Raw genomic sequence first — 129,410 nt, 5'->3', positions numbered from 1 at the left:
GGGGGTCAGAGTAAAAATTCTTCTTGTGCTTTCCATTCAGAAAATGCCGAAGCCGACTGCCAGTCACATCCCCCACCACAGCACTTTGGTCTCTGGAGTGCTGTGCATTCAGGAGAGAAATATTCAGGGGTAACCAGGTCTCCTGGCATTCAGAGTGTTCCAAACCCAGTAATCCATATGCCAATTAAAGTAGAAACAGCCCCTTACTAGGCATTACCACAGATAATGACAGTTACATGGCAGATCTGTCCACGCCATAAACCTTCATTTGGAAAACCAGTCATTCAATGACCCCGCTGCCTTAAATGTCTTGAATGTTCCGGTCAAGTGTCTGTCAGGTGTGGATATCCACCCAGAACTAGGCCCTAAGGAGCCTTAGACCTCCACCATGCCCCCTTCCATGTTGGCATCACAGGGCCTTATTTAGAAGAGGGGCAGAGAGGATTGAAGTTCCAGAATATTTCAGGGGAGAGCTCCCCTTCTGGCAAGCTTGAGCCAAACTCTTCACCTCCCAGCTCCTGGACCCCAGAGCGTGGTTCATGCCAGCGCACTAACCCAGGGCAGAGCTGTTGGGAAGGGAGCCCGGTCCCTGCCACCACAGACACAGAATGTCACGGGAGGGCCACCAAAGCCTCTGAGGGTTCTGGAATCTGTGCACCTTATTTAACCACACTCCAAAATTCCATTTTTATTTTAACCCTTGATTCTGCTCTGTGTACATAATCAAAATATCTATATCTATCTATATATATATATATATTTTTAATCATCTACATGTAAATGAAGCAATAGAATTCTAACAAGGCCAAGAAATGAGGCAAATGGGGTTTATGGTTTTTAAAGGTAAATACGGGTATTGTTTTTAATTATTACCTTTTATTAAATTGTGGGCTTTAAAACCTAATGAAACCTATTATCTACTTCTCTGTGCCATATATTTCCCACGTTACCAAAATGCTCAGACTTTTTAGCTAAAAGAGAAGTCTGACCTCCAGTTCCCATGGTCCTCTCGGTACCAGATTACAATGTAGCCTTCTGGGCAAGTATTTTTTACATTAAGATCTGGGACAGGATTCCTTGGGTTTGTGGACTCCCGCCCACTAGATGTTACGACATCTCTGGCCAGGCCTAGAGTTGGGGGTGCCCCGGCACTCCTGATAATGTTAATGCTCCGTCTTCCATTTGCTCTGGAATCCTATGTGTTGGTCTGTGGTTTCACGCACTAGCTCGTTTTTAAACAATGCATTTGTATACTAATAATAAACACCACCTGTCATGGTTGATGGTTGGTGGGGAAGCTCCTTTGACATGGTGCAATTTTGATGAGATGACTTTGGGGACATGATGCCCTAATGACACTGACTTGTCACGGTTGCAGCATTTGAACTTTGGGTGTAAAGGAGAAGTCTGTAAGTCTGAAGGTTGGCAACAATTTACAACCATGTATTTTAAAGATGGCTTTCTAATAAAATCCAGAAACACACAGCCCTGTGGTCAAACACTCGTGACGTTTGTGCCTCTGCTTTTAAAGGTGCTGTGCTCGACAGTCGGCATGCCAGGGTTTGAGAAGAATGGATGCCTTGATGCATATGCAGTTACCTGTGCAAAATCCACCGGCTGCCACTGTTCCCATTTTACTGTAAATCCGATGGTGTCTGTTCCAGGTCCATTCTCCCAGGAGCTGCTCTGCAGACTGACACCCCCCCCCCTTCCCAGCAGTGGAGATGTTGGTGTCTGGGTAGTCATGGGTTTCTGGTGGACATTTGAATGTGATGAACTATCCAGCATTACTTGGGAAATTCTGTGTGGACTGTGCACGTTCCCAGAGGCGAGTGTTGTCAATCGAGAGGTTTGCAATGATTTCCTTCCTGCCAAAAATAAACACATGCAACTACACTCTCTTGTGGATGGACTGCTTCTCCAGTGGCAGCGCCTCTCCTCCCCCCACTCTGCCCCCTGCACAGCCTCACGCCAGCACCGTGAGTCTCCTAACGTCACCACTGCTAGAGAGCAGGGTGGATGGGAGCCAGGCTGCAAGACCCCAGGAGGGGCCACAGGCCTTGACCCCAGGAGAAGCTAGAAAAACGTTCTGCCCAAATTGCTTGTCATCCAAAAAGTGACAACTGATTGGCTCCCTGACTTCCTCTCCCCAGATGGAAGCAGTCTGACTCACCATCCTCCCACAAGGACTCCAGCCCTACCAAGAGGCTTCCAGATGCAGCACAAGAGAATTGTAGTCCCCCACCCTGTGCCATAAGAGCCACAGGCATTGTGTTTATGCACAAGCCCACACTCCTTGAGGACACTAGCTGAGGCACTATGCTTACTAGAAGAAGCACAGCAAGGAGTCAGAAAAAGAGGGATGTAGCAGACAGTTTGCTCACAGCCAGACATCCTGCAGGTATTGCCGTCAGCCCCGCCCTTCTCTATGTGAAGGTGAGACAAACAGCAAGGGCCCCTCTTCTTGGGACTCCTGGCATGGCCTTGCCACGCTCAGGACCCTGTTTCTTCCTAATGATATTTAATTCAGAAAACACCACCAGTGTCAAAATCTCACCAGGTAGGTCTTATCCCCATTTTATGAATGAATACCAGTCACCAAAACAAAGCTCTGCAGTCTCTGCTCTGTCACAGGATTCGGGGTTCTGCCAGTCATGTCCAGTCAGCCTGCACACCCATGGGTTTTGTATCCTAAAACCAATCCCCTGCAGATACTGAGGGCTGTCTCTCTTCATCTCTGACAACCCAGACACAGTGTGTGTGTTGGTCAGCTTTCGATCACTGGGAAAAGTACCGGAGAAAAAGGAGAAAAGATGTATTTTGGCTCACAGTTTCAGTGGTTTCAGTCCATGGTCACAGGCTTCATTGCTTTGGGCCAAATTGAGGCAGAACATGATGGCAAGAGGACTTGGTGAAGGAAAGGCTGCTTACCTCATGCCAGGAAGCAGAGGGGAAGGAGCTGGGGACAAGATAGAGTCCCCCAAGGGCACACTCCCTCCCTTCCACCATCTATAGTTTCCACAATGTGAATTGTCCATTCACATTGTGAGTCCCTTGATGGATTAATCCATGGAGGAAATCAGGGCCCTCGTGATCCAACACTTCCCCAAATCCCCGCCTCTGCACACTGCTTCCTTGGGGACCAAGCCCTCAACACATGAGCTTTTGAGGACATCCAGAGCTAGACCATACCAGTATGTGCACAGGTCCAGGAGACAATCCAGTATTTTGCTATCCCAAATGCCCAAAGCTAGTCTGTGCTGTGCCCCACTTACGTCTTTCACAGTAGGGCAGCCAGAGAGAAGTCACTTCTGGATACAGCTCCTCGGCCATGTCCCTTGTCTGTCCTTCAGGCCGCTCCCTAGCCTTTCCTTCCCTCCTCTTGCCTTCTCTGCCATCAGCTGCATCCCCAGGCAGCTTCATACCCTAGCATGCAAGCAGGTACGTGACTGAGAATGGCAGCAGCCCCGAGGCCGAGTGTCCTAGTGAGCATCCAGGGGAGGGTCATCAAAAGGGCACTTATTTGACACTCGGGCACACTGAGATTTCCCCTCCTGAAGTTCTCCAGACTAAACACAGATCATCTGTCCGTATTACAGGATCAAGGAATGAGAGGAAGCTGGGGAGGATGGAAAGGAGCCCCTGGGAAAGGCAAGTTGGGTGGGATGGCCAGTTAGTTGAGGAACCGTCTGTTGAGCCTGTGGACGATAAGCAATGCCCTGGGGCTAGGGGCAGAGTTCCCAGGTAATCAGAGATGTTTATGTGATAAACCCTGTGCCAGAGATAGCTGTGGGTCATCGGCTACTCTAGGTCCAGAGCCACCCACCGATACAGCCAACCAGCCTGATCTCTGAGAACAGACTGGACCCCAAGCTGTCAGATGGAGGATAAATGGGCCCAGAGCTTTCCACCCAAACCTCCTGTAAAGCTCTAGCTCTGGCTGCATGTTAGAATCATTGATAGTGGGTTGCATTCCTGGAAGTTCCCCAAAATGTCCAGGCCTGAGGCCCAGCCATGGCAAAGGCTCTATGGGCATGAGTGGGAGAACGACCTGGGTTGCTTTCCCTGAAAGGTCATACGTGTTTAGTGCTAAAAATTAGGGAAATTCAGAAAAAGCCTCACTTGGGCACTGGGAGCTTCTCCCAAACTGGAGAACAAGGCAGGGGCCTGATGAGAGCCCGGGCTGGCTGACAGCCCCTACCGTCACACTGAGGTGAGCAGCAGGTTAAATCTCCCCACTGCACATCAGAGCCCAGGTCACACTGCTCAGGAACAGAACCCAGCTGTGGACACTGCTGTACAATAAGGGGGGAAACCCAGGCTTGTTCTGACCCAAGCCTGCCCTGTTGGGTGGGTGTGCTGCCAGGCAGTACCACACACCCCTTGTCACATGGGCGAGTGAGTGACACCCCCTTGCAGGGGCCAAGGGCCAGCCTTTGGTCTGTTCCGGACACCCTGGGATTCCCGCAGCCCCCTTGGAGGTGGTTCCGCCTGGGGATTCAGTCCCTGCTCCTCCCACAACCTGCAGCTAGACTTGAAGGCCCCCCTTCCGTGGGCCCCCTCAGCCGCTCCACCGCAGAGCCAGGGCCCAGGCCTTCGGCAGGCAGGGGGCTCCAGAACCCCAGTTAGCAGTTCCCGCTCGCGGGGCCCCCTGTCCCTCGGGAGGGACTCCTGGGGAGGAAGTGCTCGGCAGCTGCAGGTGAGGCCAGGACACCACCAGGGAGTGGGAGCCAGGGCACCTGGGGGGAGCCGGGAGGGGCAGGGTGGGAGGGGCCGGTTTTCTCGGGGCCACTCCCCCACCTGGGTCAATATTGACACAGAGCAGGTTGGACCCGCAGGAACAAAGTAGCTCTGGGAACCTGCCAGGTGAGGTTGGTGGTGTTAGCACAAAAAGACCAGGAGGACGCAAACCTCACGCGTCACCTCAGCTCTTTATTCCGGGGGATGAAATGGTGCCGTGGACCCACTCTCCTGGTGGAAAGTGAGCCACCAAGAAAGAAAGGGACTGGTTTCTATAGGTTATTTTGAGGGGTGGTCTAATGAACATATGTCGGTTTGCTTGGACGCTCAGGAATGTGAGCTTTTTTGGTCAAGGTCTGTGGGAAGGTCTGAAGAGGATTGACTTTGGAGGAGATGAAGGCCTCCCAGAGACTGTTTCCTCTAAGGGTCTGCCGCTGGCTGGCACCTGGAGAACTTGTCCTGGGAGATGAAGGCTGTCAGTTCTTGGCCTTCATTTTTACTTCTTTTTCTCAGGCCTCATTATTTTGGGAATTTCCTATTCTCCATATCCATTAGGTGGTGGGCCCCATGGACAGGAAGAGGTCAGTGGGACTAGGTACTCAGTGCCAGGGCATTGGGGGAGGTTGGGATAGGGGACGATGTCCGTGGGATGGTGAGTGAGCTGGGAGAAGGCTGGTGAGACCCTTTTCTTTCCCTGGAGAAGGGGAGAGGGAGAGGCTGGGGCCCACCCCGTCATCCTTGTGCTGCCTGTGAGCTACGCTAGGTCTGTTTCCCCCTGCGCCATAGGTGTGATAGAGGCAGAGAGTAGTCAGGGCAGATGCAAAGGCCAGGCCCTCTCCCCTCCCGCCACCGCTCTTGGGGCTGGGATCACAGGTGGTCTACTAACGTGATTCTGTCACTGGGTAGGTCTGCCCAGGCAGTGTCCTCTGGGTCCCAGGGTCCAGATAACTCTGAGGGGAGGGACCTTGGAGAGGTTCTAGTGCCAACTCCCCTTAAGCTAGTGGGGCTATGCAAGGTGGGATATCCTGCCCAGAATGGGGTTGTCGTGGTGTCATCCCTGTGGCCTTTCAGAGGAGGAAATAGCTCAAAGAGTCTGAGAAATGTCTCCAAAGCCACTCGGCCAGTGGGTGCCAGGGCAGGGACTGGAGCCCCTCGAAGTGTACACGCGTGCGCGCACACACACATACACACACACACACACACACACACACCACTGGGCCAGGCCCAAGCCATAGGAACATGTCAACAGATATTTACTAAGTATGCAGTTCGTTCTCCATGTCCGTGAGTTTCACATCCATGGATTCAACCAACCCCACATAGAAAATAATTGAGGGAAAAAAATTGTACTGCACTTGTACAAGCTGTTTTCTTGTCATTGTTCTGTAAATGATACAGGATAACAAGCGTTTACCTGGCGTTTACATTACATTAGGTGTAAGTAGTCTAGAGACACGGAAAGCACGTGGGAAGATTGTGCAGGTTATTATGCAAAGACGACTCCATTTTACCTAAGGGTCTTGAGCATCCACAGATTTTGGTATCCCCAATGGATCCAGAAGCAATCTTCCTGTGGATACCAAGGAATGACTAATTTTACCGTAATTTTTATAATTTGGGGGGAAAAAATTCCCCTGGCTACTGTGACAGAATGGACATCATGCCAGGGAGGCCAGAGACTGAGAGGGCAGTTCATACTACCTATTGGTGGAGGCTGGCTCCTGGAACAGGGTCAGAGTCAGGAGAGGGCTGGCCAGGATCCGTGCAGAACCAGCCACTGACTGTCCAGTGGCTATGGGCGTGAGGGAAAAGAACCCTGGGACAGCTTGAGGTTTGGGGCTGAGCAACCCTCTGGGTGTCCATTGAACACATTCCTCAGGCACCAGGAAGTTAGATCCGAGAGACCTAAGGTGAATGTCAAGTGTGAGGCTGGAAGTGCCAGGAGAATTGCGACTGGACAGTTGGATGGAGACGGAGGCTGGGATCAGGCGGGGAGGGGAGTGGGCGTCGGCATCAGGAGAGACAGCAGTGTTGCCGTGGTATTGACCACCTCGGGACTGCAACTAGAAAGAGACAGGAGCTACAGCTTGAGCTCTGTGTCCCCTGACATTTAGAAGCCCAAAGGAGAGAGATGGAATGAGAGGGAGGCGACAAAGCTAACAGAACCAGCCACCACTGGTGATCTACGAAAGCCACTTCCAGGGAATGTGGGGTCAGAGACCAAAAGAGTAGGAAGGAGGAACCAGGAGATGAGGAAGTGGGGAAGAGCCAGGACACAGAATTTTGCTCGGTCCAGGGACAGGCCATCAGGTATGGAGAGACGGAGCTAAAAACTCAAACTGTCATGTCCAGGGACAGACAGGCACGTTGTCACATGGGGATTAAACAGATGCACTGAGACACAGGACCACCCTGTGGCACAGGTGTCCTTCACACACAGGGACCCACAACTGCATCTGTTAAACACAGGCAGGCACTGGATGTGGTCCTACTAGGCACAGACTGGTCCAGAGTTCCTGGATCCCCTCACCTCTGTGACAGGGACCTCAGTGGGATGAAGACTGGACACAGGAAACAGGTCTTGGGGCCAGTGGGCAGGCATGTCCTTGAAGGGGCTGCCAACCCTGGCTGGGCCTTGGCTGGGACCGAGGCCTGTGGCCTAAGATAAAGGTAGGTTGTGCCCTAGGAATTTCTGGAAGGCACTATTTCCAGCACCTCCTGCACCCCACAGTCTCAGTGGGAAAGTAGGATGGGTGTAGCCAGAGGTATGGGAGAGGTGACTTCCCTGCAAGAGCTGGACTGGCCTCTCCCACGATGGGTATCAGGTTCCCTGGGGAGGGCTATGCCGGGCAGCCAGCCCAAATTCAGAGATGGGGTGGGGAGAACAGGGAGAGGCCTAGAGGGAGCTGTGGCCACCTTCCCCATCTCCTGCAGTGACCTGGGTCTCACAGGGCCTTACCCACAACTCCTACCCTTAGTTCCATTTCCTCCTAAAGTTCGCTTCAGTGGCCTGGCCCGGGAGGAGTCCATCTGGGCTCCAGAGAAGGAAAACCCAGTATATTCCCCGTCTCGGCCCGGCCCTGGTCTCCATCCCCTACTTCTCTGACCACTGGTACCCAGGAGGTGAGTCTGCCTGGCCGTGGGGAGGGGGCCGGCTCCCAGACAACTCCGTCAATATTTGTTGACTGACTGACCAAGTATGAAGGCCCAGCCCTCTGAGCACTAAGTGGTGGGGTGTGTCCTGCAGGGCGGGAGCTGGGATTGAGTTACTGTGGGGGAGGTGGGGCAGCGGACAGAGCCTGGCCCCTTGCCAGGCCAGCCCTGCCCACGGGCAGGGAGAAGGTGGGAGCATTTCCAGCAGGTAGGCCCGGGCAGAGGGGCACCAACGGGGTGGAGAGGGGTTGCTCCTAGCCCAGGCGAGTCCCAGAGCAGAGACCAGCAGAACTGGGGGAGCAGCCACCAGCCCAGCAGGTGAGATCACCAAGGGGGAGGGCAACTGTGACCGGGCAGCCCCAGGGAAGGAAAGTGGCAGATTTTGTGGGTGAGTGGGGTCTCTGACACCCACAGTCGGTTTGCCTAAGACCCCACCCCTGCCCCCGGCCAGGTTCCCCTGTCCTCCTACACCAGCAGGCAGGGCCCCTCCCCCGTCCTGGGACTTGAACAGTCGTCCCAAAGTCGGAAGGAAGGACGCACCTGGGGGAGAGAAAGGGGTGCTGAAGGAGGGAGGGGCACCCGAGGAGAGAAAGGGGGACTCAGGGAAAAGAGGGGGCACTGTGAGGGAGAAGGGAGTGTCTGGGGGAGGAAAGGAGTGGGGGTGACCCAGGGTAGAGACCAGGAGGCCAGCAGGGAGGGGCTGGGGGAAGAGGGCCCCCTGGGAAAGGAGGAAAGGCGAGAAAGGAATCCCAGATAAGAATGCAAATGCAGAAGAAAGAGAAAGAGGACCCTGAGTAGAGGGGGACCCCAGGAAGAGAAGGGGGCTTCCCAAAGGAGAAGAGCACACAGGGCGGGAGGGGCTCCCAACCGCAGGAGGCAGTAGAAAGGAGTTGTACAGGGGGAAGGCAATATACACGGGTGGGGGTCTTGTGGAACTAGAGACCCTGCTCTGGGGAGGGAGGGGGTCCCCTGAGGAGAAAGGGACAGCCTGGATGACGAAGAGGGTGTTAGGGGAGAGAGAGAACCACCCACTCTTTGAGCATCCCTTCCTCCCAGAGCCCAGTTGGAAGATGGTGAGCACAGGTGACCAGCCTGAATCTGGCTCCTTGGGCGGAACTGGGTATTGGGACATCCTCCCGCCACCCTGGGGGTCATGCTGCCCCCTACCCCAGTGAAACCAGCCTACTCCCAATTTTCTGACTGCCTGTTTGTCTTTCCTGTCTCACGTGTGGTCTTCCTGTCCCTCTGAGGCTGCCATCCTGTTAGGTGAACTACACCCCATAGGTCCTGTCTGTCTGTACCTCTGCCTGCCTAGGTCCCTGGTCACTGTCACTGATCACCATTTCTGCCTGTCACTCAGGGTCCTGCTGCAGGGTCACCATTGTATGTAACTATATGTCACATTATCAGTTGCTCAAGATCACCATTTCGTGGTCACTGTGCCTGCCTGTCCACACATGTCATTGTCACCCCAACAGGCCGTCACTACAACAGTTCTAGATGCAGTTGGATGCACGGGTGACTCTCTTCTGTATCCATGTTCACTCAGTCACTAGCAACACACTTCATTCATTTACCACCTGTCTGCTGAGCACCTGCTGGGTGCCAGGCAGCTGGGATTCTGTGGTACCTAAGAGGACAAGCCACTGCCTCCAGGAATCTTCTGCTCCTGTGTGGGAGCCCAAAGCCAACAGCATGCATGGCTTCCATGGGGTGCCAGGAGGGGCTGCATTTGTGACAAACAGAGTTCTAACCCCCTGGCTGACTCGTGATTGACTCAGCTCTGGGCAGTGCCCGTCCCCCACATATACCCTCGGCTACCTTGCACTGTGCACTGTGAGCGCGCCAGGGCCTAAGCAGCCACAGCAGCCCCGGACAATGCAGTAGAGTGAGAGCCACTTTGCCACCTGTAGCTCTGTGCCTCTGATTCTGCAACTCTGTGTTTCTCCTCTGCCCTGGCTCCCCCTGGTCATATGAGGACAGCAGAGCCAGGGAGAGGTGCAGGGGCCAGAGGAGCTGAGTCACACCTCACCAGGGCCCAAGGGAGAGACTCAGAAAGAAGTGACTTGGGTGTCTACTCAGCAAGGCAACAGCAAGGAGAAAAAGCTGCAGCTGGCAGGGTTTAGGTTAAATGTAGAAAGATTTCCATGCAGGAAAGAGTGACCGACCCTCATACACACAATTGAGGGGAGCCCTAGGGGGTCAGCGACCTGCTGCTGAGAGTTAAGAAAATCAACAGAATGCAGAGCCCTCCTTCCTCTGATACCTCTCACTCCATGTTTCTCTCCCTCCTCTGCACACTCAGAACCAGAGTCCAGACCCAAGTGAGCCAAGTCACTGTTTGCAGAGCCTCTGTGTTAGAGGTCAGCCCAGTTTCAAGAATCTGTCAAGAGTGCTTATGCCTCATTTGCCCAGTGCTCGGGCCAGCTAAGCCTGTGGCTTACTACACTCTGTCACGGTCTTCAGAGACCGTTCTTATGTGCACTCTGCCCTGGATTTACAGAACTTTGTCTTGTCTGGTTTTGTCCCAAGTCTCTGTCTGTTTTCAGACTCTAGGACTCTTTCAACAGTGGGTCCCTGTTTCCTTGGACATCAGATTTGCTTTCTCTGCAGAAGCTGCATGCATGCTCAGCTCATCCCTGTCTGCAGAGCTTGTCTGGTACCTTTGTCTGGGATGCCTTTTTCTGCCTAAAGACACCTCCTCTGTTTGTAAAGCTTTGTTTACAGCACTTGTCCCCCCTCAGCAGAACCTGTTTCCTCTGCAGTAAGTGACTCTACCTCCAGACTGTGTCCCTGATGACAGAGCCTCTTTCTCTTTCAGGGCTGGGTTCTGTCTGTGACCTATGGATAGCACCTTTGGCATTTGTCAGGACTTTTGCCTGTTTGCACAGCCTATCTGAATTTCCCTGGGTAGACTCTTCTTGTAGGATTTGTTCTGATGAAGTTTACCCTGTTGTGGGGTGGGAGGGCTGTGTCTGTCTGGGAACATTGGTGTCTTTCTGGAAAGCACACCTGTTTTCAGATCCTTTGTTCACAAAACTCTATTCCTATTGCCATGTATACCTGTTAGAGACCCTGTCCCTATTTACAGAATGTTTACCTGTCTCCAAACTCCCCTTCTTCTGTAAAGCCCATTCTGTTTGCAGGGCTTAGGGCTTAGGGCCCTCACAGAACCCAGCCCTGCTTCAGTCTTGCCTACATGTGGAATAAATGTGCGTGCACACAAAGTTGACTCCTGCTACTCCCTCAGCATCACTGGTCCTTCTCTGAAAGCCACCACTGTTTACAGAGCCTGTCTGTCTGAAGATCCTGTGTTGGCGTATAAAATCTCTTATCTGCAAATCACATCTATGGATTTTCTGTTTACAGGGCCTGAGTCTTTTTTCAGCACCTGATCTCTTTGTAGAGCTCATGATTGTTTTCTTGGCCTATTCCCATCTCCCTGTAAGTAGGAACTGAGTCCGTTTGCAGAGGCTACCCTGCATACAGAGCCTGCTCATGCCTACAGAGAGCCTGTCTCCATCTGGAAGGCCTTTCTCTGGTCAAAAATGGGACACTTATTTGCAGAGCCTTGCCCATTTATGTACCATATCTGTGGAAGCTGTGCCTTAGACAGAGTCCCTGTCTTAAGGCTTGTCCCTATCTACATTTGCAGAGCTCTTCCCAGTCTGCAAAACTCCCATATGCCTGCAACAGCTGTAGCTGTTGATGAAGTCCTAGTGTTCCCAGTCATTGCTGGTTTGTGCGACCTGAGTTGCCCTGGGCAGTGCCTGTGTCTGCTGCACTCACGCACAGTCATTTCCATTAGGAGAACCCGAGCCTTTGCAACCCTTTCTTCGGTCTAAGGAAATGTCCCTGCTTGCAAAGCCTTAGCCTGTTTGCAGAACCTTTTTCTATCCACAGAGCCTGTCACGGTCTGTAGGCCCTGACAATCTGTATAGCCTGATCCTAACTTTGCCTGGAAAACCTGTGTCTCTTTGTAGCTTGATTGTGTGCAGAGCCTGTCTTTGTCTGGGATTGAGTTCTATTTCAAGAGCCTGTCCCCGCTGGCAGTCTGTCCCTGCCTGTTGAATCTGTTCCTATTGGCAGAGCTTTTGCCTGATTGTAGAACCTACCACTGTCTGCAGCAAGTGCCCCTGATAGCAGATCCTGCATCTGTCTGCAGAGCCTGTTTCTAACTCCCAGTTTGCAGAGGTTGCTGGCTTGAGAGCTTGCCCTTGTCCCGAGAGCTCAGCCCTGCTCTAAGAGCACACCCAGGTCTCTGTTTGCAATGTCTCTGTATACTGGTCTATGGTGCCTGTCCTGGTTTTCTGATATCTGTGTGTTCACAGAGCCTCCTAACAAAAGTCACATTTCATGATGAAGGTGCTTTGGAGAACTGTAGGTGGGAAGAATTCTTGTTTGGAGCTCAGAGAACAGGTGGCCAGGAGGTGACCCCCCCACCTGAGAGCTCTCGCTCTTGTTCCCTGTGTCCTCTCTCATTCCTGCCTGGCCTAGGATGGACAACAGCAAAGGCCTCCCAGCCATCGACAGCCACAGAGACCTCCACATATGGATCATTCAGGTAAGGGGTATGACACACAGCACAGATGGTGACGTGGAAGTGCGGGGTCTTGGAAACCAGGCTCCTCCTGCCCCCAACCCAGAACTCCCTCCCTCACACACACCAGGGGCAGGGGTCATGGGTGGAGGGGGCTCTGAGTTGTCACATGGCACCCTTTTCTCCTAGAACCTGAAGATGGTTCCAGTACCTGAGAAGGCTTATGGGAACTTCTTTGAGAAACACTGTTATATCATCCTCCACGTGAGTCATGTGGGGATTGTTTGGGGTAGAGGGTGACATGGCCCAGGGCTGGAGAACCCAAGGTGCAGACACAATTTCTGCCCTGGAAAGAAGCAAGTTAAGAGCCCCAGAATCACTTTCCCCAAGGGGGCTGCTGCCTTGAGGCCTCTCTTATCCCTTGCTGCCCCTTCGTGATCTCCTATCCACAGAGCATCTGCCCCCCATCTCCTCCACGGTACACCCTTTACCTCGATTTCCATCCCGGCCTTGACTCCTGGCCCTCTCCCTGCTCCTGGCTCTTCTCTCCCCCACTCTATATACACAAACGCATGGACCCTAGGTCCCCCAGAGCCCAAAGGCCACACAGGAGGCATCCAGTGACCTGCACTACTGGATCGGGAAGGAGGCAGGTGCTGAGGCTCAGGCAGCTGCAGGCACCTTTGTGCAGCGCCTGCAAGAAGAGCTAGGGGACTGGACAGTGCAACACCGGGAAGTGCAGGGCCATGAGTCCGACTGTTTCCACAGCTACTTCCACCCCGGAGTCATGTGAGTGCGGGACAGAGTGGGAGGACAGAGTGGTGGATCCAGTGCTTAGGCTGGGGCTGCCTTGGGATGACTATCTCCATTTGCCAAATGGAGAGAGAGAGAGAGAGAGAGAGAGAGAGAGAGAGAGAGAGAGAGAGAGAGAGAGAGAGAGAGAGAGTGTGTGTGTGTGTGTATGAGAGAGAGAGAGAGAGAGAGAGAGAGAGAGAGAGAGAGAGAATTTGTTGAGATACAATCCACATACTCTACAATGCACCCATTTCAATATGTAATTCAGTGATTTTTTTACAGGCTTGCCCAACCAGCACCACGACCAGTTTGGGAACATTTTATCAACCTAAAAAGAAGCCCCATACCTTTTAGCAGTCACTCTCCATTTCCCTCCAACACCCCTTTTTCCCCTGCCCTAGGAACCACTAGTCTCTGTCTGTACATTACCTATTCTGGACTCGTCCAGTAAGTGGCAACTTACAAGTGGTCCTTCATAACTGGCTTTTTAAAATTAGCATACTGTTTTCAAGGTTCATCCATGTTGTATCATGCATTATAACTCATTTATTTTTGTTGCCAAATAATAATCCATTGTATGAATATGCCATATTTTATTTATTCACTTAATGGACATTTGGGCCATATCTATCATGAACATTTGTATACAAGTTTTTGTGTGGGCAAATGTTTTAATTTTCCTGGGGCATATACCTTGGAGTGAACACCAATATTGTTTTGGGGTTTTTAAAATATTTTTAGTTGTAGATGGACACAATACCTTTATTTTGTCTATTTAGTTTTTTTATGTGGTGCTGGGGATAGAACCCAGTGCCTCATTCATGCTAGGCTCTACCACTGAGCAACAACCACAGCCCCCAATATTGTTTTGAGTTTTCTTTTATGTTGCTGTGCTGGTAGAAATGTCTGTCTGGGGAGCTGGGGGTTGTGGCTCAGTGGTAGAGCACTGGCCAAGTTTGTGTGAGGCACTGGGTTTGAACCTCAGCACCACATAAAAATAAATAAAATAAAGGCATTGTGTCCATCTGCAACTAATATATATATATATATATATATATATATATATATATATATATATACACATATATCTATGAAATGTTTTTTTGCTAAAAATTACTTTGAATATTTTTTAAATTAATAATTGCAATATATTTAGGTTGAACATTGGAAATTATCAATATCTGACCAGGTCTGCTTCATAGAGTTGGGCCTTCTATTTACATATAGTATATACATGAACACATGCATACAAGTGTACATGCATATGCAGAAACACACACCACCCACTGTGCATGGATGGGCACACCCCTACACACGTGAGTATTCATTTCCTCCAGCACACATATATGTTGTTGCCCATTTCCATGTATCCACTTCCGGACTTACATGGGTAAATAGATATACCCTGAACCCCAAATGAATACACATGTACATATATGCACACGTGTCCACATCTCTACACATGGATAAAATACACATTCATGCCTCATGTGTGTCCCCATGTACTCACACACACGTGTTCACGCTTACTCTAACACATGTACCAAACAGGCACATGCAATCCCCTGTGCACATGTACATGTGCTCACATTTGTATTTGTTCCTGCACATGGAAGTGTGTGTCCCTAAGTGGGACCTGTTCTCTTCTCAGCTACAGGAAGGGAGGCCTAGCCTCTGACCTCAAGCATGTGGAGACCAACATGTACAACATCCAGCGACTGCTGCACATCAAAGCGAGGAAGCATGTGTCTGCCACTGAGGTGAGGCAGCCGGGAATACCACTGGACCTCTGGACTCAGCTCGGACTGAGTGTACCAAAGGATAAGGAAGTGTGGAAGTTGGCAGGGAACGTGGGGGGAATGAGCTGTCAGCATTCCCAGAAGGCAGAGCCAGTCTTCTAACCCCACCTCTGCCACTGCTCCCGGACCCTTGGTTTCCTCATCTGTCTCATCGGCACGTTAGGAATTTGGGCAGGTGAGGCAGATACGGTTGTGCATCTGTTCCTTGTAAGCGGCACAATGGCAGGCAGCATATTTGGGAAGGAGTGCAGAGCCTCGTGCTCTCTCACATCCGCTGTCACTCTCACCCACAGGCACCCACACTGTCTCTCCTCACACCCTCAGTGCTACTCTAGTCCATGTGACACCCTACTTCTGTGCAAAGCAGCACAGAAAAACCCTTACTTCCATCTGTCGGGAAATTTTAGGAAGATACTGATCTTGTTAGGTCAAGTCATTATACTGCCATCAGGCCAGAATGTGATGTCACGACCACTCAGGAGTACACTGTCAACAGTGAACCATGGCCCTTCTGTTGTACATGTTACAGTCTGCACAGTATGAGGCACAGCCCTCCACAGCCTCTGCACTGTCACCCGCAGATCCAGTGACCATGCATCCCTGGTCATGCTGGGACAACATACAACACTAGTTTTCACCAATTATCTTGGCATAATTATTTACAGTGCCCCCTTTTGTCCTCAGAAGTGTTTCCATTTGGATAACTATCCTCATCCATAGGTATACACTGTCCCCACTCTGGCCCACATGCACTGTCACCATGAGCACACACTTGCTCTTATGCTCCCACACACGTACATTACACACAAATAAACGCACACACCTGTGTACACATGTGCAGCGTTAGACATGCATCGCGTGAAAAGTGTCATTCTTAGTCATGTATACCCTGTGGATATAGCACTGCCTACAGGCACACAGCCACACAGAGCCACCTTCAAGGTCACTTTTGATTACACAGATACATGCCTGCACACCATGATAGGTGTTGTTACAGTCACAGGGCTTCATGTGTCCAAGTGACACACTCCAGCTATGCTCCCCTCTGACTTCTTTTCCTCCCTGTTCCTCCTGACTCTGGCAGGTGGAGCTGTCCTGGAACAGCTTTAATAAGGGTGACATCTTCCTGTTGGACCTGGGCATGGTGATGATTCAGTGGAATGGGTCCAAGATCAGCATTTCTGAGAAGTCTCGGGTCAGTGTCTGCCCTAGGAAACAGGGATGCATAACTTGGTCCTCCAGCCTCCTGTTCTCTGGCTACCCCAAGAAGTGGGCTGGACTCTCCACTTCAATCTGTGAAGCACCCACTAGGCAAAAGTTGAGTTCAGCCACTGCACTGGTGGTGACCCCCTAAGACACCAGGGGGAGGAGACACCAGCTTTCTCTCCCCTCCATCCCTCCCTCTAGGAGCTGAGCAGTGACGGAAAAGATCTGAGCTGGCTGTCAGAGTGAGGGCATGCCTGGCAAGCCTGACTGCCAGTTCCTCTCCACAGGGCCTGCTCCTCACCTGCAGCATCCGGGACAGGGAACGTGGAGGTCGCGCACAGATCAGCGTGGTGGATGAACAAGTTGAAGCCACTGACCTCATGCATATCATGGAGGCTGTGCTGGGTCGTAGAGTGGGCAGTCTGCATGCAGCCGTACCCAGCAAGAGTATTAACCAGCTGCAGAAGGCCAATGTCCGCCTCTACCAGTGAGCAGAATTAAGGGAGGACAGGGTGGGCAGAACAGTCCAGGACGACTTGTTCAGCATTACTGCAATAACAGCATCTCTAGAAAGCCCTCCAGTAAAAGCAGATGAATTTCTGGGACTTGGTATGGGGGACCTTGGGTCTAGCCTATACACTGGCATGATGTGTGATCCTTGCCAAGAAACTCATTGTACAGATGAGGGAATGAGGCCCCATGAAGGTCGAGGAGCTGTGTAAGGTTCCATAGCAAGGTCACGACTCAGGCTTCGGCACCCATGTCTTCTGTCTCTGGGGAAGTAGAAATTCTAAACAGGGATAGGGTAAAGCCAGGCCAAGAAGGGAATGGACTACCCATATCCTGGATGCCTATCCCCCAGTGTCTACGAGAAAGGCAAGGACTTGGTGATACAGGAACTGGCGACCCGCCCCCTGACCCAGGACCTGCTGCAGGAGGAGGTGAGGAAAGCCCCCAGCCCCTTGATTCATCCCTACCACACAACCCCAGCCGTCTGGACCACCTACTGACCAGCCCCATCCTGCCTCCTAGGATTGCTACATCCTGGACCAGGGTGGCTTCAAGATCTACTTATGGCAGGGACGTATGTCCAACCTTGAGGAGAAAAAGGCTGCCTTCAGCAGGGCTGTGGTGAGGCCCTGGGCCCTGTCCAAGAGACACGGCACAGCCCTGGGATCTGATTAGGGAAGTGACTGGTCCTGAAACCTGGAAGGGGGCTCCCTTCTCTGGGATCTAAGGGAGGAAATGGCCCTGTGACATATCCACATCCTGGGGTCCCAAAGGAGAAGGAACCCTATCCTGGATCCAGAAAGTGGATGCATCCTGCCATGATTGAAAGGGCGCACACACACACACACACACACACACACACACACACACAGCACGTGGCTCACTCTGGAAGCCTCCTGCACTGGGTGTCCTCTCCTTTCTGGGGTGGAGGACAGAGGTGGTTTAGCCTGGGGTCTGCATGGGTTGTCATGGCCAGCCCTTCTCTAAGCTGGGACTTGGGGGCCTCTGTCTGCCCACAGGGATCTCAGAGAAGTCGGTAATGACAGTGTCGGCTTGTTAAATGGGTCACGGGCTTGTTAATTAACCGTCTCAGAGCTCGGCTGATCTTGCCACTGTGGTGGGGGGCGGTCCCCCGGGGTGGAACGCGCCGGAGGCCCGCGGGTCTGACAGAGCCCCCGCCCCAGGGCTTCATCCAGGCCAAGGGCTACCCGACCTACACCAGCGTGGAGGTGGTGAACGACGGCGCCGAGTCCGCCGCCTTCAAGCAGATCTTCCGAACGTGGTCTCGCGAGCGGGGCAGGAAAAAACTCCACGGGACCGGTGCGCGGGCGAGGCGTGGCCTGGGGCGGGGCCTGCCGGGAGGGGGCGGGGCCTGGCCCGAGGGGCGTGGGACAGAACTTCCCCGCATGAAGGGTGAAGGGACGTGGCCGGAGGGGTCGGGACCGAGCAGGGCGGTCCTGGAGTCCAGGAGGGACCGGTGAAGAGTGGGCGGGGCGGGGCTGGTGGAAACTGGGACCAGAGCTGAACTCCACTGACACCCTCTGCCTCATCTTCAGGTAAATCGATTCAGGTAAAGCTGGACGTGGGCAAGCTGCACAGCCAGCCAGAGCTAGCGGCCCAGCTCAGGATGGTGGACGACGGCTCTGGGAAGGTGGAGGTGAGGGGCTCTGATTTAACTGGCAGAGGTGATGCACACAAGGTTAGGTCTTGAGACCTTGCGCATGGTGAACCCTACCTACGGGTGCTATCTAAGGTGACCCAGGGACACCGGATGCACATCCACACACAACTGGGGACACCCAGTAACCCGTGACATACACACACACTGCCTGACAGCGGACTCAGACAGTCAAGCCTAATCATACATAGGTGTGGGCATTCACATTCACACACACATATGTAACAATCAGAGACACAGGACGGTATGACACTTGGACACTTAATTGTGCCCTGTTACCATATGTACGATAAACCCACACATACAATACAGACACAGGTACTCTCACCTTGTAATTGCATAATCACAAGTGCAAATATGAAATTGCATAAACTCGGTATCACACATGACCACAGTCACACAAGGGTCAACCCTCAGGGAGACACCAACACAGATGGTTTTGTTTACACATAATCTATCTCAGCCCCCCACACCCAGCCCCCTACAGAGTCATAAACTGTGAACCACTCATCTGGTCTCAGACCAGCGTTCTGGGAGCTGCAGGGGTTGAGGGCCCAGGCTCCATGCAGCACACGATTGCACATTGATTTGCTGACTGACCCTCGAGCAGAGGCCTTGGTTCCCTTTGGGCCTCATTGTTAAATCTACAAAATGAGGGCAGAAACTGATCCCGTCTGGTCCCAAGACTGACGTGGTGATGCTGTGAATTACAGAGATGGGACCACTGGTAAGGGTCCTAGTTCTTGAGAAAGGTTGAGGTCAGAGAAATACCAGGTTTCTCCTACATTTGCCCTAACGTAGATGGGCAGAGAAGGTGAGTGGTGAGAGCCAGAGAAAGGAGGAGGAGAAATAGCAGGTCAGGAAGGAAAGGAAACGTCTGAGAGAAAGGAAGACAGGATGTGAGTGGGTGGGTGGGTAAGGAGACTGGGAAAGGCAGGAAGTGGGCAGAGACAGAGAAAGGAGGAAGAGATAGGGTGGAAGAGCAGGAGAGTTGGGTCTTCAGGGCAAGGAAAAATTAGGTGGGGGAAAAGGGGTACACAGAAAGAGAGAGGGGGCAGCATGGAGCAAGCAAGGCAGGGAATCACATAGCTGGGCAAGGGAGTGAGAGAGGGAGAGTCTGGGTCCCAGGCTCCAAGCACGAGGGCGGGGAGAAGAGGCAGGTGGGCCGCAGGCAGAGAGGCCTGAGGCAGGAGGCCTGGTAACAAGGTAAGTGCCACTCTCGGGTGAGTGGTCCAGATCAGCATCCTCTGCAAAAGGCAGGATTCTGGATGCTCCGGTCTGGAGGGGAAGTTCCCCCAGAGAAGCTTTTGGGCTCTGTTGGGTAAAGGATGCCCAGGCATTGTTTCCTGGCCTGTAGAGGCAAAGCGAAGTAGGTGTTGTGATCCCCAATGTGCCGATGGGAGACCAGAAACTTCAAAGGTCTCACTGCCAACCATGCAGACCTGGGATTTGACCAGGGTCTACCTGGCTCTAAAGGGTGGCTAATCAGGGGAAAAGATCACACTGACAAATGTGAGGAAGTGTTTTCCTCTCAGACTTTGAACTTTGAAAAAAAAATTTTTTTTTTTTTTTAAATGACACTTGAAAGAAAAAAGGGAATTTTCCCTAGTGCTGCAAGGTCTGCAGAAGCTGACCTGGCCTGAGCAGTGAGTGTCTGTGTAAGGTCCTGTGAGCCCCTGACCAAGGCTGGGACTTGGGGTGAGTGTGAGGCCGTGTGGGTCCATGTCACAGCCTTCGGAGTCCTTGCCACTTGTTTACTCAGGTACTACACAAAAACTCAGTCTTGGCTGAGAGCAGATCAGCTCAGGTGTGATGGGTCCCAGGGTTCCATGGGGGTAAAGGGTCATCAGCACAGCACGGGGAGGGTGCAGAGCTGGGGTGAGCTCCTTGCCCACACAGATGAGGAGTGCTTCCGGGGTGGATGGAGGAGAGCTTTCTGGGTAGTTGTGGATGGGCAGGCTGGTTCAGGTAGAGGAGCCACCTTTGCCCACTGGTTCCCTTCTCCTCAGGTGTGGTGCATCCAGGACTCATGCAGGCAGCCCGTGGACTCCAAGCAGCATGGACAGTTGTGCTCAAACAGCTGCTACCTTGTCCTCTACACATACCAGAAACTGGGCCGCAGCCAGTACATCCTGTACCTATGGCAGGTGCACTGGCTGGAGGGGGGCAGTGCACAACTTAGAGTCTCAGAGTTGGAACCAGAGAATGGAATGTGAGAGCTGCACTGGGCCATCACTGTCCCCTCAAACCCCACAGGGCCACCAGGCCACAGCAGAAGAGACCAAGGCCCTGAACTGTAACGCTGAGGAGCTGGACCACATGTACCAGGGAGCTCTGGTACGGGAGTATGTGACAATGGGCAGCGAGCCCCCGCACTTCCTTGCCATCTTCCAGGGTCAGCTGGTGGTCTTCCAGGTAGGGCCCCCTGCTGCTATAGTGGCAGCTTCCCCAGGCCTCCATGTGGCCATAGCACTTGCATGAACTTGCTAAGCACCTTCTCTTCAGGTCTGGGACCCAGCTTTCCAGCACCTGGTTTCCTGGTCCTTGTCCACGACCCAGGAACCCCAAGGGTGATCCCCGTTTGAGTTTCTCAATCCTGGTCCCACAGCTAGACATGGAGCAGGAGCACAGGCAAGGAAACTGAGTCAAAAGGGAGCCAGTACCTTATCTGTGATGTCATGCATGGACAGAACTGTTCCCCATGTTCCACCTTCAAGGCCTGGGCACTGCGCCCTGACCCTACAGAGAAGGGGTGAGGAGTCCACTTAAAAAGGGCTTGCTTTCCTGTCCTAGACTGATGGGATCCCCACACTCCATACTCAGAGGGCTCAAAAGACAGTGTTGGCCTGAGTCTTGAGGTACTTTGTCCCCACTGGGACAGGGAGACAGCCCCCAGAAGCCCCTGCCTTAGCCTGAGGCCTAGCACTCTTCTAGGGGAGCACTGAGCACAACAGGAAGGGGCAGCCAGCCTCTGGCCCCAGGCTCTTCCACGTGCAAGGCTCTGACAGCTGCGACACCAGGACCATGGAGGTGCCGGCTCGAGCCTCATCCCTCAACTCCAGTGATGTCTTCTTGCTGGTCACGGCCGGGGTCTGCTACCTCTGGTTTGGGAAGGTACCTGCAGGACTGACTGATTCATGCCTGGGGACAGACCCAAAATAGGCCAATGAGGGGTGAGGCCGGGGATGAGGGTGAAGAGCCACAGCATTCCTGATAGAACCTGGAAGAAGTCACAGAGCAGCAGGTGGACGTGGGACTCCATAGGTTAGAGCCAGGCCTGGCCCGGGCCCCTTCCCCTCCTTCCAACCTTAAGCAGAGGACGTAGCCCATCCCAAGTCTCTTGGGAAAAGAGGAAGGCCTAGTCCAGTTTGCTGGAGTTTTCTCTGAACTTCAGCATGAACCTGGGGATCCCCATTCATACTCTGGATGCAGAGGAGATCTCGCTGTGACCCTGATCAACGAGAGAAACTGAATCCTAGAGGGGAAAGAATGGAGGTCAATCCCTTGCTCACACATGACCTGCCATCAGCTTGGGTCTCCTGTGGCTCAGGCCCAGCTTCCCACAAGCCCGGTGAGTGGGATGTAGGTCCGGAGGTGAAGGCCTGTCCCCTACAGGGCTTGACCCAGCTCTCTGCTTGCCAGGGCTGTAATGGTGACCAGCGTGAGATGGCTCGGACGGTGGCCACTTTCATTTCCATCAATGACAAGGAAATGGTGCTGGAGGGTCAGGAGCCTCCAAACTTCTGGGAGGCCCTGGGGGGCCGGGCCCCCTATCCTAGCAGCAAGAGGTAACAGGGTTAGGAGGAGAGTGTTCTTACCCTGAAGAGGCCGAATTGAGGACCAGAGAGGGTGGGTGACTAACCCAAGAGTCACATAGAGAGCTGGAGAGATGACCTACAGAGGCTCAGGAGCAAAGCCCACCCTTCATTCCCCAGGCCTGGGTCATTTGGATCAGAAAATGCCAGGCCAGCTGGGAAAGTGGTGCCCTCTGCTGGCCAAATCTCTCCCTGCATTGTCACTATCTGAGCAAAGGCGCTGTTCCTCAACATTCCCCTCCTGGCCCTGCCCAGGGAAAAGGCAAAGTTAGATCTTGAGGGAAGAGGTGGCTAAGTTCCAGGTCTCTGTGGTGTGTCTGTGGGGCCTCATTTTTGCACCACACCCGCCGAGTCTCCTGGGCTCAGTGTGATTATCCCCTCCTCCAGCCCATCCTAGCTTCCTTTCCCTGACCCTGGGCCTGAGGCTACCTCCACCCAGGGGTGAGCCTAGGGGACACTCCCATCCCAGAGAGGTTGCTGCCGTACCCTTCCCCAGTGTCCATTCCAGGGAAATTCATGGGGCGGTTAGTGTGGCAGCTGGCTGGGGATAGACAGATAACCTGATCTGCGTTCTCCACAGACAGAAAAGGAACCCTGTAGCCCAGAGAGGAGCAGAGAGAATTGTGGGGGGTGGGGAGTGAAGCTAAGAGGAAAGCCCAGTCCTACCCCAGAGAAGTGGTTCCCAGCCTGGGGGTGGGGGCTCTGAGTTGAGGGCCTGGGGGGCCCAAGCCACAGAGGCTCAGCACCTCTGTGCCCCACGCTCCCTGCTGGCCAGGCTCCCCGAGGAGGCCGCCAGCTCCCAGCCACGATTGTTTGAGTGCTGCCGCCAGGCGGGCTGCTTGGTCCTCACGGAAGTGGTGTTCTTCAGTCAAGGGGATCTGGACAAGTATGACATCATGTTACTGGACACCTGGCAGGAGGTAAGGTGGCCACTCCCGCCTGGTTGAGTGTGAATGGGGGGTGTGTTTGTATTTGTGTAACTGGGTGTGACTCCACCTAAGGCTGAGAACAGTGACCCTGATGGTGCCATGGCGTGGCTGGGAGTCTGCATCACTGCGCCATCGCTGAGTCTGCTGTGAGATTTGTGCGACCGTGACCACGTGTGCAGTGTGCGTGACCCTGAGCACCTTACGGTGCTGTGCATGGCTCCAGGGGGCTGCACACCCTGGCCAGACGTGTCAGGGTGGAGTGTCAGTGGATGGACTGAGCACAGCTGTGTGGGGTGATTCTCTGTCACTATTGCTCTTGGGTATGCGGCTGGGTGTGAGACTGACGTGTCAAGTGACTGTGGGGTCAAGTAACTGGGTAGAACTGGCTAGACCTTGGGTGCCAAGTCCTGTGTGGAGGAGAAAAGGGTTAACTGCCGGAGGAGGCTGTTGGTGGTTTTTTAAATCTATTTCCCAAAAACTTATCTACTCAGTGAACGAACACATAAGAGCCAATGCTCTTTTTATGAGAGGGGGCATGACGGGTCCGGCCACACCAGCTCTAGCCTCTTACAACAACTGCCCAACTCTCCTGTATTTATAACACACAGGTAAAGGGGGCCGGGACCGGGAGGAGCTTCTTCTGTGATGGACAGGATAGGGTGGAGTTAGGGAAGCCATCCTCTTAGGGGGAAAATTCCAGGAGACAGGGAACCACTCCCACGCAGCGCCACATGCTTCCCAGCACTTCCTAGAAGCCAGGCCTCTGCGTCCCGTGGCTCAACCTAGTCTGATTCTGCTAAATAGGCTTCCCACACGCGGGGACTCTACCAGGAGACTCGTGTGTGTGCTCTCTTGCATACACACATATGCAAAGACATAGAGAAAGCAACCATGGAACCAGACGTGGGCGTGAGCAACTGAGTGACCGTATCTGTGTCTCTGCCGTTGTTTCTGTGTGACTGGTTGAGTGACCATTACACAGTGTGTTTGACAACAGTGGATAGCAATATGTGGCTGTGGTTTGCTGTTGGGCTGGATGACAATGAACGATTGTGTGTCTCTGCATCACTGTGCCTGCATGGGGCCACACCTGTGGCAGTGTGTGGTTGGTGGCAAGGCTGTGGGCACTCATCTCAGAAAAAAATCTGAGCCCTTTCTACAGCTGCACATGACCTGGCCAGCCCCAGCTCTCCATCTGATTTCCTTCCCTTTGCTAGTTCTTCCTGTTGTTGCCTGAGCATGCCAAGCACACCATCACCTCAGGGCCTTTGCACTGCTAGTTTCTTCTTCACACATACATGTGACTTGCTCCCTCGTGAAAGAAAAAAATGCAGGGATTGTTATCTATTTTTAAAATTTTTGACTCCCCAGTGCCTGGCATACAGTGGGTACTCAATAAATACTTGAATGCATGAGTGCATGCCTGTGACCTTCTTGTGTTCATTGTTGCGTGGGTGGCAGCTTGCTGGGTGTGCCTGGTTGGCCAGGGCTGTGCGCGTGGGGTTCTGAAGTCATCTGGTAGACAGGGAGCCAGGAGGAGGTGGTTGGATCAGGCAGCCCCTCCACATGTCCAAGATCAGGCCCCTTTTGTGGCCCAGATATTCCTGTGGCTTGGTGCTGCTGCCAGTGAGCGGAAGGAGGCGGTGGCCTGGGGCCAGGAGTACCTGAAGACCCATCCAGCAGGGAGAAGCCTGGCCACTCCCATTGTGCTGGTCAATCAAGGCCATGAGCCTCCCACTTTCACCGGATGGTTCTCCACCTGGGACCCCTACAAGTGGTCGGTGAGTGAGGCCCCAAACCCCTAGCCCTGTCCTCATTTGGAGGCAGTGGGACCTGCCTGAGCAACTGAAGCAGGAGGTGCTGGTCTGCCTGAGGGCCTCCAGTGTGCCTGAGGGAGCCCTGACCTTGTTCTCACTGGTCTTGCCCCAGGCGTCCTGCCCGGCCCTGATAACTGCCCTGATTCTTGCCCCCAGAACAACCAGCCCTATGAGGAGGTGGTGGAGGGTGGGATCTCCTGCTTGGGAGCAGACTCTGCCATCTCTGGGATAACAGCAGTGAGTACTCTACCCTGGCATCGCCCACAGTGGTGGAGGCTTGGCTAGCACCAGAGTGGGCTGGTAGGTGGCAAGGGTTGCCGCTGGGGGTAAGAGGCCAGTGGGTACCACGTGGCCTCCCCGAGGGGTGCCTATCTCCCATTTCCCCCAGCCCGAGGCCCCTCTTTGGACAGGAAGTCAACAATTTCCAGCTATCCCAGTGGCCAGGTGTCAGCAGGGCAGGTCCATCAGCCCTGCCAGCCGTCAGAGACACCCAGGACATCTCGGAGATGGAGTTGGGGCCCAGGGTAGGCGGCAGGAGTGCCGGCCTCGGCATCGGCGGCAGCAGCAACAGCAGCAGCAGCGTCAGCTTGGCAGACAGTGGGAGCCTGCCCCCAGAACGGCTGAGGTACCAGGCCGCTGAGAACCTACCACAGGGTGTGGACCCCACCCGCAAGGAGGTGGGTGACCACTTACTGCCCCGCACCTACAGTTGTGCTGGAGGAGCCCAGGACATGGTCAGCCCATGGTTGGCCACAGCAGGCTGCCTGGGAGGCATGTCCTAGATGGTTTGTGCTGCCCTGATGACATCTCTGGGTAGGATGGACTCTGGGCTCTGGTGACACCCTCCCCTACATCCATCCCCCAGTTCTATCTCTCAGACGCTGACTTCCGAGACATCTTTGGGACGTCCAAGAAGGAGTTCTACAGCATGGCCAAGTGGAAGCAGCAGCAGGAGAAAAAGAGACTGGGCTTCTTCTGAGTCCTGGGGGGCTCTGCTCATGCCCCCAGGCCTCTCCCCTTTGCCAATAAAAGAGAGCCATGTGCACCGGGTGTGGTACACGTGCCTTCAGATGCGATCCCTCAGAGGGTCCCCTCCTAGGGGGTGGGGCTCTGGGTGTGCTTTCTGCTGCTCTCTCCAGACAACCCCCAGGAGCATGAGGAGGGACATGCCCTTCATGGGGGATTCTCTGGCCCAGGAAAGGAGACCACAAGGCTCAGTCTTATTGTGATTTTTATAAAAACCCTTGACCTGACGCTGGCCAGAGGGCGGAGAGGGCTGCAGTGTTGTTGCTAACGGAATTGAGGACAGTTCCAGGGCCCGGGGCAGCTCCTAGGACCCCAGAGAGGCAGCAGCATGGACAGGGTGTTAGCGTTGAAGGCCATTCAGGGACCTCGAGCTCCACGGTGGAGGTTGGGAGCAGCCACACCAGCCCTGCCTCCAGGCGTGGACAGAGAGCCTGATGGACTCAGGGTGGACCCCACCTGACCCCACGGGCCTAGTCCCGGAGGGAGATCTTCACAAAGAGGGTGGCGGATGGATGCTGGTCTCCGTTCTTAGACAAGAGGTGGACATGGCGGTATCCTGGCAGGCAGGAAGCAGAGCTCCGGTCACTCAGGGAGGACGTGCCAGGGCACAGCCAGGTCCCACCTCTCCCACCCCAGCTGTCCCCTGCCCTTGCCACACACTCACCCTGCTTGAGGCTGTTCCAGGGGATGGTGCTCTGGCCGATGAAGTCGTTCTTGGAAGAGGCGTCATAATCCTCCACCACAAAGCGGACCAGCGCCAGCTCAGGCACGACCACCTCAAACTCAAACTCCGTGTCCCACCACGGGTTGAAACCTGGGGACAGACACCGTATCAGCAGCATGCACACCAGCCACACCAGGAGCTGGGCCGGGTGCAGGCCCAGGACATACCGTTATTGGTGATTACGGCAGTCTGGCGGCTGGCCATGTCCCGGCCTACACCATGGATCTCCACTGTCACCTTGGGGTCTACAATTGAATTCTTACTCTTGTTAACTTTTGGCAGCTGCTGTCCAGAGATGACCTGAGGAAAGGCAGGGGACAACGAAGAGTTTAGGAATGGCTGTGAGGGCAAGGGGAGGTCTGTAGGCAGCTGTCCCTCCTTGGGTCTGGCCATACCCTGATGCTGAGTTGCTTCCGGGACCACCAGGGCCCCTGAGTCAGGGCACGTGAGTTGAAGGTGGTGTTGGGGTCTCTCAGGAATGCAGGCTTCAGCACATACCCGCAGGCCCCATTGTCCTGGAAGCGACCCTGGTACACGTCCATCTCTGGCCCAGGTGTCTGGAAGTTGAGGGCCACTACAACAGGCAGGGCAGAGCAGTCACAGGCTGGGCTGACCTCAGGGCCCTAGAGCCAGCCTCCTAGGGTACACTGAGGCCTAGGGTTGCACAGTAAGAAGCAGGACCCAATACCACCCCAGTACCCACTGCCTTCTCCACCCTAACTGACCCACCACACTGACCACACATTCCATTTCTGGTGTCAAAAGTCAAAGGGCTAGTATGCTAATGATGGGATTTCAGACAGTGACTTGCCAGTGGGGAGATATTTCCAGAGTTTACCAGTTCCAGGCACCCCTGCATCTGGCCCTGGTCCCCAGACTTCTCACTGAGTCATTCAAGGCTCTGGGCCCTGTCCCTCAGGACTGAAACCCTCCTCCAGGCATCCTCCAGCCCCAGTCGGCCCATACCAATCTGGCAGCCCCCGTTCCACATCTCCACGGGGCTGTAGTTGGAGGAGTCTGTTCTCCACCCTGCTGGGTAGATCCTGCTCAAGTGTCCCTCGTTGTGGCGGACAAAGCTGTTTCCTAAGGGGAGGTGTGGCGTGGTCAGTGGTGAAGGCCTCCCTGTGAACCCAGCGCCCTCCCTGCCAGTTCTCTCTGGTAACGGAGCAGGCAGCGCCAACTTGGCCTGGCCCCGGCTGGCCCAGATGGTCAGGCAGATGGCCGCACCCTCTGCCTGTGGAGGGACTCACCTGATTCTTGGAGCATCCGGAGAGCACGGTTCTCCGAGAAGGACGCCATCTCATAGAAAGCCTGCCCGGAGGTGCCAGAACTGGAGAAGCCCCCAAAGTGGACGCTCTTGCAGTAAATGACCATGTCAGAGAGCTCCTGCACCAGCCTGAGCTTGTCCTCCTGGGGGCCACGGGGAGGCCCGGGTTAGAGCCAGAGGTTGGGGTGGGGTGGGCACTGAGAGCCAGAAACCCAGACACAGAGAGACAGAGGAAGACAGAGAGAGGGGGCAGAGGTTCTGAATGGCAGCCAGAGAACTGAGATAAGGCGAATGTCCCAGGGAGCTGGGGAAGGCGGTGGGAAAGGACCCCAGGGCCTCCCTCCCCATAGCTCCCTCTCGAACCCTGGGCTTGTGCTGTACGCGGCTCCTCACTGCCTCGTCCTCCATCTCTGCAGCTTCATCTTCGTCTGACACAACTGTGGCCTCGGGGCTGCCTTCCCCTCCAGGGGGCAGCAAACCCCCAAGCTTCTTCCCCTTCAGCAGGATCTTCCCCTTCAGTTGCTGGGGATGGAGGCAACTCCTCAGGAGCCCCACTCTTGGCCTCCCAGTCAGTCCCTGCCCTCTCTGCTGGGCACCCCCATCCCCACCACGTACCTCGGGGGAGGGCAGGCTCGTGGTGACCCCATCCAGCGGCCGGTCCAGCAGCATGGGTCCCAGGATGGCACGCAGGTGTCTCGCCATCACACGCTGCTGCTCCAAGCTGCAGTGGTTCTCCAGGGACAGGATGACTGGGTAGGGGGATGCCTGGAGGCCCAAGGGCATGTTAGGATAGGTTGGCCACCCCTCGGACACACCTCCTCATCCCCCGGGGGCCCATCGTCCACCTTGAACGCGTAGTCCCGGATGGCCCTGAGCACGTCACATAAGAGGATCTTGGAGGTGAAAGTGTAGCCGTGGTAGATGATGGGCTCCAGGTTGGGCCCGTCCCAGCAGTCAAGCTCCAAGCAGCGGCAGCCTTTGCACAGCGCCCTGTGGGTGGGGGTGGTGGCTAGGAGCCTCTAGGTCCTGTCCCGGGTTGCCCCCACCGACTCCCACCCACAAGGCTTCCCTGGACCGCACCGGATGTAGGCTTCAGTACTGCTGGGCCCCGTGAGCTGGTCCTCCAGCAGGTACGTGTTGTGCGAGGAGGACACCAGGTAGTGGCTGAGTGGCTGGCTCATGTCCTGGTAGACCCTCCGGTGCGCCAGGCTGAAGGCACTGCCATCGGCCGAGAGCAGGTACATGAGGAAGCCGTCCTTGGTCATCTGCCGCTGCGCCTTGGCTGGGAGGGAGGAGGCCGCCACTGCCCTTGAGAGCTGGCTGCCACAGGCCTCCTCCTGGCTGCCCACCACTCTGGAAGGAGGGACCCTTACTCCCTCCCCCTGCCCATCCTCAGCTGGTCCTCCAAAGCTCTGGGAAGCAGGATAAGTCTGAGTCTCGTAGCCAGACTATGGTTACCAGAGAGTGAGGCTCTGTCGCCTTCTCCAACTCTGTCCCGAAGCCCAAGGCCCTCTGTGCACCAGACAGGAAGCCCCTCTGGAGAAGAGCTCCATTTTCTCTGCTGGGTCACATCACAAAGGTGAGCCCAGAATAAACATGAAGAAGGAAGAGCAATTGCTTTGGCTTCTCCAGTCACCTCTCTATTACCTGGGGACGAGGCCCTCAAAGCCCTCTGAAGGAGGAATCAAGAGGAAAACTGAGGCAGTGACCCTAGGTCCTCTTTCCCATCTGCCTGATTTCATGGGACAGGTGAGCACTGACCAAGGGCCCTGAGGTTGGCCGAGAAGCCCTTCCCTTTAGCCCCCTTCTGTCCACAGTCTCCTCTGGGGTCTCCCAGCCCAGTGCAGCCCTGGGACTGCCAGGATCTCACCAGTCTCGTTGGGCTCGTAGCGCTCAATGAGGGACAGGGCCATCGCTGGTCCTGCTGCCTCCTCCCGCTGCTGGTGCTGCAGGAATGTCACTAACTGGCCCACCGAAAGCCTCTCCCCTGAGCCCGCGGCCTCAGCAAAGGCACGGTCGATCTCCTCCCGCTGGGTCAGCATCTTGTAGAAAGCCTCGATCTCCTCATCCTCCAGGGAGTCTGTCTGAGAGTGGTCACACTCCTGCAGAGCCAGGACAGCGGGAAGGCAGGGCTCAGAGCAGGCCAGATGAGGATCCGGGACCCCACTGCTGTGCAGACCCGAACGCACCCTGAAGATCTTCCGGGCATAGCTGTCGTCCACCTGGATGTTGAGCTCCTTCAGGAAGTTCTGCAGCTCCTTGAAGCTCATCTTGTTGTCCTTGTTTTTGTCAGCTTTTCGTAAGCAAGAGTGAATCCAGCTGGGCAGGAAGTAAGGAAAGAACCCAAGAGCCCTGGAACCCATCAAGGTTCCAGCCAGAACCACGTTCAAGTTGAAGCTGCCCAGGTCTACCCACAGGCCTGGCCGGCCCCTGCGCTCCACACTGTAGGGCAAGACCTGGTGGCCTCACTGGAGGAGAAGGCTACTTCCTATCAAGTTCCTATCAAGTTCCTGTTCAAGTTGCTGATTTTGAAAACTTCGAAATGTTTAAAAATTTTCTTAATGCAAAAGGCTCAGAGTAGACAATCTAGAAAATACCAAAAAAGACAAACAAACAAAGCCCGCATAGCTCTGTCCCTAGGTGATAAATACCATCAAGACTGCAAAGTAAGTGCTTCTGGGGTTCAGTACATAACTGTAAGCCAACCTGACTAGTACTCGAGGCTTAGTTTATAGGAAACAGCAAATTTTCAGGCACTGATCAGAAGGTGGGGACAGCACATGCAGAACAAAAACCAGGTCAGGTCATCATGATTGGGGCAGTCCAGTTCCCAACAGCTCCCTCCCCTCATGCTTGACCTTGAGGAATTAGAGAAAGGGAAGCTCCACAGTACATTGCACAGAAATCAGAGTACTACATAGAATGAAGACAAGGAAACCTCACTTTAGTAGAAAAAAATAGAAGAACATGGTAGAACACAGTAGGGAAAAACAGCAGGTTTTCAGGAGGAATTACCAAGAGATGGGGGCTGAGGATGTAGCTCAGTCGCCTGCTTAGCATTCATGAGGACCTGTGTTTAATCCTCAACACCGAAAAATAAATAAATAAAATAAAATCTAAGGACCAGATTAAACAAAACTAAACTCATCCCTTTAGCAGACTAAGGGAAACATCTACAACAAAGGTTTAGAAAAATGAATTAAAAATAAAATAATATAGCCCGGTGTGGTGGTGCACGCCTGTAATCCCAGTGACTCATGAGGCTGAGGCAGGAGGATCACAAGTTCAAATCCAGCCTCAGCAACTTAGCAAGGCACTAAACAACTCAGTGAGAACCTGTCTCTAAATAACACACAAAAAAAGGGCTGGGAATGTGGCTCAGTGGTTAAGCACCTCTGGGTTCAAACTTCAGTACCAAAAATAGAATAAAAAATAAAATAAATTAATATGATGACCCTGATAACAAAATGAAAACTATAAACGAGGTTTTTGCAAACAGAAATGTGAAACACCCAGTGCAGGTAAAAGTCAAATGGATTGGGCATTCATCTGCTACGTGGGCAAGGTAAATTGGTACAACCTTTAGGAGAGTCATCTCGGGACAACTGAAGCTTTAAAATATTGCTGTGTTTTGGATGTGGTTTGTCCCCCAAGGTTCACGTGGTGGGATCTTAGTCTTCATTGTGGCAATAATGGGAGGGGGTGTGGACCTTTAAGAAGTAGGGCCGGGTAGGAATTGAAGATGTGCCCTTGGAAAAGCTTGTGGGACCCCATTCTCATTCTAAGTCCTGTCTGGCGATGTGATCTATTCCTATCTCATGCTCCCACTTTTGTGATGCCATCATTCTTGAAGACCTCAGCAGAGCCAAGCCCTTGAGTCTCCAGAACTGTAAGCTAAATAGATCTCCCTTCTTTATAAAGTTAGCCAGCCTCGGGTATTTCATTACAATAATGAAAAGGAGACTAAAATGACTATTCTATCATTTCATTCCACTTCTAGGAATCCACTGGGAAGAAAATACTAAATACTGAAAAGTTTTATGAACATAGTTCTTTGCAGTGTTATTTATATTAGTGAAAGGCTAAAATAAATTTTCAGCAGGAATAATTTAAACAGGAATAGATTTATAGTTTACAATGCATCTACTCAGTGGAATATTATAGTAATTAAAGCTGTTTATGGAGACTTCACTAAGGGAAATAATTATGATATAATGTTACACTGCAAATGGATTACAAATGTATGAGCTCTGCTATTTTTGGCAAAGGCATCATTAGGCAAATTGAAATGCAGAAAAAAAGATCAGGAGAGTGCAAATGGCAGTTTCTGGAGGAGATGGGTCTGGTGATTCTTTAAAACTTCATTCTAACATATACATAATTTCTAAATTTTACGTATATATAAATTCAAAATTTACATATATAGATCCAAATTGTATACACATGTGTGCATATATATTATATGTATAAAATATTATGTACACATATGTATACTAATCACAGCAGAATGTCATGTGAAACCATCAAGTCCACGAGTTCCCTGTGCTGAAGGCTACTCAGCAGAAGAGATGGCTTTCTGATCTAAGGTCTCGTGCAGCAGGCATCAGATGTCAAAAAGTAAGGCTGTACAACAGGGATGACTGCGGAAGAAGTAGCCCAGAATTGGGCTTTTTAAAAAGCTCAAAATCAGGCAGATGTGGGCTTGTGAAATAATGCTTAAAATTCTTTCAAATGCTGAAAAGCACACAGAAAAGGAAGTTAACAGGACTCAAAATGTGTCCTCCAAAGGAGCTACATCTATAGTAGCAATGAACAATCTAAAAGTGAAATTAAGAAAACAATTCCATAAACAACAGCATCAAAATGAATAAAATAATTTGAAATAAAAAATTGTAAAGTGCAAAACTTATCCTGTGAAAAGCCACAAAAAACATTTTTTAAAGAAATGAAACAAGATATAAATAAATATAAAGATATCTATGTTCATGGATCAGAAGACTTGATATTGCTATGCTGGGAGTATTCTCCAAATTGATATACAATCCTTATCAGAATCTTGCTGGCTTCTTTGCGGAAATTGATAAACTCTTCCTAAAATTCATTTGGAAATTCAAGAGACCTAGAATAACCATAGTAATTTTGAAAAAAAAAAGGAACAAATTTTGAGGACTCATTGCTTTCAATTTCAAAACTTCCTATAAAATTACCTAACGAAGACATTTTGGTGCTGGTGCAAGAACAGATATATAGACAAATGGAACAGACTTGAGAGTTCAGAATAAATCCTCATATTTACAGTCAATTGATTTCTTACAAGGATCCCAAGACAATTCAATGGGGCAAGAATAATCTTTTCAACTCGCTCCTGTCTGACAATGGTGCTGGAACAACTGTATACCTGCATATAAAAAGAGAAAAGAAAAAGAAACTGGATCTCTTACCTCACACCACATACAAAAATTAGCTCAAAATGGATCAAAGTCTTAAATGTAAGAGCTAAAATGACAAAATTCTAGAAGAAAATATAAGTAAATTGTTCATGACTTTGAACAAAGCCTTCTTAGATATGATACCAAAAAGCACAAATAACTGAAAAGAAAAAGTAGATGAGTTACACTTATCAAAACTAAAAACTTTGTGCTTCAAAGAATACTATCAGGAAAGAGGCACCCTTAGGATGGGAGAAATTATTTGCATAAAGAGACTCACAAAAGACTTGCATCTAGAATCTATAAAGAGCTCTTACAACTCAATAATAAAAAGACAAACAACTAGATCAAAAGATGGGACAAGGATCTAAATAGATTTCTCCAAAGAAGATAGACAAAAGCACATGAAAAAATGCTCAAGATCATTACTCATTAAGGAAATGCAAATAAATCAAAACCATAATGAGATAATACTCTGCATTCATTAGGATAATACCACTATAAAAAATAAAAAAGCAGAAAAATAACTAGTATTCGCAAAGATGTGGAGAAATTGGAACCTTTGCACACTGTTTATTGGAATATAAAAAGGTACTGCTGCTGTGTAAAACATTATGGTAGTTCCTTCAAAAAATGCAAATAAAATTACCATGTGATCCAGCAATATTACCTCTAGATATATACACCCAAAATAGAAACAGTTTCTAAAGGAGATTTATTTGTACCCCCATGTTCAGAGTAGTAGTGTTCACAACAACCAAAAGGTAGACACAATTCAAGTGTCTATTAAGTAGATAAATGAATAAATATAATGTGGCACATACATACAATAGAATATCATTTTAATAGGTATTTTATGAAATATTTTTTAGTTGTAGATGGACACAATACCTTTATTTTATTTATTTAGTTTTATGTGGTGCTGAGGATTGAACCCAGTGCCTCACACATGCTAGGCAAACACTCTACCACTGAGCCACAATCCCAGTCCCTAGAATATTATTTTAAAAGGACATTCTAACACATGTTATAATATGAATGAAACTTGAGAACATTATGTTAAATGATATAAATCAGTCATAAAAAGACAAAAACTCTAGGATTCCAACTTATATGAGGAATCTAGGGTAGACAGATTCATAGAAACAGAAAATAGAAGTGATTGCCAGGGACAGGGGAGAGGAGAGGGGAAGAATGAGAAGTTTTCATTTAAAGGATATACAGCTTCAGTTTTGCAAAACAAAAACAACTCTGAAAGCTGCTTATGCAACAATGTGAATATACTTAGCACTACTGAATTGTACACTTAAAATGGTTAAGAGGGTAAATTTTACTTTCTGTGTATTTTATGACAGAGTACTTGCCTAGCATATGTAAGGTTAGGCAATTCTCAGCACCACATATAAAAAAGTGAATAAAATAAAGGTCTACCAACAACTAAAAATATATATTAAAAAATAAATAAATAAAATAATAATAAATAATAAATAAATAAAATAAATAGCCAGGCATGGAGGCATATGCCTGTAATCCCAGAGACTCTGGAGACTGAGGCAGGAGGATTCCAAGTTCAAGGCCAGTCTCAGCAACTTAGTGAGGCCCTCAGCAATTTAGTGAGACCCTGTCTCAAAATTAAAAATTAAAAAAGGGCTGGGGATGTGGCTCAGTGGTAAATACCCTTGGGATAAATCTCCAGTACCCAAATAAATAAAAATAAATATATAAAAATAAAAAATAAATAGTAGATTCATTTAAAAAGAGCTTAACAACAACAAAAATGGGCAAAGGATTTGAATAGGTATTTCTCCAAAGAAGAAATATGATGGGCACTAAACATGGAAAGAAGCTGGGCATCATTTGCCACCCAGGAAATGCAAATAAAATCACAAGAAACCACTTCACATTCATGAGTGTGTCTATAATAAAACACTCAGCTATGAACAGGTAGGATCAAAAAGTACAAATAACAAGTGTGACTAACTGAAACCCTTATATACTACTAGTGGGAATGTAAATGGGCACAGCCTCTTTGGAAAACAGTTTGGCAGTACCTCAGAAGGTGACACATAGAATTCACTTGACCTAGCCATTCCACTCTGAGGATGCACTCAAGAGAAATGAAAACATATGTCCACACAAAACTTACACTAGGATGTGAAGAGCAGATTAGATAAAAGCCCCAAAGTGGAAACAACTCAAATGTCCATCAGCTGATGAATGGATAAATAAAACTTGGCTTATCCATACAATGGAATATTAGCAGAAATGAAGTATAGATACAGGCTACCACACAGATGCAAGATGATAACACGCTAGATGAAAGACTGCGTTATTCCATTGAAATGACATGTCCAGAATAGGCAAATTGAAATAGAAAGTAGATCAGTGGCTGTCTACCACTGGAGCGGAAGGGAAGTGGCAGATAAAGAGTATAGGGTTTCTTTTTGAGGTGATGCAAACGTTCTAAAATTGGTTGTGGGGATCGTTGTGCAACTGGGAATATACTAAAAAACACTGAATCAAGTTCAATGTGTTAAAGGTCAACTGCACGGTATGTGAATTATGTACCAATAAAGCTGTCATTGAAGAAAAGGGAGATGAACTGGTTCTACCTAGATCCATATGTGCCAGAAGCCTGAGCACTTTGGATCATATCTAGTATGTTGTTGTGCAACCAATTGTTGAAGTTTCTTGAGTCCACAGCTGGCTTGAACACCAGGCCCAGGGGAACATGACCACTGCCTAAAACAGGTCACAGGTAGGTACCATGATCTCCCGATTCTCAGAGGGAAGAAGTGTAGTAACTCTAGAAAACATGATTAGAACACCCCATAACTAAGTCTCTCACTGATGTAAGCTGCTCTTCTGAGTCTTCCCAATGTCCCACCTGCCCACTTTACAGAGGGGCCCCAGTGAATGTCAGGGGTTGTAGAGCTTTGTTTTTCTTCCTGCCACACGAGAATGCACCACCAAGGCAGACATCTGCAAGCACAGGAGAGGACCCTCACTAGGCTTTGACCATGCTGGTACCCTGACCTCCAACTTACAGCTTCCAGACTGAGAAAATAAATTTCTGTTGTGTAAGCCACTCAGCTGCCAAAACTGACTAAGCCACCTTCCATACCCAGGCTGCCCAGGGATGACTACAGTCTGTCCACAGGTCAGGCCTAGACTCACTACCACCAAGAGGATACTGCTGCAGCTTCTGTCGCTGGTCCATGGAGCCCGAGTGGTGGATGATCTTACGCAGACCCTGCACCCAGTGCTGGGCGTCGGCTGGAGATGGGGCGATGAGGTCTAGGGTGTTGCGCTGGTCCTTGAAGACAATGGAGAAGCAGCGATCCTCGGGCACATCACGGGCAAACTTCTCCAGGCCCTCTGTGCGGTGCCCCATCCGTACCTCCTGAATGTCCTCGATGGAGACTACAAGAGGGGCACGGTGGTGGCGGAGGCAGAGCATGCCGGGAAGCCAGTCCCTGTCTCTCACGTGGCCAAGACCATAGTAGAGGGGAAAACAGCTTAGATACCACCAGGACTGGAGCTGAGGCCCTGAGTCCAGAGGGGAGAGAGAAGGACAGGAGGGCAGAGGAGGCGGGCACAAAAAAGTGGAAGACAGACTGAGGTAGAGACAGCGTGAGACAGTCACAATGGGCAGAGTAGAAACACACAGGGAGAGACAGAGACAGAGATCTCAGAGGGGGAAGGCAACTGGGACCCCAGGCCCCCCAACTCGGTGATGCAAGGAGTAGGCCCTGGGGAGAGAACTGGGGACGGGCAGGGCAGGGGTCTCTGTGCTGGGGAGAGGGAGGCCACCTTGGAGCTTGATGCCTGTGACAGGGAGGGGTCAAGCATCCTCCTGATAGTACTGGACTTTGGACTTGTCCTTCCCCCCCATGACCATGAGAGCTTCCAGGGCCCTCTCCTAACCATTTAGGGGACTGGGGCCCTCGATCAGCCCTGGCCTGGGGTGTGGGGACAGAGGGTCAAAGACAGGGGCAGACGTGTTTGTATCAAAGCCTTGTCCTATGCTGTATGTATTCTGAGGGCTGCAGGAAGGCCCTGCCCTCCATGGTCCCAAGAGGCAGAAACGAAGGGTGTCCTCAAGGGGCTGAGAGATTACATAATTCAGCCCTTCGGAGCCAGAGGGCGCACTGTCAGAGCCTAGCCTTCTACACTTCAGGGAGAGACAAGACCCTCAGTAACTGCCACTCCACCGGCCTCACAGAGAACCAGTCCCACTAGAGAGGCTCATGCTGAGTCTCCCAGCAGCAGGATCTAGGCAGGATCCTGCCACATACCCATCCTGAGCCACCCTCCTCCAGCTGTGCTGGGTCCTAGACTGCCTCTGACTGCAGGCCTGCCTGTCCTTCCCTGAGTCCACCAACCCTGAGCCTCCTAGCCCTGTAGACCCACATGTGTGGCAAGTACCCCTGGCCACACAGGCTCTGAGGCATGGGACACATGAGCCCCAGCCATCTGGGATGCAGAGCATATCCCTGCTCAAGCCCTCTGCTCCCCACTAGGCCCCACAACAGGTATAGCTGCAGCTGCTCCCAGTTGAGAACAAAAACAGGAAGCCTAGGCCATGGAATCCCCCAGCTGGTGGCCCCAGGTGCCCCAGAGATAAAGTCCAGCTGTCCTCACTGCTGATAACACCCTGTCTGCTGAGACCCAGTGACCACAGGGAGACTAGAGAGCAGAAAGCAGAGCCAAAGAGAAATGGGGGTTGCTCCACTCCTCCATCACCTGGCCTCAGTTCCTCAGGGTAAAGTGCAGGTAAGGACAACAATCTCACTGCTCACCCAGAGAAGGCAGCACCACCAGGCAGGCTCTGCATGAGGCCTGCCTCGCGTGTGTGACCTGCAGGAAAGCCTCTTTGGGCCATGCTCCTTACCCAAGAGCGCCTGTCCTCCTGATCCGAGATCTGTTCTCCAGCGGCCCCTCCTCTCAGGGCACAGCCCCTCAGACTGCCTCAAGCTCACCTGTGCACCTCTGCTCACGCTGGGTCTCCTGCCTGAATGTTATTCCTGCCCTTTTGCTCATGGCCTTCTCAGTGTGAGGTTCTGATCTCGCCAGCCCAAATGGGGGTTCCTGCTGGAAGGGCCTGCGTCTTGTACTCCTCTACCTGATCCCTCCCCCACAGGCTCCCCACCAAGCACTAGGCATACACTGGGAGTCATGTGAATGTACTGGCAGGTGGGTGGGCTGCAAAGAGTTCCCAGGGCTCCCAGTGTAAGATCCCTGTCCCCACCATGCCTCCACCCATAGCATCTAACAGGAAACCCAGTATCAGGGCAGGAGCCCAGGGAAGGAGCCTGTCTGGCGCCACAGAGGCAAGGTCAGGGGGTCACTCCCATACTGGAAAGTAGCAGCCTGGGTTGGGGCAGACACAGGCTCAAGGAGGATTTTGAGAACACACGAGAGCCCCATCCCCTCAGACCCTGCCCTGCGCGGCTCAGAGACCTTCATGGCTCACAGCCCCAAGGACGCAGCAGGGCTCTGCCCATCTGACCTTGCTCCCATCCGGCTTTACCTCAGGCCCCTCCACAGGCCACAGGCTGGCAGGCAATGCTCTCTCAGGCTTTTGTCCAGCATCCTGATGCCCAGCAGACCCTTCTTGGGTTAAGGCACCCTACTAGAGCCCTCTCAGTGGGTTGAGCCTCCCCTTCCTTACACTTTTCCCCTAACTGGGGCTGGTCACCAAGTCTAGTCTTGTTCCCTATAGACTTTCCAATAGCCCCACCCATATATCCCCAGATTGGAATGATCTATCTCCCCTATCCAACTGAGGAGCCACCAGCTACCTGTGGCTATTTGAATACGAATTAGTTAAAATGAAATAAAATTTAACACTCGGCTCCTTAGTCACACTAGCTTCATGGGCTGATAGCCACCTGTGGCTGGTGGCTGCCATACTGGACAGTACAGATAACATTTCCTTCATTGTAGACAGTTCTATTGGATGGTATTGGTCTAAATTTTTTCACTGAGTAAAAGTGTAGACAAGAACATCTCATTTTACAGAATCTGCTGCCCAAGCCTGGCGCTTTTTTAGGACCTGCCAGAAAGTCTTCACACTCACATGCTCCTTGAGGGAGTGCCCCAGCAATGGCCTTTGTCTGTGTATCCTAGCCCTGCTCCACCCCAACCTCCTATGGCTCCAATTCTAGGGAGGATCTGCCTTCTGTGGCCCCACCTCACACCCTGGGCTCTGATACCTGGAAGGGCCTTATCTGCCTCTGGACTTTGGGCCTATCGTTTGGACTACCACACCTGAAATGCTAACTCACCAAACTTCCCTCCCTCCCCTACTTGAAGGATACCTGTGCTCCAAGCAACCCTGTCCAGCTCCCCTCCCTGTTGCTGAGCCTGGCTCTGCCCATCTGTGGTCTTGTGCCCATTCCAAGGAGCATTAGCACTGTGGTCCTCATTACACAGTTGTCCTCCCCAAACCAGACTAGACCTCAGTTTCTCTACAGGTGATTTAACTGGCTCCTGAACCCCGTTCATGCTCTGTCCCCTCCCGTATGGCCCAGGATACTCACACAGTTGGGACTCTGGGGACCTCATGACCTTGCGAGACTCCTGCCAGATGGTCTTACAGTCCTCCTGCAACTTGTAGAAGCGCTCTCTTCTCCATGAGCTGGACTTTACTTTCAGGAGTTGGCTGCCCTTCAGCAAGGCCTGTAGGTCCTTGTCATCCTGCAGGCCTGGGGGTCAACACCAGTAAGACGTCACCTACTCTACCAGGGTCCCACTGCCTTTGGACCCTCTCAGGCCATGTTTCTCCAGCCTCATCCTCAGCTCTCTTTACCCACCTTATCCCATGCTCTGGCTACTTCCAGTGCCTGCCTCCTCTAGGAGTCACCTCCAACTGCAGCTGAGGCAGTCATGCAACCTGCAGATGTTTGCCCACCCAAGACATACCCACACACTGTGACCTGTCCCCTGCAGCTGACTGAGAGAAAGGGCAGCTAATTCAAGAAGGCCTAAGAAATGGTAGGCCCCTCCTGGTCACATGTAAGGGTCAAAGTGAACTGAATGAAGCTGGGATCAAAAGATCAGGCAATGCGTGGCTGGATGCGGTGGCGCATGTCTGTAATTCCAGCAGCTTGGGAGGCTGAGGCAGGAGAATGGCAAGTTCAAAGCCAGCCTCAGCAACTTAGCAAGGCACTAAGCAACTCAGCAAGACCCTGTCTCTAAATAAAATACAAAAAGGGGGTGGGGATGGCTCAGTGGTTGGCACCTCTAGGTTCAATCCCTGGTACTAAAAAAAAAATGATTAGGCAACCCAGTGGGGAGAGAAGGCAGACACAGATGGAAATGGACTCCAGGACACCATGGAGCCAACAAACTCTCAATGGGTCCAGGATCATTCATGCCTGGGTTTGGGCACCCTTCCTGACTAGCTGTGTGACCTGAGCAAGTGACTTCATGTGGCAGGGTCTTTGCTTTCCCATCAATAAAATGGGATACTAATATCACCCATCTCAAACAGGAGCTAAGATCAAGTGAGATGATGCACAAGTCTATGGAGACAAGGACAGACACTGATTGCTGTGGAACCTTGTGCCTATCCCTGCCACCCTTTTCCCTGCTGCTTCCCTAACCCCTGACTAGAGTCTGCTCGAGCAGGTCTCTGACCTTTTCCCCAAAAGAGAATGATTAGGCCACCATTGCTCATATTTGGTCTGCTGGGATGCCCCTTTCTGCTCGCCCCCATTGCTGAGGGCCCTGGGTCTGGGGCCCCTGGAGGTACAGAAACAAGGCACAGTGCAGGCCCTTCAGAAGGGGTGGTGCAGAGGGCACAGGGAGGACCAGAACCCTGGCAGCCTGGCCCACCTCCTGCCCAACTCTTCCACTGATCTCAGAGATGCAGGCTGGGCTGAAGCACAGACTCTCAAAGATGCAATGCCCTCTGTCCTACCGGTCCTGACAGGAGGCACTATGGGACACCAAGCCTGGCTCCTCAGAAGCCCTCAGTCCCAAGCAGATCCTATGCCAACTGTGATAAAATAGACCCACACCTGCACCTTAACAATCCATCAATTTAATATGCAGTTAGATGTTTTCATAAGTGTGTGTGTATGTGTGTGTGTGCATGTGTGCACGCACGTGTGTGTGATTATAGCCACATAGTGTTCAGCAGCCATCTCTGTTCCAATCGAATTGGCTACCTCACTTCTGTTCCCCAAACTTTGTGACCCAGCAGCCATCTTTATACTGCTACTCCAATAGTGTGGTGGCAATAACTTTGATGAGGAAGTCATCAAAAAAGACATAGACTTTTTATTTTCTGAGTCCAGATTCACAATTCCTGATATCCTCTCCCACTTTTTCCATGTCCCATGCCCCTAGGCAGCCTGTCCCACACGTCTGCAGGGCCTAGAGAACCTTTGAACCTCTTCCCCAGGCCTCAGTCACCCACACCTTCTCTATCCCTACCAAGCTCCTGCTTTCAGTGGGGACAGAGCCCTGTGCTAACATTCACTCCCACTCCCCTATGGTTTTAGGCAACTCCTCCTCTCTCTCTTCTTCTATTCCTCCATCAGCCCTGAGGTGAGAACACTAATGGAGGAGGGAGGTATCCCTGGGCTTCTTCAGAGACAACAGTCTAATGTGTCTTCCCATGACTGTATTCCTGGTCTGTCCAGTCACTTCTAGAAAACACTGTGCCTTAGCAAGGGCAATACTCCTCCAACCCAAGGGGAGGCTAGTGGAGGAGAAGGGGACTTCTACAGAATTTTCCAAACTGTTGGCTGTATGTAACAGGCCAAGCACAAGAGGGAGAGTAAGGGAGTTCCCAGGGAACTCTGCCCTCTGCTGGGAGATTCCACTGTTCTTTCTGAGATACAGCTGGGAGGATCACCTCCGTACCATCTGCCAGCACTACATTCCCTAAGCTGGGCATGTATCAGGGCAAGCCACTGTTGACAGATCAGATGAGTATAGGGGAGATTGTTGGGAAGTAGAAGCTGAGCCCCACCTTCCCGTTCTGGAAAACACCATGAAGAGATGACATGCTCATCCTGTCCTGGAGCCAGGCTGTGGCCCTGTCTGCAGTCAGGCAGAGATAAGCCCCCAGTTGCTGCCAGGAGGGAGACCTCAGTCCCAAAGTGGGCCTTGATAATTCCAGAAAGATCAAAGGTCCTCTGGGCCCATGGGAAATCTGGGCAGGCCCTCCATCCCTTAGCCTCAGTGGGGGCCCTCTGGGCTCATGCCCCACTGCCCTTGCTCCCTTAGTTACACAGAAAGCATGTGGCACCCCTCACCAAACCCCACTCACTCAGTTGTAGCACCTTCTCCTCCTGTAGGAGGGCCATGAGAAGCACTGAGTTCAGGGGCCTTGGGTTAACTTTGTGATCTCACTAACCTGCCAACCTGCCCAGGCCAGTTGCCTCAGGCAGGAGGCCTGTAGAAGGCACAGACAGTGCTGAGATACCAGTGGGAAGCCAGGGGGTACCTCCTGCCCATGTACCTACAGTGATACATAATGAAGACACACTGGGCCTGGAATCCCCAGCAATACACTGAGATATAGCCACAAAAATAGCAAATACTCTATCACACAGGATGACGTCACACACAATCATACTGCCAGATACAATCTTAAAGAGACAATGAGTCACACACATAACACACTGCCCCCCCAAACTATACACTGTCACATGGAGTTGCACAGTGTTACCCTTAGTCACATACAGCCACTTAAGATGCAGAGTTAGAATATCATTATCATGGCAGTAATAATAGCAGCCACCATAATAATAGTTAATATTTGAATAAGATCCTGTTCTTGGCACATGTATATAATCCCTCCAACAATCCTATGAGGAAGGCAGCATCATTATCCTCATTTTACAGATAAGGAAACTGAGCTTGAAGGAAGTTGTATGGTGAAGTCAGGACTCAGGAGCAGGCCACTGGGTCAGTGCTACAAAACATTGCTTTATGCAGCCACCACTCAGTTTCACACAGCCAGAGTGTATCAACATCAGAAAATCCACAGAACATACACATACACACCATAACACAGATTAACAGACTCACTCAGTCACCTTGGGTCACCAACTGTCACATCTATCACACACAGCCACACTCTGTTGTACAGTATCACAGTGGATCATACACCATCACAGTTGGTTCCATGCAAACACCCCTGGTACCAGTGTCACACACTTGGTTGCACAGCATTACACACCATCATCACTACACAATGGCCCCACAATACCACATGGGTGATCATCACTCAGTCACCACTGAGTTACCCACTGTCACTTGTCACATACAGGCATACCTGGACTACACACAGTCTTGAAATATCTCATTGGGTTACACAGTCATACCAATTACACACTGGGTCACATCTCCAGTGATGTCTCAGAAATTTATAAACAGGAGGGGCTGGGGGTGGCAAGGGTTGGAGAGCTTTGGAGGGGCTGAGTTAGATCAGGAGAAGGGGTAACTAATCCTAGTACTCACCCCCATGTGCCACCACTGCAAATGGCCCCACAGAAGAATTAAACAAGGCTCGAAGTGCAATCAAAGGCTGGAGGTTCAGGGACAAGTAGTCTGTGTCATGTTCCAGCTGCTTTCCCATTCCCCGCAGCTCTCAAGGTTCCTGGTGTCCCTTACCCAGCCTTCGCCCATTGAGCGCCGCCACCTTGAGGCTCTGCTCCTTCAGATAAAGCTCCCTGGAGCGGCTCCGGCTCCAGCTCCGGCTCCGGCTCCAGCTCCGGTTCCGGACCCCCAAGCACTGCATGACGCTTTACAGTGCGCCTCCACCACTGTGAAATCCGGTTCAAAACATTGCAACGCCTCTAGAAGCCTGCAGACTCCAGGGGGCGGAATCGCTCGGAGTCCCACCTTCAGGGGCGGAGCAAAAACCTAAAGAGGCGGGGCCGGGGCCGGAGGGGCGTGGCCGTAGTCCTAGGGGCAGGGCGAGAGAAATACTGTCCGAAACGAGCAGAGCCGGGGCCTGGTAGGCGGAGCTAATCCAGGAGGGGCGGGGTCTATGCCCTGGAAGGTGGGGCGAGAGCGGAATGCTGGCGCGGGAGGTGGAACCAGAGGTCAGGGTTGGGCAGTCGAGCTAGGGAGGCACGGTGCAACCAACTCATAGCCCATCTTTGACAAAGCCTGCGGAGTGAAGGCAGTCTGGGGAGGGGGAAGAGTCAGGCCCGGAAGGCGGCGTTCAGGCAGGCAGCCACCGCCCGGGAGGCGACGTGGAGGCAGAACCACATCCAGGAAGCAGACGAGGGGCGGAGCGAGACGGGGAAGATCCTCACTGGAAAGGCGGTGTCCAGTCAGGGAGGGGCGGTCCCTCGACTTTTGGAGGTGGGGACTGGCCGGGGCTCGGGAGGAGTGTGGGGCTGAGTCGGATTCGGGAAGTCCAACTCCAGCTCCGAGACTGGCGGAGGATACCCGGTCTGGGCGGGGGAAACGGACCAGCCCAGGGGAGTAGCGATGGGCTACAGAGTTTAGCGGATAATCGAATGGGGCGGGTCCAAGTCCGCCAAATATTGCATCTCATTACTCGATGAATTAATCGTGACTTATCTTGCTGTTGCCTCACTTGTGAACCTTAGGCTGACCCGTTCCTTCAGTTTCCCCATCCGAGTCGGGTAATCCCCAAGGTATAGCCAGATGTAAATGGCATTCTTGAAAAAATGCTGATCTTAAAAGAGCCCATTAACGCAGGCTTGCCTTGAACGCAGGCCTGCCTTGATGAATAGATGAGAACGGCTGCAACTTTGTACAAAACTGTGCTGCCAATGTGCTTGGGAACAGTGGGTCCTTTCATGTACATCACAACTTCCCTTTCATTCACCCAGCAATTATTTATTGAACCCCTACTGTGTGCCAAGGTCAGGACGCCACCCAGAGGCCTGAGTCACTCCTCTTTTTACTTTCTGCCTCTGAAGAGTTCCCTGATTCGCCTCACTGCACCAACAGTGAGTCACTGGCAAAGCTAGTTTTTGGCACAGATAAGCATAGCAATAATAACAGATTGAAGGGCAGAGTGACTTGCCTAAAGTCACACCACAGAATAAATAATGAGCAAGATTCATTAGTGCAGATGAGCTGAAATACGGACACAGAAAAACTGTTCTTCACTTGGAGTGGGGCAGGGAAAGAGTGTAACAGTAGCTGGTGTTATAGAGAAACCATGCAAAGTTTTTTACTGGAAGAAAGACCTCCCGAGGATATGTGGATAGAATCACACCTCTATATAATTTGTTTCCTTTGACTCTTATGTGCTTTGTTTTATGCACTTAAAAACATGATCCTGGGAGGGTGTACTGGCTTTACTTAACTGCTAAAATGGCCTATGGCACCGAAAGGTTAAGAGCAGTGTACATAACTGGGTATTTATAGTGTGAGTATGGAACCCCAGGGAGAGACAGCTTTGAAACATAACTGAGGGGTAGCTGAGGTGAGCTGGTCACCCCAACTTGCTCTAGAATCATCATCTATTGGAGGTAACAAGAAGCTGCTTTTTAGGCAACCTAGAACTCCTAATGTGTGATTTTATTCTTATAACATCCCCTGTGAAATATGCTTTGTTATCCATCCCATGGACAAGGAAATGGGCCCAGAGAGGCAAAGGGTCACATGGAAAATAGAAGCAAAGCTAGAATTGGAGCCCAGATCTCCTGGAACCAAGATGAGGCCCCTCTACCTTCCACTTTTACAAATGCCAGTCCTTGCCGTGAGACAGCAGGGCTCAGGCGTAGGAAAAGCAAGTGAAGATGAATGTGTTCAGTGAAGAGGGACCCAGAGGGTCATGCCCTTTCAGCACATCTGCGGACATGCTGGAGAAGCTAGTCCAGGCCTAGCCAAAATAAAGAGAGCAGAGAAAGTGGGGTGGGGAGAAGAGAATGAGAACTGTAACATCAGTTGGAGGGTTTCAGAGGCAGCAGAAAGAGCACCTTGGTTCTTGCATTCAGTTCTGGCCATACTTTCCCAAGCTAGGGATGACCTTGTGGTGCCCCATCATCTCCCAAAAAATGTAGACAGCAACTCCCTGGATATAGTAACTTGGGGAAAGTCCCTCTGCTGAAACACATCATAGTACTGAGTACCAGGTGCATTTAACTGCCTTATGATATGACTCACTTGATCCTCACCTCATATAGCAGGTAGTATATTATCCCCCACTTTACAGATAAGGCAACTGAAGGATTTGTCTGACATGAAGAAGCCTAGCTAAACTCAGGTATTTCCTTCCAAAATTGATACCTTTGGGCTACAGTGCCTCTGGGACAGAAGAGACATTTCATATCTAGCCTGTAGACCCCAGGCGAATGGAGGGAACTCAGAGGGCATTCCTACTGCAGACCTCTAACTTTCCACATCTAATACTGTGATACACACTGTGAAAGGGATGCAAACTCTCCAGCGAAAGTGTGGACAAACTGCAACAGCATGGAGTACAGTGACCACCCTTCCCACCATCAATTCTCCTTAACAGGTTTTGCATCCCCATCTTGTTTGCAACGTGGACAGAAGGCAATTAATGGAGGTTAATTGAGATGATGAACTAGAAGCGGCAGGGCCTTCAGGGAAGACAGTTCGGGGTCACGGTGTTTATGCCAACCCTGGAGGAAGGGTTGGACTGAGTCATGCATTCAAGAGACTGGTCCCAAACAGGATGAGGCAGGGTGGCCAAACCCATGCCACCAGTCTGGAAGGCTCTGACTGACCCTCCACATGTCTTCCTTGCTGGGAAAGATACCAGGGCTGCCCCAGGAGAAAAGCTGGATGGAGGCCATTCCAAAAGAGGCTGAGGCTGTTGCTGTGTCAGAAACAACCAGAGGCCTGAGAAAATCTTAGTGTGAGATGGGCAGGGAAGAGGTGGCAGTCTGCAGGGTAGACAGCTAATGGGTGGTGAGAGAGAACAAAGAGCTGTTCAGGGCAGGTGGCTCTGGGTCCTTGCCCACCAGTCTGCCAGGAGCACTCAGGACACCTCTGACCTGAGGGGAGGAGAGAGGGAACAGTTAAAGGGGCAGGGATTCCATGACCCAGCTAGACAAGGTGGCTTTGAGAAACTCTGGCGATTGCTCTCTGTGGACACTGGGGACTGGGTCTGGGCCAACAGAGAAACACAAAACGGATTGGGGGCTGGTTGGTAGATGCATCTCTAGGGGCACTGGCGTGGAGGGCTGGAAGACTCTGCCATCTTTGAATGGTTTAAATGGATGGGTGGTGGGACCTAAAGTCTCCAACTCCAAACGTACTGGAAAAAAGAGGAATATATAGTTAAGCAGTGATTGGTGTGAGAGGAGCGGGGTTTGCTGGGCTGGCATATGTTCTAGGAGAACAGGAGTGCAAAGGCCCCCCAAGTGTGGGTTAGTTGCCCACCTGAAGTAAAAAGATGCTTAGTTACTCCCCTGTCCTCCCAGAGGCCTCCAGAACTTGCAGTCGGGAGTCCGGGCTCCCCTGTCTGCTGGAAGGACAGCGATAGGGCAATATCTGGCCCAGATGGCAGGAAACAAAGCTCGCTGGACAAAGGATGGAGCGGCGGGCAGCTGGAGCTGAGACCTGCTCTCCCTTACCAGGAGGGTGCGCCGATGCGGAGATAGGACTGCTCCTCCAAGCCCGAGGATCGCTATGATTTCTGCTCTGGGCAGTTAAGGCTGCAAGGCCCGGCCTCAGCTAAACTTGCACACCTCCTCGCCCCACCCCCTAACACCCTCACCACGCCACACCCTCGCGGCCTGACGCTGTCCAGGCACGCCGGGACTTGGGGGAGCCTCTAGGGATGGCTCGGACGGGGCGGAGAGGAGTCGGTTGGTTCGTGGATGCTGTTTCCTTCCCTCCTCGGTCCCTTCATGCGATCTGAACAGTGAAATACAGACCGGGACAAGGCGCAGACCCCGAGGGAGAAGATGTCTTCTGACCCGCACCGCTCCCCGACCTCCCGGACCAGGTCTGGGGACAATCCTGGAACATCTAGGGTTGTGCCCCGCAGTCCTACTCGGGAACCGCGGGCTGAGATTTCCCCGGGCAGGCAAAGGGACCGAGGAGCCGGCCAGGGGCTGTGCAGAGGCGGCTGAAGGAGCTGGGAGCTCCTACCCAGCGCGGGGAACGGCTTTCCCCGCGTGGGCCCCTGCAGGGTCTCCCCGCTCACGCGGGCCGACACTCACCGTGCAGGGTCAGGAAGTCCCGGCCCGAGTCCATGCCCGTCCGGCGGCGCGGCGGGAGGGGGCGCCGCGGGACTCACGTGAGCAGCGACAGCGCGGGCGGCCCAGGGTCCGAGCGCAGTGCAGTGTAGGGACCCGAATGGACTGAGGTGGGTGGAGGACGGGGCTGGGCCCGGGACACCGCCCCGCCCCCTGGGCCCCCCGCCCCCCGGGCCCGCCAACCCGCGTCTCTCCCCGCCCCCTCCTGGGGATCGGGAAGGAGGCAGAGCTGGGGGCCAGGAAGACGGGCCAACCCCGGCCGGGGCCAGTGGGTGCGCCTCGTCCAGAAATAGTCAGATCCCTCCCGCTTCCTCCGCTGCTGCCACCCACAGGCCGCGGGCCCTGTCATTAGCGCGGACGGCCAGCCCCACGCCCTGCCTGTGGGCGCCTCGCCCGGGTCAGGGTGATGCTGGAAAGAATCCGGCCTCATCCCGCGGAAGGGATCAGTTAAAGTCTGACTACCTGCCGGGTTGCTGCGAAAGAGAGCAAAGGCGTCTAGGCTTGCAGCGACAACTCCCCGGGCATCGGCTTTCCCTTTGGCGATATGAATGCACTGATTCGGAGGTCTCTGGGGAGCAATACCTGCACCCTGTGCACAGAAAGGCCCTTCCCTCTTCCTGGGAGGTTTCTGACCACGGAGTACTGCTTCATTAGGGGTGGGGGAAAGTGGCCAGCAGGTGCAGGAAGTGCACCATTGAACCCCAGTGATCTGTGCAGTGGACTGGGAAGGACCTCCCGGTCTCTTCTTCCTGTGGTCTCCGAAGGGGAGGGGAGGGGCCCCTACATAAACATTGCCCTTCAAAGCTGAGGATCCAGAAAATCTTCCTTATAGAGTGCCCAGATATTCCCAGGGATCCTGTGCCACCATTTCTTGGAAGAGCCCTGAGGGAGAGCCCTAAGGAAGAGCAGGTTGTGGAGAAACTAGAGAAGCCCTCCGCGAATGGGTGCGGGGGTGGTGTGGGGCGGGGAGTGCTAGGTCCCCCAGTGAAGCCACCCAGGCCTCCTGCGTTGATAAAATCAATGTGAGAGTCTGGCTCATCTCAACCCTGTTTCTTCTGGGCTAAACCAGGCCTACGTAAGGGGTGTGAAAGAGCTGGAAGGTAGTCTTCAGGTTCAGAGAGCTGAGTGGGTCAGGACTTTAGGGAACCTCTGAACTGGGCATGTCCTCTCCCCCCAACACCAGGCTGGCCCTGATCTGACATTCAACTCCAGTCCTGCTGCCCTGGGCAGGTTTGCAGAGCCCTCCTTAATTTCCCTTCAACAAGTTCAAGGCCATATTTGATGTTTTTTTGAGGGATGAGCAAGTTCACATTGGCAGGCCTTACTTTGGACCTCCAGCCTGGGGACAGGGAGGATGAAGGATTCCCTTCTCTGCCCTTTCCTCCCCTCTCCAAGGCCCTGCTCTCTATCCCAGAGCTTCTTTGAGCCTTGGAGCCTCCCACCTGGATCTCTGACACCCCTGGGGCCTGCTAGCCTCTCTCTCAGAAAGTCAGATCTCAAGCCCAACCCCTCTTCCCAGGCAGACACAGTGAAATTCAGTAGTTGGTGTGGCTTCATCTCAATCATCATTCCTACTCCTTGTCTCCCAGAACATTATCTGTGACCCTGGTCTTACCCTCTGCCACAGATGCCTGTGGTGGGGTTGCCTCTGCCCTTGCTTACCCCAAACCCACCTCAAACAGGCCCTTTTCTGACCTCCAACCCCCACACAGGAGCTGAAGCCTCCTCCCTGGCCTGGGGTTGTTGGGCAGGATGGACACGGCTGACTCAGAGCTGGCCCAGGCAACCAGGTTTTGCCAGAAAGAAAGGCTGGGCCAAGCCCTGCTCAGAGCAAGCCGGCCTCTGCACTGTGCTGACCTGCAGATCAGCCCTGAACTCACTCCAGCACTCTCCCCCTCCCTCCTCTCTGCACCTCTTTTCTCTCAAAGGCTGGGAGACACTCTGCTTCCGTCTGCTGGATGTAAGTCTGTGTGCTATGACTGTACATCTGTGTATGGAAGGACTGGGGGTGGGGACACACAGCAAGAGTCTTTCTACTGAACCACAAAGTTGCTGGATTCGGCTCCCTCTGCCCTCAACTCCTCTGTGTGGGCTTAGCCCTGGCCAGGTTCCTAAATTACCCTCCTCAAAACCCAGTTCTCAGTTACTTCTGTAAGATGCCCTGAGATCCTGGTGAGTCATAAGCTCTGTGGCAGACTTAGTTTTGGTGACTGAGGGCCCACACTTGCCCAGTGACGGAGTTCCAGGCATCTCGCCACCCCTGTCTCTGGAGGCCCTGGTGGTGGGGGAGGGGGATTACCAACCCAAGAATGCCATCTTTCAGGATGGTCAGGCTCTAAGTGGCTTCAGGGCTGGTCCTGCCTGAACCCTCCCCCATGAAACTCAAACCTGGGCAAGCTTTAGTAGGTGAAGTAGAGGTTTACTCTGTCCCCTCCCTGTATTTAGTGCCCCTATCCCAGGACCCAGGGGCTTGAGAGGGCTGTTTAAATCTGGGCTCTGCAGTGTCCTGCGGTGAGATTTTGAACAAGTCTGAGCTATATAAGCAGGAGCTACTATCATCTCTGGAATAGGTTGAAATAATAGATGTTGACTACCTGAAACAAATAAATACTGGCTGAGGGACCTGAAATATAGTCCCCTCTCCCCACAACCACCCCCCTACTTGGCCTCTACAGATCCTGGTGGCCACAGAGGCCCCTGTTGCTTTCAAAGTATGTGGAACCCCAGTCAAGCTCCCTCCAGAAAGTCCTAGACCCAAGTCCATATGCATCAGGAGGAAAGTGAAGTCTGCCTCTCTCAAGTGAGCAGCTTTGGCAAAGCAAACATCCTGGGACAATGTGGGGAAGGTGTCCTGACCACACAGGGATCCAGAATGCCACAATAGACTACACGGTTGCTGGGCCTCTTTGTAACCCTGGGATAGTATGGGATTATTTGGAGTTACTTTTCCATAATTGTATTCGTGGGATTTTACTGTGTATTCATTTCACCTCCGACTAAGTCCCAAGGGTCATCTTAGCCCATCACACCCCACAGGCAAGTGCAGTGCTTGGTGAGGAGAGTCAGGAGACGCCCTCTGACTCTTATCTGAGGGCAGAGGCACACTGAGGCCTGTGTGAACTAAAGACACCAAAACCTTTATTCTGCTATTTTGCTTATTCAACAAATATTTATTGAGCACCTACTGTATATGAGGCACTATTCAAGTGTCTTGGGAATCATCAGTGTGAAAAACACACCAAAACCTCCTGCCATCAGGGAGCTTAAATTCTAGTGGAAGGAGATGAGATGCAGTAATAAACATAAACACAGGCGGTGAATTGTCTATTGTACTAGAAGGTGAAAGGAAATGAAAATAGGTAGGGTAAGGGCTGAGAATGTAGCTCAGTGGTAGAGTGTTTGGCTAGCAAGCATGAGGTTTTGGGTTTGATCTCTAGTAATGCAAAAAAAGAAAAAAAAAAAAGTAGGTAGGGTAAAGGACTTCCTGGGGTGGGGTTAAATTTTAAATCAGTTGGCCAGGCTGTTGAAGGTGACATCTGAGTAGACTCAAAGGAAGTGAAGATAGTAAGTTGTTTTGGGATATCTGGGGGACGGGATTCCAGGCACAGGGAATGGGCACTACCAAGGCCCTGAGGCAACAGCCTGTCTGATAAATTAGAGGACTTCAAGGGGGCTGTGGTGGGAGCTGAGAGAGCCAGGGGGGCTATACTGGGAGAAGACAGAGAGGTTAACAGTGACTGGTCCTGTTGTGCCTTGTAAGGGCTTCCACTTTTTCTCTAGCAGAAATGGGTTGCACTTGGAAGGTTTCAAGCTGAGGAGGGACATGATCTGACTCATGTTTTAAGGGAATCCTTCTGGCTGCTGGAAGAAGTCACTGAGGAGGGTCAGGGGCTGAAGTGTGGGGATAAGAAAGGGGGAGGACCCAGGGTAGGAACTCTGGCTGTAATTCAGGTAGGAGGGGATGGGGGCTCAGACTTCAGAGGTAGGAGTGAAGGTTGTATAAAATGGTAGGATCCCAGAAGCATTTTGAAGGTAGAGCCAATAGGATTTATTGGTGGGGGCTGTGAGGGAAAGAGGGGACTCAAGGATGACTCCAAGGTTTTGAGGGCAACTAGAAGGATGGAATTGCCATAAATTGAAATGGGGAAGGTTGAGGAAGAGCAAGCCCTTTATTTTGGACATACTGAGATGTCTTCAGTCAGCCAAGGGGAGATGTCAGGTATACGATGAATGTACAAGTTTAGAAGGGAGATGTGGGCTAGGGATAAAGTTTAGGATATGATTCAAAACATATATGATTTAAAATGCCCAGAGGCTCTCGCGTAGTGCTGGTGGAGTCTTCTTTGGTACAATAGTTATAGAGGGCAGTACGGCAATATCCCAAATCCTAAAATGTGTGTACCCTTTGGCCAAGAAATTTTATATTATCCCACAGAAACACTATAAAATACTATGCAAAGTATGCACAAATATGAGCAAAGTTGCTCATTACAGCATTATTTATAGTAGCAAAAAAGTCCTCCATGAGTTACTACAGAAAATAAGTGAAAAAGCAAATAGCAGATGAATATATCTGATAGTATCATTTGTTTTTTAAATATTAAAAATGACTTTATAGATATCAATGTTTGTACAGAAAAAAAGAGCTGAAAAGATATAGAAATAATCTAATGAACTGGAGGAAAGGACTGAGGACACTTATTTTTTGTGTATTGTTGGAGGTTTTCTTTAGTTTTGTTTTTACCATAATAATGTAGAACTTTTGAAACTTAAAAGTGAAAAAAAAAAACAAAGAAAGATCAAAAATGTGTCTGAGGTAAGCAACCCAGAGGTTAGCAAAGAGAAACTGCAGTCAGCCGAACAGGTTGTACAATGACGAGGGCAGCTCACAAAGAACTTCCTTTGCACTGAGGAAGACCCCATGGAATGGGAGATAGAGAGTGGTCCCAAAGGTGACCTGAACCCTTTGCTACTGGTGCAGGGTGAAAGTCACTCATGTATTCAGTTAGCTGAAACTGAATGCTGGGTGAGGCAGAATCAGGGGTGAACTTTAGTTCACAGAGCAGAGAGATGCTCATAGAAGAGCGACAGGAGGATGGAGACAGTGGTGCAGAGAGAGGGGAAAGCAAGGGAGCTGAGCATCTCAGGCAGAAGGAATGGTGGTGGCATCAGGTGAGGACTGATGAAGTGGCTGTCCTGCAGGGTAACCTGGTTAGACATTGTCAGCTGATCAGAGGAGCTGAAGCCAGAGGGTGTGTCTGTGCTGGGGTCCTGCAGTGGCAAGAGTTGCTGGGAGGCACCTCGTCCAGGCTGGATCAGACTCTCTGTGACTTTCCCTCAGGCCATCTGGAGGCATGATGGAGAAATCAAAAGCAATGGTAAGAATCCATGGAACTGTTAGGACAGAGAAGGGAGCCAGGGAGCTTCCACAAGTGGAACTATTCCTAATGGATAGGACCACTTATTTGGGGGGAGGCAAATTAGAGGCAAGGCAGGCTCTCCCACTTCCCTTCCCACACATAGCTCCTTCCTGCACCATCCAGGACCTCATGTGCATGTGGAGAGCTGGACCAATAGCATGTTTGCCCAGGTTCTCTCCCCCATTAAGTTACCCCTTATTTGCACGTACTGGTCAGTCCTTGGAGGAGGGAGTTAAAGAAGAGGCCTGAACATGCTCTGGAAATGGACTCAGAATAATTTTGGGGTCCCAGGTACCTGGAAGACAGTCACAGGTACATTACCTTAGCAGTGTAGTCTCCTTACTCCTCCTCCTCTGTGGGGAAGGGTGCAATTGGAGGAGAGCCAGAGCAGGGGCCCTGGTGTCCCAGCTCTCAGGACAGAAAAGGACAGATGAGGTAGCCAGGCTCAACAAAGAGAGGTAGAAGTGGCCCAGGTCTGACTGCAGCATCTTGGGACTCATCTCAGGAAGTGGGTTTTGGGCTATAAGGCAAGCACTCACTCTCACCCAAGTAAAAAGTGGTTATTATACCACCTGTGAGCAGAGCCAAGCTGTGTCAATGACAATGAGCAGTGTGGTCTCAAGCTGTCGCCCTGAACAAGCACTGTCTTCTTCCTCATGTCAGTGGATGGCAGAATCACCCATCTTACTACACACACAGGACACTTGGGAGTGATTCTTGGTTCCTTTTTCTCACCTTCCATCATCCACCTGCAAGTCTTATCAGTTCTACTTTTTAGATCTATCTCCCATCCCTTCCCCCGCCCTCATCCAAGCTCCTTTATCTCTTTTCTAACTTCTGCAATAGTTTCCTAACTGATCTCCCAGGTGCCTCTTGCCCCTACTATTTATTCTCACAGCAATCAGAGTGACCTTAGTAAAACAAAGAACTGACTATGACATGCTCCGGATGGCTTTCCCACTGCCCTGAGCATAAAGTTCAACTTTCCTAATGTGGTGTACGAACTCACGTAAGGCCTGGCCCTTGCCTATCAATCTCATCCTTCACCCCCAACTCTTCTAAATTTCCACTTCTAAATTTCCTGCATTTCCTCCCACCTGGGCCTTCTCCCCCAGCCCCTGCTCTCTCCCAACTTTTGCACACCTACCTTTCTGGATGGCATACACTTTTTTTCCTTCTCCATTGGCTTTTCCTACTCATTCTTTGTTTTTTCTTAGTTAAAAAAACTGAGGTATAATTTACATACAGTAAAACCCATCCTTTACAGCATACAGTCCTGTGAGGTCTGACGATCGTACAGTTGCAGAAAATGATCAAGTTTCAGGACAGTTCCATCACTCCAAGAAATTCCCCTCTGCAGTCAACTGTACCCCCATTCTGCAGCTCCTGATAACCAATGGTCTGTTTTCTGTTATGTATTTTCTGGAATGTTCTATACATGGAATCATTCCATAGGTAGGAAAAACTTTTGAGACTGGTTTCTTTTGCCTAGCACGACACATTTGAGATTCATTTATGCTGTTGGGGGTATCAATAGTCTGCTTCCTTTTATTGTTGAGTACTATTCCATGGTATAAATGGACCACAGTTTATTTATCCATTCATCAATTCACAGGGCATCGCAGTCTTTTTCCAGTTTTGAGTAATGATGAATAAAACTGTCATAAACATTTGTGTACAAGCTTTCGTGTGCACATAGTTTTCATTTTACTTGGGGAAAATACCTCTAGTGGGACTGCTGCAGGTGTAACTGTGTAGGAAGCTACCAAATTGTTTACCAGAGTTGCTGCACTTGTTTGTATCCCCACTCACAATATAAGATAATGCCGGGTGCTCCACATATTCACTAGCACTTGTTTGGTCCCTTTATTCAAGTTATTTTTCTTAGTCTGCCATTCTACAAAGTGCACAGTGATAGCACATTGTGGTTTTAATTTCCACTCCCCTGATGAATAAAGATGATGAGTCTCTTCCTCCTTTTAAATCTCTTCTTGATCTTCACTTCTTCCAAGAAGCCACCGCTCACTCTACAGACGAAGTCCCGGTCCTCTTGTGGTTCTAGACAGACATCACATGCCTCCAAGGTGGCCTGAACCCTCTAAACTGCAGTTGTGGTACTGTTTTCCCCGCCCCACCACCGCTACCTTCATCGCACACACTCAAGATTGTGCGGTCCCAGGGGCAGAAGCGGCATCTTATTTTCAGCTCCCAGCACAAACCTGAAACATAAGTTTTACACAATCAACCATAAAGGAGTGAATGAACAATTGCTGAACAACTTAAAGGATGGCTGGATGAAGGTAGGTAGTCAGGAACAAGATTTTGCAACCAGACTAGTCTGGCTGTGTCTATGAACTCTTTTCTCACACTAAACTTCAAAAGGGTGGCCGAGGATGCAAGTATTTGCGATGACGACACCGAAGACGCTCTCCAAGAGGGAGGCAAGGCGGAAGAGGCGGGGCCGGAAGCAGAAGTGGGGCCAGGAGTTAGCGTCTCAATTGCCATGGAGACCAAGAAAGAGAAGGAGCGGAGGTCCTCAGAGTCTGAGACCTACGAGTACGAGAGGGTAACATGGGCGCCAAACCCAATCCTGGCCCTGTCCGGAATCCCCGAGTCCATCAAGAATTCCTCCTTGCAGTCCTCCCACGCCTACTCGGAGAGCTTCCGGTACGGCTTCGCGACCCGACCCCGCCGCGGGTGGTCCCTGGCGCTCCCGCCGCACCCCGAGCCGCAGCTGCTGCGTCTGCGCCCCTCCTCGCTCTGCACCCAGGACATCTCGCACTTGCTCACCAGCGTCTTCCGCAACTTGTACTCTGCCGAGGTGATCGGCGAGGAAGTGAGCGCCAGCTTGATCAAGGCCCGCGGCAGTGATGATGCGCGCCACGAGGAGTTCGTGGACCAGCTGCAGCAGGTAACCGGGCCCTGGCGCCCACGCGCTGGCATCGCTGCCGCGGACCGTGCGGGGGACCCGGGACGGGACCGCAGGACTCAGCGCTGGACCTGTCAGCACCTGGCCGCGTGCCAGGCGCTGTGCCAGGCTCGGGGTTTGCAACTAGAAAAAAGCGACCCGAGTCCTTGCTGCTGCGGATCCGACATTCTGGAGGACACTTTGTATACAAATGCACACATACCACACATAAATGGCATACATCTGTAGCGCCTATTTATATTTCTCTGCACACAGCCACACATTATATATTGCATATGTAAATGAAATGACTGGCAGACAACCAAATAGTTAGTTGTTCCCTGAAGGTGATAAAGTCAAGTCAGCCACCCTTGGGGTGCCTTTGTATCACCAACCACTATCCTGACTGAGACATTCATGCCCACGCTTTCAGAGGCATGCTCAGTCTCTGGAACAGCAACTCTTATTTGTTCATCTGTGTAAGGGGGAAACCAGTGGAGTTGGGTACTTTGTGCTGAGGCAGCCTCTAATGACAACTCCCTTTAATTTGAGGGCAAACTGCCCCGACCCTTTATCAGGTGTGCCTCCTGCTTCTTAAATTTTCCTCTACTCCATTCTGTTCTTTACCCCATTTAAATGATATGCACCCCCCACTCCTGGCTTTATTCATCATTCATTTATTTAACACATTTATTGAGTGTCTACTATGTGCCAGGTTCTATTCTAAGCAGTGGGGACTCAGCAATAAGGAAAACATGGGTACATGGACACTACACCCATACCCTGTCCTCTATAGCTTACCATTTAACTGGAGCAGAGACATTAACACCATGAGTATCTGTATAGTATGTGAGATACTAACCTCAACCCTCCATGAGTTACATAGGCTTCCTGAAATCCAGGCAGGACCCTTGGGTGGGAACCCACTGCCCTGTTCTTCTTGGACCATTATACTCATTACTGACTTCAGCCAACCTAGGCTAGACATTAATCTTGACGGTCTGACTCACATCCCTGTCATTTCACATCAGCCAGAAGATGTGGAGCATTGTTAACAGATAAACCCCACCACCAGTCACCCAGTTCATTAGATTGTACTTTTCAATATCCCTTCTATGATTAGCCAGCTTCTGAACTGGCAGAGCAATCCCTCTATTTTATTTTATTTTATTTTATTTTATTTTTTCTGCCTACAAGTTTATTCAAAACAAAATAATCCCCTCCAACTTCAGTGAGGTGGTTGACCACATACATGATCAAATCTGCCTCTAAACTGGAATTCAGTTGCTCTTTAAAGAAAAAAAAAGTAAAAGTAAAAGAAAAAAAGACTTCACATTTTTTGAACACAAAAGTAATACATGTTTTGGAAATTGTGTAATGCAGAAAAATTTAAAGATTGGTCCTATAGAAAATCAACTCATGCAAAGGTAATTTGACTCATAAATTATGGTAGTATTATACAATACGATGAAGTTGTTAAAAACTACAAGTTGCATCTATTCATAGACAGTTACCTACTGTTTATTAACTTAGCACAAAAGTCATAGGAAAAGCTTAGGATTAATTTAGAATCCTACATATAGGCATAGAAAAGAAGATGAAAAGTTTTATGTCAAATGTCAACAGCACTTCTGGGAGAACATTTAAATTTTTCTTTGCAGACTTCTGTATTTTCAGAACTTTTATAATGCACAAAAATTAATTTTGTAGATACAAAAGAAACTTTGTAATTAGTAACTGCCTGGCTGTGCAGCACTTGAATTCATTCTCTCTGAAAGAAGCAGTAGTCACCATCCAATATGGAGTATCTCTCTTGAGATCTCCCTAGACAGTCTCACTGGCTTCTGGTCTTCCCCAGTTCTGCCTACAAGATGAATTGTGTGGTCTAATGACCGAGAGAAAATGCTCTGGAACCTTGCACCCTGGGTTCAGACCTCTACCACATTATACCTGTATAACCTTGGGCAATCCTATAAGTCTGTTTCCTTATTTATCAAATGGGGGTAATAAAACCTCAATAGGATATTATTGACTCATTCTAATTGATAGGATTGAATCAACCTAGTAAAGGATTTACAACATTGTTTACAACATGGTAGATGCTCAGTAAGTGATAGTTGTTGTTATTACTTGGATATTCCTACATAAAAGAATTAGGGTTAGGTATTATCAGCAGACCCAAATAATAAAACACATGACGCAAGCTTGGTTCTGTGTAAGGAACAGCCCTGGCCACTGTCTCCTGAAAAAGTGTTGCCTGACCTCAATAATATTTATCTACCTCCTCTTAACCTTCTTAAATCCTCATGTCTATGCTATTTTTACACTTTTTAAAATCTTTTTTTTAGATGTTGATAGACCTTTTTCATTTTTATTCATTTATTTATTTATACGTGATGCTGAGAATCAAACCCAGTACCTCACACATACTAGGCTGCTGTACCACTGAGCCACAAACCCAACTTTTAAGAGTCTCTTCCACTCATTTATATCTTTCTTTGGCCCCTCCTGCTAAACCTTAAACTCCTTAAGAGTAGAAACCACATCTGATGCATTTCGCTCCTCAAGTGTACATTGTAAATTCACAATGTCTTAATTAAAAATGACTAAACCTGTTTGAGGCCCTATCAGCTCTAGGAATATAATAATGATCAATGTCACCCCACACACAAACTGTCTGTAACATAACCTTCACCAGTGAGCTCTTTGCTTCTTGCCTTGAGAATTCTGAACTTGAAAATACATATCAGAACCTTGCCTAGCCAACCAGTCAATCTGTAACCTTGAGAAGTGTGCTGGGCATCCAGGTTGGATTCTCTGGGTACGGATACTATGACAAAGTTTGGGGTACAAGGTGTTTACTAGCCATCAACACCTACAAAGGGAAGGGAGAGGAAAGCAGGATTAGGCCAGGGAAGAAGTTGAATTTTGATGGGGGCTGGTAACCCTTGGCAAATGCAGAAGGTTCCTCTGGAGAGTGTATTGCCTGCCCCTGTTTCTCACTTTGGGTCAAAATGACAAGGCCTGCCTCTCAGTCGCTGGACCTGGATTTCACAGAAAGGATGTACTCCCAGGCCTGCCCTTTCCAGCAGTTTAGGTAGGCTCTGATGGGGGGCCGGCCAACAGCTGGAGGCTGTCTGCTGACCACATTCCTTAGAACTAGGGAGCAGACCTTCCCTGAACAGGGATCTAGGTGGCCCCACAGAGAGGCTGCTAACTTGTGTTTGGATTTCACAGTATGGGAGGCAGCTCTCTTTACCATGAAGCCAGGAGACAAGCTGACTCTACTGACCTTACCGTAAAAACTTTTTAAGTCATTTCCCTCTGTGGGTCTCAGTTTTTACAGCTGGTCAGTTGGACCAATGATTGCACTAGCTCTCTGGCTTTTCTGTGCTTCAGTGGAAACCCTGATGTGGGGGTGGGGCAGAGTAAACCTGTGACCTCACCATATTTCTGTGCATTTAATCATCCACTTGCCAGATTCGGGAGCTCCATAAGCAGCGACTGGATGAGGTCAAAATGTTGGAGAGACATATCATTCAGGCCCAAGCACGGGCCCTTGCTGAAACAGAGCGGTCCATGAACCAGGCCGGAGTGCATGTCCTCGAGGCCCTCAAGTTGCCTCCAGGTGTGTATTGAGATCTCATATGCCTGCTCTTGTTTCCCCAGATTCCACGTTTGACTGTATTTGTGCCACTACCCATCCAATTTTTCTGAGCATTTGGAGAGCCAGCTGCGGTTATGGTGTTTCTTTACCACAAAACATTCCAGCATTCACAGCATCACCAGAATTGGGTGTCCTTTGTAAACAGGGCACACCCTCCAAATGCTGGCCTAGGTTATCCACTTCCAACAAGCCATGGGGTAGTTTTTCTCTCCATTTTTCAGGTGCAGGAACTAAACTTAGATGATCAAATAACTTCAGTAAGGTCCCACAGCTCAGAAAAGTGGAAACCCAGATTTGAACTTGGGCATGTCTTCTATGACAGCCCATCTCCTTCTTTTATCCGAAGGAGGAGAGATTGTTGACCTGGCCTGGTATCCCCAGGTGCTTTTACGACTTCCCTTAGGATGTGAGCTTGGGATCCGTCCAGGAACTCCCAGGTGCACATTCCATATTTCTCCCTGTTTCTTCTTCCTCCACAGCAGCGGGTAGCTCCCAGGATCCTGCCCTCAATGGTGGAACTTCTAGCCTCAGAAATTGTGGATTTCAGCAGAGATTTTTTGTAGCTGATTGCTAGGAGGCTTAATTGGTTGCCTTATGTCTCCTAAGCCCTGATAGTCAGAAACTATCCTGTATGGGGTAGGATTTTTCTTTTTCTTTTCTTTTCTTTTTTTTCTTGCTAAAGTTCAGGGAGATTAAATAGTTAGCTATTTGTGTTTTGCTGTTGTTGTTTAATGAAAGTGAAATAAAACATTGAGAGCAGAAGACAAATGTCAGTTTCATTTATTCTTTAGTTTTTTAATTAATTACTTATTATTATTTAATTTTGGTACAGGGGAATTGGACCTAGGGGCACTTAACCACAGAGCTGCATCTCCAGCCATTTTTATTTTTTATTTTGAGACAGAGTCTCACTAAGTTGCTTAGGGCCTCACTAAATTGCTGAGTCTGGCTTTGAACTTGGGATCCTCTTGGCTCAGCCTCCTGAGCGGCTAGAATTACAGGCATGGGCCACTATGCCTAGCTCATTCATTTTATTTTTTACCCAAGATAATAAGTTATAATCAGAGATTACCTACCTTGGTTTCTCAGCCTTCTTCTTTCTTTTATTATGAAAGTGGTGGAAGAAGAGACCTTAATTCAGCTTCATGGATGTCACCTGGTCCCTGCTTCTCAGGGTGGGGAAAGGTGACCCAAAGACTTCTTTTATAACTTGAGGACATTCCCCCCCAATTTTTCTTATCTGAGGAACAAGGCAGCTTTTCTCTGTCCACTAATACAAATATCACAAGGTGGAAAACGTATACATTGTTCAGACAGATGGGAAAAAGATCAGAACCCTGAAGAACATCTTGTGCTTTCTCTCCTGTTGCTTTCTGGGAACTTGTCCATGTTATCTTTTGGAGAATGTAACAACCAACCCCTTGCAGAACTATGTTCAGGGGGCGTGGAGTCAGTGTAGGAAGCCCACCCTTCCCAGAAGGAGGAAGACGGTCACAAGACCAGTATGGCATTGTCCACAGGTCCATTTGGGGAGGACTGTGGACAGAACAGTATCAGAAGAGAGAGAACACATCCCTTATCACAGGGCATTTGCACTTATCTTTTGAGATTTCAAATAGGCCATCACCAAAGTCTTCGGGGAACTGGGCTGGAATGTGTCAACTTGATGCTGCTGCCATTCCCTGCCACAGTATCTCTCACCCAGAAGAGGCCAGGGGCTACATTTCGCAGAATGCACCTCTCCTGGGGTTTCAGGATAGAACACTGGTTAGAGAAGCCCTGGGAGGCCATTACTCTCAAGAAGTGGCACCCGGCAGATGATTCACTAGTGTCAGTTTCGAAACAGATTCCAGATAACTCCTGAGAAGTTACCTGCCTCGGCGCCACCAGCTAACATTGTTGTTAATGATGGCTTCCCTGACCTTTTATCTCTCAGTCCGTAATACCCTGCATTAAAAATCTTTCTATTTAATAGGCATAGCCTGGTTTCTGTGTTCCTGATTATTACAGTAGTTAGGCCAAACCTCAGAATCCCCAATTTGCATATCTGATGGTGTGGGGGAAACAGGCAGTCTTCACTTATTTCATCCTCAACTTTGGTGAGAGGAGACCTCCAGAGGGAAAGTCTGCTTAACGGTGTCCCATCTTAGGAAAATGTTGACTAATGGAGCAAGCAACAAAGTTTGAAAACTTCCAAATCTTCCATTCATCCTGTTTTTCCTTATTTTTATCAAAGTAAGAAATGTATACGGTTTTAAAAAACAAAGTTTAGAAGAATACCTAATAATGTATAAAAAGCCTCCACCTATACATGCCATTCTAAATCCATCCAGATATAGAATGTACAATACTAAGAGTGAAACATGGGCTTTGGATGAGAAGGAGGTGTCAGCGTAGATTCATCAATTGTAGCAAATGTGCCATTCTGATCAGGGATGCAGTAATGGAGGAGGTGGTGCTTGTGTGGATGCAGGGTGAGGCATGGGATCTCTTCTGTGTCTTCCTCTCAGTTTTTCTGACATCCTGTAACTACTCTAAGATATAAAGTCATTTTTAATAGAAGACCCCAACTCGCCTTTCCTAGTCTCATTCTACTTGCCAAAGGTAGTTTTAATTCTTTCCGGCTACCTCTAAATAATCTTATTTTTATGTTACATAAATCATGTCTTTACTTCTGTTCTTGGTTCATCATCATAGACATGATCACCTTCCCATTCTATTAACTGAAATTTTCTCTCTTACGTGTCTTTGGGTCAGTGGGAGGTTGGTTGACCTAGCCAGGCCTGGCTGTCTGGACTGGCTTCCGCTGTTGGTCCAGCAAGCTTGGCTCCTTGCTGTAGGCTGGGCTCCGCTCCACTCCACGTGGATTTACACTGGTGTTCGAGATGTAGGGATGAGGAAGCTCTTCTCTGACAATGGCCAAAGCACAAAAGAGAAAGCTCACTGCGCTTGCCCATTTCAAACCCCACTATCATCTCACTGACCAAAGTACATGGCGCGGTCAAAGTCAAGGATGAAGATGTGCAGTCTGTCTTTAGTAGGAGGGACCACAAAGTCGTGTTGCAAAGGGTGTGGGGAAGGGTAAAGAATTGGGGCCATTTATTACCATATGCCATACTTAATTCTGTTTTTTTTTTTTAGAACTCTCTCCGTATGACTGTGTTAAGCTCAAATAATACCACAACACAGCTTTGCCCAGTGGTTGGCCTCTTTTAAGTGACCATTAAATACTGGCTGATTAGTTTCTTAAATCTCAACACTACCCCTGGGTTCTGAGAAAGAGTTTTCTTGGACAGCTTAAGCTGGAAGACAATTTGGGTGCAGCTTCATCCACATGGGTCTGACTTGACCCTCCTTTGTCCTCTCGCCCCTCTGTGTAGTTAAGACTGTCTTCAGGTGGTGTGTAGACAGCGAGTTGCTACGGAAACATCATTTGATCAGCCCAGAAGATTACTACAATGACACCTTGCCATTTTGCTCTGCACCTAAAGGTAATGCTTCTGTTCTCTCCGAGCTTCGGGTATCTTTCCAGGGACATTCCATAGTAGCAGGGCCACATCAGCCACCTTCACTGCCATTTCTTCATTCATAGGGTTTCCTTTAATTTTTATAGTGACAATTGGGACATAGGTTTTCCTTTAATTTTTATAGTGACAATTGGGAAGGTCAAATCTGAGTGTGCCACTTTCTCCCTCTCTCCCTGCCTGCAAGACAGAAGTTTCAGCTCTTTCATACGGGTTATGATGTCCTCATCAGTTGCCCCAATACCCAGATACCCCCAAATTTTTAGATGTAATTTGAATAGATCTGAAAAGGGAGGGACTAAAGGCATTGATAAGCAGGAGAGCAAGTTCCTGATGAGGCGAGAGCAGTTTTTCACCCACCGAAAATGGGAAGGAGGATGAGTTGGGAGGAAGAGAAGGTGTGTGTTTGTGTGATGTTGGGGCCAGTTTCCTGTGATCAGGGAGGCAAGATCTTCTGAGAATGAATAGATTATAGGCTTCCACAAGGAGGTAGATTTTGGAAGAGTCATTCTCTGAATCCTGTGGCCAGGCATTAGCACTGCCTAGCGGTGCCAAGCTCTCCAGCAGCCCCCATTAGTGGGAGTGTGTGATGATGTCTGGGGGTTTTGGAGCTTAGAAGACATTTGGGGTGGGAGTTCCTGATCCAGGAAGGGGTAGTAGAATCAAGTGTCATGGGTACTAGGCCACTCAGTATTTTAGTTAGTTGGATACTCACTATCTTATGCATGTAAATAAGGATGGAGTTGGTGCATATGAAGGATTTGTGCTCAGAAGTGGGATGGGGGAACCAATTTTCATTGTATTCTTGCTGCAACGGATGTTCTCATTTAGCTTTTGGGGGATGATCTTATCGACGTTAAGAAGCTAAAGCAAAACTTGATTCCTCGCGTCAGCTTTTTAAAAGGCACGTTCTGGGGTATGTGTATGTGACAATGGTCCACTCATGTTCTTTGGGTTGGAAAATTGAAAGATATTTTAACCCTCTAGTTCTAAATTGGAAGTACAAGGAATAAGTTCCAAGAGTAATTCATAGGTTGACGAGCAATTATTTCTGGTGCAGGAGTCAGCCAAGCTGACCGTGGCTTTGGTGGTGTGGTCATCTCAGAAGCACCCGCCTCCTCATCTCAGTTAGGGTGGGTAACTCAATTTGTTTCTTTGGTGCCCTAGGCACCTCCATCGCAGAATGTTCGAAACTGAGGTTCAGGTGTGAGAAGAATTTCACCCCCAAAGGAGCGCAGGGCAAGAAGCTTGCAGTACCCTTCAGGGAGAAGCTTGCTGCGTTTGGAGATGAGTTTGACTACACCATGGACAGCCTGGAGGGGGACTCAATTCCTAAGGGCAAACAAAGGACCAAAGACACTGTCAAGGTTCGTTTTCAGACCTGTGCACAGCAGCGCATGTGGGCAGTGGAGGCAGGGAGGTGGTGAGGGGAAGGGAGTTCAGATGACGCCAAAAGTCGTGATGAATCCGCAGCAAATTAGAGTTTGGGTTGGCCTCGGTGGGTCACGCCAAGATGTCAACACGCACAGTCCCTTTGCCTGTCGTTGACTATACTTCTGTGTGTTTCAAAGAAAGCAAGACCACCAAAGAATAAAAACTGGATGAAACACTTACATGTGCCCCAGAGAGAACTGGAGCGACTTCTTCTCGCCAGAATGGAGAGTCGAAACCACTTCCTAAGAAACCCTCGCTTTTTCCCTCCTAACACTCCACATGGGGGCAAGTCTCTTATTTTTCCTCCAGTTAAGCCAGCACTGATGGGAGATCCCCCAAGTCCAGAGCTGGAACAGAGGTACGTCTCTCCCGGACTTACACCCTCAGACAACCTGACTCTCAGTAGTAAAACCCGGAAGGTCCTGGGTCTGGTCTGGCTGTGGTGGCCCCTGGAGTTTTGGGGACAGGGTAGCAGTATCTGTACAGAGCAGGGGCTCTCTCTCCAGAGTCCTGGTCTTATACTTTTCTGACCTGTCAGAGTCATAAATAGGGGCACAGAGAAAATGGAGGTTGGTGTTGGTTCTCTGTTGACAGTGGACCAGTCTGGGTCCCCTAAGAGGCATCGCCATAGCCATGTACTCCTCCCGTGGAATTCATGTGTCTTGGATAATACCAATGCTTACAATTTGATTAGTTAAAGGTAATTAGTGCAAATTGTGATGCTTTCTTCAAGAGAGTACCTTCGCCTATATTTTCAGTCATTGTCCTAATGAAGGGAACAAATTGCTTCATAGGTGTGTGATTTTAATGGACTATTAGCATTTTTTAAATTAGACAACTCATATTTTTGTATAAAAAATACTGGAAAAGACTAACATTTGAAAATAAAAACTGTGTTAAAAACCTAGTTAATGTATTGACATTTAAGCTTCCAGAGTTTGCCCTGTGCATTTTGAAAGCCACATTCATGACTACGTATGTCTTCACAAGGATTGGATCATGTGTTAAAATGATTTTCTAACCTGTTTAAACAACAACAATCAAAAACCCCAAGAAGCGACATACTGTGAATCTTTGCTGGCCGCGCGCGTGTTTGTCTTTGCACCAATGTCACTGCGTAGTATTTTGTCATGTAGAAGAAACTCACAGCCTTTCTCTCCCCTGTTTCCTTCCCACAGTTACATGGATGCTCCAGTGTTTCTAGCTAAACCATCAATTGGGTTTTTCACAGATTATGAAATTGGACCAGTTTATGAGGTAGAAATGTTGATTCTTTATCGATCCCACCTCATTTCTTTCCTTATTAAAAAAATCCTTATGGAATTTAAAAAATACAAACCATACACATAACTATGAAAAATATGGTAATGAACCCTCATGTGCCCATCACCCAGTGTAGATAACTTCAGCGGTTATCTGCATTTTGCAAATTTGGTTTCATCTGTCACCCCTACAGCTTCTTCATGTGTGTGTCCACGTGCACACTCACAAGCTGGCATATTGTGAGAGGAAGCTTACACAGCACATTCTTCTTCAATTAATAATTAAGTATCTCTAACAGACGAGGACTTTTAAAAAGCAACCATAATACCATTATCACACTCAGCCATACTAGCCATGATTCCTTAATATAGACTAATAACGCATCAATGTTTGATCTTCCTCCAGTTGATTAAAAAGTCAGTTGATTTATTTGAACCAGAATCTAAACATTGCTTTTGGCTGAAAATGATTCTTTGTTCTCCCTTAGTTGAGAATAATTTCTCCCTCCCCCCTAACTTTTAAAAAATGCCATTTATTTGTTGAAGGAACTTGATTTTTTGCATTCTGGATTTGGCCAATTGCCTTCTTATTGCTGACATTCAACCTGTTCCTTTATTCTCTACTTTTTACGTAAACTGGTAATTAAATGTAGAGGTTTGATTAGATGATTACATTCAGATTCATTTTTTTTTTTTTTTGGTCAAGAATACTTCTTTGGTGGTACCGTGTATTTCTTTTTTTTTATTTTTATTGTAAACAAATGGGATACATGTTGTTTCTCTGTTTGTACATGGAGTAAAGGCATACCATTTGTGTAATCATAAATTTACATAGGATAATGTTTTTTGATTCATTCTGTTATTTTTTTCCTCCCCCCTCTTTTCCCTCTATACAGTCCTTCCTTCCTCCATTCTTGCCACCTCCTTAACCCTAACCCTAAACCTAACGCTAACCCCACCCACCCCCCATTATATGTCATCATCCGCTTATCAGCGAGATCATTCGTTCTTTGGTTTTTTGAGATTGGCTTATCTCACTTAGCATGATATTCTCCAATTTCATCCACTTGCCTGCAAATGCCATAATTTTATCATTCTTTATGGCAGAGTAATATTCCATTGTGTATATATATGCCACAGTTTCTTTATCCATTCATCAATTGAAGGACATCTAGGTTGGTTCCACAATCTGGCTATGGTGAATTGAGCAGCAATGAACATTGATGTGGCTGTATCTCTGTAGTATGCTGATTTTAAGTCCTTTAAAATCAGACCGAGGAGTGGGATAGCTGGGTCAAATGGTGGGTCCATTCCAAGCTTTCTGAGGAATCTCCATACTGCTTTCCAGAGTGGCTGCACTAATTTGCAACCCCACCAGCAATGTATGAGTGTACCTTTTTCCCCACATCCTCGCCAACACCTGTTGTTGCTTGTGTTCTTGATAATCGCCATTCTAATTGGGGTGAGATGGAATCTTAGGGTAGTTTTGATTTGCATTTCTCTTATTACTAGAGATGTTGAACATTTTTTCATATATCTGTTGATTGCTTGTAGATCTTCTTCTGTGAAGTGTCTGTTCATTTCCTTAGCCCATTTGTTGATTGGATTATTTGTATTCTTCATGTAGAGTTTTTTGAGTTCTTTATATGTTCTGGAAATTAGTGCTCTATCTGAAGTATGAGTGGCAAAGATTTTCTCCCACCCTGTAGGCTCTCTCTTCACATTGCTGATAATTTCCTTTGTTGAGAGAAAGCTTTTTAGTTTGAATTTATCCCAGTTGTTGATTCTTGCTTTTATTTCTTGTGCTATGGGAGTCCTGTTAAGGAAGTCTGATCCTAAGCCAACAAGTTGAAGACTTGGACCTACTTTTTCTTCTATAAGATTCAGGGTCTCTGATCTGATTCTGAGGTCCTTGATCCATTTTGAGTTGAGTTTTGTGCAGGGTGAGAGATAGGGGTTTAATTTCATTCTGTTGCATATGGTTTTCCAGTTTTCCCAGCACCATTTGTTGAAGAGGCTATCTTTTCTCCATTGCATATTTTTGGCCCCTTTGTCTAGTATGAGAAAATTGTATTTATTTGGGTTTGTGTCCGTGTCCTCTGTTCTGTACCATTGATCTACGTGTCTATTTTGGTACCAATACCATGCCATTTTTGTTACTATTGCTTTGTAGTAGAGTTGAAGATCTGGTATTGCGATACCCCCTGCTTCGCTCTTTCTGCTAAGGATTGCTTTAGTTATTCTGGTTTTCTTATTCTTCCAGATGAATTTCATAATTGCTTGCTCTATTTCTGTAAGTTACGTCATTGGGATTTTAATTGGAATTGCATTGAATCTGTATAGCACTTTTGTTAGTATGGCCATTTTGACAATATTAATTCTGCCTATCCAAGAACATGGGAGATCTTTCCATTTTCTATAATTTCTTTCTTTAGTGTTCTGTAGTTCTCATTGTAGAGGTCTTTCACCTCTTTTGTGAGATTGATTCCCAAGTATTTTATTTTTTTCAAGGCTATTGTGAATGGGGTAGTTTTCCTAACTTCTCTTTCTGAAGATTCATCCCTTATGTATAAAAATGCATTGGATTTATGAGCATTGATCTTGTAACCTGCTACTTTACTGAATTCACTTATGAGTTCTAAAAGTTTTCTGGTGGAATTTCCAGGTTCCTCTAAATCCGTGTATTTCTTATTGCTGAGGAGGAAACATTCTCTCTGGGGTCAGGTGTAAGCCTCTCTAAAGTTCTTATCAGCCTTTGACTTCCTGTTTAGCAGCACTGGATGATTGTTGCCTACGTTTCTCTTAATTGGGGGTTTACAAAATGGCCATTTCTAGTTTTGTTTTTCCTTTTGCATTCATTAGCTATGATTTTCTATTAAAAAAACAAAACAACTTTCCCTCTAACTTCTATTCCCACCTCCTCTTCATTGTACTCTCCTTACCTCGGCAGGTAATGATTTCTATTGGTATGGTTTCCTCTATTGTTTCCTTTTGGAGCCATAAGCAAATATGTATGTATCTTTTTTTTTCTACAGAAAACATACAGAGACTTTTTACCTCTGAGCCCCTTTCCTTCTTACTCTCCTCTGCCCCTTAACAGCACAGCCAGTAATTCCTCTAAGAGCCACACATTGAGATTTCCTTATCTCTTTTCCCAACTTCTGCCTTAATGCTGGCCTGCGGTCACTCTGGGGAATCAGGTCAAGACCGCACTTAGCTCCTCCCACTAGGTGCAAATGCAACAGGGCCTCACGACAACAGCCCCTTCACAGGCAGCGGATCGCATGTTAGAGTTTAAAGAGCTTGCGCATGTCCATAATCTTTAGGAACTTCTCCATCATTCATGGCAAAAGCACACACACGAGCAAACACACCTTAGTGACTGGGTGTAGCAAGGTTCTAGAAGAGCATGGGGGACCAGAAGTATCACTGTAGCCATTTGTGGAAAATACAATCCGCCAATCTGAATTTTATCTAGTGAGGCCCCTTGAGAATCATCATGTGTCCATTGGGCCTATGACTGTGCACATCAGTTTTAACCAGCTACACTATGAAGTTTAAGGATGTTTCAGATTTTCAGAGCCTCTAAAAATGTATGTCCCATGCACACTGAAACTCCCAGAGAATACGCCTCAAAGAAGTGAGTGAACCAAGGCAGATGAAGACATGGAACATGGAAAGAGATCCAACACAGGACAGGGGTGAAGGGAATCCCCGGTTTAAAAATTTTGGGGTCACTGTTGCTGCAAAGCAGATTTCTCAAAATTTAGTGACAAATGCTCATGGGTTCTGTGGGTCAGAAATGTGGGCAGGACACAGTGGGAGTGATTTATTCTATAATGTTTTAAGACCATACCTGGCAAGTCAGTACTTAGGGGTGACTTGAAAGTTTGGGGCTGGAATTATTGGAGGATTTCACTCACATGGGTGCTGATGCTGAGGTCGTTGACCTCAACTGACCTGGAACTTGTCTACCCGGCCTGGGCTTCCTCACAGGGTGGTGACCTCAGATAATCAGATTTTACACAACAACATCAAGTGAGCATCCTTGTAAGCCAGATGACTTTTATGACATAACCTTGGCAGCTACACAGCACTTCTTCCTCTGCATGCTTTGGGTTGCAAGCAAGTCACCATATTTGGCCCAGATTCAAGGGGAAGATACCTAGATCTCACCTCTCAATGGGAGGAGTGTCAGAGAACCTGTGAGTGTGTCTCAAAAGCTGCTATGGGGGTCATCCTGTTTGAAAGCTTAGCAGTGGGTGTAACAGGCAACCAGCCCAGATTAGAAGAGGTCAGAAGGCCCTAGGAGAGGTTCATTTATGGAGGAGACATGGATAATCAGAGTCCCTGATACATCTGGATGTATTGGGAAGAGATTTGTAGAGTAGTGGAGAGGGACTGAGTTATTGCTTAAGTAGACAACAAAGAAAATAATTAGTTGATTATTAACTTCAGAAAAAAATTTGCAGGAGGTAGGGAAAGGAAACAGGGCTTGACTCTTGCTCAGCTGGGAATAGCATTTAAAGAGTACCTTTAATGCACTCATTACTGACCTAACCAGTAGTACGATGAGACTATATTGGGAAGATGGGGGAAGGGAAAGTCACACATTGAATTGGGAGAAGAAAGAGAGCTCTCTTTCTTCTCCATCCATTAACATCATCCATCTGCTGTTAATACCTAAAACTTAAGGGGGAAAACCTTCAGAGATGTGGAAATAAATAAGAATAATCAGCTGAAGGTGGAAAAAGCATTTGTCCTTCAAGGGTGGGAAATGGCAGGGTGGAGACCAGGGGAAGAGGAAGGATTTCTATTTTTAAAACTTTGTAGAACTTTCTATCTCTTCAAACTATGAGACTGTTCAACTCTGATGAAAATAACTTTGAAAAGCACTCTCCATATAAAACAAAACAAAAACACCAGGCCTAGATCATTGTACAGATGTATGCTACCAAACATTCAAGTGACTGCCTATGGTGTATAAATTTGAATTATAAATTTTAAAATTAATTTATGTGAATTTTATATAAATTGTTTGAGAGGCTAGAAAAAGAAGGACCCTGCCTTCATTTTCGATAATAAGCCTAAGATTTCCTTGACACTAAATGAGAAAACATAATCTTGCTGAAGAACGTAGATACAGGAATAGTAGGTAAAAAGCAGCAAACCAGATCAAGCAGGAGTTAAAAAACAAGCACACACACAGAAGCAAGTGTGACTCAGGAATGCAAAGAATGTCTTGAGGGAGCTGAGTTGGCCACTGGCTGCACCAGCCTTTCATTTTTCCCTGCAAGCCTTCTAGTGCCCATAAGGAAAGCCAACCCACTTCACACTCCATATCATTATCCCTGCCTCAGACCTTCCAGCCTCCCAGCTACCACTTGTCACTGCCTGACCATCTACCTGTTCCCATCCCAGCTGATCACTGGTAGAAGCATTAATAATTGGGATGTCACCATGCTAGGAGCCTCACACCCTTTTTCCTGCCAGCTAGAGTTCTTTCTGCCACCAGGCTGGTGAGTAAGCCAATTCCAGAATGGCATGCTAAGGGTCTACTATTTTAGGACTCTTTTTGTTCTGACTGTATCGGCTTAGATTTCCTTAAAGCAGAGCCTGAGATGGTGAGATTACTTACTATCATTTACAATTCCAATGAGGAAAGAAGGAAAGGGGATAAAGGAGGGAGAGCTAATTTGAGAATGTATTATAGAGCTGACCACCATTAAGCACGATCGATTATTTTGTCTTGTGGGACATCCCCTGAGAAGCCTATAACCCCCCAGCTCTCACCTTTCCCTAGTGGGAGGTTTGCCTCGTGTGGCTGGAAGCAAGGCATGACTCAGCTGATGTGAACAGCTACTGCCAGGAGCACCTCAGTCTATAATGACAGCAATAGCTGCAACTAGCTCTGTGACTGAGGGATCAGTGCATGCTCTTGCCAGGGCACATCCGTGGAGGTGTGCAGACCTGCCAATGGAAAATAAGTTAATCCCTACCTCACTCCATACCCCAAACCAAGAGTTTCCAGTAAAGCTCTCAAGGTAAAAGAGCAATTTTTTAGTAAAAAATATAGGGTTTATGCAAAGATTTCTTGAAACTAAAGCACAAACCATAAAAGGTTGATAAATTACATATTAAATTTTATGAAACTGAAGCTGAGGGTGTAGCTCAGAGGTTAAGTGGGCGCTTAGCATGCATAAGGCCCTGGGTTCAGTTCCTAGCATGTGCGCACACATACACACACACGCGCGCACAGACCAATAAAATAAAAAATAAAGAATAAATAAAATTTGAGAACATACATCAAAAGATAATGCACGTTTGTAAACTGGTAGATGTTTGTAACATCTACTTTATAAAGAATTAGTTTCCAGCATATATAAAAAACTCTTACAAGTCAACAAGAAAAGAAAAAATCTCTGCAGTGGCAAGAGGTAAGAAGATATGAATAAACAATTCACAAAAGAGTAAACCCAAATAGCAAATAAACATGAAAAGGTGCTCACTATCATTAATAACAGAGGAATGAAAATTAAAAATATAAAATGGTTCTCTCCAAATTATGGCCTGGTTCATAGGTGAATTGATCCAAAATGTTGTACTGGTCAAAAATGAACTTAAGGAGCTAGGGATGTAGCACCCAGCACCTGCCTCGCATATACAAGACCTGGATTCAATCCCAAGCACTGGGAAAAAAAAAACTTAGATGGAATATATACCTGTGACTAAAAATACGAAGACATATTTCAAATCTGTGTAGATGCCATCTGATGGGGAGCTGGCAGAGGGCTTCAACTGAATTTATAATATTTTGTTTCTCAAGTTAGGTAATGGAAACATGGCTTTTGCTATGTTATAATCGATACATTTTTTTCTAGTATTATATTTCACAAAATCGAAGCAAAAGATGTGTACATGTTCCCTCCAGTGCTAGGCAGTGTGCTGGGTGCTGTTGTGGTTTAGTTTCAGGCTTACCCTTAGGGATCTCCCACTGTGAGGCAGGGAGAGAAGGCTGGGTTTAACAGGGGCTGGATAGGTTGAATGGTGGAGAGAGGCCCAGTTACAACCCTGACACACAAGTGCCCATGATATCCCTTGACTGGGCCTATGGGAAGAAGTGACTCAAAGGACAATGTGGGGAGGAGACAATACATGAGGTGAGGTGGTCAAAACGCTGGAGCCAGATGTCCTGGACTTGAATCTCTACATTGTTGCTCATGGGTGAAGGAGCCTCTTTGCACTTCGTGTTCTTCAGCTGTTAAATAGAGACAGTGCCCGCCTTTCCTGGTTGTTGAGAGGTTGAGGAGGCACAGAGTAAATGCTCAATAATGAGTGCGATCAGCCTTCTGCATCTGTAAGTTCCATATCCATGGATTCAACCAAGAATGGATTGAAATATCACTCCCCCTAAATTTTTGAAAGTTCCATAAAACCAAACTTGAATTTGCTGCGTGCTGAGCACAGCGCTGAATCCTTGCATATGCAGGGATAGATAGGTGGACCTTGCCATAGCATCCCATCATTTCACTTTGAGCATTGTTCCCCTTGAGTCTTGTTCACATGCTATTTAATTAGGCCTACAAGGTTGCATCCGTACTGAACACACAGACATTTTTCTTGTCATTGTTCCCTAAACGATATAATGTACTAACTATTTTACATAAGACCTTACGCCGTATGAGGTGCCATAAGTAATCTAGAGATGATGTGCACTTGATCTTAGCCCAAAGGCCGAGAAGCGATAGAGATGACTTAAAGTGTAGGGGAGGATGTGTGTAGGTCATATGTCAGTATATAAAATACTGAGCCATTTTATATAAGGGATCTGATAAAGGATCTGCAGGGTTTAGTTATCCACTGGGGTCCTGGAACCAACCCCCAAGGATACAGAGAGGCAATAGGACATCTTTACCTTTTTTTGTTTGTTTTGTTTTTACTGTGGAAACTTCCTGAAAGAAACAAAAGTAGACAGAGTAACATAATGAATCCCCTATGCTTATCTCCGACACATGGCCAGGGTTATTTCATTTATGCCTCCTCCCTTTCCATATTATTTAAAGTAAGTCCCAGCACCATATCGCCATGTCCTTAAAAGCTGCTGCCTAACAGATGCCTAACAAATGCCCTTGCCTTTGAATAGATGGTCATCTCCCTGCAGAACACCACCTCTGCCAGCCGCTACCTGCGAGTCCTCCCACCTTCTACTCCACACTTTGCTCTGGGATTGGGTGAGTTCAGCATAGTGACTTTCTAGACGGCTTCAAAATTAAGTGCTGGGCTGGCTGCCGTTCCTGAGCCACCTGGTCCTCCTGACTCCCTGTCCTGGGCTCAGGGCTTCTCCCTCAGCCGTCACTGGAGGCCCTCGTGCTAGGCGGACAGCCTCCCAGGGACGCCCCAGCGCCTCTTTCCTGATCACCTCCCTCAAGGCACAGGTTCTGCCCCCTCCCACCCTTCCTGCTGTCACTGCCCTTAGTCAGGCCCTCCTCTTGCTCATGTCCCCACAGCAGCTGCCCAGCTTCGGTGTGAGTGTTGGTCATGGCACTCCCCCTTGGACCTTAGCATTTTTGCCTGAAGTCCCTGCCCTCGAAGCCTGACCCTTCGCACACCCTGGTGGTTCTGCCATCAGCCTGGCCTTGACCCGGAAGGGATTCACTCATGAGCCAGTCCCAGCCGTGGCTGGTCTGAGGCAGCCAGGCTCAGCTAGGGTGGTTGGTCACTGGCGGCTTTTGTTGTGCACAGGGATGTTCCCAGGAAAAGGCGGAATGGTGGCTCCTGGAATGACTTGCCAGTACACGATACAGTTTATCCCCGACTGTCTCGGGGATTTTGATGATTTCATTCTAGTCGAGACCCAGTCCCCCAACACGCTCCTGATTCCCCTGCAGGCCCGGAGGCCACCCCCCGTGCTGACCTGTGAGTGTGTGCTGCCATTCCCAGGGATTCAGTCAGGGCCAGGGGATCCCCGCCCATCCCTTAGCAACACAGAGCTTGGTCCTCCTGGGCTTCTGGGTGGGGAACTGCCAAGCAGCTTCCACACCACCTTCCACAATGTCAGGTTCTGATTTTACTGCTTGCTTTTGGATGCCCCCTGAAGGTTGATTCATACCAGGGTGGGAAGGCCTGCAGCCGCTAACCCCATCAGAGAGGTAGCCAGCTGCTGAACACCCCTGAAGCCATAGTGAGGCAAGGAGCAGGTGCCTGGGCACCCTGAGGAGCCTGCAGTAGATGTTGTCTCTGTGGCCATGGGGTGGGCTCCAGTGGAAGAACTTCTATTGGACACCCTCCCTTATAAGCCTTTTCAGCTGGGTGCAGGTGGAATTTGGGACTCTGACGCCCCTCACTTCTGCTACAAACCCTAGGGTCATGCTGGGTGGCCCTGGTCAAGGCAGGAGTCCACAGTGTGTGCGGCTCCCACAGCTCTGGCTGGGAGTAGACAGAGTCCTATGGTGCTACTGCTACGTGGCCCAGAGCAGCCTGAGCAGAACCCAAGTGGTACAGGGTCAGGTGTGTCCCCTCTATCCTCTCTGCTTGGGGTGATGGCCTGGGGGTCTCCAGGTCCTTCTGCCACTGCTCTGAGCTCTGGCTGAACCTCAGGACAAGGACAAGGCCCACTCTTCATGACCTGTTGCCTCTCTTGTGCATCTTCTCCTGTGGCTGCAGTGTCACCGGTGTTGGACTGTGGTTACTGCCTCATTGGGGGAGTAAAGATAACCAGGTTCATCTGCAAAAATGTAGGCTTCAGCACCGGCAAATTCTGCATTATGCCCAAGAAGAGTTGGCCACCGCCAAGTTTCAGGGTGAGTGATAATAGATTGCTACCTGGAAAAAGAAGAAATCCATCAAAAGAAATAACCCCCTAGAGGGAGTTGCTAAACTGCCCCCATAGTTGGAAACACACAAAAGCAGAATGGTGTAACACCATGGCTGAGTCAGAATGGACGTGTATGGAGACCAGGGAGGTAATTCTGGTCATGGCACTAACACTGTGACCCTGTCAGCCAGGGCTGAGAGGCAGAGTCTGTGCACTCTGTTCCATTGGCCTGGCTTCACCATTGTCCAGGTAGCTCCAGCCCAACACCATTTGATCATCATGAGCACACTGTTATTTGTATTTTAGTGGAGAGAGACCTCTGTACCCTTATGTACAGAAAATGTGGTAGATCCAGAGGACCTCATATCCCAAGAAGCACATTTTACTCCCTCCAGGTACCTGCCAGGGTCTTACAGGCATGGGTTTGTATCCCTGGCATGCTCAGTAGCTTCTTGTGTAGACACCAGGGCTGCAGCTCTGCTAACAAGATGGCGGCTGCCCCCCATGAGACAGGAGCATAGAGCCAGGGGTGTGATGGGAGTGGAGGCCAACACACGGGCACCACCAATAGGAGGTTGTGGCAGGGAAAGGACGATGTACCTTGGGAGGACCTTCTCACACACCTCCTGCTTCTGTCCCAGGCACTTGTCCATGGCATTCCTTGTACCTGCTGCCAGCAGTCAGCTCTTTAAAGATGCTTTATGACTAACTCATCTTTAACCTTCAGAATCTTGTACCTGGCACCTGGTAAAAGGCAAGAAAATGCATGCTGAATGAGGGAGTCACAGATTCTTTGCTGATATGACACTGGATGATCCTTAAGATCCCTCAGATAGCAAAATGAATGATAGGAAAGAAGTTTGCAACGTGAGCACTGGGTTTTACACTTTTCCCCTCACCTTGGTGTGATCTGCTTTTCTTTAAGGCGGTTGCAACCACCGGCTTTGTTGAGCAGCCTCCCTTTGGAGTCATGCCATCTGTGTTTGAGCTGGCCCCAGGTTTTGCCGTGTTAGTGGAGGTAGGTAATGAGACACTGGCTCATGGTCCTTCCTCTCTGTGATTGCTCATGGCTATTTTCCTCCACTGCTCTATGATTGTGTTTGCCTGTGATTTCATGACCCAAGTGTCCACTGCTGTCCCAGGTTCCAGCCTTAGTGGGATCTGGATAAGTGCATGTTCCTGCATCTTGTAGGGTGTTGGCTTTGGCTGTCCTTTGACCTCTCTTGCAAAGCAGATGGAGCTGCCATTTCCATTGCAGTCCCTGAACATCTCTTGTCAGCTCCCTTAGCTGGAATTCACCTCCACCAAGGTCTCAGCTGCCTCCAGGAGTTGACAATGGCTTTGTTCTCACTCTCATGTTTATGTAGTCAGAAAGGCCCATCTGCCTTTGTCCTCTTCTTAACCTCTTCAGAATCATCCAGAGGTCTGATCCCCTGTCCCCTTTCAGCATTCCTTTGGGTTCATCGTACCTCCTTGCTGGTTTCTAGAAGTGCCTGTGAGAAATGGTGATGCTTTCTGCCCTGTGGTTCCACGCTGCCACCCTCCCCATCTCTCTGGTCCCAGAGTCATTCTGTGCCATCATGTGACTTGGTGTGGGAACTGTGACACACATACTTGGGCTTCCTCACTAGCTTGTTAAGGATAGTGCAGGCAGAAAAACTGGCAGATCCAAGAACCACAGGTTCTTAAACTCAACCACACTTCGCATTCTCCCAGGGAACTTGGAAACGTGCCTCTGTCTGGGCTTCAGCCCTGAGGTTCTGAGTCCCTTGGTCTGGAGTGTGGCCTGGTGCAGGACTTATAAAACTTTTTAGATGATGCTGTGTGAGGCTGACAGCCTTTCGCTTCTTTGTTGTGGTGTAAGCAATGGCTCCCTTTAGCCAGTGTCGTTCAAGTGTCAAGTGCAGGTTAGCACTGGGCTGTGGTTCTCTAGTTTATGCTCATGCTGACCTGATCCCCCTTGAGAGCCTAGTTCTCAGGGTTGGGACTGGGGCAATTCAGGGGCACTGTAGGGCTTTGTCGGTCCTTGCCTGCTGTTGAGGGGCAGGTAGGCTCTGCAAGGCTTCAGGCTCTCTCTGCTCTGGGCCTGGTGCAGTCTAGGCCTTGATGGAGCCTTGAAGTGGCTTTAAAGAATCGGGGCTGTTTCCTCTCATCCTGACCTCCTGTGATCTCCAAGGAGGTGATGAGAGCAATGAGATTCCAGGGAGCAGTGAGGCAGTAGGGGAGGTTTTCCCCATTGTAGGCATTTGAAGAGATAACCTGTGGAGTGGATAAAATATTTGCAAATTATACATCTGATAAGGGGTTAATATTTAAAGTATATAAGGAAAAAAATAAAGTATATAAGGAATTCAAACAACTTAATAGCAAGAAAAAATGTTTGTTTATTTGTTTGTTTGTTTGTTTCATTACTGGGGATGAAACCCAGAGACTCACTCACGTTAGACAAGTGCTCTATCTCTGAGCTACCTCCCCGGTTCTTTTTATTTTAATTTGAGACAGTGTCTTGCTGAATTGCCCAGGTGGGCCTTGAACTTGTAATCCTTCTGCCTCCGCATCTTAAGTAACTGGGATTACAACCATGCCCGGGTATCAATCTGATTTTTTGTATGGGCAAAGGACCTATGTAGACGAATCATCAGGGAAATAACAATTAAAACCACAATGAGCTATCATCTCATACCTGTTGGAATAGCTGTTGTCAAACAGATGAAAGGCAAACAGCATTGGTGAAGATGTAGAGAAAGGGAAAGCTAGCATACTGTTGTTGAGGATGTAAATTAATATAGCCATTATAGAAAACAGTATGCAGGTTTCTCCAAAATTAACAATAGAACTACCTGTGCTCTAGCAGTCCCACTGCTGGGTATATACACAAAGAAATGAACTCAGTATGTTGAAGAGGCATCTGCACTCTCATGTCCTGGGCAGCACTAGTCACAAAAGCCAAGATAGGGAATCAACCTAAGCACCCATCGATGGATGAATGGATAAAGAAAATGTGATATTCATATGCAAAGGAATATTATCCAGCCTTTAAAAAAAGGCGCAAAGTCGGTCATTTGGGATAACGTGGATGAACCTGGAAGACCTTATGCTGAGTGACATGAACCAAGCATAGAAGGACAAGTACTGCATGATCTCACTTAACTGTTGACTCTTAAATAAGTAGAGCTTGGAGTAACAAGAGTAGGATGGGGGTTACCAGGGCCTCGGCTGGAGAGAAGCTGGGGAAAATATAGGGCAAATATAACGAATCACAGAGTGAACTTTCTGCTCTGTGCCAGTATCGTGAGGGGAAAAAAAAAAACTGTCCTGGTTGGTTTTCATTTATGTTTCTTTTATTTGAAGTGAGGTCACATATTGTCCTTTGTTTTTTGAACTTTCTTTTCACACCCTTTCATTCTGCTTCCTGCATTACTCTGGGCTGGAGCCTGGACTGAAACCTCTAGGCTTGGGGGTCAAGTGGGGATTTTGGGGAGCAGAGAGCAAAGGGAGGGTGCATGCCTGAGGAAAGGAAGAAGGTAAGTGGGGGTGGCAGCCCCTGATGGCAGATGACAGGGCACCCTCTCCTCCCCCAGGTCTTGTTCCTCCCAGTGAGCCTAGAAAAGGCAGAGCAGACCTTCATCATCGTGTGTGACAACTGCCAGGTCAAGGAGCTGGTGATCACAGGTGGGCTCGTGTGCGCTGCCGGTGCCTGCTGGGCACAGACGCCGCGCTAGGCACTCCTCTTGCTGCACCAGCACCAGCAGCGGCCCGGCTCCATGCTTCACGCACCCTGTGTCAGGCAGCCATGGGGATGCTGGGGTCACCAGGTGCCAGGCGCTGGCTTTTGGCCCTTCACTCTTGGGAGTACCCAAACCAGTGTGGCCTCCAGGACAATCCAAGGAACCTTTTAGCGAGGAACAGATGGAAACCTGGGGTGAAATCTCATAATTTCACTTTGGAACTCACTGTGATCTCATTTGGGGAATTGTCAGCAACACACAGAAACCACCAGAGGCACCTCTAGGTTTCTAGAAGGTTAGAAGGGGCTTCCTGCTCAACTGCCCTTCCTTCCTTCCTACCTACCTTCCTTCTTTCTTTCCTTCCTTCCTTCCTTCCTTCCTTCCTTCCTTCCTTCCTACCTTCCTTCCATCCTTCTTCCTTCCTTCCTTCCTTCCTACCTTCCTTCCATCCTCCTTCCTTCCTTCCTTCCTTCCTTCCTTCCTTCCTTCCTTCCTTCCACCCAGTTTCACTTGGCAGGCATTAATTGAGTGCTTGCTGTATTCAAAGTTCTCCAAATCCCCTCCTTTTTGTCTGTGAAGAGGAGGGGACATGGGTAAGTGTGCTAATGGCTCTTTCCCCTCTTGTGTATGCTTCTGGGAATTAGGGTCAAGGCCACAGTGGTGTGGGTGGTGGTGTGGTCCTGTGGCAGCCTTTGACCACAGTCCTGCCTTCAGCCTACTGGAGCATCTCTAAACTCACTACCCTACTTGGTCAGGAACAGGGCAGCTGATTGCTTTGGATCTAATCTATATTTCTGGTGAAAAAAGTCAACCGGACCCTGGAGAGCTCACAGACTTAACAGCTCAGCACTTCATACGCTTCAAGCCTGAAAACCTTCGATCCACAGCGAGGAAACAGCTGATTATCCGAAATGCTACGTGAGCTGCCCTTGGGCATGTCCTCATCATATACCCCTTGTCCTTCCTCACCTGGCCCTGAATTCCTAGTGAGGCAGGAGCTTCCTTCCAAGGGCCGGGGGATTCTGATCCCAGAATGGATCCAGATTGGATGGAAAGATCCAGATTTACACTGTCCATCATGGTAGTCACTAGGCACGTATGGATTTTAAATCTAAATCAGTTAAAATTAAATAAAATTATAATCTCCTTCTAGGGGCACTAGCCACATTTTAAGAGCTCAATATCCACAGGTTAGGTAGTGGCTACCCTATTGGAGAGTGCAGCTCTCTAAGATTTCCATTGCTTCAGGAAGCTCACTCTCACAGTGCTGCTCTGAGCCATTTCAGACCACCCTGAGCCAAGAATAGTTTTCCAGAGAGATCTGGCGGTGCCTGTGCTGGGGAAGAAATCTTGATCCCCAGCACTACGTATGTGGATTCAGCTCTCATTGTCATTTATTTCCTGACCAGCCTCTGAGCACCACCATCTGTCAGGACCAACTTTAGGGACCCTCCAGCCCAGGCTACCTGGTAACCCCAGATGCTGACACCTGCCTGTCCACAACATGCCTACAGTCCTGCCCCTCCTACTGCCAGGGGGTTTTCACTGTTCCTATTAGCAGTCAAGGGGCACATATCTCTTTAGGACATAGCTGTCCTGGGAGGCAATAGCTGGAGGCAGCGGGCAGGGATGGGTGAATATGGCAAACAGTGGAAACTTTCATGTGATCGAAGATAGTGCAGAGGATTTTCCTAATATTTTGCAGGGGTGGAGGGTCAGGGTGGGCTAGATTACTTCAGTTTAATGGTTAGAGCACGATTTCCTGAGTTGCCCATTTCCCCTGATTTGCTGTGGTTCCAGCCTCCAGAGCTGTGGGTAGGAAGAAGTGGATCTCTTACATGGCCTCTAGCTTGGACACCCTGACCCACCTACTGTCCTTATGTAGTCTTCCCTAGGCTCCTTCATGGGAAGGGCTTGAAGACTGACCTGGTTACTTCCTGTTTCTGGATGTTTTCCTGGAGCAAAGCAGGCCAAGCATGGGGTGGGAGGACCGGGTCCTGGAAGAACTGGAACATAGCCTTGGATCTGCTGCCCACTGTCATGATTGCCCCCATAGACACGTGGAGCTGGCTTTCCACTGGCAGATCATGAAGCCCAACCTGCAGCCCCTGATGCCTGGAGAAACCTACAGCCTGGACAGCATCAATTACCACCCTGACAGGGAGACCGCCTTCTCCATCATGCCTGAGAAGGGGGTTCTGAGCCCCCACACTGACCAGGAGTTCGTCCTGAGCTTTTCTCCTTCTAAGGTTAAAATGATATCATCTCGTTAGCCACACATGATTGTGTCATGATGTTTTGCAAACACATCATGTGTTTTGAATCCACGTTCTTTAATGACATCAAAGCCATAACTGGGCCTGACCAGGTACCTGGGCATCCTGCAGAGGTTGGCACATGGATGGCTAAGAGTGTCACTGGAGCATGTGCCTGGTGAGCAGGACAAAGCAGATCATATTGCCTGGTCCCGATCCCAGACACCCCATGCGGCAGGGCCCTGGGCTTGTTTCCACAGCCCCAGTGTCTTCCACACTTTTGTTGTATCAAAGCACATTACCATCCCTACCCATGTTACAGCAGCACCTAGACAGAGTGAGGTGCAGGTTCCCAAGGGCCAGGTTAGCCCAGGGGCAGTCCTGAGCCCTTGCTGGTGGTCCTTGTACCTGGGTGAGCAGGGTTGCCTCCGGAGCCAGCATGCAGCCACCTCACTGTCTGTCTGGGAGTCTGTGGTACTTCAGATATCCCATGGCCCTGCCCAGGGCTCATGTCAGCCTCGGGGAACCTTTTCTTCTTGTTCCCTGAGTCAGGCTCCTGAGTCATGGCTCCTGTCCTGGCAGCAACCCCATTTCCTCTAGAGTGGGCAGAAGGTGGCAAGGAAGCAGCCCGAGTCTTTTGGAGGGCATTTCTAGCACTGGCTAAGGGGAGGAGAAGCTCCTGCCAGCTCCTGCCTTCTCCAGGTAACCTGCTGTTTTCAGGGTGCTGTCTTTCCTTGCAGCTGAGGAGCTTCCACAGTGTGCTGCAGATGGTGCTGGAAGAAGTTCCTGAGCCCTTGAAGTGAGCAGGGCCTAGGCTGGATGAGGGAGGGCAGCGGGGCCCGACCTCCCTGGGGATGCTTCGGAGGAAGGTTCCAGACAGAGTGGATAAGAAACTTGGTCCCAGCAGGCTTTGGGGGCCATGAGCATTTTGCATTGCCCTGACGATCCAGCTTAGTTAGAACGGGCACAGGATGCAGGGAGCAGAGGGCGCTATGAGTGCCATAGGCCTCCCCAGGAACCTTGGGGCTCCAGGCTCACTGCTAACCCTTGGATAACCAAGCTGGAGGCACCTAGGTGGCGCTGAGGAAAGGTTTTGCCATGATGCACTGGCCAGGTATGGGGCTCCAGTCAGCCTAGTGCAGAGAACCCAGGCTGGGACTACGGTCTCACCCCTGGAGGCAGCCGGGCAGTGCCCCGTCGTGAGGCCTGCTGTCACAGCACAGGCATTCCTAGCCCTCCAGGGCACAGTCCTGACTGTAGCAGGTTGGAAGCTGTGGGTAGGAGAAAATTTTCTTTTCATGAGGCCGACGATGTGGGACAAAGGCAGGGACAAGCAGAGATGTGCTCCCAGGCTGTGTCAGCCCCTAGCTCATGGAGGGCTCGTGTTCAGTTCAGAGGTGAGGAACCTGGAGGACTACATGTACTCTGTGGATGACGTGATTGTCCTGGAGATTGAGGTGAAAGGCTCAGCAGAACCCTTCCAGGTTCTCTTAGAACCCTACGCCCTCATCATACCAGGGGAGAACTACATTGGCATAAATGTGAAGAAGGATTTTAAGGTACGTCATCATCTGTCCCCTGTGTGGACTGACTGAAGTGGTGTGGCACTTGGGAAGGACAGAGCTGGAACAGTCGCTACATGGAACCTGAGACTGTCCCCAGGGCCCTGAACCCAACGTGGTTCGCATACATGCCTGGAGCCAGGCGAGTCTGTTTTATTTTATCAGCGTTCCAGAATCCTCTGAAGTTGGGGCTGTGGAACCTTTTCCCAGGTTCACAAATGGCAGGCACCCTCATCCTGCAGCATGGGGTGAGGGTGCCGTGAGTTGGGAAGGCTGTGGCTTTTGATGGCCAGGAGTTAGTCAGGAGGGGAGTCAAGTGGACCCTTTGTGACCCCTCAGTCCCACAGTCCTTCAGCAAGTACAGATTTGACGTGAAAGAGCAGTACTGGGGCAGCCCACATTGGGGTGTGTCTTTCAGATGTGGAACAACAGCAAGTCACCCATCAGTTACACGTGGGGGAAGATCAGCCACTGCCACATCATTGAAGTGGAACCCTGCACAGGGGTCATAGGTACCTTGGGGACTGCAGGGGGTACCTCCTACCTTGGGTGACTGCAGGAGGTTTTAGAGTTTAAGGGGTCTGCACGAGGCCCTTGGTGTTCTGTGATCAGCTCCAGCGTGGCCTGGGGCACGGAGTAGACAAGAAATGAGTGAAGGCCAGACGTCTGGGCCCAGCCACAGACGGAAGCTGCCCTGCTTCTGTTCTCCACCTCACTTTCCCTTCTCTCCAGAGCCCAACGAGGTTGGGGATTTTGTATTGAACTTCACCGGGGGTGTCCCTGGTCCAGCAAGCCAGGACCTGCTGTGTGAGATCAGAGACTCACCCTCGCCAGTGGTGTTACACATCGAGGCGGCCTTTAAGGTGCTGCAGATGGGGGCTGGGCAGCAGGTTGGGCCCAGAGACGGGGCAGGGGTAGGACACAGAGCCAACAACCGGCAGCTCAGTAACAGGCCCCTCCGGGTGTCTCAGGGACCCGCACTCGTCATCAGCGTCTCAGCCCTTCAGTTTGGTCTGCTCCGCCTGGGGCAGAAAGTCACCAACTGTATCCAGATCCGGAACGTCAGCCAGCTCTCAGCCGTGTGGCACATGAGAGAGAGTCCCATCTGCCTGGAAGAAAGGCGTGAAGAGGTAAGTCAGCAGCTGCTGGCTCCTGGGGTGCCACCTCCCCGCCAGGCCACTTCACCTTGGCTCAGGTCTGAACTGGGACCCGTGCACTGTGCTTTCCAATCAGAGCCCTGGGGCTGCGAGAGAAAAGCACGCCTGGTAACTGCCCCCTGGCAGTGTCTCCATTTCTCCCCACCAGGAGGCAGCTCCTCTCCCCAGAATGAATTCCCCCACCCAGTCCAACGGGTGGCTCTGTTCCCTTTTCTACCGGCAGATGCAGAACAGGACATGAGCTTCTGCCCTGACCGAGCAGTCTGAGTTGGGACGCACAGGGACAACCGCTTTGGGCAGAGGTCATGTTCTGCCTGGTTCCCCCAGGGCTCTGATCCTTCTGGGGCCTGTGCCTGCAGTGGGTACTACCAGCAGGTGGCGCTCGGGCACAGGCATGTGGCCCGAATCAGAAGACTTAAAAAAAGAAAAAAAATCTAGATTTATTTGCATTCCTTAGCCTTTTCTTTAGCTGAGCTTGGACCCCAAATGCCAATGCCTGAACTCTGATGAGCACAAAGACTTCTTTTCTATGACAGCAAGTCCCGTGCAGCCCCCACTAAGGGCCAGGGAGGTGGGAGCTCAGAAGCAGGAGGCCACAGCACCAGGCCAACCCTGAGGGCATGGCAGCCTGGGTGGGGTGGGGGAGGGAGAGGGCAAGTCAGACCGCTTGGCACCTTCAGGCAGGTGCGGGCCCTTGTGAGGTTCTCATGGAAGGGAGAGACCCGAGAGACCCGAGAGGAGGATAAGGTCCCTTTCCATGTAACACTTTCAATGTCCAGTAACACCCTGCTATCCAGTGTGACCCACCCTGGGTCCTAGGGTTACTCAGTCAAAAGAGTACCCCATTTCTCATGAGACAGGAAGAACAGAATGGAGAGCGCCCCTTCCTAAGTTCCTTCCCTTCCGCTCTCCATCTGTCCAGGTCAACATACCTGCTATGAGGGGAGGGACAGACCTGCCAGGTGAAGGAGCCCAATCCTCCAAGGGAGGAGAGGGTGGAGAACAGGCCACCTGGGTGCAAAGGAGAAATCTGTGGCTCCATGGCAGCTTTTCTCCTGCAATCTGGTGACCTGATGGCTCTTCTCAATTGAAGCTGTCAGGGTCCTGACCTAGGGCTGCTGCCTCTCCCCGCAGGGCTCACAGGCTCTCCTCCTGCTCCCCAGCTGGAGTCTCCATCTGCCTTCTCCCCTCTCCCCACTTCCCAGGGGCCTCCCTCTGCCTTCTACCTCTCAGATCTGGGCCAGGGTGTGGGCACCTGTCTCTGCATTCCTGTGCTTGGAGACTCACTTGTTATCTTCAATCCTAAGACCCTCGCCCAGCCGCAGTCCCCCACATGCTTGCCCCCTTCTGGATCCCAGATGACTCTGTGAGAGCCAGGGGCTCTTGGAGGAAGCAGGTTGGGCATGGCTGGCCCCCAGGGCCTCTGCAATGCCACACATCCTTACTCCTCATCCTTCTGGATTGCCACCAGGCGTCTCCCTTCGACATTGAGCCTTCAAGTGGTTACCTTCACCCTCTGGGGGAGTGCCAGGTGATGGTCACCTTGGAGGCCTTGCGCTGCCAGCGTCTGCAGACTGTACTGGAGCTGGAAGTGGAAAAAGGGACCTGGAGGTATGGGATTGGGGGGCATGGGAAGATGACAACAGACCGTGCCCTTTTACAGCATGTTTATTTATAGTATGTGCAAGGATGTAGTTATCTAGAGACATTTCTGAATTTAAAACGATGGACACATGTTTTTCCTATAAAATTTGGAAATTGCCCAAAAGAAAATAATGAAGATGACCCATAATCCATTACCTAGAAATAGTTCACTGATAATATTTTGGGGTGTGTCTTTCTAGGATGTGTGTGCTGAAGGAATGTACATTAGTTCACCTACCTTCCAAGCCACTTTATTATTTCCTGGTAAGGTGTGACATAACAGTGAAAACCTAGAAACCCCCAATGTTCATCAACAGGAGAAGGAGCACAAAAATAGTGACATGTTTCAATGTGCAAATACTTTTGACTTTTGGGAGGGACACACTAAGGTTTCAAAGGTAGTGGTAGTCCTTTTATTTATTTATTTATTTATTTCTTTTTTGTACCGAGCCACATCCCCAACCCTTTTTATATTTTATTTAGAGACAGGGCCTCGCTAAGTTGCTTAGAGCCTCACTAAATTACTCAGGCTGGCTTTGAATTCATGATCCTCCTACTTCAGCCTCCTGAGCAGCTGGGATTACAGGCACGGTACCAACTCCTCTGCCCTTTTCCCTCCCCCCTCTCTTTCTTGTTTTCTAGTGGAAAATTTCTCACCTATATAAAAATAGAGAGAATAGTATAATAAGCACCCATGAACTCGTCACCTACCTTCAAAAGTTACCAGCTCACTGCAAATAACATTTCCTTCACATCCCCCATCCACTCCTACCAAAATTACTTTCCCAAATTACTTTGAAGTAAAATATTTTCTTAAGGCTGGTGGTAATATTTTGTGTCTGAAGCTGGGCAGGGGTGCACCTAAGTCTTCTTTTCACTATTATTCTTTATATATAGCTGTATATGTTTAAGCTGTGCATGTTTTATACTTGTTTTTGCATGTATTTTTGTATTCATTATAAAGACATTTAAATGCTCCTTTAAAACCTGTATGGACACTCTGGAATTCTCCAAAAAAACTCTGTACCACTTGACACTTCCTCCTGCAGGGCAGAGACGGGGCCTTACCCCACACTTTCATGATGACAGATATCATCTGGCTTTTGTACTTTGACTATCTGATGGGGAGGGGATGGTGACACCAGGGTCCCGTTGGAAGTTCTTTACTCTGATGACCAGTGTGGGTCTGAGTGTGACTCTTTTTCCCTGCTGGTCCTGCAGGGCACTTTGTGGGCTTCCGGGAACACGGCTTCCTTGGAGTCTTTGCTTATTCTCTTTCCTTCCCTGTCTCTGTTCTTTCTTCTGAAAGGCCCTCGCAGGAACCAAAACCTTTACAGTTGCAGGTGATGGAGTTGCAGGCTGCACCAGCCTGGGCGAGGAAGGAAAAGCATCCCTGCCTTACCATTCTGAGGGCCAAAACTCTTCCCTTTGTCTGCTCTTCTGCTTTCTCCTGTCCTCCATCCTCCTTCCCTCTCGCAACCTCCAACCCAGTCCCAACCCTCAACTCTGCTTCTCTTGGTTGACCTTTCCCTTCCCTGTTGGGGGAGGCCCTTAGCCACTCTGCTTGGGGAGGCACGCCTTAGAGCTCCAGGCTCCCTTGTGAAAAGTGAACCTGCTTTTTCCAGAGGTGGGCCCTGATGGGTCCTCTCCTTCCCCAGGGTGCAGGGTTAGGATGGGGGGTGAGGGGTGGGGATCTGTCTCCAGAAGAAGAAAGAGTGGAAAGCTTGCTGGGCTCCCACAGCCCACCCGACACCTGCCAGAAACTTGCGACATGATTTTAACTGACTTCCCATATTCCCATTTCTCAGGGGATTGCTCCTCACTCAGGGAAGATGCCCTTGACCTTGCAGCTCACTCTGTCTGTCTTTGGTGATATGCCCTTCTTTTGGCAATCATGCTTTTAAATTTTAGGTTTTTGGTTTGGGAATTTTTGGGTGTTTTTTTTTTTTTTGTACTTGGGATTGAACCCAGGGGCACTTACCCACTGAGTCACGTCCCCAGCCCATTTTTTTAAATTTTAATTTATTTTTATTGTAAACAAATGGGATACATGTTGTTTCTGTTTGTACATGGAGTAACAGCATACCATTTGCGTAATCATACATTTACATAGGGTAATGATGTTTGATTCATTCTGTTATTTTTTCCTTCCCCCCACCCCTCCCACCCCTCTTTTCCCTCTATACAGTTCCTTCTTCCTCCATTCTTGCCCCCCTCCCACCCCCTATTATGTGTCATCATCTGCTTATCAGTGAGATCATTCACCTTTTGGATTTTTGAGATTGACTTATCTCACTTAGCATGCTATTCTCCAATTTCATCCATTTGCCTGCAAATGCCATAATTTTATTATTCTTTATAGCTGAGTAATATTCCATTGTATATATATACCACAGTTTCTTTATCCATTCATCAGTTGAAGGGCATCTAGGTTGGTTCCACAATCTGGCTATTGTGAATTGAGCAGTTATGAACATTGATGTGGCTGTATCTCTGTAGTATGCTGATTTTAAGTCCTTTGGGTATAGGCCGAGGAGTGGGATAGCTGGGTCAAATGGTGGGTCCATTCCAAGTTTTCTAAGGAGTCTCCACACTGCTTTCCAGAGTGCCCAGCCCTTTTTTGTATTTTATTTAGAGACAGAGTTGCTTAGGGCCTTGCTTATTTGCTGAGACTGGCTTTGAACTCTCAATCCTCCTGCCTCAGCCTCCTGAGCCAGTGGGATTACAGGCATGCTTCACTGCACTGGGCTCTGGGGATGTTCTTTTCTGATAGAAATCTGTTAGTGTCTTGCGCATACAAAGCCTCGCACGTTCCCCCAAGGAACCTAATTTCTCTTTTCTTGGGTGTTTGGAGGCCTTCTCCCTCTGTTTTTTAGTTTTCTTCTACAATGGCTGTCCATTACTATTTCTGAATGGAGGATATAGCTGATTTGCACACAGAACTGGTGGCATCTGTTTCTCTGAGCACATGGGTATAGGCATGGCAAGTGCCCCTCTTCCAAGGAGTGGAGAGTAGGTGAGCGTGTTGCCCCATAGCACACCGCTGGCCCCAATCCCCTGAGAACAAGGGGCCTTTGAAGGAAGCAGCCAAGACAGACAGCAGAGGAAGCCCCCACTGGCCAGCCACACAAAGCAATCCATTCCTTCCTTCCTAAATAGAAATGAAGGGCTGGGATCAATTTGGTTGTTTTTCCTCCCAGACAGTCGAGAGGCCCAGGGGTACTGCAGGCTCTGCCCTGGCCTCTCCCCAGCCCACACCCATGTTCTCCAGGGGTGGCAAGTACTACAGCCCGTCTCCGATGTGTGGCCTGAGCTGGGGGAGTGGGCAGGCCCATGCAGGCCAAGCTGATCACACTCCCAGCCATCCGTGCGTGTTCCCAGTTCTTTGCCAGAGTCCACTCCTGCCCGTTGACTCCTCTCAGTGGCAGCTTCACCTGTGGAGGGCCTCTGTCCAGGGGTTCTGGAAAGCAGCGTTGTTCTCCTCTGTTTTGTCAGTGAATCCGATCACCTCTCCCTCTGCTCCTTCTCTTTCTTCCATGGAATGGCTTTACCCTTACCCCACCCCCTCTTCCTTCTGTGCTGGGTGTTGAACCCAGGGCCTCACTCATGCTAAGCACATGCCCTCCCACTGGCCCACAACAACACTTTCTTTTTCCTCCATTTGTAAACTTTCACAGGTGGTGCATGTGCTGGGTATCTCGGCTGCCAGTCCTGACCACTCGCTGTCCTCCCGGCTGCTCTTCTGATCCTCCACATCCTTACTGAGAGCTTTCCAGTGTATTCTTCCCAGTGACAGAACCACCCCTGGAAAGGAAGCCAAAGCATTGGCCTTCCCCGAATACACGCTTTCCCAGTGACAGGACGATGGGACCCTGAAGAGGGGAGGAGATAGATGCTGAGCACTGACCCTCGGCCCTCCATTCTTCTCCAAGTAAAATATTGCCCAGTAAAAACAAATTTTCAAATTCTCACAAACCCGTTTCCTGAGCGCCCAAACTGATATGTTCACTAGACCGCCCCTTGAAATAACCTATATAAACCCACTTCCGATCTTTGTTCAGTGGCTCATTTTCTACCAGGAAAGTGGGTCCACCGGCACCATTTCATCCCTGCATCCCCTGTTGTGGTGTGGAACTTTGGTCCTGAACAAACAGCTGAGATGATTCGTGAGGTTTGCGTCCTGCCGGCTCTCTCTGTGCTAACACTTGCCTGCACTTGCGATTCTTTCTTTCTGGTGGCAGTCATCCCAGCATGAGAGGCGGTATTTCCCTGAGGATTTGATTTGCATTTTCCTTTGGCCAGTGATGCTGAGCATCTGTTCACGCACTTTTAGGTCATCTGTGTCAATTCTGGAGAAACATCCTGATCCATTTCAAGTTAATTTTTGTATATGGTGCAAAAAAAGGGGGGGGTCCAATTTTATTCCTTTCCATGTAGATAACCAGTTGTCCCAGCACCATTTCTTAAAAACACTATTCTTTCCCCCACTGACTTGTTTTGACACACTTGTCAAAAATCAACTGATGTAAGTGTGAGGGTTTATTTCTGGACTCTTGGTTCTGTTTCACTGATCTATATGTCTGTCCTTGTGCTAAGTGCCACACTGTGGATTGCTGTGACTTTGTAGTAAATTTGAATATTGGGAAATATGAATTCTTCAACTTTTTCTTTTTTAGGATTGTTTTGGCCATTCTGGGTCCTTTGAATTTCCATATGAATTTTATGACATCACCATGTGAATCAGTTTCAATTTCTGTGAAAAGCCAGCTGGGGTTTCCATAGGTCGATTTGGGGAGTGTCGCCATCTCTGCAGTGTTCTCATCCATTTCTACGAAGTGTCTTGCCACTTAGGTTCTTGTTCATTTACTTCTATGATATTTCGTTGTTTTCAGTGTACAGACTCTTATATCTCTTTTATTAAATTTTTCCTAAATATTTTATGCTTTTCACTGCTTTTGGAAATAGAACTATTTTTTCGATTTCATTTTCTGATTGTTCATCACTGCTACATAGAAACACAAATGTTCTTGCATATTGGATATCTATCCTGCAACCATGCTAACCTCATTTATTAGTTGTAATATTTTTCTAAAAGGAAGGTCATATTATTTGCACAGAGATAATTTATTTTATTATTTCTTCCTCTTTGGGTTTCATTTGCTCTTTCTCTAGTTTTTTAGATTGGAGCTTAGGCATTGATATTTTTTAAAATATTGGTATTCAGAAATATAAATTTTCCTCTGTGTGTTGCTTTAGCTACATCCTATCAGCTTTGAGAGGCTGTTTTCAATTTCATTGACATAAAATATTTTCTAACTTCTCTTGTGATTTTTTTGACCCTAGATTTTTTACTTGTTTGTTTATGAGTGTGTTGTTTGATTTACAATATTTTTTTTCTCTAATTTCTTTCTGTTGTTGATATCTAACTGAATTCTGTTGTTATTAGAGAATATACTTTATATGATTACAGTTCTTTAAAGCTCACTGAAACTTGTTTTATGGGCTATCTTGTTCTCCATTCTGGAAATGTTTTATATGCCCTTAAGAAAAATATGTATTCTGCTGTTGTTGGGCAAAGTGTTATATATGTCCATGGGGTCTGTTTGGTTAATTGTGTTGTTTAACTCTTTCCTTTCCTTCCTTTGTACAATTATTGTCATACAGATTTCATTTTCATACACTGAAATCCCAACACAGTTTTATAGTTGCTGGTCTATGCAATTGTCTTTTAAATCAGAAGGAAAGAATTTCAATAAAATACATTTATTCTACCTTTTATAGTTACCCGTGTATTACTATAATGCAGTTGTATCAGTCAGGGTTCCACCAGAAATTTATTGCAAAGATTTGGCTTACATGACTGTGACTGGCCAGGCAATTCCGGAATCCACAGGGCAGGTCTTCAGGAACCAGGAGCTGAGGTTGCTTAGCACACACGGAATGTCGTTCTCTGGGTAATTTCATTTCAACTGATGAACTCAGGCCCACCCACATTACCTAGTAAAATCTCCTTTGTTTGCTCTAGGTTGACTCTGAATGTTAATCATGCTGGCAAAATACCTTCAGACGTCCATCCATGTAGAACACCTATTTGTTGACCTTTGCCCTCACCACAAGAAGAAACTAAACCAACTGAAAATCATTGACTTCTTAGATCCATTAGAGAATTGAGGTCATAGGATAAATAACAACCCCCAGACCTAGAGAGAGAGGCAAATACAGAATACAGATAACTTGACCTGAAGCAGAAGCTATTGGGGTCATCAATGGAAGGAACCCTTAAAAAGTAGCTTCAGCAAATTTTAGAAGCTAAATGTGGACTAGCTATAAGTTCACTAGGTTCTCATGGAGACTGGAAAAATTCTCTTTTATTTTGCCAGGGTAGTGCAGGGAGATGAAGTGAGCATTCTGGAAAATTAACCACTTTAAAATAAGCCTAGCGTATTCTCTATATGATTTCTCTTACACCTCAGCATTTCAATTTGGAGCAATTATAAATGGTATTGTATTTTCACTGCAGTCCTTGTGTTCATTATTAGTATGTAAATGCATGGTTGGTCTTCGTGTGTTGATCTTATCCCCTGTAACTTTGCTGAACTTAGTTCTAGGTGTTTTTAAAACATAGAGTCCTCCGAATTTTCTACATAGACCATCATGTCATCTGTAAACAGGGGCAGTTTTGTTTCTTCTATTCTGATGGGTATGCCTTTTGTCCCCTTGCGTTCCAGCTACCTTCCTGTGTATGCTGAGGTACAGGAGCCCCATGTGTACCTGCAGAGCAGCCAGGTGGAGTTCAGCAACCTCTACGTGGGGGTGCCCACAGAGTCAACCATCACGCTCATCAATGGCACGCTCCTGTTCACACGGTTTCACTGGGGCAAGGTGAGTGGGCCTGTACCATCCAGCAGCAGTCTGCAGCCCTCAGACCTAGGTAGCCCCCCAAATCCTTCCCACAGCCTATGTTCAGCCTCCCTCCCGCAGCCTGTCCATAACTCCAGAGCCCACACCTCTGGTCTGGCTCTTCATGATCATGCCTTTAGGGAACTCCAGTTCCTGCCTGAGAAGGAGTTTCTGGTGAACACAGCTGGAGCCTCCCAGCCAGCATAGTCTGTGGCTGCTCCATACTGCTGTCGGAGCCCAGCTGTGGTACTGCTCTGAGATCTGAGGAACATGGAGCCGCATTCACATCAGAGGCAACTGCCTTCTGCTCCCCCTCACTCTGGCCTCTCAGGGCAGCTTATTTAGTCCATGGAACCCTCTGACAGGTGGTCAAGTTCCTCCAGGGTTGGGGAGGAGAGAAGGGACCTGTGGGACCTGCTGTGGGTCCCAGGCTCAGCCAGCAGTGAGCACTCTGGACTCTGGTCCCTCTGGGAGCCTCATACAACAGGCCCACCCCTGTGTCTGTCTGCCAGCTCCTGGGGCACCAAGCAGACTCCTGCACAGCAACAGTCTCTCCCAAACGTGGCCTGCTGGGCCCCGGTGAGGAGTGCGAGCTCAACTTGGAGTTAACCACCCACACCAAGGTGAGTACAGTGATGTGAGGGCCTGAGTGACTAAGACACCTGCCAGCAGTTTGCACCTGTGCCTCAGGGAGGTCCTGCCCCTGGCTCCTGGTCCTTGTGGGTAGGAGGGAAGGGATTTCTTGCATTTGGGTGTAGGATCCCATTTGGGTGTAGGATTCAAGCTGGGCCTACTTTCTAAGAACACAAGGTCAGAGAGCCTGGAGCAGGCCTACGTGGGCCCTGAGACCCACTATTTTGGCTCTAGCTTTAACCTTCTCCAGACCATTCTTTGTGTCTGAGGTGGGTCCAGCTTTCCAATATGCCCAGAGGCCCAGGGCAGGGCTACTGCTCAAGGCAGACATTGTGCCAGAAGCTGCTGGAGGAGGCCACTGGGGAGCCAGGGCCCACCTGGGAGAGGCACAGCTTTTCTCTGGAGTGGCCCAGAGGGAGACCCTCAGGGTGGAACATGCTTAGTGCTTGGGCATTGCTGGTTATTTCTGAGTGGTTCCTCTGGGGGAGAAATTTCTTCCTTGCAAAGACTTGCAGACTCATATCCCAGTTCCTTACTGGCAAACATGGGGACAATGAACTTTCCTGCACAACTGATCCTGAGCTCCAGGATGATACACAGACCAGGCCTGGCATGGTGGAGACCCCACTTAGGAAGGCTGTTACATCTATTGTAGTAGCAGCATCAGAGAGAAGGCACAGCTCTCCAGAGGTCACTTTGAGGGATCTTGCTTTCTGTGGACATGCACAGAGTTTCAGGAAGACTCAGACAGCCATAAGCCCTGGGGAAGGGGCCCGGCCTCTGGGGACTGGCTGGGCTTACTGGAGGCACTTGAGAGCCCTTTCTCAGAGAGGAGCCTGGTCAAAAGTCAAGGCCTTCATGTCGAGCCCCTCACAGAAACCACCTCTACTGTTGAAGACCATCTGGACCTACCTCTGAGGCCTTGGGTCTGAGTCTGACCCCTGGATGGGTTTTCTTGTAGGAAGAACTGACAGATCTGGCCCTCCCTTGTCACGTGTCAGGAATGAAAAAGCCACTAGCCCTCGGTATCTCTGGGAAACCCCAGGGACTGCACGTGACCATCACTGTCTCTGTGAAGGGCTCTGATATCAGGTGAGCCCAGGGTGGGAGCAGCTACACAAAGGACCGGCATTGTATTAAGTGTCCACTCCCAGCTGATTCCTGCCACGGGAAGAGGCCATAGTGTTGTCATGGGTCCTCACTACTTCTGCAGGAGCAGACCCTTCATCCCACCCCTATCCTCTGTGTGTCCAGGCAGGTAGAACATGGCAGGCAACAGAGCTGCAGGCTCCTTGGGCTTTCCCATACGAGGCCCAATGACCTGGACACCTGCCAGTCTGTCCCAAGACAGGGACTGTTGATAGAGCTCCAGGCCTCTCTTAGCATAGTGGTAGACATTTGGAAGGGTGGACTGGGGCTTCCAGCTCCATGAGGAAGGAGTTGAAGATGAAGCCAGGTTCCTGGGCAGCTCCTGTACCCCTACTCAGGGCAGCTGTCTGAGTAGGTCTAAGGATGGTGGGTAACATAGTGCCCATGGACGTGGGGCAATGTTTTCAGCACAAAGCGGTGGCCAGGCGACCTGGAGGAGCTACACCTGGACTTTGGCTCGATGGTGCCACTGAGGACCCAAGTGAACGGCCAGCTCATTCTGACCAATTGCTCCCCAGTGCAGACCTCTTTCACCCTCAATTTTGAGTACTTTGGGAGCCCCAAAAACAGCCTGACCACAAACACCAGCCTGTAAGTCTTGTTTCTTTTGGAGACTGTTCCCAGGGTGGGTGTGGCCCCGTGGAGCTTACTCTGTTGGGCCTCCTGTGGCTTAGGTGACCAGAGGCTGATTGGTGTGAGAAGAGAGCATGTGTGACTTCACAGGTAGACATAGGGAACACAGAGAGGAGATGACTTTTTGCTACCCACTTCCCTGATCTTGACTGGGCCTGTGAGAAAGGCTGGGAACAATGCCCCTTCCGCCTCAGCCTGGTCTGTGACACGGGGAGCTTTGGAGACCAGGCAGGAGGGGCCCGTGGATGAGGGAGAAGTTACTATGGAGCAAGAACCAGGCAAAGGTGTGGGAGTGAGGAGTCAAGAATGGGGAGTGTTCTGGGGACACTGGATAGTGTGGCTGGGCTGACATGTGGAGAAGTGAGCTGGGGAAGATGTCCAGTAGAGAAGACAAGAGATCAGCAGAGTCTCTCTCTCTCTCTGTCTCTCTCTCTCTTGCTCGCGCGCACACACACACACACACACACACACACACACACACACACATGCTGGTGTGCCAGAATCAGCTGGTACTGGCTCAGGAGAGCCAATTGTTAAATAGTCAGGCATTTTACAAGGATGTTACTTAAACTAATCTGGGATGAAAGTATTTACACCACAGATATTGGCCACGACTATGGTTTAGGACATCTTTTTTTGGAGGCAGTTTGCCAGCACACCTCTATGTGAAACCTCCCTGCCTCATCTTTGAGGAAGGGGAGCCCAACTTAAAACCACTGCCACGGGGGTGGCAGGAGAGCCATGAACAGTGTCTAATCCATTGACTGTCTACAGTGTGCATCCAGCACTGGACAGAGGTCAGCAGGGTAGACTGGAAGTGGGCCTGTTGCAGAAGTCTGGGCAAGAGAGTGGACACTGGGCTGGGTTTGCATCCCAAGTAACCAGGGCTCAGCCTGTCGTAAGGTGTCACTGCCCCAAAGCCCTCCTGGATTTCTTGGGGGAAAATCTGTTTGACTTGGGGTATAGCCTGCAGCTGGGGATACTTTCAGTGGTAGAGGTGCAGTAGGGGCAAAGACAAGAAAAGGAGGTAAAGAAGAGACTTGACCAGCTCTTCCCTGGGAGGAGCAGGCAGGGCTTGCTTCCTCTGCTGGGTATAGTGCTGGTTGCCTTGGGACATGATGGCTCAGGTCCTGGGAAAGGCTTAGCTGTTTTCATGCTGGTTGTTTGTTTGTTTGCCTCCATTTGTTAAGCCCTGATTTGCCTCCTGCCCTACTAAAGACATCGCGGATCCGAGAGCACTTGGCCAAGCAAGAACAGCTGGGTAAGAGTCACCAGGGTGGAGGCTGCAGGCCCAGGCCTGGCCTTCTGAGATGTGGGCCAGCAGCTGCCAGGGAAGGGGACCAGCACCAGGCACACCCTTCTCAGTGTCTCTCCTAGCTAGATTCTCAGGATGGCAATGGCTCTTCACATAACAGTCTCCTGGTCTTGAATGAGGTCATTTTCTTGCTAGGGCATAACCTCAGGTACAGGGTCTGAACTAGATTTGGGCTACATGGTGGCTCATAAAGGAGGGCTCCTGCTGAGCTCTGGACTCTCAGGAGAGAAGAGAGTTGGCCAGGCAGGGCTCTGAGCTGCTGGCCCCTGAGCAAGCCTACTGACCAAGGAGAGGCTGTGGGGTGACTTGTCTGGGACAGTGCATTGCTAACACCTGCGGGTTTGGACCTCACTCTACCCCAGCCTCATGAGTCCTCATTCCTGATTCTCCCCCAGATTTTATGGAAAGCATGTTATCTCCAGGGAAAGGAGCCGCATTCTTCCCCCACACTTCCAAGGGCACGCTGGGGGCCTACCAGAAGCTGAGCATCAACATCACAGGCTGTGCCAACATGTGGGGCGAGTACTGGGACAACCTGATTTGCCAGGTAAGGGCACACAGGCGGGCACGCCCCTTCGGGTTTCCTTTCCTCCAACCTCCAGTCCTCAGTTGCTCAAAGCTCACCAAGTTGCAAGGTGCCTACTGATCCTGGGACCCCTGCTGCAACCTCTGGGATAGAGGCTGGGATGGTTTAGCAGGAGGGGTCCTTGTGAGCAGTAGAACCTTCTGCACTTTTCCCCTTGAGGTGCAGGGCTGGGATGACAGCAAGGACAGAGGCATTAGCAGGCTGCCTGGCTATGCCAGGACCCAAGACCTGGAGAGGGGAGTAAGAAATAGAGGGAGTAACAGCCCCCAGAGCCACGCCCTCGCCTGGCCTTCTGTGCATTCCTTCATTACCCCGTGGTCCATGCATCTGCTCCTTCACTCAGCACACATGGAGCCCCTACTGTGTACAGGTTCCTGGGCAGCCCGTGATACTGTGGCAGATAAAAGGGTGAATACAACCATCAGCCAGGAGACAATGCCAGCAAGGAGCCCCCTGGTTTCCCATGGCAGGATGAAACACGTGTACATTACTCTACACTGTTCAGTTGTTGCATAGATTTTCAAGAACTCGTTAGTAAGTGGAACAGGTTCATTATAGTAGATATTTGCTTTAAGTTGCTTATATCATTTACGACAAATGGTTGCTTACATGAATACACAAAGAGTTACTAAATAACACTAAGGGGGAAATAAAGCATTCCAAGTGGGCAAAGGGTTTGAATAGGTGATTTGAAGAAAGACAAATCCAAATCGCCAATACATATTTTAAAAATGTTGTCATCACAAAAAGTTAAAGAAATGCAAAGAGCAATAATCACAAAATTCTGTTTTCTTTTTCTTTTCTTTTCTTTTCTTTTCTTTCTTTTTTTTTTTTTTTTCAGATTAGCAAGGTTTAAAAGCTGTTGGTGAAGGTGCAGGGAAAGGGCACGTCTCAGCCCAGTGGGTGGAGAGGTGGTAAATACCTCTGATCCTTGGGAGCACTTGAGACTGTGCCATGTACTCGTTTAAAGTGTCTCCAAGAACACATCTGTAGATTGTGTACAAAGGACTTCACACTAGGCTTCCTTCCTTCTCAGCATTACTTGTAATGGGGGGGTGGGAGGAAACAACCTATGGGTTTGTGTCCAGCTGCAGAAGATTAGATAAACTGTTGGGCTACATCCCTACAGTGGAATTCTGCAAAGCCTAATCTATGATGTCACGAATCTGTTTTAGTAGAATTATGTCATTCAGAGAAAAGAGAAGGTTATAAAGGAAAAACATGCCTGTCATGCTGCCTCTCTGTACCTGTCTTATGAACACAAAGGAAGGGTGGAAAGAGAGATGCTAAGATGGCAGCCATGAGTCCAGCAGGGGAAGGATTATGGGTGGTTAGTACACCAAGTTTTTTCTAGAAATAAGTATTTATTAAGTAACAGAGAAGAATAAGTTTTTTCTTTTCCCATTTAAAAGATATAGAGGTCTGTGAGGTGGCAGGCTGGGAGGGGAGCCCAGGCCGGGCTCTCTGGAGAGGGAGTCAGTGGGGAATGAGGCTGGGCCCACCTGGGACCAAGCTTGGGGTCCTTGAGCTGGTTGGAGGGAATGCAGTGGCAGTTGGTAACAGGGGTGACAAAGGGTGTGTTTGCAGGTGGGAGACCTGCCACCAGCAGTGATCCCCGTGCACATGGCAGTGGTGGGCTGCCCCATCAGCACTCGGCAGGCCACCTCCTACAGGGCTGACAAGTTTCAGAAGGAGCCCATCATCAGGTGCCCACCCTTGTTCTCATCCTCTCCTCCCTGGCGGCTCCCCAAACCCTCTGACCTCCAGCCTGGGCTTCCCATTCAGCTCAGTGTTCTCCACATGGCCTGGGGCCACCTGGTGCTGCCCACAAGGAGGTCCCAAGTTAGGTTATCACGGGGTCAGAGAGGCCTCAAGGGACGTGGCCACCACGTCTGAGTCTCTGAGGGATTTGCGGGGGCAGAAATAGTGAGTAGTCAGTGTAACTCAAGGTCAGTACACAGATGAGCTGGGATCAGTTTGATCAGCACAATGCAGGGGATTTCCAGAGCATGAGCTGCCCCTGGTCACAGGCCATCAGTCCCTGCACAGCCCCTCCAGCCCTGGGTCTCAGGGTCACCAAGGTAAGGACAGCCCACTGTGGAGCTCCCGTGGCCTGGGTCCTTATCCTGCACCCCTCTCTGCAGCGTCCCTGCCCGTTAGGTGTATATTGGCTGTGGCTGTGCTGAATCCCATCTCTTGCCTCCAGGTTCGGGACCCAGGTCTCTGGAGGAGCCACAATCATGCGGAAACTTCGCCTGAATAACTCCAGCCCCTGTGGTGAGACGGTCACGAGATAACCTGGGGTGATGCTGGGGGATCCTGAGGCCCTGAACAGGATGTGGGGGCCTGTGGCTACTGAGGGAGGCCCACAAGGATCAAGAAGGAGCGGTGACCATGGCGGTCCAGGGTTGCCATGAGAAGCCAGAGAGCCACTTCCGTCATTGAGGACAGGATTGGCTCTTACCCAGCCTTTGGTCTCCCAGTATCCAAGGAACCACAGAGCCCTGCTGTCATTGGAGTCACTGGGTCTAGGGACACTTCCAGGGGACCCCACTAACTCATTCCTTCAGCCAGCAGGACCTGAACTCTATATCCAGGATCTGTGCAAGGGTCTGGGGATGCAAAAGGAACAGGACAAAAGGGTCTCTGCCTAGGGCCACTGTCCTGTGACTGAGTATGACCAAGTGTGCAGGCCAGCACCTGAGGATCAAGGGGCCTGCACGTCCCCATGGAGAAGCACTTAGCTGAGTCTGGAAGGAAAGTGAGCCAGTGTCACCTGGGGCAGAGAGTGGTGACAGAGTATTCTGGGCCGTCGGAAGAGCTGTAGGCAGCTCAGAGACTGGAGGGAACTGCAGGATCAGCGTGGCCTCAGTGAATCTTCTGGGAGGTGTTTGAGGCGTCCCCAGGTTGGGCCCCCCTGGGCCGAGGGAGCCTGTGGCCGGTGGCAGGGCCTGGCGCTCTCGGGTGTAAGCTGCCTGCAGGGGATGCGCTGTTCTGGGACGGCTAGATCTCTGCAGCTCTGAAGGTGCTCGCCGTCTACCCTCTCACCATGTTTTAAATCGTGTCTCCTTGCGTTTCTACTAGTTTCTCTTTACGTTTTTAGCTGCTGGTTTGGTCAGTGCATTTGAACCCAGGATATTCTTCTCAAATTGAATCTTTTACCGTCTGTTTTCTTCCTCTGACCCATGGAGTTGAGCCCCGCTGGCTAAATTGCAGGTTGCCCTCTGTAGCGCTGCTCTCCTTGGTGTCTTTCATTGGCATTCATTGGCAGCTCCTTGCCCATTCCTTCATTGTCACCCTTTATGACTTTGATGTGTGTTTTTGTGAACAATGGACAGCTGAGTTTTTTTTTTTTTAAACACAACCTGACATTCTTTAGTTAATGGGAAAAGCCAGTCAATCCATAAATTTCTTCCATCTTATTTTAAGATTGATTTTGCTTTATTTGTTTTTCTAGTTCCTTCTTTTTGCGGCCTTTGTCTATCTTCCCTGTTTGGACTTTTGCTTCAGCTTCCCTTCCCTCTGGTGGTACCTTCCCTTCCTTGGGCTCATAATCACATGCACATTTCTCTATCTTTACCTGAAAGGTTGTCCACTGGACTTCAGGGTTGTGGTGTCATGGGTGACCTTGGTAAGAGGCAGGTGCTAAGTAGGGAGTAAACATAAGAATCGAGATCAGGAACCTTGGGTGTGTTTCTGCCAGGTATTCACCAGGGTCCAGCCCAGTGGCTGGCATTGTAAGTTCAAATAAATCAAGTGCTAACAGGGAAGTGGGTGAGAGAGAGAGGGCGGAGACGGCGAGTGGGTAATTGGTCCTAGCAGCTGTGAGAGGGAGAAGGGGAACTGAGGAGGTGGGGAGGTGGGCGGCCAGAGGGCAGCTTGTTCTTTTTTTTTTGGGGGGGGGGGTGCTGGGGATGGAACCCAGGGCCCTGTGCTTATAAGGCAAGCACTTTACCAACTGAGCTATCTCCCCAGCCTGGCAGCTTGTTCATGATGGTGGACCTGAACTTGTTTCAATGCTGTCGAAAAGCAGTTAGACGTGATACGATTTGGTTATACAGGAGAGGGGGTTCTCGGCATGGCAGGTCCCTAGTTAAGGGGGTTCGGAGCAGGGTTGAAGGAGGATGAGGGGAGGATGGGACAGATGCAGACAGACATGTAGTGTGGGGACAGGTCTTCAGGGAACTTCTGGGAGATGAGGTAGGGATCAGGGGTTCAGATGGAGGTGTCGTGGGAGAGCAGGGGCAGCTTGTTGTCATGGTTGGGAGGAAAGGCAGTGGGGGGACAAATTTACAGGTGTGGCAATCTCTTCAACTTGGAGACTTTCTCCAGTGGTGCCCAGGAGGGGGACAGTGCAGTTCAGTTTTTCCAGGGCTCGGCCTTGCCAGGTGAATGGGAAGATGCAGGAGTAGACAGGAGATCGCCATCAAGGCAGAGGTTGAAATGGAGGCTCTCAAAGTCCACCTGACTGGGGAAGGAGGTGAAAGCAGACAGAGGTCGATAGATGGAGGGAGAGAAGGTAGCGGGTACACGGGTCGGAGGGCCCATCCTGACAGCAGACAGGCTGTGGTGAGAGTGGAGTGTCTGGGTTCATGCAGGTGGACATGAAGTTCTGGTATTGTGATCATGAGGGCTTCAGATGACTGAACCAGATGGCGTAAGTGTGTAAAGACTATTTTTTTAAAGCAAGAATTGCCTGGAGGTGGTATTAGAAAGACAGTGAGGTCCCCTCCACCATGGGTATGGGAGAACAGGAAGCTGGAGGCTCCAGGGAGACCACTGGCTCCTCCCTTGTTCCTTGCCCTCTCCCCATGTCTGCCCCAGACATTCGCCTAGACTGGGTCACCTATGTTCCAGAAGAGAAGGAGGACAAGCTGGTGGATCTGCTAGTGTTTTATGGACCACCATTCCCACTGTGGGACCAAGCCGGAAATGAGATCACATATCCTGAGACCCCTGAGAGTAGCAGCTTACCCTGGTCCCCAAGCCCCTCCAGTGTGTCAGATTCCAGCCATGCAGCTACTTCATTGGTGAGCAGGGGTATGGGGGCAGGGGAGCTGGTCACTCAGGGTTGCTGTATAGGCCAGGGGCCAGCGGAGCCTGTGTGAGCAACTCTTGGTGACAGGTGGAGGCCCACTCCAGTGCCAGCAACAGGGCTGCGGAGCAGATCATCTCAGTCATCCTGCAGGGGCATGAGGGGGTGCCCTCCAACCTCCCATACTATGTCAGCCCCAAGCAGGTGGTGAGTGAGTCCAGATGGACCTATCTCTGGGGGTTTGCCCTGACATCCCAGCAGGCACAGGGCAGTGCTAAGGCTACTGTATCCATGCAGGTGGTCCCTGCTGGAGGAAGTAGCACCATCTGCATCTCCTTCACACCCATGGTGCTCAGTCCCCACATCCAGCAGAAGGTGAAGTGTACTGGCTATGCCCTGGGTTTCATGAGCTTGGACAATGAGGTGAGCCTCCTGGCCTGGGGTGGGGCCATAGCCACTGTCTCTCTCCTGGGTGAGGAGAAAGACAGGTCCAGGGACCACCATAGTGATCAATGGTGAATTGGGCTTGGTAGGAAGAAAGAGAGATTCCCGGGAGGTTGCGTCGCCTGCAGGACTTTGCCGTGGGACCCCTGAGACTGGACCTGCATGGGCACGTGAGGCGTGCGCAGTGAGTGGCTGGGTGGTCCCATTCCTCTCCATCCCCCTGTGGGGACGCCCTCACTGTCACTGGTGGGGCCTCAGGGTTATTGGAATCAAAGGATAAAACTTCTTCTTGGGCTCCTAGAGTAAACTATGCTAGGATATTCCCAGGAGTAGACCAGGAATCCACTCCTAGAGTAGAACTCCCTGAGAAAGCTCCCACCCAGGCTGACTCACCTCCTGCTGGGGGCTGAGGGGAGGAGAAGCCAGCTGGGAAGCCCAGGGAAAGGCTGGTCAGAGACCAGGTGAGCAGAGAGGGGCAGCCTAGAGGCCCCAGATACCTGCTGCCCCAGCAGTGTCTGTTGCTGGGCAGACTAAGCGTGGAGCTGGACAGCAGTGGCAACGTGGAGTTCTGGTGCCAGGCCAGTGACCTCATCCCCGAGCAGCCCTGCTCTGGGGTAAGTGTGCTGCTTCCCCACCCCTGGCCCTGCCAGTTGACCTGGATCCTGCTGGGGCACAGGCCTTACAGCCCCAAATCCCCTCCCCAGAGCCGCAGGCCTGAGGAGAGGGTCAGATGAACCCCAGCCTTCCCACTTCTGTGGCCACCCAGGTGCTGAGTGAGCTGCTGACGACCCGCCACCTGAAGCTGATCAACACTACGGAAATCCCACACTACTTCCAGCTCCTGGTCTCCAGGCCCTTCTTTGTTTCTCAAGGCCAGGCTAGCCGGGGCCACAGAGCCGGCTCTGGCCAGGAGCAGGAGTATGGGGAGACAGCGTCGGAGGTCATGCCACTGGAGCTCCGCCCACAGGAGAACATGCTGGTCAGTGGAGGGGTGCATGGCTCTGGCCTCACTACGTGCTCGTGCTGCACAGCCGGCACCTGCATACCACCCCGGGCACACGTCCTCTGCACAGATGGCTTTCACATGTGTGGAGAGGCTGGACAGAGCACACCAGCCACACGCCTTCTACAGACACACCCAGACTCTCCCTCCATCCCTCACACTGCTGTGTCCTGGGGGCGGCCCACGCATTCCTGCGAGTCCCTTCTCTTCACACCCGACTCCCTCCCTTCTCATGTGCCCCCAAGAACCTCCTCACGGAAGTAGAGGAGCCAGACACAGATCTGCGGAAGATGGTGGGTGAGCTCCTTGGTCATTCTGCCTTGATTCCTCCTTCTGGGACTGCTTGGAAGGGAGATGGGGAGACCAGGGCACAGCTAGAGGTCCCCTCCACCAGACTCCAGAGCTCTGCCAGAAGACTCTGGGTTTAAGTATTTAAAAACCCTTGGGTGGCTCTGAGGAGGCCCCACAGCTCCTGGAAAAGGACATTACACAGTGGCACTGCCTCTCACTCTGTGTGCAGATACTGCTCAGGCATCTGACTCCTGGCCAGAACACTCTCCTCAGTTCTAGATCCAAACTCAAACTGTAAAACCAAATTCCCCATAACCCTCCAGACCCTGTCCCACTCCAAACTCCAGCCTTCCTTTTGCAGTGGCTTTTCATCTCAGCAAGTACTACCAGCCCCCAGTGCCCAGGTCAGAGCTCTGTCCCCTTCTTGGACCAATTGCCAAGCCCTATGGATGCCCCTAACTCTCAGTGCTTCTCAATTGTCCTCATCTCTTCATGCATATCTTGTTCTATAAGAATGGTTTCCAAGTCTGGCAACACATCAGTGGCCTTTAAAAATCTTGTTAAAAATACAAGCTCTCAGGCTGCACATCCAGAGAGGTCATGATCTTGGCTAAGGTCCAGCAATCTATGTTTATAAAAAGTGCCTCAGTTGATGCTTATAAGCTGGCACCAAGGAACTGTCTGGGAGCCAGGAGTTCAAGCCCCATTCTGCTGGCCTCAACCCACAAGTGCTCCTGAAGCCCACCTCCCCACAGCAGCCAGAGTGACCTTGTGGGAGGCAAAGCTGACTTGGGCACACCCTTGCATGAAACCCATTATGTCCTCACTGTCCTCAGCCAGAACCCAGCCCTAGTCATGCTGGGAAAGGGCAATTTGCTTATTGTCCCTCACTCTAACCTCTGACTCCTGAGGGCACCAACAGGGGGGTGCTGGATGCATGCAGCACAGGTGCAAGGCAGCACTTGTGGGAACAAATGTGCCAGGCGGGGGGCGCTGTGGAGCTGTTTGTGGGGCAGCCTGGACCAGGCTGGGCCCTGCAGGCTGCACTAAGCCAGGGCTCAAGAGACAGATCTTGCTGGGCCTTCAGAGGCTCAGGGGTCGGGGGAGCAGGATACAGCTCCAGATGGGGAGGCAGCGCCTGCCTGCAGCAGCTTGAGGTGATGGCTGTCCATGTCTGTACAGGTAGATGTGTCCTTCTCGCTGTCCCTGGAGCTGCTCTCCTACCAGAGACTTCCGCTTGACCAGATGCTGCCTGGAGTGGACATCCAGCAGAGCACAAGTGGAGAGAAAGAGATGGTGTTTACTCAGGATCTGCTCCTGGTGTTTACTAACCAGACCACTCAGGCTAGTCCCAGAGGGTTCCCAGGGCAGGGGAAGGGGTGGGACTAGCTGGGAGTTGCTCCCTGGAATGAGGAAGATACCACCAGGCAGGGCCCTCATGTTCGAGGAGCTCAATCTGCTGTCCTGAGGGCACAATCTGCCTAGAGAGAGGAGAGTCCTTATCCTCACCTGTCTCAGGAGTGCAGAGTCAGGTGAGGGGCTGGAGGGTGGGAAATGAGGGAAGGCTCCCTGGAGGAGGTGACAGGTGAAGCTTCTCTTTGAGGGAGAAGAGAAACCACATGAATAGTCAGGCTGAAGAAATGGCCTGAGGCTGTTGTGAAGGCTCCTGTGGGGCTCCCCTGGCCAGAAGGTCATGGGCCATGGTGTCGAGCCGAGGGGAGCAGGGAGCCCAGGAGGGGCTGCGGCTCAGGTGTAAGAAGGAATGGTGGGGGTGCCAGAGTCCAGAGAGGTCAGAAGCCAGGGGCAGAGCAGGAAAGTCAGAGCACTCCTGCGTAGAGCCGGGCAGCTGCTGGGGCGAGGGCTCTGGCAGGCAGGGCACGGGTGGGGAACCTGAAGGTCAGGGCCAAGGCGGGATGGCTCAGGATCTGAAGAACTGAAGGCTGGGGAGGGAAGAGGAAGAGTGGAGGAAAGAGGCTGACCTCCAAGGGAGCAAGGCTGGCACCAATGGAAGGAGAGCCAAGGGTGCTGTTCTGGCCTGTCACTGTGCAGAACCCCACCAGCAACCCCTGGCTTCTGATGGCAGTGCCAGCCTCCTGCTGCCCACTGTGCTTCTGCCACCACTCTGCTCAGAGGCATTGGTGCTTGGGGGCACCAGTGTTCCCTGTGATCCAGTGACCCTGGCTCAGACCCACCACAGTGGGCAAGGCCACGTCATTCCCCACCAAGTTGGAGTCTGTTCCCCAGGTTGTGCCCCTGCGGGCCACTGTGGCAGTGCCCGAGCTGCAGCTCTCCAGCAGCTGGGTGGACTTTGGAACCTGCTTTGTGAACCAGCAGGCAGCCCGAGAGATCTATCTGATGAACCTCAGTGGCTGCCGGAGCTACTGGGCTGTGCTGATGGGTATGTCGGGCCGCATATCTGCCCCCTGTTCCCACTACAGACTGACACCTCAGGGCTCATATCACCTAGAATTTCTAGAGACAGCCAGTCCCCCAAACTTGTGACCCCAGGCTTCCCTGTCCTATGGTGGTGGCAAGACCAGAGGCGACTGCTGCGATGGGCTGACTGGGGACAAGTGAAGGCTTCTGGCGTAACACATGGATTTCCCTGTGCCCATGTGTGTCTTCCCTTCCCCTTGATGCAGGACAGCAGAGTGCCACCGAGGAGGCTAAAGAATTTGGGGTCTCCCCAAGCAGTGGGTTTCTAGAGGCACGACCCACCAATGCGCCCCCAACCTCTATCACCCTGCAGGTGTTCTTCACTCCCAGGTACAGCCCCTCCCCACCTTCTAGCACTACCCACAGGGCTGGTGACCCCTGCCCAGGGCCTTGCGAACCTTACCCCCTCCTCTCCCACAGGAGCAATGAGCTCTATGAGTCCACGATGGTGGTTGAAGGCATGATGGGCGAGAAGTCCTGCGCCCTACGGCTCCGGGGCCAAGGCTCTTACGATGAGACGTTCATGGAACCTAAGCAGCTCTGAGGCTCATCCCGCCCCACAGCCCCAGACCCAGCTGAGGGAACAAGATGGCACAGGTTGAGGAACAGGCGTGCTGGGCAGGGACACAGACTGGGGAGTTCTGAGCAGGTCCTGGGATGGAGGAGCCCCCTCCAGGGCAATGGTCTTGGCCTAGGCCCTGCATCGTAAGTCCCCAGAGCTAACACAAAAAACAGCCCAAGCCACCATGGAGACCATGGCAGTTCAGACGCACTACTCAGATGGAGCACACTGAGGTCCAGCAAGGAAAACACAAACCCTTGGAAAAATCCAGAGCCACCAAGATGAGATAACACATATTTATTATGTCCATTGTACCTTATTCATGAGGCCACAGTTCCCTACGATTTGCATGGCCTTGTAGCCTGGGTGACCCACAAGACTTTGTCTGGCCCAGCTAGAGGAGGCCAGGTGGTATGGCCCAACACGCTGCCCGTTCCTGTACTGCATCATCAGTGTTGACGTGCTTTCATTTGTCCCCACCATCACCACCCGTGCTGAATATCCCAGGTGGATTTGTTCCCTAGAGTCACTCTCTGGCGGTCAGAGCAGGGCCATCTGGGTAGTGCCTTGAGTGAGGGACTCAGTTCCCAGGGTATTCGAAGACAGCGGCGGCTCCCATTCCAGTGCCGATGCACATGGACACCACTCCATATGCCCTGGCAAAGGGAAATGCGTTGGTGGCACAGGCGCTCTGGGCCCAGCCACCAAACCCCCCACCAAGGCCTCCTGACAGAGGATGCAAAACCAGAAGATCAGATCTGTGGGAAATCAGTCCCCTGACACCCCACCTCGGCACACAATCACAGTGGCAGATGCCCTCTGAGACCAGAGGCTCTTTCAAGGCTGACCCTCAAGGACACCAGGGATCGTGCCCCTGTATGCCCAGTTCAAAGTGCATATGCATGAATGTTGACCTCCCCAGCCCCCCGTGTTGACACCCCAGTTCAGCATCCCCCACAACACCCCAGGACACCCCATGGGGAGCAGCCTCACCTCTTCCCACGGCGCTTCAGCTCATTGAGCAGCGTGATGACCTGTCGTGCCCCAGTGCAGCCCAGCGGGTGGCCCAGAGCCACGGCACCTCCCAGAGGGTTCACCTTCTCAGGGGGGATTCCTAGCTTCTCCACACAGTAGACAGCCTGGAAGGAGCCAGAGCAGAGCCTGGAGACTCTGGCCGCCTCCCCTGAGCAGCTTGTCCACTGGCTCCCACTGGGTGCCCAGGGCCCAAGCAATGGTGAGACCAAGACTCACCTGGCTTGCAAAGGCCTCATTGATCTCAAAGATGTCCACATCGTTCACTGTCAGCCCTGCAGGCAAGGTGCAGACCTGAGGTGACAGAGGTGCCTGGCAGGCATCTGAGTCTCCCCAGACCCATGCAGGCCCACAATTGCCTAGTGTGCTTGGAACTTTGGGACAGGTGAGTGGGTCCCAGCTATGGGTCACGAAGGTCTTGGGTATAGGGTGCCAGTCTGCCCCACCTTCACTCTGCAGCACCCACGGGGCCACCCCCAGTACCCAGCAGCAGGACATGAGGGGACCCAGGCCTAGGGTGGGAAGGAGAGGCCTGACCTGCTTTCTCCAAGGCTGCAGGGATGGCATATGCAGGTCCAATGCCCATGATGTCAGGTGGGACCCCAACCACTGCATAGGACCTCAGGACTCCGAGGATGGGGAGGCCCAACTCTTCTGCCTTGGACCTCCGGGCCAGCAAGATGGCAGCCGCCCCATCACTCACCTGGCTAGAGTTTCCTGGGGAGGAAGTGTTGGGGTGAGGAGGCATCAGGGCCAAACAGAGGAGAATCTGACCTCCCATGCGTCCTTGCTGAGGGACCTGATCTACTCCAGGCTCCACAGTAGAAGAGCTAGCCCAGTGGCAGTGCCTGGTGGCAGCCCCTGTTCCAGCCCTGGTCCCAGTCCTGGTCTGGCCCATGCTCACCAGCTGTGGTGGAGCCACCATCCTTGAATGCAGGCTTCAGTTTGGCCAGGCCCTCCATGGTGGTGTTGGGGCGGATTCCCTCATCCTGGGACACAGTGATGCTCCTCTTGGTGCCCTTGTCATCGTGGATGGTGGTGGTCACAGGCACAATCTCAGCACGGAAACAGCCCCTGCCCTGGGCTCTTGCTGCCCTGCCAGCAGCAGACAGCAGGCTCAGCTCCCTGGAGCTCCCTTCCTCATGTCCCCACTCTGGCCCACTGTGGCAGACACGCAACTTTAGCCTGAATTCAGGGACATGTCTAGTCCTAGGGGACACCTGAGGAACTAGCTGGACGTCCTGAGGAAACCCTGCCCTAGGGAGGGGGAGGCTTGCCTGGGGTGATCTGGCGCCTCCTTTGCTGTCGACCCCAGGTACCCACATCATGGCCAATGCCAAACTCAAGTGGGAGAAGGGAGCCCTTCGTCCAAGAACTGAGCCTGTCGGTTGCCTCTGCTCCACTGAGGTTGGAGCCTCAGGAACATTCGTGATGGCTTCTGCCAGCTTTCCTGGTTGACCCCAACATCTGAATTGCACCCTTTCCCTAGGACCCCCAAATCTAAAGTGACATATTCCATACTCCTTGACTTCTTTTCCAATTCAAACAGAGTTGAACCCCAAGGCATTTTAGGGTTACCCTTACGACCCTATGAAACCAACACCTAGGGGCATTTCATGGGAGGAACCCAGAGCCTCCAACAAAGCCCACATGCCTACCTGACCCAAGAGGCGAACTGTCCCTGCCTTGGAGAAGCCCACCCGGCGGGGGCACCACTCCACCTTTGCTGTCCTCCCTCAGCCTTGTCAGGGTTGCCCACCCAGTCTGCTGCTGCCCCAGAGGCCTGAGCCCCTGGGATTCTGTGATGTCAGCACCTGCCCTAGGCTCGGGATGCTCGTGCTGACCCAGGCCTGCTCAGGAAGCTAACAGAGCAAGTCCACAGCATGGTTGGTCCCACACTCCAGGTCCCCAGGAAGCCTCGAGCTACCACGTTCAGTTCCCGCGCAGTGGCTAATTAGAGAGGAGTTCTGGTTCTCATGCCCCTAAGAACAGAGGGGGAACTGAGGCCCAGGTAGGGAGAAGGCACTCAGCACGGGCAGTCAGCTGGGCAACAGGGAAGGGCCACCAGCTCAGAATGGCACTGCCTCCTTTCCATTTTCCAGCTAGGAGGCAGGAGCCTTGCAACCCCCTAGTACACTACTGTACCCTTGGGACCAGTCCACCTCAGACCTCAGACCACTCAGGATGGCCTCACAATCTTACCCTCCAGCCCTGGCAAGGTCCCACCCCAAGCAGCACTCACTTCTGCTGGGAGGCCAGCGCGAAGGTATCCTGCTTCTCCCGTGAAATGCCAAACCGCTCAGCCACATTCTCCGAGGTTATCCTAGGACAAAATAGTACCCCAGCTGGGCATAGCTCTGGCATCCTGGGGACCAGGGCCATGCGTGCCACAGAGACGGTAGTGAGGAATCAGGCAATGTCACCCCACTCCCAGCCTGGGCATGGGGCAGACAGGACTCACCACTGCTGGCCAGATGCTCAGAGTTCATACATCAAAGACACCCTCCCACAAAAGAGGGAGGGCAGCCTGCATGTGCAGCAGAGCTGGGGGAGCTGCCTCAGCACAGAGGAGAGGGAAGGAAGGTTTACTGGGGCACTCGCTGCCACACTTGGCCAGCTTCCCCTATGCCTCGAGGACATGCGCTTTCACGTGGGGTGATGAGAATGCCCACCTGGACTTTGGAAAGGCCAAACCTTGGCATTCTGCTCCCCATGGCTGGGCCTGTCCTGATCCTAGGAGCCCAGATCCATAGCTAGGCCTTGCAGCCTGAACTTCTGCTTTTCAGACTGTCCTTGGAGATACAGTGTGTGGACCAAGCTAAGACAGAGTCCTCTTGAGCCTCAATCTCCTCATACATCCATGGGAGCCAGGCCTCCCTGCCCACAGGCCTTGTAGATGCACAGAATTTAATGGCACTGGCTGCTGACTAAGGTGCTGGACCAATGCAGCGTACTGCACAGGTTGCATCTGATAGGCCCCAGGTCCCTCACCAGCATGTTCAGGGATCAAAAGCTCCCAGCTTTCAACATTCTAGGCTCCCAAGGATTGGAGGGATACTGCTATCTGCCTACTTGTGATTGAGCACTTCAGAGGGGGCATGACAGGGTGGGCAATGTTTGGAAACTCAGGTTCAGAGATTTGGGGGCCTGAGGAACAGGAAGCAAAAACAACATCAAGTGCCATATTCAGAGTCCCTAAAGAGCAGATGCCAAAAACAGGAAGCAGGCCAAGCCTTGGCACTGCCAGTCACAGATGAGAAAGTTCCTCAGTACCTGCACATACATGGCCAAATAAGACTGTCCAGGGGTTGAAGATACTCTGCAGGAATCGGATTAGACTCCCAAAGTCTACTGCTGACATATGCCCTACTTGACTATCTAGTGCCTGCTCCTAGAGAGACAGAGCCTGGGGGCACAGGCACATGGAGCTACAGATGGGCACTCACCCCATGGGGATCAAGCAATCTCTGGCCTTCTCATTCTCCAGCAAGCGTGAAGTAATATTTCCAGGGTTCCCTCTGTCAGCCAGGGACATGGACTCCACCCTAAGAAGGAGGAGGAGGAGGAGGGAGCTGAGTTCCAACAAAAGTACACCCAAGGATACAGGGCATGTGGCAAGTGTTGAGAAATAGCCAGGAAGTGCAGTGCCCAAGAGACAAGCTAGGCAGAGCTGGGGCTGGGTGTCTGTCTCTACCTCCACCCCATGCCACACTCCAAGGGGCATACTTCCCTATATGTCTACTGAACCAGCCAATTGGTAGTTCCCACAGAAAGCTTTGAAATATACATCACAGTCCAGAAAACATACGCCATAAGTGCAGGCCTTGCCCCCAAAGTCCACAACTCAGATGGAAAAGAGAAAAATATCCTGAAAGTCAGGACAAAGATCACATCTATGAACAAACTGATTTGCAATGCAGGAGATACGATGGGGTTGAGAGGAAAGCCAGGTAGCCTCTATAAGTGCTGTGAGGAGGGAGGCATAAATCTTCAAGACTAATACCAGATGACCTTGACAGAGTGCACTGGTGCTCACACCACTAGTTTCAAATATTTTTCAGGCATGAAAGCTCTGTAGTATCAGCCACAGGGCACACATCCCATGGTGTTAGAGATGTTTCTGATTCCATTTAATCCTCTTAAAATCCTTGACAGAGCTGAGGTAGGTATCCCCTTTTATAGATGGTAACACTGAGGTCCTGTGTGCTAAGGAATTGAGGATTATCACCTCGCTTGGATTCCATCTTAGGCACTCTGGCTCCAGAGTTCACTCCCAAGCCCAATGCCAAGGCCCAAATCATCAGTCTCCTAGTACCACATTCCATAACCTGATTGGGAACAGATGCTCCCGTAGGAACTTGTGAGGACAACACCACTTCTCCTCAAGTTACTTCTCCTCACCCCTTGCTCTACCCCAGTAAGAAAGGGACACCAGAAACATCAAAGGGCAGGCTGGGATGTGGCTCTTGCCCTGCCAAAGTCCCTGGTTCTGGTGTTGGCTCTCGTCCAACTGGGACATAGGTCAGGAAAACCCCAGTACAGGTCAGCATGAACCTGGATAGGGGCCAGCAATGTTTCCTGTCAATAAACACAGAAAAGCAGTCAAAACATGTCAACCCAGGCTGGTCACCTCCTGAGCCTGCCAAGGCCTACCTCAGCCTGTCTTAAAAGCATCAGAAACCCCCATCCCCTGGCCCAAACCTGCAGGCACTAAAAATAATTCTGGAGCTACATTTCCTGCAAGAAAAGATGGAGACACAGTTTGGGTGTTGGAGACAGTGACCATATCATTAGATATCTGACTATGTCCCTCAGAAGTCAGTATGGAGCCAGAAACCTAGGTAAGTACAAGGAGACAGACACCTGAGAAAATGAACAAATAATCAAAAATGAAGGACTGTTCCCAGTTTTAGGGAACTAAAACTTCCACTTCTCCCAGTATAATCAAAAATCAGTAAGAGCTGGAGAAGAAAGTCCAATGGCTATATGTTCCCATTATTCTGCCCACACACTCCAGCCTGAAAAATTTCCAAGAGAGAGAGAGCTTGGAGGCTACCTGCCCTCCCTTGCTAGTGTTCAGATGTGAGCTTTTCCTGAGCAGTAAGAGTTGGGGGCCACTCCTAGACTGCATCCAGATGGACCCACACCAAGCCAGCTGCCTAAAGGAGCCAGAGGATGATCCTGAAATCAAGGCCTCTGAGAACTGAGGAGAGGGAAATTAGTTTGATCGTCACTGTTGGTTAAGGAGCTCTGGCAGAAAGAAATTCTTACCCACAGGCCATGCCAATGTCATAAGACCCATTTCTGATGCCACCTGCAACAAAAGCATTTTATAACCATCCTTGACCAAGGTCTGTCTGTCCTGGGAGCAGCAGAGCCCCTGTCCCACCTGCTCTCTAGGTGACACTCAGCCCAGCCCCAGAGACAAACACCCAAGAGCGTCCTGGAGATGTGGGGCAGTGGCAAGGGAAGCTCCTGCACTCTTTCTGTGCTCAGAGTCCTCTCAGAAATGCTCACTGCTGGCCCAGGGGACAGCAACATCACTGACCCTAACCCTCAGGGGCAGGACCAGGCCCTGGCTCTGGTCGAGGGCACCACCCAGTCCCAACTTACCAGCTATGTTGGCCACTGCCTGCAGCCCTGATGAGCACTGTCTGTTGACAGTGGACAGAGGCACAGTCTCTGGGATGCCACTGAAACAGAAGATGAGAGGCGCAGTCAGCAACCCTGCCTGCCAGGCTCTCATGGACAGCAGGCCTGTGCTCCAGGGCCATGTGACTTATTCAGAGGGTGCAAAGATCAGGGGAACAACCTGGTAACCCTGAGCCCATGCCAGGCCGATCCAGGGGACAGGGCTGGACAGAACTCATCTTTACAGGTGCATGACCCACCCCACCAGGCCCCACAAGCACGTCCTTCAATCTTATGATTCTCCTTAAGCTGAGGCACAGAAGCCTGATCAGGCCATAGAGGTGCTACTTTTTCTCCCTGTGATGATTGAACAAATACAACTAGACCTCTCTGCTTCCCCCAGAGAACAGAGCAGTGGACTTGTTGCTGGGACAGGCCACCAGAGTAAAAGCCAAGTCTCAAATATAGGCCAGCAACCATCCCCATGCTCCCCAGCCTTACTAGTAACCACAAGGTTGAACTTGCACGTTTCATTCTCTACTCTTGGGCCTGTTGCCATCTGGATGGGCACCACTGTTCTAATATCCCTTGCCCCAGGGCTCCCATGCTCTCACACTGGGCTCAGCTTGGGGCTAGGAGGGCTGGTCTTCCAGGTGAAACCTGCCTAGGCCAACAATACAAAGACCTGGGGACATTTCCAGGCCCTCCTCATACATATCTAGAACTTTATAAAGTGAATGCCCCTGGTGATTCTGGGGTGCAGCTTGGAAAGTCCTGAGATACTGCCCAGGCCAGACTCTGCAGAGGGCCTCCCAGGTGGATGGCTCTCTAGGCCTGTGCAACCCAGCCCAGCTCCACTCATCCCATAACACCAGTTACCACTCTTCACTGATTCCACCAAGTTTTCCCAAAATCCCTACTGAGTATGGGGCTCCACTGGTGTCACGCTGAGGTGCTACAGTACCATGCCCTAGAGGAGGTCTGACCAACACACAGAGCATATATACTAGTGGAGAAGAAGAGCAAGGCCAGAGGTCACAGCAGCATCCCAGGGAAACGCAAGGCTACCTACTGGAGAGGAAGGTTTCTCACTGTAAGCCTGAGAGCTTAGGGAAGCCATGTCCAAGTGGTGAGACTGTGTTTTGGGCAGGATTTAGCTGGGGCAGAGACAGGAGGTAGGGGCAGCACTCCATGGGGACAGAATGGGCAGAGCAGGGAGGACAGGAGGCAGATAGTTTAACTGACTGAGGAAAAGTCAAGGAGTGAGCAGCTAGGAGATGAGGCTGGGGGTTGTTCTGGAGACAGGCAGTGGGAGACCCTGAACTGCAGGCTCAGCAGTGTGAGCCTCTGCCAGTTCCTAGAGGTTTGGTTTCTTTTCCTGTTCTGTCCCTATTATTTCAACTCCATACAGACTAGAAGGACAAAGACAATGGGGTCAGAGGCTACAGGTAGAAACAATGGAACACTCCTGGCCCATCTGGGAGAGCAAGTGGTGAGGGGCCAGATGATCAGGGCTCTGCCTGGGCTCCCCCTTCCCCAGAGTCCTCCAAATCTCCCAGTCTCTACTGATGGGATGGGTCTGTAGTTCCCAGCTTGCTCAACTAACTAGGAAGCAAAGTCACTGTTCAAGGTGTTCATGTGGTCACGTACCTGACAGAGGAGGAGAGTCCACACTATCAAAAAGTAAGCAACAGATTGTTCTGAATAAAAATCAGGCCACAGAAAACCTTTGCTCCAGTCCCAAAGACCTGTATGTCTTGGCTCTGATCTGCATAACACACCCTTTCCCCCTCCCAAAGAAGGGGAAAGTTTGGGTCCAAAGAGCAGGATCCCAAGCATTCTGGTTGCCCTGATATCTTTTGACATCTGGTTTCCATCCTGATCCTCACTCCCAACTGGCTGAATTTTCAGGGTCCAGGACCCACTGAGGATTCACAATGGCCAACCCAGAGGTAAAAGTAGAAAGGGTTACCTCAGAAACTGGGCAATTCGTGCCATGATGGCCCCAGCTCCAGGTTGAAGCACATTTCCTGTGGGAGGGAAAAAAGAAAACCTTTATTGAATGAGATTGGTGTCCTGGGAATTGGGGTGCTGCTGTGAACCAGAGAGAAAACATTCCAAATCTTTCTTTCTAGTCATTGGTAGGCTCACTTGAGGCTTTGGAATTACCAAGTATGGAGTAGGGGGAGTCAGACATACAATTTGTTCAGGTCATATATAAGCCTACATGTTGTAGGGTTCCAAGCTCACTGGCCAGTGTATGTTGCTGTTCCAAAATCAGCACAAGCTGGGTAGTTGTCCTCTTCCACATAACATGGAAGATATAAGGGAAAGAGGGACACAATGCAAAGCTTAAGGCCAACAGCATTGGTGTTCAGGCAAGGGAAATATTCTGAATATGTACACTTCCCCCAAGTCATCCTGCTCCAAGAACTATTGTCACTGTGAAGAGGAGGAACGGTAATTAGTGGCTTAAGTGAAGAATCATTGGATGAAATGGCGTCATATACTAAGTTGCTATAGTTCAAGGGAAGAGCTGTCGGAGTGGAAAGCAATGTTGGATCACAGTTCAAGGCCCTATGTTCAATACTGTGTTGCAAAATTTGCAACCTCCATCCCAGTGTCTCCATCTGCAAATAAGGTGCTGAACTTGATGGGTTTTGGCATTCCCTCATCTCTGTTCTGGCACAGAGCATATAGAGAACCTTGGCTTCAGGTCTCCTGAGAGTTCTGGAATCCCTTGGCACTAGAATTTCTGCACTTGGGACACGTACTTTTCTCATACTTATTAGGCAGAATACATGAGGAGGAGCAAAATGTCTGTGGTTGGGGCTGTACTGGCTCACAGGAGGCGATCACACTGAAGTCAGTGAACTTCAATAGTTCCCTTCAGTGACAACACAACTCGGGAACTGGAAGCCAGGACTGGAGGTGTGGGAACAGGACTTTGGAGGGACAGGAAGACCAGGAGGCCCCAGCGCAGCGTCTGGGTGGTGCACTCACCCACGGAGATGTCCCCCAGCTGCTCAGGCCTCAGTTTTACGTCCTGGAGAACCGCGGTCAAGACGGCCGACAGAAGCTCATCTGGGGTGGTGTCCTGCAGCGGAACGCGCAGCTGCGGTGAGCCTGGCTCGCTACATCCACCGCAGTGAGAGAAAGAGACTGCAGCTTTCGTGCCGACCGCCTCCGGCCCCAGGGCTACCGAGTTTACGACCCGGCCCCAGTTCCCACCGTCTCACCCCAGGGGCCAACCCCGGGGGCCTCACCTTGAAGCCGCCGCGGCCCGCTTTGCCGATGGCAGTCCGCCGTCCGTGTACCACCACTACGTCTGCGGCGGAGGCTTGCGGAAAACTGCCGAAGCACGGCGCGGCCTGCGGCGCCGGGCGCCACTCAGGTCGGCCGTTGAGGTGGCCCAGAACAACCTGCAGCCTGAACATCACACCGCCAGGATCGTTCGACTAGTCTTGGGCCTCGCCGGCAGACAGTAGGAAATAAAACTCTCCCGCGCAGGCGCGGATCCGCCCCTGGGTCTTTAGAGCCTCAATACCACCGACAGCACCGCCCGACGGATGCGATAGGTCCTCCCAGGGTCCCGCCCACTCTGCTTCAGCCAACCAGAAGAAGCATCTCCTGAGGACGCGCCCTCGACTTCTACCCGGCCCTCCAAAGCAGAGCCCAGAGGCATCGGGAGCAACCTCTTTCTGCTCAAGGTCCCGTCTATTAGTTCAGGACCAATCAGGATGCGGACAATTGTAAAGCTCCGTCCATAGATACTCTGGAAAGCTTTCCACCTTTGTCAAGATTTTTGCAACCAAACCGGAGGCGTGTCCCTAACACCCTGTACTTTTCTTGAAATAAACTGGGCCTCAACAGGAGTCCCTTCCTCCAAATCTCTGCCCCCTGCCGCCTGTCAGTTAGAAGGCCGGATCACCTGGAGCCCCCTTCGTGGCCTTTTGCTTTGGTTAGAGCTAGTCGTGAATTTCTGTTTCCCCATCCTAGTTAATCTGCTCTGCTGAGCTCTGGATCCCAGCACCCAATCCTGAGGACCTGAATATTTCTGATACCTAGTCCTCCTCCAGAGGACTCAGGTTTTTCCAAAAAGGCTTTCCAGAAGAAAGCAGGCAGTCTGGGATTCCTGGCCAATGCAGAGAAAGGATTTTATGAAGTGCTGATGTGTGACAAGCTCTCTGGACAGAGGACATCCCATCCCACACTTACGCAATTTTACATCCGTTTGGAATGATTCGATTGGTGCCTATCCTCTCCTTCGGGAGGGGTCCACACTAAGGCAGAGGGGATCCGATGTCCCTGGAACCTTCAATGTGCTTGACACTTAGTAGGTGATCAATAAAGACCTGATTAACTATTGAGCAAACCAAGGCTCCTCCAGTCTGTACTATGTCTTAAACCCTAAAGGGCAAGGTCAGGTGAATTCCTACTCTGGAGGTGAAAGCTGGCCCATTGGGTGGGTTCCTAGGGGTTTGGCAGAGGCTTCCAGACAGCTGGGCCCCTCCTTGTGGGCTCAGGCCTCAGTAGGACAGAACCAGGAGTACCAGCTTCAGCTGCAGCTGCTTAGGAGCCTGCTGCCCACCACCAGGTTGGGGTGACCATGGGAGTGCCACATCCCGGTTCCTGGCCTTGCCAGTGGGCTGCTCTTCTCCAATCTGAGAACCTGATTCCAGTCACACATCTTCTGATATGTGGAGATCAGTTGTGTCCTGACATCTTCCTTAGGATTATCTGTTGATCTAAAGCTATTGATCTGTTTTTAAGGAAAGTACATTGTTTTTGCACTTTTCATTCTAGAAAAATTGAAAAGTATATTTGTAAAAAGCATCTATAATCCTAATCCCAGAAACAAACTCTAGTGACATTTCAGCATACTCAGACAATTATCAGTGACTGCAGCTTTCTCTGCAGTGTCAATGTGTTATGTCAGACTGGTTCCTGGGTCACCTAGCTTCTGAGAGCTCCCCAGCCTTACTCTGGGTGGGTTCTGGATATGCAAGGTACCCCTGAGGTATGACTTTCCTCTCCAGCATCCCCTGAGCAGCAGAGCCCCAGTATGACAGTGCCTCCAGGATCTGCCCAATTCTTCCCAGGAGGCAGTCCTGGCTCTGCTTGCAAAGGGAAAAGTCATAGTTGGAAAGTAGAATGGTGGTTGCCAGGGGTTGGCGGCAGGGAAGGAATGAGAAGTTATTGTTCAATGGATATAGTTTGAGTTTTACAAGCTGAAAAGACTTCTAGAGACTGTCAAAACATGTGAATATATAACACTATTGATCTTTACACTTAAAAATGGTTAAGGTGGTGAATGTTATGCCATGTATATTTTGCTACAACAATAAAAAGACATTATTGAGACAAATGGAGAAATTGAGTATTAAATGATGCAAAAGCATGACAGATTTTGCTAAACATGATAGCATACTCAGAGTTCAATTGGTCTGTCAAAGACCAATTCTAAAGTATATTGGTATGAAATGACCCTGTGACTTGGGCATTTGAAATACCTAAGCAAATCAGGAGAGAAAAATTTAAAAGGATATATGAAGTAAATGTGACCATATATTATTAGTTGCTAAATCAGAGATCATCTCTTCTATATTTTTGTATATTTTTAATCATAATAAAAACTGTTACACAGCACACTACCCGGGTCAGAACTACTCCCCTCGCCTTGCCCACCATGGCCACCATTCAGCAGCTGGAAGGAAGATGGCACCTGGTGGATAGCAAAGGCTTGGATAACTACATGAAAGAACTAGGAGTGGGATTGACTATGCGGAAATGGGCACAATGCCAAACCAGATTGTGTCATTACCCTTGAAGGCCAGAAGCTCAACATAAAAACTGAAAGCACTTTGAAAACAACACAGTTTTCTTGTACCCTGGGAGAGAAGTTTGAAGAAACTACAGCTGATGGCAGAAAAACTCAGATGGTCTGCAGCTTTGTCGATGGTGCATTGGTTCAGCATCAGGAATGGGATGGGAAGGAAAGCACAATAAGGAGAAAATTGAAAGATGGGAAGTTAGTGGTGGAGTGTGTAATGAATAATATCACCTGTACTCAGGTCTATGAGAAATTAGAATAAAAATTCCATCATCAGTTTAGACCGGAATTAGCTGCAAGAATGAAGAAGCTCAGTTCAATGAGCAAATCTCCAGATTGCTGCTGCTTCTTTTTTTTTTTTTTTTTTTTTTACTGTGTTCAATTATCTCTATCACAAATATTTTACATGCAACTATTTCATAGTGTTGGTTTAACTAAGCTTATCCCTTTGGTTAGTAAATAAATATGTTTGTGCTAATAATAATAATAAAAAAGAACTGTTTTAGCCAGTTAGGGTGGCATATGTCTGTAATCTCAGTGACTCTGGAGGCTGAGGCGGGAAGATTGCAAGTGTGAGGCCAACCTCAGGAAAGCAACTTAGTGAGATTCTGTCTCAAATAAAATAATAATAATAGAAAAATTTAAAAGCCTGGGGATGTGCCTCTGGGCTAATCCCCAGTACCCGTCCCCCAAATGTTTTAAATTGAAAAGTACAAGCACATAGTCCCTTTGGACAAACATCTCTCTTGCTGACTTTCTCTAAAGTAGTTAGTCTAAAATTATTAATTAGGAATGAAAAAAATAAAAAAATAATCTTTTCCTACCTGGGTGGGGAAATAGAGGGGAAGTTTGAAAATATCTTGAGACATCTGAATATCTCACGGCAATTGTTTTTTCATTTGAAATTTTTTTAGAAAAAAGTGTCCCCAAATACATTTTTTAAGTCAAAATCTTGTCTCCAACTTTAGCTTAGACTCTCAGAAATAAGAACATGGAGCCAGAAGAACCAGATCCCCTGGTCCCAGAGCAGTCACTCTGGGGGCCTCACATGTAACCAAGGATAATTCTGCTCCTCAGCTGGTCCTGGTACCAGGAATGGACTTCTCTTCCTCACCAAAGCTTTTGGGCCTCTGGTGGATGGAGAAATTTGAGTGGTGGGACTGGGAATTGGTAAACAGTGGCAGTTAGAGAATGCCTGTTCAGACCAGGCGAGAGTGACTCCCAATTTCCCCAAGGTGCACTTAGAACCACTAAGCACAGCACAGCCAGGACCACTGGGCTATGAAGGAGGAGAAGAGAGGACTCACTATCAGTTCAGCACAACGAGTTGTTTCCAAATGGCCAGCTGCCATGTGCTAGATGTTGCAGAACAAATGCTTTCCAACCCCACAGGACAATCCCTGTTTCCTCTGATATGTACTATGAAACACCTTCAACATTATTATAATACAAACAATCCCTGAAAGGAGGAGAGAAGATGGAATGGTTAGAGAACCTGGGACCTGTGAGATGACCAGGCACTGTTCCCAGGTTTTCTTTTCTCCTCATATATCTCAGAGTGCACTGCAAAAAGTAGCAACCCAGAAACTAATGAGTACAAAGGAAAAAAAGGAAAGTCTGCTCTCTCTAGCCAAAGGACCAGAAAATAACTGTGAAGAAAGGAAGGAAGAGAGAAAATTTTAGACAATAACAATTCTACTCCAGCAGAGCCACAGAAGAAAATGGCCCTACTACCCACACCCAGGCAGCAAAGTCTGAATGGGGAGCCGACACTTTGCTCTGTTCCCCCTGCTGGAGTGTCAGAGGAAGGCTTGGGAGAGCAGACTTCCACCTCTGCTCAGCGGTAGCACGCTGCCCCAAGGCTCAATGGAGCCCACTTGGGGAGCAATGGCCCCTCTGCTAGGCTGGTGCCATCGGGGACATAGTTGGTCCAATGCACCACCCTACTCCAGCAGGAAAGAGGCACCTTTCCCTCTGCTTTGCGCCCCTGACCTGGGATGTCACCTGAAGAACCTGACCCTCTCCCTGACCTGACAGCATTGGTTTGTTCTCAGAGATGACTAGCCAAAACAGAACATAGAAATAAGCTCCAGAGACTCAGAATAGAGTAAAACAGGGCCTGGGTTCAATCCCTAGTACCATAAAAACACAAACAGGACAAAACAACCAAGCCAGGTGTGGTGGTGCAGGCCTGTAATCCCAGCTACTTGGAGGCTGAGGTAGGAGGATACATGTTTGAAACCAGCCAGGGCAACTTAGTGAGACCCTGTCCCAGAATAACATAGAAAGGCTGAGGATATAGTCAATTCCTGCCTGGCACATGGGAAGTTGTGGGTTCAATCACTAGTACCAGGAATCATCATCATCATCAATTCAGCAAAGAAATAGAAGGTGGAAAGAACTAAATTGAAATTTTAGATCTTAGAGTAAAATAAGCAAAATAAAAGTATCACAGGATGGGGTTCTACTGCATATGGACACAGAGGAAAGAATCTATGAACTTGAGGATAGAACAGTAGGAAGAATGCAATCAAAACAACAGAAAGAATATAGATTGAAAAAAAATAATAACAGTCTGCAGCATGTGTGCCATCAGAGTCCCAAAAGGAGAGGAGAAAGACATTGGAAGAAAGAACTGTCCCTCAAAATTCTTCACCCAGTGAAAACAGTGCTCAGAAATGAAGAGGAAATTAAGATGTTCTCAGATGGAAATCTCCAAGACTTGTCAACAGCAGACCTACCCTAAGAGAAGAACTACAGGAAGTTCTTGAAACAGAAAAGAGAAGAGGAGGAATCTTAGAACATTAAGAAAGAAGAACTAAAGAAAGAGTAAAAAGAGGAGCAAGTCCAAGGTCTTGCCTTCCTAGATGTTTTGGAAGTTCTACTTGTTAATTCTTTTCCAGTCTTTTTTCTGTCTACTGTTCAGATTAGGGGCTGTTTTACTATTCTATCCAAAAGAATAGCTAGCAGTTGTGCTCAAGATAGATTAAGGAACAGGAAAAGTGTAGTGGTAATTTCTACCTCAGGTGACTTCGCTAATGAAAAGGGAAAGGAAATGACAGATTGCGGGATCCCCAGAATTTCCTTCTTCCTCAGAAGATCAAACCCCACCAGCTCCCCTGTCCTAAGCACCGTGCATTGTGCTGTGGCTTCAGTTCGTGTAGAGGAAATATTTAAGATGATTACAGAATACACGGAGCGGTGGGTGTGGGGACTTTGCAGTGTGATGCTATCTACCCATGTGATAAAATGGCCCAGAGCTACACATGCATTCTACCAGTGTCACCTTCCTGGTCTTGATATTGTCCTGCAGTTACAGTCAATGGTTCGCTGGGGGAGACGTAATGAAGAATACAATTTTTGTGATTTCCTGCAAATTCTCCAATTATCTAAAAATGAAAAGGGTTTTTAAAAAAATGTTATTATAAAGCAAAAAACCAAGCCTCTGGGTGCCTAAGCAATGACTAAAGTCTAGTTTTCCATCCTGTTTTTTTTTTTTTTTTTATGAACATTTCATTATAAAAGTCATCACTGACAACTCATCTCATTTCATGAACTCATTTTTGGAAGACCTGCTTCTTTTATTGGTCTAAACCAAGGCAGACTATGAAGGAAAACCAAGCATGGCTCTGTCCTCAAGGAAATTAAGACCTGATGGGAGAATCGAGACACGAAGCAGGAACCTGAGTGACTCAAGAAGTCAGATAGCAGAGGCCTGGGCAGCAAGTCCTACAAGTCCTGAAGACAGGCCTCTGTGGGCCACTTGCCTGGAAAGGGCCCTGGAGGCAGATGGCCCTGAGGTGGACTCTGACAGGTGGTGGAATGGGCAGGGTGGACCAAGGCAGGAGAAGGAGATTCAAGCAGAAAGGGAATCATTTAAGTGGACGGGAAAACAAGAGGCACAGCTGGAGAGGAGAACAGACTGGTGGGCTAGAACCCTTGGAGTTTGTCAAGGATGACCAGGGTCCCAGGATTTAGGCTGCAGCACTGAGTCTGGCGGTGCAGGGCTGCTGAACCTCGGCACGGAGAGCCTAGCTGGGTGGCTGCATGCAAGGTGGATTAAGGAAGTGGAAAAGCTTGGTGGCACTTTTCGCTTCAGGCAGTTACACACACAAAAATGAGCAAGGAAGTGACACTGACTGGCAGGAGGGACTCTGTGGTCTCTGAATTTCCTCTTTTCCCACGCAAACCTCACTGGGTCCATCCAAGAAGCCCTTGACCCACGGACACAGGCCTCAGTTCCACTTGCCATGACCTGCCCCCAGGGCCTGCGGGAGGGTGGGGTGCAGGGACCCGAGGGAAGTCTGTGCGTTCTGGGCAGTTAGGCTCCTTGGGTTCTGACCCGAGTGGGAACGAATGTGCGCTCAGAGCGCCAGCCTCGGCTTCAAGAATTACCTCTTTCTGGTGGAGCGCTAGTCAGCAGACAGGGCATCTGAGCCACATACGTGGTTTTAAATTTCCTAGTAGTCACACTAGAAAGGTAAAAGGAAGCAGGTAAAATGAATGTGAGCCAATACTTCAAGTCTTACTGCTGAGATTTTCAGGTACGTGGGGTAGCAAATTCCGTTTTTTTAAACTAGATGATGCCCTCATATGCTACTATTGTCTTTCTTCTCCTCCTCTTGGGCTCTAACAGGCTCCCAAGATACTGACCTTTAAGGAATATAGCAGCAGGCTCTCCTTGCCCTCTGGTTTGCTGTTGGTTGGGCTTGGGCCTTGCAAGGAACCAGAGGGCAGTGGCTAATAGGTGGGCCAGCTGGTCAGGGATTTGCAAAAACAGACTGGAAGATTGATGACAAGGAGGTCAAGGGGAAAGATATGTGGATGGACTTCTTGCAATCTACAGAGTGTGACCATAGTCATGTCCTGTGTAACTGCTCATCCAAGGGCATCTGTTTTGGAGGTGAATTAATCATCAGGAGGGCAAGTTGGATGATCCAGCCTGGGGACATCAGTTGGCCTTGTCCTCAGACACTATGGTGCCAGCTCCATAGGCCCATTTACAAAGCATGCACGGTGCCCAGGTAAGAGCCTTGCATGGCGTCACAGCCTGGGCTTGTCCCCACCACCCTCATATGGCTGCTGTACTTTTTCCTTTGTGGGATGGTTTTTAACAACACACCAAAATGTTTTTAATAAATGTAGGTCTATAGGTCGCCTATTCTCAAGACAGCTTTGATAGTTGTGTCTTGCAAGGAATTTATCCATTTCATCTCAAGTGTTAAATGTATAGTCATAAAGTCATTCATAATATTCCCATTTATCCATTTACTATCTGTTCAGTTCAGCTGGACTGATGTCCTCTCTCTCATTCCTGATACTGGTCATTTGTGTCTTCTCTTTCTTTCTTCCCAGTCTGGCTAGAGGATTAACAATGTTACAGATTTTACTTTTAGAAGAACCAGATTTGGGGGCTGGGTTGTAGCTCAATGGTAGACTTGCCTAGCATGTGTGAGGCACTGGGTTCAATTCTCAGCACCATATATAAGTAAAATAAAGGTCCACTGACAACTAAAAAAAATATTAAAAAAAAAAAAAGGAAGAACCAGATTTGGGTTTCACTGAATTTTTTTTGTTTACTATTTCATTGATTTCTACTGTGGTTATTATTCTTTTCCTTTGCTTATTTTGAGCTCCATCTACTCTTTCTCTTAAAATGGAAGCCAAGGTCATTTGATTTGTAACTCTCCTTTTTTCGTAACATCGGCCTTTGTTTTCCCTCCAGCCCTGCTTTTATGTGCCCAGCACTTTTGTTCAGAGGCTGTGCTGAGCCCAGAAATGGCACCATTTCCACAGGACACAGGCAGACTCCTGGTTCTTGGTCCCCTTTCAGTTTCCTGGGGAAGTTATTTGCCTTTGCAGGAATAGGCACATATTTTGGGTACGTTTGCGCCTCCCTTGGCTGCACCATTTCCACCAGCACTATCAGTTTGTGGTATTGCAGAATGCCTTTTCTGTGACCACGATATCTCACATGACCCTGCCGTCCCAGAGGGACATTTTTTTTGGCAGTGTGACAATAACCTCACAACTCTCAGAATCCCTGGTTTTATTGTATGCCCTATGATCCAGAGACAGCTGGTTTGGTAGGACAGTGGATGGGACTGTTGAAGTTTCAATTCATAAATCTAAGATCTAGAGCAGTTAAGTTCTTGGGCAGAGCACTCTACAGGACAGCTCATATAATTCTGTGTAAAGGGTCAATGTGGGGCTTTCTTGTACTCAGGCCCCATTAGACAATATGGATGTGGGGTGAAGAATGGGGACAAAGGTGCTAATTGGATTAGCATTTACCTGTGAGAGACCAATTTAGCACCAAAAAATATCTTCTGGATTAGGTAATACCTGCTGAATTAGGAGGTCAGGGCTTAGAACTCCACCCTAAGGTCTTGGGATCATGTCATGGTCCATTGTCATTCAGCAGAAAAGCACCCAGGCAACTTTGGACAACGGAAGATAATCTCCTCTTTAGGCAGATTGCTCATAGCTGTATGTGCAGAGGATAGCTCATTAATACTTAAATGCATTGCATGGTTTAGAGCTAGAGCAGATTTGAGCAATAAGGTGTACGATCTACCCTGAAGGTAGAGGTGTGCTGGGCTAGAAGACCTGCACCTTGTGACTTGCAGGCCAAGGCGCTTAGTGCAAGAACAGGAGTCACCTTGCCAGTTCTGAGGCTCTGCCCACCTCTCCACTTGGTCTCCAGATGTGAAAATAAACATGGCTCATGAGCAGGTCTGGATAAGGCCACAGATTAAGGCAGTCTGGTAAAAACTGGAAGAGGATGAGCTGGTACCTCCGGCCTACAGCTACTTGAATCATCCCCTGCAAGGGAGGAGGTCCCCTTCTAAAAGGACAACACATGATACAATTGAAGATGCAAAGGAGAAAAAAAAAAAAGCCTCCTGGAAAATTAGAAATAGTAAGGCACTTCCTTATTGTATTCATGGCTAGTTACACAAACTACAAAAAAGCATCTCAGTGTTGAAACGGAAACTGCTTTCCTTTTAAACCAGAAGTCAGGTTTTCCGTTTCATCCTGCTTGCATGGATTATTTTTCAGGCTGTCCTAGAGGAAGCAGCTAGTGCAGTTGGGCAAGAAAAATAAACAGAAGACTTAACATCAGAAAGCAAGATAGCATTTGACAAGGGTATAAAATCAAGATAAGAAAAGTTAATTGTACTTCTCACTGTTAGCAACTAGTGGAAAATAAAATTAAGAAAAAAAAACATAAAAGTCAACATTTACAATACTTGGGGATTGGTCTTTAAAAAAAAAAAATCAGTGACCAAGAATAAATTTTTAAGATATATAAGGCTTCTTACGGAAACTAAAACTTTATCAAAGAACTTCAGAGAGCTAAATAAATGTAAAGATAATCTAGCATGTTCTTTAATTGGAAGACTTGATATTGTAAATTGTTCTATAGATTCACCATAATCCTGATTAAAATCTCAGCAAGTTTTTTTTCTTCATTTTTGTCATGGAACTTATCAAACTGGCTCTGAGATTTGTATGGAAGCACAGAAAGATAAGAAAAACAATGTGGAAATATTTTCTCTACTGGATATGAAGACTTTAACACAATGTAGTATTTAAGAAAATGTGGTGTTGGCTAATAAATATTAGATATACCAATGAAGCAAAATGGAAAACTCAGAATCAAACCCACTGACCAGTCACTTGGTTTATGATGGCACTGAAAACAGTGGGAAAAGGCTGTCTTTCCAACAAAGGATCCTGGAAAAATCAGGCATGTATGCACACAAATGTGAAGAGTAAAAAATGAAAATAAAAATAAAATCAGATAAATAGTGTTCAGGCAAATCCAAGGGGGAGAAGATTTTGCAACATAACATATAAATGACAAGGTACTCATGGCAGGAATATCTGAGGTACCCTCTGAATCTCTCAAGAACAAGGATAGGAGCTGGGGTTGTGGCTCAGTGGTAGAGCACTTGCCTAGCATGAGTGAAGCCTTGGGTTCAATCCTCAGCACCACATAAAAATAAAGGTATTGTGTCCATCTACAACAACAACAACAACAACAAAAAGAACAAGGACAGAACAATGTAAAAATGGGTGAAAGACTTAAAACAGGTACTTTACAAAATAGGAAATCCACGTGACCAATAAATTTATGAAAATATGCCTGTATTAGTCAGCTTTCCTTCATATAATATAATACCTGAGATAGACAATTTTTGAGGAAAAGAGGTTTATTTAGTCCAGAGTCTTGGAGGCTAAAAGTCCAAATGGCAGAGCATGGGCTCTAATGTGAGTCCCTCTCTCAGTTGTGTTAATCCATGGTAGATGGCAATGGTGAGAACCCATGTAGGACAAGTGATCACATCACCAAATGGAAGCAAAAGAAAACTGGGTTGGCCAAGTTTGCTCCTTTTATAACAATTCTCTCTGGAGAACCAACTCATGTCCCCCAAGAATACTTCAATCCCTTCCAAGCGTACACCTTTGATGACCTTAAGACCTTCCACAAGGCCCCACCTTTTAAAGGTACCACCAAGCTTCCAACACATGAACCTTTGGGCATCACACTTAAATCACATCCAAACGATATCTGTGCTCGACCTTCTCAGGAATTAGGGAAACACAAATTTAAACCCCCCAAATATCACTACACAGATTGTATAAAATAAGAAAAGTATTAGCCAAGATATAACTCACAGGGATTCTCTGCTTTTTGAAAGTGTAAATTGAAACATTCCTTTGGATAATGACTTTGCATATCAAGGTTGAACTGATATATATTCTGACCCAGGAATCTTGCTCCCAGGTCAAGAATCTAGAGAATTCAAGGTTTATAGAAGAATTATTCATCATAGCTCATTTTCACCATTTAGGAACAACCCCAAATTGTTCATGAATAAACTGTGATACATTCATATAATGGAATATGGTACGACTTAGAAACAAATTATTGT

The 129,410-nt window shown here is 49.8% G+C and overlaps 4 protein-coding genes and 1 pseudogene across 11 annotated transcripts; 3 read left to right on the top strand and 2 right to left on the bottom strand.

The window, feature by feature from the left end:
* The first annotated feature begins 8,080 nt into the window (after nucleotides 1–8,080).
* Vill (villin like) lies at nucleotides 8,081–26,021 on the top strand. 3 transcript variants are annotated; one of them, XM_047531516.1, is made up of 20 exons: nucleotides 8,081–8,211; nucleotides 12,391–12,457; nucleotides 12,623–12,697; nucleotides 13,017–13,222; nucleotides 14,880–14,988; nucleotides 16,112–16,222; nucleotides 16,521–16,720; nucleotides 17,096–17,174; nucleotides 17,266–17,364; nucleotides 17,928–18,063; nucleotides 18,300–18,400; nucleotides 20,431–20,568; nucleotides 20,678–20,836; nucleotides 21,356–21,535; nucleotides 22,064–22,209; nucleotides 23,012–23,156; nucleotides 24,764–24,946; nucleotides 25,139–25,219; nucleotides 25,393–25,659; nucleotides 25,848–26,021. In XM_047531516.1, the coding sequence occupies exons 2-20, from the start codon at nucleotides 12,392–12,394 to the stop codon at nucleotides 25,959–25,961; spliced, it is 2,595 nt and encodes an 864-aa protein (XP_047387472.1). In that variant the 5' UTR covers nucleotides 8,081–8,211; nucleotide 12,391; the 3' UTR covers nucleotides 25,962–26,021. The 3 variants fall into 3 exon arrangements, with proteins under 3 accessions (XP_047387472.1, XP_047387473.1, XP_047387474.1); XM_047531517.1 differs by having other exon boundaries at nucleotides 25,371–25,607; XM_047531518.1 differs by having other exon boundaries at nucleotides 25,371–25,659; nucleotides 25,848–25,990.
* A 181-nt stretch (nucleotides 26,022–26,202) lies between these two features.
* Plcd1 (phospholipase C delta 1) lies at nucleotides 26,203–48,728 on the bottom strand. Of its 3 annotated transcripts, none has more exons than XM_047532321.1 (15): nucleotides 48,575–48,728; nucleotides 39,974–40,138; nucleotides 36,623–36,851; nucleotides 30,189–30,318; nucleotides 29,870–30,101; nucleotides 29,080–29,281; nucleotides 28,845–28,989; nucleotides 28,615–28,764; nucleotides 28,363–28,521; nucleotides 27,983–28,142; nucleotides 27,699–27,815; nucleotides 27,128–27,306; nucleotides 26,900–27,032; nucleotides 26,673–26,822; nucleotides 26,203–26,564 (listed from the first exon to the last, which is right to left on the bottom strand). In XM_047532321.1, exons 1-15 carry the CDS (start codon nucleotides 48,606–48,608, stop codon nucleotides 26,479–26,481), a joined length of 2,271 nt encoding a protein of 756 aa, XP_047388277.1. In that variant the 5' UTR covers nucleotides 48,609–48,728; the 3' UTR covers nucleotides 26,203–26,478. The 3 variants fall into 3 exon arrangements, with proteins under 3 accessions (XP_047388277.1, XP_047388275.1, XP_047388276.1); XM_047532319.1 differs by lacking the exon at nucleotides 48,575–48,728 and adding an exon at nucleotides 44,064–44,354; XM_047532320.1 differs by lacking the exon at nucleotides 48,575–48,728 and adding an exon at nucleotides 43,911–44,053.
* A 7,637-nt stretch (nucleotides 48,729–56,365) lies between these two features.
* Nucleotides 56,366–108,624, top strand: Dlec1 (DLEC1 cilia and flagella associated protein). Of its 4 annotated transcripts, none has more exons than XM_047531073.1 (37): nucleotides 56,366–56,941; nucleotides 60,419–60,566; nucleotides 63,986–64,096; nucleotides 65,297–65,496; nucleotides 65,701–65,921; nucleotides 66,742–66,820; nucleotides 74,969–75,056; nucleotides 75,568–75,741; nucleotides 76,489–76,625; nucleotides 77,565–77,657; nucleotides 80,221–80,311; nucleotides 81,123–81,285; nucleotides 82,424–82,616; nucleotides 83,363–83,421; nucleotides 84,013–84,181; nucleotides 84,603–84,696; nucleotides 84,917–85,047; nucleotides 85,156–85,314; nucleotides 86,813–86,952; nucleotides 93,714–93,867; nucleotides 94,398–94,508; nucleotides 95,480–95,610; nucleotides 96,076–96,258; nucleotides 97,491–97,561; nucleotides 98,011–98,162; nucleotides 99,789–99,907; nucleotides 100,408–100,478; nucleotides 103,026–103,231; nucleotides 103,327–103,443; nucleotides 103,534–103,659; nucleotides 103,770–103,864; nucleotides 104,210–104,294; nucleotides 104,447–104,659; nucleotides 106,157–106,318; nucleotides 107,219–107,372; nucleotides 107,617–107,740; nucleotides 107,831–108,624. In XM_047531073.1, exons 1-37 carry the CDS (start codon nucleotides 56,381–56,383, stop codon nucleotides 107,952–107,954), a joined length of 5,409 nt encoding a protein of 1,802 aa, XP_047387029.1. In that variant the 5' UTR covers nucleotides 56,366–56,380; the 3' UTR covers nucleotides 107,955–108,624. The 4 variants fall into 4 exon arrangements, with proteins under 4 accessions (XP_047387029.1, XP_047387030.1, XP_047387031.1 ...); XM_047531076.1 differs by having other exon boundaries at nucleotides 56,806–56,941; nucleotides 63,991–64,096; XM_047531074.1 differs by lacking the exon at nucleotides 75,568–75,741.
* On the bottom strand, nucleotides 108,255–118,150 carry Acaa1 (acetyl-CoA acyltransferase 1). Its single transcript, XM_047531077.1, has 12 exons — nucleotides 117,902–118,150; nucleotides 117,639–117,732; nucleotides 116,608–116,665; nucleotides 114,618–114,697; nucleotides 114,276–114,318; nucleotides 112,451–112,549; nucleotides 111,247–111,327; nucleotides 109,909–110,099; nucleotides 109,542–109,721; nucleotides 109,224–109,279; nucleotides 108,966–109,111; nucleotides 108,255–108,628 (listed from the first exon to the last, which is right to left on the bottom strand). Exons 1-12 carry the CDS (start codon nucleotides 118,070–118,072, stop codon nucleotides 108,553–108,555), a joined length of 1,275 nt encoding a protein of 424 aa, XP_047387033.1. The 5' UTR covers nucleotides 118,073–118,150; the 3' UTR covers nucleotides 108,255–108,552.
* Nucleotides 118,151–120,324: 2,174 nt separating this feature from the next.
* LOC124967813 (fatty acid-binding protein 5-like) lies at nucleotides 120,325–120,746 on the top strand (annotated as a pseudogene).
* The last annotated feature ends 8,664 nt before the right edge of the window (nucleotides 120,747–129,410 follow it).

This window comes from Sciurus carolinensis, chromosome 17 (assembly GCF_902686445.1).
Source record: "Sciurus carolinensis chromosome 17, mSciCar1.2, whole genome shotgun sequence".
In the NCBI taxonomy this organism is placed as follows: domain Eukaryota; kingdom Metazoa; phylum Chordata; class Mammalia; order Rodentia; family Sciuridae; genus Sciurus; species Sciurus carolinensis.
Note: the sequence above shows the minus strand (reverse complement) of the source record. Positions and strands in the feature narration are given on the sequence as shown.

Excerpts from the sequence above, each read along its gene's own strand:
- Vill (XM_047531516.1), top strand. The coding sequence starts at position 12,392 with ATGGACAACAGCAAAGGCCTCCCAGCCATCGACAGCCACAGAGACCTC. Across the intron at positions 17,175-17,265 it reads AGGACCTGCTGCAGGAGGAG|GATTGCTACATCCTGGACCA; the intron begins GTGAGGAAAGCC and ends CCTGCCTCCTAG. Across the intron at positions 21,536-22,063 it reads GCTACCTCTGGTTTGGGAAG|GGCTGTAATGGTGACCAGCG; the intron begins GTACCTGCAGGA and ends TCTGCTTGCCAG.
- Plcd1 (XM_047532319.1), bottom strand. The coding sequence starts at position 44,190 with ATGCAGTGCTTGGGGGTCCGGAACCGGAGCTGGAGCCGGAGCCGGAGC. Across the intron at positions 27,307-27,698 it reads GAACGGGGGCTGCCAGATTG|TGGCCCTCAACTTCCAGACA; the intron begins GTATGGGCCGAC and ends TGCCTGTTGTAG. Across the intron at positions 27,033-27,127 it reads GGAAGCAACTCAGCATCAGG|GTCATCTCTGGACAGCAGCT; the intron begins GTATGGCCAGAC and ends GCCTTTCCTCAG.
- Dlec1 (XM_047531073.1), top strand. The coding sequence starts at position 56,381 with ATGAACTCTTTTCTCACACTAAACTTCAAAAGGGTGGCCGAGGATGCA. Across the intron at positions 65,922-66,741 it reads AGTCCAGAGCTGGAACAGAG|TTACATGGATGCTCCAGTGT; the intron begins GTACGTCTCTCC and ends TCCTTCCCACAG. Across the intron at positions 103,232-103,326 it reads GCCATGCAGCTACTTCATTG|GTGGAGGCCCACTCCAGTGC; the intron begins GTGAGCAGGGGT and ends TCTTGGTGACAG.
- Acaa1 (XM_047531077.1), bottom strand. The coding sequence starts at position 118,072 with ATGTTCAGGCTGCAGGTTGTTCTGGGCCACCTCAACGGCCGACCTGAG. Across the intron at positions 117,733-117,901 it reads CGGGCCGCGGCGGCTTCAAG|GACACCACCCCAGATGAGCT; the intron begins GTGAGGCCCCCG and ends GTTCCGCTGCAG. Across the intron at positions 116,666-117,638 it reads GCTGGGGGACATCTCCGTGG|GAAATGTGCTTCAACCTGGA; the intron begins GTGAGTGCACCA and ends TCCCTCCCACAG.